Below are 137,450 nucleotides of genomic sequence, written 5' to 3' on the forward strand. Positions count from 1 at the left end.
GGTGTGTAAAATGCCCAAATCGCACCTCGCTCGCAACAATAATTGAAAATGCAACGACAGGCTCAGTTGCTGCTACTCGAGTTTTGCAACTTTTTCCACAGTATACAACAGCGCAATCATCCCCTTCATTGCAATAGTATAATTTGTTTCTCAAGGTTAAACTGCAATGGTTGCATGCATTGCTTATTTTGATATAAAGCAATATGAATTTCCATATTGATTGGTGCATAGTAAAAAAAAAGTGAATGCTCGAGTTGCAGAGAGATTTAAGTTGATAACGTAATACGTATAACAATCTTCTTGCTAAATTCAAATCAAAACAAAGATTTTCCAGATTATAATAAGACGAACGAAGAGACATCTGGGAGAAAATCCCAAACGTTATCATCCTGTTTCCGTCTGAATCGTATAACTTGTAAATGTGACACAAGGATAGATATATCGTTTGGGCTCTGACAGTCGGAGTCCAACAACCAATTATGGGATTTATGTCGCGTAGATGCCATCCCTATCTGGCATTCGTCTAGACGTTTTGGTACTCTGTCTTACTTACGGTGACATATTGACTTAGTTCCTTCAGAGCTATCTATTTATTAAATAGACTTTCCCCTTCAGAGGGCGTCAAGCACTTCACAGTGGAATGCGTGAAATATGAATATATCCGGTTCTTGAAGGCGCCATGTTCTTTATTCCTTTACTAGCAATTTGTGTCCACCTTCAACTGACCTTCGCGAAATTTCAATATTAACAAACATTTCAATTGGAGGCCCATTTCAACGGTTTGTTAAAAGATATATAGATTGTATTGATTGAGAGGTCAGGTGATAGACAAATGGATAGGAAATAAGGACAACAAATATTTTCTGTTGGAAAATTTGGCTTTTGCGAGTAAGAAACTAACTGCAGGTAAACGTTATCGGTGACCCAGAGTGACCTCACGGACTCAGCGGATAATCTTATGTTCAACAGATACGCTTAATACGTGGCTCATTTACTATGCATAAATTTTATCGTATAGGCTGGACTGCAGCTGTAATTGCAAAATATATCAGTGTTGTTCTTGCCTACAACATTAATTAATACGCTGAGTATTGTGATTAACAAGAGTCACATGGAAGGCTAGCGAAGGCCTTTGAATTTTTATGTAACCTCCTTAGATTAAGAGAAGTTGTGGCCTGTCACAGTGAAGAAGAATCTCTTTCAATTTCTTGAACCGTTGCAGATAAATATGACTACTCTGAAATGGTAAAAAGAAATGGCAAAAGTATCAGAATTTTATATTGTGTTTCGAAGCTTGGACGGGTAAGGTACATGTTAACACATTGAACTTTAAATTAAACATAGTGGTAACTTTTCCAATATCTCTAGGCCCATCTGCGCCAAAGGTTCTCTGGAAATTTCTTTCCAGTTGTTATGAACTTAAGCGAATTTCATTTAATCCCCGAGCTGAAGCTGAAATCATTTTCGCACACATTCAAGTTAAAAAACAACTATTAAATTTTTTGAAATTTGGTAAAATTGCGTAGCTGCCGATATCTGGCCAGCAATAAACCGATCAATTGTTACAGGTTCGCTGTGGGACGATCGGTAAGTCGAAGCTCAGCAAAGACTGAAATCCAACACGAACGAGACTGTAAAATATCCAAATTGATTCTTTTATTTTCGTATTGATTTCATATGAAACAGATAAAGGGTTTTGGAGCTTTTCACGGAAATAAATCCGTAGCTAAGGTTATAACCCCAATATGGATATTCGACTTATGGCCCATCAATTCCACGCGGAAAAGGGATTTGAATTTTCCGGTGATGAAAAAGTACTGCTGAAAATCGCTCCCTTTCGCACGTAACAAAAATTCGAACACAAGAGACTTATGATCATCTCAAATATAGATGCGAAATCAACATTAGAGCGCGTCTCTATTTTCTCATGAGTTATGTATGCGCAAGCTCTTCCAACCTAATTTGCAAGATCAAGCAATATTATTATTCTTAAAAGTAATGAAAAATTTCACTCGTCTAATTTTACATTGCTTTTTTAAAATTTTGCATTTCCACCTTACCGCAAAGGGCAGAAAGTTAACTCACCTGAGTAGCGATAGAATTGTTGGAAGGTGGCCTTAATCGGAGGTTATTAGCTTGTGTGTTTTACCGTCAATGTTCATCTTTTGAGTCGTCTCAATATCCCCTTTATCGAGTATATAGCCCATCCGATTTTATTTTCCAGAGTCAGTCCGTGCGCTAACTCAGATTCGTTCGAAGTTGGTGAAAGTTGTCTTGCGTCATACTGAGCGTGGTGCGTAAATTGAGCGTTCTTCCAGAAGTGGAAATATCGCATTCAAAAGTTCATGTAAGTCTGTGCCGTAATTAGCTGGAATAAGAAAATTATTTTTCTTGTCTGCCCTCAAACTTTCCGTCAATTCTACTGATTTCCAGGATGAATGGAGACGAGATAATGGGGCGCATAAATAAATATTTACTGAAACCTAGTTATGCCTTTTAATTATCAAAATATATAACGTCAAACAAACTGCTCGTTAATATTCTCATTACTCAGTTCTCTTTTTCTTAATAGTACTTTCTTCCCAACTGACCAAGTGGGGCACCCCAATAAATAAATAGCCACACACTCCCAGCTACAAGATTTTTTCCAATCATACGTGTATATCTTCCAAACAACTGCACAATGAGGCCAAAAACCTGTCTCTGGAATATCTCCCAATGCTCAAATATTAGCATAAGCAATTATTTATGATGCAGGTCAATACTTAAACTGAAATATAGGCGATTATCAATATAAATATTGCAAGGAATTATGTTTTTTCCTCTATCCAGGAGTTGTTTGAAGAAAAATTTGTAGTTTCATTGTAAATATGCTATGATATATATGTTAATGGAGAGTCGCTATTCGCCGAACATTAGCTAATGTTTATGTCGGATGGTGTATACATATGTATATGTAGGAGGTTGATTAACTATGTTGAGTTAGAGCAGATATAAACCTAAACGAGACCAATAAAAGGATTCTAGAATAACCTGTCTGTGAGTTAAACGAAAGTTTAGAGAACATATACAAACTCCAACGAGTAATTTTCAAAATATTTAACTCGATCTTCCTAACCTCGAAAATGGCCCTTTCTTGCATTTTTTTACTGACCAAACCGATCTTGCAAGACCAGTTCTCCGGACTGGTCAATGATTCGCCCTAAAAAATTACCCCGCCTCAGTAATAATTTTCCTGGATTGCTGGACTGACCTAAGCCCGATTGACCTAGGTAACTTTGATGATTATTTTGAAATCGCTTAAAATATTACGATTTCGCTCGAAATTCAACTCAGCTTTATATTATATCAAAATAGAGGAGGCTTTTTAATGCGGTTTCCTCCAAGATCCCAGAAAATATCTCAATTTCTGGGAGACTCGCCTTGCCATTCGTGGTTGGAAGGAAGTTTGTGAATTTGCAGCTCTTCCTGTAAATGTGGTCTTTGCTGAAACTTTTAACTACCTCAACCCACAGAAGCTAAACTAAAGTTCCTAATTCTTCCCTTTGTGAGCTAGTGTTCGGATAACTCTCCACTGAAACTGTGAAATATTCAAATTGGATATCCCATTTTTGGGATCAGATTACTTGAAAGAACCCTTTCGAGGAATTACTGGGAAAGGATCTATTAGGACATTATATTCAAATCTATTTAGCAAGGGATGGGAGAGAAGAAGCAAGGGGTTAGGCCCAATGAAATGTACTTTTTGAAATTGTTTTTTTTTTATTAGTGTCTGAATTTTTATTCGGGAATCCAGGAAACGCATTTATTTTCAATTACGTGATTGAAATGGCCCCTTTCACGTTTCTGGCATTTTTAAACTTATGCATCAGCCGCTCCAGTATTTGAACTGGGATCGCGTTAATCTCCGTCCAAATATTATGTTTCGAGTTTCGGAAATCGTTACTCGGCTCGGAACTGGATCCCCTGGACTTTAATGAGAGGAACTGCAATAAAACTATTATTGTTCAAGGAAATTTCAAAACCAAAGGAACGTATTTGACGAACGCTTCACGTTCACAACTAAACTGGCATTTCTCGCGATCGCCTTGAGGACTCTCTTACACTTCCACTTATGACGAAATCACGGCGATTTAACGTGAATCTCTTCCTCTGTATGTCACGAAACCAACCAACTCCAAATCACAATGCACCAACTGGGTAGTTCTCCTCCACAAATCCAACTGACAATTATAACAATAATTCAAAAACGCGTAAAATTTCATCCATTCGCATTGCTCTTGTATTGAATATTGCAGGTTAATGGCTTATGACATCAACGGTAATCGAGCGTAAATAATAGAGGAAGTAGCTTTCATGCAATAACCGTTTAAAGGATTTTATGTCCTGAGGTTTACTTATGGTTGAGAAGAGGTGCGCATCTGAAGATTACCAAACTAATCTTCTATGAGTTTTCCAAGCGACCGTGCAAGCAAAATAAGTCACAAACCTACGCAAACTGTTGCGGCGCAATCATCGGTTTTTTTTCTATTGAAACACGCGCTAATTTTACTCGGGGAACTAGGGACCTATTGCCCCAGTTTCCTACGCATTCTTAAGGAAAAAATCTCGATGGTGACTAAGTTTGCCCGAAACAAGCTTGGATAAACAGAAAGTGGTGTTTACTTAACTGAATGGACATATCAAATACCGCTGACATGAAATTTTCATTCAAAAGAGGAATATTCCTCGTTGAGTAAACCTGGAAAATGTCCTCTAATAATGTCGCAGTCGTTAGTGTGACCTCTGCGGCATTCCGAAAAATCATTCAGCGATAAACATCAAGTTATAAATTTACTCACATTAGTTATTATTTTATTGATGCCCCAATTGTCCTGAAGTTACGGGAATACACAAAAGTCTATCTACGGTTCAAATTACGTAACTTTTTACGCACGTCACAGGCTTCGTATCAGCAGTGATGCCACATCTTTTCTTCTTATTATGTAGCAGAGACGCTACAAGCTCCTTACATCGACTGTTTACGAACTTGGGCACTATACCTATAATAATAATAATAATAATAATAATAACAACAACACCGATAACAAATAACCAGGAGCACAATTTCAATCCTCAAAATAACAAATTTTTACCACCAAGATTAAGCCGAAACGTCAACAAATTAAATGTCAACCGTGCGAAAAAAATGAGTCACGTTTAGACATTGAAATGTATCTCCATCCTTTTTTAGCATATTCAATTTATACGACTTGTCATTTCACGTAAGGCGATTCCCGTTTGTTAAATTTTGTGACGTGAATGAAAAATTACGTGATTTGAACGACCCATTTGGATTGCCGATATTAGTCTGAGGTTGACAATAATGGAAGGAGCTCCATGAGGCAATAATTACGGCTTCCACCCCTGGCAGTTTTACTGGAAATTGTATAGTAATTGTATCCAGGGTGCATTGGGAATCTGTTGAGGCATTATGAAGTCTGCCGTGATCGCCGAGCATTGTGTGTAGACAATGTATGCCCACTCATTTCGCTTGTCCTTTCAGGACCGTCCCAAAGGACAATGTCCTTTCCTTATTCATTGAAATGCTACCAACGCTAAAAATAGGGTTCAGAGAATTTCGGAATGCTTAGAGAATAAAAACGTATATTAACGAACTGTCTATATCAGTTGAAGTCCCTGTAGTCAATTAAGCACGATTTATCTCCTGAGGAGTGTGTTTCCGACGGCATTTTCTTTTTCATTTACAGCCCGATCACAGTTTCTAATAGACTAGAGGCAAGAAGCGTTTACAGAATCATTGGGAATCTAAATACACGAACGTTCTGTAAATCGAGAGGGACGCACGAGACCCTGATGTCTCACCTCACTCAGGACCCAAGCTAAGCTGAACTAACCCAAAATCACTTCTGCGAGAGAGCTTGGAAAAACTGCTGGTCTGGCACCTGAAGGAGGATTCTCTCAGATTCCTTCCGTCTGAGAAGATCGCCTTTGAGCTGATCGAGATGTAAATGTCCCAAGACAGGATTACCAACCTGGCTATTCTGATCCCTCATAGCATTGAATAATATTGGAATGCTCTTGTTGGCCAGGACACCGCGGTGGGGGTCACTCTTTGCAGGTGTTGAAAAATAGGGGTGAGATGCGAAGCAATTCGATAAAATTCCAACGAAACGCTCAGATAAGATTTTACAGCTTCGGGAATTTATTTTACTCGCGCAACCAACGACTAAATAAACTAATTGAGTTTGCGATTTATTTCTTTTATGGAGAAAATTCTAAAGTAGTTTAATGCACTATTACCAACCTGTGAATGAGAGCAATTTGTACCTGTGCTTCACCGCAAACAAATCCCTCGTAAAAAGGGGCGCTTTGAAGAGCTCGTATTTTCTCATTAAAGGCGTTTACTCCTTCAGAAGTCCTCCAGATACCAAGTGAAACTTTGGAAACTGCGATTAACGAGGTTCGTAAACAAGTAAAACTTCATTACGGTGAAGAAACCGAGTTTGTCAACTTAAAATCATTTAATCTGCAGGGACTACTTAATATAAAGGAAAGACTAAATATGGAGACTTTTAAACCTCAATTACGATGATTTTTCAACTGAATTCAAACCCTCACACGGGAAACAGCTGCGTACATGGACGGGACCTCATGGATTCTCTTTAAAACGGCAATCTTGCCCCAAACTTCCGACATAAAGAGTAAAAGGATTTTCAGATTTTATGAAGATAATAAAGCTCTAACACAGCAAATAATACGTTGTCTTTAAAATGTACGCTATGCAAGAGAAGTTTTATTCCGATCAGAAAGCAATAAAAGTTTTCTTCGCGTGGGTCGTAAAAAGCTTTTTCATTCGTTTGAGTACTTAGACCGATATTTCAAAAACATTTGGTATTTGTTCGACGAAAGTGTCGTAAATAAGGGACACAGATTTTAAGTCTCAGTTTACCAAAGATGTGGCAAAAATGGGGGAAAACTAACACATTGGGCCTAACTTACGTAAAAATCTCATTAGATTTGGGAAATGTACAAGACGGAGGCTGCAATCTGTCGCCCATGGTGATATGAATTGGGGAGTAAATTGAAACTGGAAAAATATGACAGTTTTGTCCTGGAAGAAAATTGAATACTCAACTTTGCCCTTCGATTTAGTGATTAAGTTGACACGGAGGAAATGAATGGAAAAAGAAAATTCCCTTTGTTTTTTGTTGAAACATATACAGGATGATTGATGATTTTTAAGACCGCCGTCACAAAGAGACTTAACATGATGGTGAATAGTCGAATTTTAGTTCTAGTCCAACGGAATTATGTTAGATGACACGTGATCGTAATTGCTTCGACTGCTCCCGCGTCACGATCACTGTACCGCCATTTTGAGTGTTTTCAGATTCCACACAGCCATTAATTTTACGGAAACTATCGGCTTCAAAATGGTGAAAATTCACGGTTCGTCTTCAATATATATAGTTAGTTTGGGTAAATTTGATAAAAATATACACGTCTAAAGGCCACTCACAAGACTATTCAGATATTCAAGAACGAGATTAGCAAGAACGTGCTCTTAATGCAAAGTTCCATTATAAAATTACTTTCAGAATGTGAAAGAGATTATTTCACTGCAGTTAGCTTGACCTAATACGAAATAGACTCGATTATTCGACGGAACCACGAACAAACTAAAAATGGTTTTGATTACAAATCGTCTCTCCATTGATAACCGCGTCGGACAAATTGTTGCTAAGTAACGACTCCATGTGTGATGTCAATTCCTGAAGTGCATAATGTATCTCATCCCGAAATATGCCCTGAATAATTCTTGGAGCTACCTCGGTTCCTAGCCTGCTTCTGAGGAGAACGACAAAATGAGAAGCTCCATCCCTTTGATGTAAAATTTGTGGGTTTGTTAAGCGTCCCGGATTCAGATTCCATTAACGAGGACGATCCGCAGAAAAGACAGTTTCGCCAAATCCGCAGTTCGAATCTGTCTCAAAATGGCTGCGTGAAAACACATGAACGGACGCAAAAATTCTTAACCACCCTCAATCCTAATTAAACACAAGAACTGATAAATGGCCCGGAGCAAACCATTAGTTTTCTTCATATTTCTGCGGCCAAGCAACGATAAGGGCAGAGCAATACACTTGCAGGGGAAACTTCCTTGAGCAGTGCTGAAATTTTTGCTGGGAAAATGATAAATTGCTGGAGTTGTAAGTTTTAATAGCGTCGGAGAAAAATGTGGGAGATGGTTACGCGATTAAGTGAAAATTAAAATGATGAAACGCGAGCTTGAGTTGGCGAGGCCATAGGTGCTTGGGGCCAAGGGCCACGGCGGCTAAGGGCCGGATAACGTTCCTCGTGGCGAAAGCCCTGCAATTAGTCCTGGAAGCAACAGAACGAACCGTTAAATTCATTTCGTTTCATTCGGATTTCCATCGGCGAAATATTGTTGACGAATGGCGGCAGAAAGCTTCTTAACGCAAGTTCTATTTTCGTAAGTATCTCAAGATAATAAAATTTAACGCCGTTCTATTTCAGTCTTCCAAAATTACACATCCTCGGAATCTAAACCGATATCCATATAAAGTACTAAACCCCAATAATGGCCGAATTCACTTATGTCAGATGCAGCTGCGACCCACATGTTTTTAAACGATTTTGCCATTAGTCCAAAGAGGTTCCCTTTATGACATTTCCTCCAATATCAATATTATTCAGGTCAACAATGTAATGCCTTTATCTGCGATATCAATCAACTACAGGTCCAGACTCATTTCGGAATATTCGACTTATTTGTTGATATACCTGATTTTTCGAATTTGTATCACTTAGAAATCAATTAAATGAGATGAATCTGTTTACCCTTCGTGTAAGAAGCAAATATGAGATTAAGATTTTGCCGTCGATCGGTGATCAGTTTACTTTCGGCGGTATTGAGATCAGGTGGATTTCGATGTAACAGAGTGAACGGCTAAGATTTCCTCTTGTATTTCTTCTATGGTGAGTTGATGCATGGACACGCGGCCGGTAGTAAATTTTCCCTATTTTTTTAGTTCGGCTTGCGTTCGTTTCGTCGACGAATTCCATATAGAATTCCTCGTAGCTTTGAGATCTCCAGGCTTCTTCCGGCGTCAGTAAACTCATTTTAAAAGGAAACTTATAGGAAACACACTGGCAATATTCCAGCAATGTGAGATTCCTTTGAGCGTTCCACGTCGCTCTGTACCGATATTGTAGACGATCGAATACCACGTAAAATAGCTAAAGTACCAAAATTAACCGTTAATAACCAATTTCGCGGAATCGGGTGCAGCTCATCTCGGGGTTAAACCGACAAATCGTACGTTTGTTTACAACTTTAAGGCCCTCAGAACTCCGTACGCGACGTAAAACGAATTTTATGCGCTCGAAAAATTCGCATTTAGAGATCCATTTTCCTTTTGGACTGCTTGAATACACAATTGATGGTAATAGTTATTCAGCCAGAAATACCTTGGAGTTTCCAGATATACATATACTTTATGTCCGTGTGTCCGTGCTTTATGTCCATCCATGCTCACTTCCTGAAATATTGCGAACTATCTGGAAACAAATTTGTTTGCTAACTCCATTAGATCTTTGCTTTTTTGATGGATGGTCATAATGCACGTTACCAGATAAATTATGTTTGCTCGTACGCATGTGCCGAGCTCCAGAGAAAAACGGTGACGTTAAATCGAGGAAAAGTATCTCTGATCCAGGCAAATTAAGTGCGAGCGATGTGTCTCCGAGATTTTACTCTCTCCGGGGCTTAATTATAACTTATTCCCTCCATAAACTATGGAAAGACTTCTGTTTTATTTCCAGAATCGGCCAATAAATAACCCAGTGCAACGACTTAATGAAACCTTAAACTTCGATTCTTTTATCAGTCAATATCATTATTTATCTTTCGGCCTTCATGTATTATGCAAATTACCGAATCCGTGGTGTTTATTTTCCTTTTCTTAATTTAAATCGGTTTCCTGTATTTATCTTCCTTAAAATATTGAATGGTTCCCTATTGGAAATCCTGGATATTCCCAATTGGTTTAAAAGTATTTCAATTCTGGCACCGGCCATTGGGCGGTTATTTTACCATCTACTCAAGCAGCCCGTAAACATTACCGTTTGCTCGGATCTTAAGAAGATCCGAGCGATAAGTCTATCGTTGAGAATATGGTGATAGTTAACTAGGCGGTGTCCGGACCATATGCGCACATTAATGATGTCGACTTAGATGCAGGTAAGCTCGTCCTTGGTGGGCCTAAATCGCTCGCGTGGTAATCCTGAGACACCAACGAAAGTCGTGGACACTGTTGATTTTTCCTGCGACCGTGCTGCATTCCCTACTTGCCCATCGGTTCTGGTTGCAACCCCGAATTCAATATGCTAAACGTTCGTTTAACAATCACATTCAAACCTTTGTTCTGGATTTGCCGTCAAAGTTGCCTATAAAGTGATTGTTTCATTTAGATCGAACTTCAGTTCTATGTACAATAATGGTTGAAGCGTGCCCAGGGCCGGCCTGGGCAGGTCCAGCGTCCGGGGCGAAATTTTTAATCACCGCCCCTCTGGAGAGAGCGTGTCGCCCAATCTCGCCCTCCCTTATCGTCGGTGCCGAGCTTACGCATTTCAAATGAATCTCGAATCCTGGAAAAGAGCTGCTTTCGCTGGAGAAGGAGGAGGTGTTAATATTACCTCATATTTCGTTTAGTTTCAGTTATTTGGACAATGGCTCCCACCGTGCCTCCCCCATAGATCTGTAACTATGGTGGAAAACGTAACGTCGTATCCAGATTACATGGAAGCCAATAACTCCGAGTTATCGCATCTCGATAAGGAGGACTATATCTACGACAAGGTGTACATAAGGATCATTTTTATTCTGCTCTACACCATCGTCTTCTGTTTGTGTTTTTTCGGTAAGTCTCTAGTCAATTTGTGCGGCAAATATTGACAAGTCGTTTCGTACCTCGCTCATCTTTCGTAGTCAAAATTTCACTGTTTTCATAGCAAACAGTCCCGGACCATAATCGATCAATCTTGCTTAATTTAAATTTGCTTTACATCGCAACATTAAAATTCCAGCATTCCGACAAACGGCACAATCAACATCCCATTAGGGTGCTTTAGAAAAGGGCTATGAAACTGAGAAATGGCACATATTACGTTTAAATGGGCGGTCTTGGGGTGGAATTAAAAGCTATCTTGCAATGCTAAAGCTAAATGTTATTTCAACGGGTTTTTTCTTTGCGATTTTATAATGAAATTTCCGCTTTATTAAATTTTTATTCATCAGGCAACCTTCTGGTTATCCTGGTGGTAACCCTAAGTGGCCGTCTAAGAGGACCCACAAATTTCTTCCTAGGCAACTTGGCATTTGCCGACCTGTGTGTGGCTGTGTTTTGTGTTTACCAGAATCTCTTTAACTACATCGTCGAAAGGTGAGTATATAAAATACGAAATTTACACAAGTTACGAAACATCTAAAGTAAATAAACGGACCGTCAAACCGGGATGTGGGATGTTTCTGGATATTTCGTATCAATTGCAGCTAATTAAACCTGAGAGAAATCACACTGCGGTTAGTTTAGGTGAAGCGGCAATTTTGCACGGGAGGAAATTATACGACAGATTTATCATCCCGCTTTGCTCTTTTGGGGGAGGAAAACAAGAGTGGGCAAATTAGGCTTACGTTAAGCTCCCATGGATCCCAAGTTTGCCTGCTCCGTTATTCAATTTTCGATCGCCTTAAAGTTTGCTTATGGGATAGATTCATTTACAAACACACGTAGACCAAAGAAATTCCATTAGTCCGTTCACACGCTCCGGACAGAGTAATTTTCTGTGTTTTGTCCGGAATTCGAGGGACACTCGATATCTGGGAGACCAAAATATAGAGCTCAAATTGGAGAAAGTGACGCGATTTTAACGGAATTCGTCGGGTGGTTAATTTGCTAAAGGTTTTAATTGCGTAGCTGTCCAGATTTCTTTCGAAACTGTGGAAAAACAAGGCCGTAACTGGTTCAGGATATCCTCTATAAATATATCCGAAAACCTCGTGTAAACAAAAGTGCGTGCAAAACGATGGATGGAGATCTACCATTATTGCGACTTAATGGTCGAATCAATATAACGTAATATTCTCCTTCAGCTTTGCATCGAACCTCCTAGTCTCCAAGCGATTCCCGTCCTTGATCATATCATGTGAGCTTTCATTGAGAATTTTCCTTCTCTGCCGTAAATAGAAATCTAATTGAACCAACGGAATTTTCAGTTCGAGTGGACAGGCAGAAATGTTTACTAACGCAGTAATGCATTTTATGCAAAATCAACTTTATTCGAACAGAAAACCAATTTGACCTAAAGATTACTTGTCGACTAACACGATGTGCATTCTACCATTAAAGGAAACACTTTTCTTGAACCCCGTAAATCGATGCTGCCAGTGCAGTAAAGCGGTCTGTGAAGAGCATCATCTTGCCTCTCTGTATGAAGAATGCTTCCATATTGGAGGGATCGTAGCCTACGGAGTTCTCCTGCGATCTCCTGCGCCAGCAAACATTTCTACAGTATTTTGACGTCATTTCAAGGAAAAATTTTCCTCTTCTGCGTTTCAAATAAAAGATAATCTGCCAGAATATCGAAACGATCCTGCTTCCTACAACTTCGCTTCGTCGTCTGCCCAGGGGAACGCCCCACTCTATAGCTTTCCAGGGAATAGAGCATTTGCCGGCAATAACACAAAAATGAACTGTCTGTGAATTATAATTTTATTTTGTTTATCATAAACCGTTAGATCTCCTTTAACGGTATCAACGCTCTTTCCTACGTACGCTTTCTGGATATTTCCTTTTGTGGGGATGGGCCCTAGGAGCAAAAACATCTCGCGTATCTCTTCGGTTCTAAACCTTTTTGATCCAGTGCGTACATTAAATCTCCCATCAACAGGAAGAGAAATTATTACTCCAAGTGAGGAAAATTCAGTCGCTTTACGTCACTGGTCCTGCGGTTTACCAAGAAACCAAATTCGTTGATGTCCCAGCGACCAACATACGGAACGCTCCTACGTTTATCACCAATTTAGGTGTTTGGAAAAACCCAAATAACCTTTGCACGTTCTCCAAACAATTTTTTTCTTGTGTTCAAGAACCATGAAAATTAAGTTCAAAGCATCTTCAAAATCTCGCAAATCTCACGAGAAGTGCGAGGGTTAAATTTAGGTTCGAGAGTGTTCAAGCAATCTGAATACAGACATCACTAACGACGAAGAGAGCAGTGAATTCTCGTCTAATTATTCACGTTACAGGAAAACTATTAAGCCAAAGGGTTTCAGCTAGGAGATTGCTTTCCGATCAATTTTAACCTCGATTATGATTGCTTCATACAAACGTATAGTTATCCGCCATTGAACAATATTCCCTGATAATCAATTTGTTTTGTTATTAGCGGTATGTACTTCCAGTTTGCTAAACTACGTACCACAGAAACGATATTTCCTACAACGATTAACAACGTTGTCGATGACCAGGGATAAATAAACGTGGACATGACAGGCCAACCCGCAGAGGCGATTCAAAACAATGGAAAATTCAATTTGATAATGATATGACAAAACTAGTGGAAATAAAGGACATTTACAAAAGACCGCAGTTCCGCAAACTTCTTCTGTATTTTCTTGAGTAATATTCCTTCAATACACATCAACCATTCCTAAAATACCGTTAATCCAGGATTAGGAGGCCGAGTAAAAACGTTCCAAAACCTTTTCAATTGATCTATTTTCGTTCGCTTTGATGGAACATAAAAATTTCCAGACCTCTAATGGTCTGTGAGATATTTCCATACGTTTTTAAGGCCACACGGCGCACCAAAATGATGTTGTTGAACCTTTATAATTAAAAAGGAAATATTACCTAGGTATTTAATATTTAATCTCTGGAAATGCAGGAACGATTTTGCCGGAAATTAACGAAGGGTGCTCTGAATATATTTAGCGGTTAAGTTTCCATTAAAGGGGCAATGCTCCATAGAAATAATATTTGATTTACTCTGGAAAATGGATGATTTCCACATGTAATTTTAAGCTTATTATAGGCACGCAAAATTCATAATAATCGTCATCATAAGAGGCTCTCAGTGATTTTTTATTCCCTTTTAGTTGGATATTAGGTGACTTCCTATGTAAAATGTACGTCTTCATTCAATCCCTCAGCAACTCGGCAAGCATTGTGATTTTGGTCGTCATATGCGTGGAAAGGTACCTGGCAATCCTGCATCCAATATCGTCTAAGCAAATACTTACCACAATAAGACTTCGCGTAAGTATCTGCGAGGGTTTAATTCTTCTATCATCGTTAAAGGTAATTTCCAGATTGTGATGGTTGTCGTCTGGATCACCTGCATCCTGTACAGCGTCCCCAAATTCTTCTGGGGAAACACGGTTCGCAACGTGAGATACACGGGGAACAGTTACGAAACAGTTTGCATTCTTAACAGGCAGAAATACAATTCAAGACACTTCGATATCATACATTTTGTGCTGCTGTATGTCATACCTTTGGGGATAATCTCGGTGAGTTTTTTTGTGAACCACGATAAAAGTTAAATTGAAAAAGTTGGAAAGTTGCTGAGAGAAACCTAGTCAATTGGGCATTTTTAATAAAATTGGAAATTTCGCTGATTCTCGCTCGGTTCAGTCCACACGTGAGACAACTACAGATATTTTTACCATTATTGCGAAGGACCCTTTCAGCTCTCGTCCGTTGTGTCTGTTACCATTTGCAAAGGAAAACATATTTTGTGAATAAGTGCCACATCTGACACTTGCGTCTCCTTTTGTCCCCCAAAAAAAGTACTTTTCTGTCCGTCGATTTTCCTCTCGATAACTGTGTGCGATGGACAACCTCATGCTTTTTTAGCGCGCATGAACGGTACTTCCTCGGGACGATCTGTTCTTTCGTAATTGTTGGAAGTGGAAAGATTTAGTGGATAAGCGCGAGATCCGACCCGAGTTACGCCTCGTTCCGCCATACTGACTGTTTTACAATAAATCATTTAAATTTTACAGATTTCAACAGGAATTTGCGAACGCGAGCTGGTAACCGACGTGAAATATCAAGCTTGATATATCTCTCAGCGCTAAGCTAGTAGCTTTGACCTTTAGCACCCAATGTTCTCATATCATAGGGAATCTACGGAATTCGCCTTGTTTGTCTATAAGTACGGCTAAAAATTGTATATCACTGTATATCAATTGATCCTGCTATTCAAAGTCCAGAAATCGTTAATATTCTCCATCAATCTTCGTCCATTTTGGGCGGATGCCGAAAGTAGGGGCCTGCGATTTCCTGTCCAGTTCGAGCGCGAGGGAAATCATACTTAATCCTAATGGAGATGCTATTTCGTAACAAATTGGCAACTCAGTATTCCAATACATAAGACGCTTCCCTTTATCGTCGATGTTGCATATAAACGTTTTGTTGGAAAAAACTGGAAACGTCCTCTGGGATTTTGACCCAGAGGGCGTATCTAGTTTTTTTTGCGAATGACCGGCCCAGCATAAGCTTCATCTTCTACCCTTCTTTTACCTTCGGGTGAGCTTTTGAGTATGTTGTCGTTCCCTCAACAATTTCCTTTGTTTAGACAAATCGCCTTTGTATTAGCAAATGGCTTTGCGATATACGATATCATATTATGCCTCGAACTAAAACTTGGAATACATTGTCTCGAATATTTGGGGCTCGCCCGCAACTCGCATACAAATGCAAATATTTATCCCTCTTTCCCTTGTCATTGACCGCATTTCTGAATTGTGATGTGCTGCCAATAACTCCATTAAACATGTTTCCAGATACTTTATACCAGGATAGCGATTTGTCTCTGGAATAGCTCGGACACGTTCAGGCTTCAGCTGAATACCTCCGCTAATCCCAATTACTATGAACCTGTGTATATAAGAACTTCGAGGAGAGATCGAGTGGAAAATGGAGTAAGTGTCTAATGGAAGATTGGATGAGAGTTACATCAAATATTTTATTCGCTAGCAAATGTGGTTTGGGAGCTTAAGCTGTGGGGTGGTGGCCTTGGTTCGGAAATTTAATAGCGTGCTTTTTGAACGGGATGAGGCCTAAAATAAAGGCTGGACTTGTGCCCTAAGTAAATATATATTACATTTTTTTTATTTATATTCGTTTTTAACTGTTTAAGGCCGTGAATTGCCTAATCAACTGATCCCCTTAAATTATTCAAGGAACGGTTATACGTTTGCAAACGTCGATATTTTCTCCCTTGCAATGCTAATTCAGGGCATACATTAAATATGTATCACGTCGCATAAAAACATTTCCTTCTCTCCCGATTTTTCAACCGCGCCATGTTCCAATTCCTCCTCGGTCCATTTTAAGCTTCTTCCACATCCACGATCGCAGAATCGCGCTTGACAGTAACTCTCATTTTCAGTCCACCAACGGTTTCCTTCGTTACCCATCAAGCGGCACTTACCACAACAATAACTTGGCCCAAAAATTAAAATCCAGAAGAGGGGTGATTAAGATGTTGATCATCATTGTCTGCGCCTTCGCTCTGTGCAACTTACCATATCACGCAAGGAAGATGTGGCAATATTCGTCACCTAATTACCGAGGACACACCAACTTCAGTGCCCTTTTAACACCACTCACCTTCCTGGCAACGTACATCAATTCTGGAATTAACCCTCTGCTATATGCCTTTTTATCGAAAAATTTTAGAGGGTCAGTAACAAGGTAGTTTCTGTTAGAGGTTTCTAGATTTTGTTTTTGGCGTTTCGAAATGCCCTTGAAAAATCGCTTTATTTTGTTACAGGGGGATGAGGGAGGTGCTGCTTTGGTGGAAAAACCCCACGAGGAGGACAAACTTAGTGAACGATCGAAGGTGCATACGGTCGACTATTAGGACAAGTGATATGGAGATGCCGATGACTAATCTAGATCAAAATCACTTTACGCACAATCTTTGATTTACAGTGGTTTCCACTTACGTTTCTACTATTGTTGTAAATAGTTTTTCAGATATTGTTTTTGTTGTTTAATTACCTAAGAAATCGTATTAATTTTTTATATAGAATTCTATGTGTTTTCATTCGAGGGCAACCATATCGAATGCTGCATATTTATTACCCTAAACCTCTTCTCAGGATAGAATAATTGATTATTCTTGTTATGCTTCCTTGCATAGAAAACCCTTTGAAAAACACATGTACATAATGGAACATTTTCTATGGTATTACGTTGGATGTGATGTGTGGAAATTTATGGTAAATAAAAGTCAAGAAGCAACGTGTTTTTTTCGTTTTCTTATTTACTTTAATATTCCTGACTCCGTATTGAGGACACCAACTTTCAAATGCAAAGTGCTATCAGTATTACCTCTGTTACAGCACTAATTCCAGGTGCTACTAAGTAGCTCTTTCTGTTCTTAGTTGCCTGCTTACCGGAAAGGCGAAATTGTGAGAACGTTCCTGCCACCCAGTAGAAAGCAAAGGAGGATCATAGGGCTGATGATGGGTAGCGGCTAGACGTCACAAGGCCAACCCCACCAACTTAAGCTCCTTTGTGTGCGAGTTATTCGGGCATTTTTGCCGAGCGTGGCTTTGAATCATGAATCATTTGTGTGTCGTATCGAAGGTCGATCGGCCAAGTAAAAAATTATGGTAAAAGGGCAATTTCGAAATTCAGGTTAAAAGTTACAACAGCTCGCCAGGCCAGTAGCGCAGTTAACAAATTAAATTCTTCGAAGTTGTGGTAGAACTAGTATATGTGTTGTATAACATCGTTATGCAGCAATCTGGTCCCACCTTTCATTATATGTATTTGGAAACGAGAAAATATAAAGAAATACGTGAAATAACTCAATTAAAAATATCTCGTAAACAATCAAAAAGTGCATATGTACACATGTATATATGTACATACGAGTGCTACTGCAAGATTCCTTTTGATATAAAATGGTTTAGAGTATTCGTGAAAACGTTCAAGTTGCGGGAGGGCCAAGAGTATGCCACTTGACCTATGTTAAAAAAAAAAACAAAGGGGTTGCCAGCCCTGCGATATTGTCGATCGGGGGTGAGAACTTCTCCATTCTTCGTCTTCTCCTCCGTTCCAGGGCCGACGTGTCTCAGCATTTTTTTTCATATTCGAATCATTGAGGAACGTGTGTCAGCTAGGAAATTTGAAAAAATGAATTTATTTATTATTGCCGTATTGATTAAAAAAAATATATTTAATACATAAGTCTTACAGGAAAATAGAAATTACATTCAGGTACAAAAAATGGAAAATAATTTTTCATACAAAAAGTTGTTCGCATAATGGACACTACGTCGTAACTAACCAAATAATGTAATGAAAAATGTATTTTATAACAGTGTATGTATTACGACAACGACACAACGACGCTTTCTACAGACCAAAACGGCCTTTCATATATGCAGAACTGTATTCCTTCATCAAATTCCTAGCCTATGTTCACATGAAGTTAACGAAAGGTATACAAATACAAGACGATTCAGAAGAAATTCATACATTTACACACGTGTAATATTTGAGCTACTGACTAATGACGATGCTTCCATATCATGTGAATGCCGTCTGTTTAACACAAATACCTAAAGCTGGATGTAAAAAGTATTGAAAAAGACCTGTACAACCTGAATTAACTTTAAGAATTATATAATACATATCGTGTATATGTATACATAGAAATTATTAGGTTAATAATATATTACATGTACTTGAATAGAAGTAAATTAACAGCCTTTTTGGTCAGTTTGAATATTCAATAAGCTTAGATTACGTGAAAATGCAAGCAAAATGCAACAAAACTGGCAGTCGATTCGGGAAAGTCATGAAAATCTTACTAATCACAGAACTTTAAGATTAAATCATTTAAATATTATACACAATCTTATCTAACAGTCTTTTTAATGTTTCTCATGCCATACTGTGAGTCATCACAGAGTCTTAAAGTAAAGAAAGATCAAATCTCCCGAACGTTACGAATACTATGGTCAGGTTGATGGTACTACCAGACAACTAATTATGCTGTTATGGTCGATTCAGCCTGGTCCGAATCAATGGCTTTCTTGTGTATAACTCCGTTGTTAAAGCCATTGCTGCGGGAAAGAAATTACCGGTGATTAATTTGACAGTACTAGTCGAGGCACGCAGAAGTACCTGTTAGAATGCCTGTCGATCATTGGAATACTTTCAACGACTGTTATGGATGTTGGACCGTCCCTTTTATCACTGATATCACAGATACTAGGGGAAAAAGAAAATTTTTAAATTCGCTAAATTACTAAGAGTGGCATATTTTTAAGCCTGAAAGTCATATGAACATCTATTCACAACGGCCTTGTTTCTCTGATACAGGGTGTTAAAATTTCAGATTTAATATAGAATTAATCATCCATAAATACCTTAGAGTCTAAATTTAATTATTTTTACAGCAAGTAAGTTCTAGACCTCCTGTGAGTAATTTCTAACTTGGGCGTGACTTTCGATATTATAATCCGGCAATCGGTATTTATTTTCCCAGTTAAAAAAGCAAATAACTTTTTTCATTTCGATCTCCGCAGGGCTTCGTAAGAACTCTACTGAGGGTGTTGACAAGAGATACCATACGATTAAGAAGATCCTAATCAACCCCAAATCTCAAAACCCGAGCCTTGTAAGTGTGCATAAGGGTTCCATTTTCCCTATTCATAATGTAATGTCTTACTCGATTTCTTTTTCCTCTGGCGATTGAGGAGGCTGTCGACAGCACTTCCACCATCTATGCCTCCTAAAATAATTTGGGGTTGCATTACTGGGTAACCTTGGAGGAAACAAATTCTTACGTGGGATTAGTAGAGTCACCTTCGTTTCCATTATTGGTTCCCATACTGAACCCTCGGCAAGAAGCATAAGTGCTTCTACGAAGAGACGATCGTTGAAAATAACTATTTCTTATTGCAGTTTGCACCTAAAACAACGGTTAAATTGAATATTTCACAAGAGGAAATTTCCTATTACAAAATTATCATTTAAGTCTTACTTCGCCATTGAGAAAACAATACAAAACAGCAACGAAAAATCCTTGGAACGTATTGAGAAAATACGTGGAATACGACCATAATCCTAATTTCCAGGCCTCGTTGAAACTGGTATAATCCAAAAGGAATAAGATATGAGCAGTGCCCATGAGTGGGAGCAGAAAAATAGCTGCTCTGACAGCTTTTCTGAAAAAGATTATTGCAATATAGGACATGTGTATAAAATGGATAAGCTCGGGAGATGTTCCGACTAAAGGGTCCTTCAAAACTATTTTTAACTTTAATTTTACGTATGACTTACTTGACTTGTTCTATCTCGCTGGACTGCGTTTCTCTTAGTTTGACCACCAAGACTCGAATGATATTTAGCAGGAACAAGAAATTTATCTGCAAATATTAGCATGCAACAGATGGCCATACAGCTCTAAAGCTCAAAGTAGAAGATTTCGAGCATTCGATGAGCAATAAATAAAACCTTTTACTTACTATTATGAGAAATGATCGAGGCCCCTCCAGAATCCAATAATAAGGCAGAAAGTAATAATATGCCCATGTTCTGAAAAGTTAATAAATCAGGTTTTAAAGTTTCAAGTTGACTTTGGAGCTGATTCCCATTGTATTTCCGAAGTTAAGTATGTGAATTGCTGAAGTTCAATTTAAAATTCACCGTAGCCGATCCTCGGGCTCGAATATTAGAATATAACTTCTGTATTATTGAGGTATTGCAAACCCTACTACCGATCTCAAAATGTACCATCTGAGTCTCAAACTCCACAGAAGACGTTAATGTTTGAACCTTTGTCTATTAAGAGACGTCAAATGCTGAGTGTTATTCCATATAATGCGGATCAAACGTTTGAAATTTGAAAACTTATTTTTAATCATTTCTAATTTTTCCCCTTGTCGCACTTACGTCTTGATCTCCTTCACTATCATGACAATCAACCAAATTGCGGTCATCAGGGCAGACATCAACCATCCGCACCAAATGTAAAAGTTTATGTACAAATACTCTTGGAAAACGGTTACTGTTATCACGTTGTGGAGGTAGAGCCCTTCAATAAACATCCACGTGAACATGGCGGTTTTGGAGTATTCCATTAGCACTGTGCAGGCCTCGAAGAGGTGGTACTGAAACGTTGTTAAATTAGTTGAGTGATTCATTGCAAACTTCTTCATCGTCCCCTTACGTGGCCAGAAAGAAACTTGTTGCTATTGTCGAGCTCCTGATCGATGTATTTGATTAACCTGAAGATGACTTGGAACAGCGTTGCGATGAAGAGGTTTTTGTGGATTTTCGTTCGGTTGTTTTTTAGTATTCTGAAAAGGCGTACTTTAAATTGGACAATCGACGTGCAAACTAATCTAAATTTATTGAGAATCCATCCGGAAATGGACTTATTCAAGTTCAATTCCGTATTTGGATGTCGTTTTGTTAATTCTTATAGATCATCGAGTTATGATTTCAGTGTATTTGTAGGTGATTAAGAGTATCGAGCCGTGAATAACACGTTTTATACTCTAAGGCTTTAAGTGAAGGTCCGGAATTACTCACCTGTAAGAGAAAAATATGTACAGCGACAACATCAGAGAGACCGAAGAGAGAGAAAGTCCCACCATTTCGATGTATCTCGTAACTCTTGCTATCTAAAACAATAAAGGATATATTTATTCGACATATTAGTATATCATAAATAGTAGCAGTGTTCGTCATTTCCGTTACCAGAATTTAATGTTTTGTTATTTTGGAATATGCCACATAAACTATTCAAAAAGGCAGCTGGAAAATTTACTGCCTGTAATGGAAAACTGCTGGTAAATAGCAAATTCATTTGAACGTTCCCATGAAATTACATTGAGGACAAAACTACCTGTATAAGCTAGGTGAATATGCTCAATGCGTGGGGTGTTTTATTTTGTTTGGGTGTAACGCCGCACGCACATGAAAGGCATATTGGAGCGCTGGAATTACACACTATTCTCCATTAAAACCAATTGAAAATAACATTCCTCCCTCATTGACGGCTGCAAGGGAAACCCTCCTCAACGTTTCCCTGAGATATTTGCAGCAAAAACCTGTTATAAAAATTACACGCTTTTTGATCACGGTTACGATTTCTGAGTCCCGTTACACCTCCCAGTGGTATTTGCGAATTCGCGCCCTTCATCGCCTTGTAACATTCGACCATTAGACCACGCAAAAGCCAGAGGAATGGTTGTTTGATGTCTACTCTCCTTAGGAAATCACTTAACCGTAGTTTTTCTACAGTTAAACGCCTCCAATTTATGTTTGGGTGAATGTAAATCTGGGAGGATTGGGCGAGAAGTTCAAAGCTAACTATTCTCAATGACTTCAAGAGAGAACCGCTCTTAGCAGGGACCAATTGTGTTGTGGATTAGGCCATGCTTGTTGGCAATTACAATTCCCTACCATCAGTTATAGAGGGGGAGAGAAAGGTTCTGTTTGAGTGAAACTGGACCACTTTCGCGCGCACTGGTTCAGGCGAGACAAACAATTAGACCCAAAGTGTGGTGATGTGCTAGAAAACGCTTCATTCGCCAGCTAATTAATATTATATAAAAGTAGTGGGTGGATTGATCTAAATATTTATAGCGAAGTATTCTTGGAAAACACGTATTCACTTACTTTCCTGCATTCTTCAGGCCCAAATACGTTACACATCTCCGATAATTGCCTTACTCTCGACAACATGCATGTCTCGTAATGTGTGTAATTCACAACGCTTCCATTAGGCGAATTCCTCACCTCCCACGTTCCACTAAATGTGCAGTATTTGTATGCCAATCCTGCAAAAATGAGCACCTTTCAAATTTACACGACTCAATCAATTCCGATGAAGAACTCTTATCTTTGATTCCTACCCCAGCTGAGTCGGCGGAAATTAATTAATCTATAGAAAGAATTCCTTTCGAACTTTCAATATCGATCAATTCCTGATTTCCAGGGAGAAATCTAGAAATTAAGGTACGGCTCGGTCGAAAATGAACTAATAAGTTTACGGGAAGACAATGAAATTCGGGACAGTAATATTGGATCGTCGCAAATGGATCAGTTTGGCAGTCAAGTGATGAAAAAAGATTTTAAAACGCTTAGAACGAGCAGTTTTTCTCGTTCTCTGAAGCATATGAAAACTAGCTCGTTTGATGGCATTTTATGGCTAATTTATTCGCGCAATAAAGAAAAAGTTAAAGATAGTTCATAAAGGAATTTATTAGCTATAGTACTTTTAATTGGTTCCCCCGTACCCCCCTTCATTAAACTGAAAGATGCACAGCGGCGTTATTTCAGAAATTAGTCGGTAATGATACTGAGGATTTCGTTCATACACATCTCATTGGTGCACTGACCCGATTACTAGAGAATAACAGTGGTAACCCTTCTGGTCGCTCCAGTGGTGTTGTAATAAACCGAAATATTTCATTCTCGCAACCGTATTCTTCGAAGGTATGTGTGATCAAATACTCTTTTTAAGTACAAGTTTTCAAAGATTAAATTTTCCACTGCTTTACCCTCGTGCCACAAGCTGAAAAGGACACTCATGCGCCAAGTGCATCTGTACTTTTTTCAATTTTCGTACAAATACGTCCGGAAATCATCGATAATTTTCGTTCCGCTTATTATATTGCCCCTCAGGATCGACTACGAAAATGAATTAAACTTTGTACACTTACCATCCTCAAGGGTTCCACTCACCCTGGGACAGGGCATCGTGGCATTATGACCAGGAGCAGTAGAAGGCCAGCAAAGGTAACTATCGCACATTTCTGGACATCTCACTTGGTAACCTAAAGATATATCGTTTAAACCAGTTAACAATATTAGGAAAAGTGCATAATAATTCGATATAGTCTATAAATCATCCCATGCAAGGATCAAGGGTTTGGTGAGGGAAAAGTTCCCTATGAGTCACGAATTTTTGAATTTAATTCTCATACATTGTAGAGCACAGGTAGATTCTCTGGATGCGTTTTCTTGATTAGCCAGTCGGCGATGATTATCTTTTTTGTTGGAAAATCTATCGTTTCAAGTATTTTCGTGAACAATTTGCTTAAGTAATACATTTGTATCGTCTCGTCGCTAAAATCCCAACAATAAAGCACAATCAACAATAAAACAGCCACCAATCATGCACAAAACTCGACTATTTATGATCTCTTTACCCGAACTCGTCACTACGCGATGGCTTTCTAAACACAGAAGTCACTCAAAATTGCAGTACTTCAAAGGAATATTTCATGACTTTGCACAAATTTTAGAACTGCATTTATTAAAATTTTAGTGGCACAATGCCCTCGACGAAAAAATCGCAAATTTCCCAAAACGAGACGAGGAAAATGGCTCGCATAATGTTTTCGACGATCAAGAAAATCGGCAGTTTCAAGGGCGGGTCTCTGAAGAGGATTTATGAGTACATTAAGGCAGAGTACCCGAGTTCCAAGTCAAATATCATGGAGCTCAAGCGGACTCTTCAGAAGGCTTTGGCATTTGATGACGCCAACAAAAAGACTGGAAACATGTGAGAAATGATGATTATATATAGAATTATGGTATTAAGTTAATACATTTTTTTTGATAGGTTTGTTGGGGCTCCGGCCGGCAGACCTTTAAAACCTGGAAAGCACGAGGGAATTATTGAAGCCAAAAGAACATCGAGGAAAAAAAGAAGGCGAAGGAGGAGGTCCCGGCAGAGGAGCAAACGAAGGGGGAAGTCCCCACGTAGGAGGTCCAGCAACAGGACATGATGTGAATCAAAGTTTATGAAAGATCTGTATTCGTTCAGACAATACATGTTGGACTTCATCTTAGGTTTTTATTAGAAAGGATTTGGTTCCCCCTGAATATCGCAAATATCTAATACTTCAAAGGCTTTTGAGAAACATCAAAAGTTTTTCCTTCTTTGCTGTAGTAGACATATAATTAAAAGAAGCGGACTCTGTCTATTTTCAACAAAGACGGTCTTACGTGTATAAAATTAAAAAGATTCCAGGAACGCCGGTTAACGAGGTAAGGAATTTATAATCAGATCTATAAATCGAGCTTACGGGTGAGCTTTATGCGGTAAGTAGGATTTAATGCATATTTAAGGACGTTTTTGATCAATTTTATTACTTCGGCGAACAAACTAATAATAATTTTAAAGAAAGCTTTCGCTTGCAATATTCCCTTTCTTCTGTTTTTCTTTGTCCCTAATCGCCTTTTTTTTATAAAGAAGCTGGGATGGAATTGTGTTAGCACGGAGACCAACAACTGTCCATATAACATAGAGGCGCTGTAATTAGATTTTCGAAGCTGATTTCCAGTTTGCTCAGCTTGGATTTACAGCTGAAATTACGTCTTTGCTCGTTAGAGGCAACTGGTTATCTGAATAATTCCACCACGTGAAATAATAAAAACGGCATTAATTACCTGTGACATTCGAGGCAGCCAGCATCTTCTGAAACAAAAAGAGAACTTTTTAGCCTCAACTTAACGACGTTCATTTAATTTTTATATAACGTTGTGCCCACTCCTCAAAGAGGACTGAATTTAATGAATTCCCCATTAAGATATGTTTTAAAACAGGACTTCAAAGATAAAAACTCCGAATTACACTGCTTTTTAAGGCTTAAATAGGAAAAAAAGTACTCAAAAGGCGGGCTACGCAAGTTAGCTATGGTTCAAATCACGTAAATTTTTCTTCACGTCACAGTCTTCGTATCAACAGTGATGCCACGTCGTTTCAAAAAATTAATGCGTAGCAGAAACAAATTTTGACCGCCAAAGTCGACGAACGAAAAACACGATGGTTTAAATGATCAAATTAAACCAAAATGTCAACAAATTAAGTGGCAACCGCGCCAGAAATAGGGTTTTGTTTTGACATTCAAACATATATTTGTCCTTTTTTAGCACACTAAATTCATACGATATGTCATTTTACGTGAGGCAATTTTCAATTGATACATTCTGCAAATGCAAATATATATAATTTATATAACTATATATAAAATATACATAATTCGCAAAAGTTACGTACTAAACTAGCATATTATCCCGTCTTTGGGGCGGTTTTACTTTAAAGCACAAAATTGTAGTAGAATTTATACGTTCTGGATTGCACATCCTGCGGTCTGTGAAATAAAATAACTTGACATTTTAAAATAAAAAATGAAAAAGTCCCATCAAGGAACAAAAGGAAGCAATTTCACGGTGCAACATACTAAATGGCGTCTCAGTCTTTAACTGGCAGGATTAAACTTAGCTTTTAAGAGATTTTTAAAGGTTAATTTATGCTTTTCAAATGCGTCGGAAATGTGTAATTATGCACTGCGAAAAATTCTATTCGCAGATATTTCGATTATGAAGGAAGTGCGGGGGAAGAGTTGAAGCGCAATCAGACCCAGCGCGAACTAAATGTGGTGAGGACACTTTAAATCCCATCCTCAGGGAATACGATAAATAAATTGATTCAGGTCAGTGTAAATTTCCCCCCTTAGAAGTAATGTTTTGGAGCAGTTGGTGGGGGGAGGAAAGTGGAAGGAAATGAGACTCTTATCTATGGCACATTTAACCGCAACAATGCCGCAGGTGGCCGAAGGTCTTAGGAAGGTTTCACCTCGCGAAAAAAAAATTTGGGTCAAATCACGCATCTTTATGACTGACTGTTGAGCTGCTAGGAAAGATATAATAAGATGGCTTATCAGTCGCTCTAAACTTCTGTTTTTCCCGAATTTCTTTATAATTTTACGGATTAACTCCTGGATGAACCGAACTAGTGTTAAATAATTTTGCTTTCAATTTTATAGAACGGATGCATTTTCTTTACATCTTTTTTGGTAAAACACAATGTAATTCAATATCCTATACAAACCGCATACTTTGATAATGCATTCAATTCCAACGTTAAGCTATTGTATGAACCGACACAAGATTAGGCTTTTGTACCCTCAAAATAAGGCCTTATAAATCCCAAACCGCTTGAGGCTATTGCAGTGTTTGCCTACTTGAAGAAAATAATAGGGTCTCCAGCAATTTTAGTTTCCTTCTACGTCGTACAATTCTTTCCATAGAATTTTAGATACTCTTATACTACTATATAGTGTGTCTCTTTCGCCGCTATGCACGTATAGTTTTAGTGAGTACAAGCGAAACGCAATCAGGTGATTGATAAGTGCGAGGGAGACAGACTACCGTTTCCCCTTCCATGGTTCACGATTGGGTAGTGTCGCGGGCTCGCAACCAGTGCGTCTTAATCCGAGGACGCGTCATGTCAGAAAGAGGGCTCGTTTTTCAATTGATGCGTTTTAGAAGTACCATTTCTACCGTGTGTTCCCACAACTCCCCGCATTCAAATTTGCATGTGAGCGCGTGATTTACGTCCTCCAAAATCCCGTAGAACTACACCCATCCTCGGATCAAAGCGTACTGCTCACGAGTCAACGACGTTAGCCGATCGTCGATAATAAAGGGGGAAACAGTCGCCTCTCTCCCTCACACTTATCAATCGCTTAATTGCCTTTTGCTCGCACTCATTAAAACTCACTCAAGTACATAGCGACGAAAAAGGGACTATACAATCTTTATTCTGCTCAATAAAACTGGCCATCGACCCCATCTGGTCTTTCGACCTTGGTTATTCCTAATATGTGTATCAAATATCATATCGTTAATTAGCAAATTTGGAGCGATGCAGCACATAACTGAAGTTCGGTGTTTCCTACTTTGTTCCGTATGTGGAAATGGATAGAGAAAAACAATAAGAAAAAACACGAGGCAAAGGTAAATATGAGAAAGTTGTTCGAATAAAACTGTACCTACCTACTAGAGAGGAAACGAAAAAAAACGACTACGCGTGGGCTACGTGCACACGTAATCCCCGTATCCAATACCTACCGTCGTTAAGATGTTCCCTACATTTGACAATACATTTTTAACTGATAAATTCTATTTATAGGCTTTCGTGCCCACGGTAAGACTAACAACGCGTTTTGCCCAATGAAATCAGAAATGGCAGAAACCAGTGGTTTTTCGGCATTAGTGCATCGGGCAAATTTACAAATCATTTATGGCCTCTTTTAAGCCTATTTTCCAACTTCAATCCATTCGACTTTCGGGATACTGGAAAATAGGGAAATGCTGCTGAGTCTAGTTGAATTTGGGCAGTTGCTTGAAATGTCAAATATCTAATTACGGTCGGAAGCCTAAATGTATTAAAGTTTCTAGATCACTTTGACTGATTAACAGTATTCTATCCAATAATCGTGAAGTTTAATTTAGTTAGAACGAAGGAAGAAGCAGTAAATAGTTGGCATTTAGCATAGGATGCCTGGTTTTCTAAATGAAGGCGCTTTAATTGCCGCTGGATTGCAGTTTCTTATAAATATGTGGACTCTCATTGCAAATCACATCCGACATTCACTGAAAATGTATGATGTCAATCATGTTATTATTAGAATTGTGAAATCAAATCTAAACAATAGCGTTTTCGTAAACAAACTCAAGCAATGAAATTAGCATCTCGCATAAGATTGTTCCTTTGAAATGGCTGTGCAAGAAAATGGAGCGAAATAATCTAATTACTGTGGATATCAGGTGAAAATAACCGATCAGTAGTTAAATTAAAACACTAATGATTTGCAATGATAGTCAAGGTCAACCTGTTTGCGTCAGAGTATTTAAACAGCTATCCTCCTCATGTGCGGTAATTAGTGACTTACCGTCCCTGCTGGCGTGGCCAAGGCCTAAGCGACGTCTTCGTGTCCTTACCAGGAAGGCAAAGTTACGATCATAGCAAATAGTTTACTTCTTTGATACATGTGCAATTGGGCTCGTGACCTTTCACGAGAGGCTGCCAATATCTCGGGCAAAGCTGGCAAGGCCGCAGAAGTGACGATACTAACGTGCGAACATCTCAAAAACGGAAAGAGGGCACAATTTCCGCGTGAACCAAATCGAAATGCGGTAGTTCGTCACATTTAATTTGAAATGTTTTAAATCACCCCTGCGCAAGTATTGATTTAATTACTAATATCTTTTGACAACTTAGCAAAATTACTTAATCCGACAATAAAAGTTAAATTTCCACAGGCCACCAGCAATTCAAAAGAGAAACAAAGAAATTCCAATTTCAAAATTGATTAAATTTAATAGACTAAAACGCTCTAATTGGAGATGCAATCACTTTGCTTGCTCTGCGGTAATCAATTAGAGACCGATTTGAGGACTGCTGGAGTAAACCCATCCTTGCGTGCATGTCAACAATCGATTGATTGACGATCGAAAATTTATTATTCGATGAAAAAAAAGAAAATCGCGTTCTTCTCTGCCGCACAATTTCAACGAAGCTTCGTCGAGGATTAGGAATCGCGTAGAATTCCGAAGTCTGTTACCAATTTCACAATAAAAAACGCTAATGATCGTCATCAACGGCTTATCAGACATGCACAATGTATGAAGTGAGACGGTTAATGTCTCAGTAACATCGTCGCAATCCTGGAAAATCGACACTGTAATAAAACGGAAATTAATCCCTATAAGCCCGGCAATATTTTGTGTCTACCCAGACGTTTTTTTGCACAATGTGATTGAATTTCGCTTATAAAACCTTTTTACTTTTTATTATTAGCTTATATAATAATTTACCGGAATATGAGACAATCACGTGCCGTTTGAGTGTGTGACATTAGACAATAAGTCTCTAATAAGAGACGCGGTCAGTTTCCTTATTGTGCAACCGATTCGAAAACTGCCGGAGTAAATGCCCAAATGCCCAGCCCTACCTGCATTAATAATCGATTGATTGCTGTTCACAAGTTTAACTATTCGATTTGAAAAAGGTCGCATTCGTCCTGAACAGGTTATGATTTCAATGCAAATTCATTGGGGGGGCCAAATTGAAATTTTTTTCCAATTTTAATTTGAAAGCTCAGTGATAACTGGTCAATAAGCATTAGTCCGTCCGTCTTGTTTATAATACAGTGCGATGATATTTTGCCAATAAAACCTTTTCTTGTTTTTTTTTTTCATCAATTTGTGTAATAATTCATCGAGAGATGGAACAATACGTACGGTTTGTGTACCTGAAAAAGGTGATTTAGCTGTTGATTCGTTTCGGTTTCGGGAGGAGTTTTAGCTCAGTAAATACTCCTTTGGGCAAAAAATATCATGAACCTTTATCATCCAAGGAATGCGAAAATCGATTTTTTACTGAAAAATTCGATTATTAATTTAGGTCCGATGCAAAAATTTAAATATTACAAGAGGGACCTGTCCATTTGGATAGCATGGTCACGTGCCTTGGTAATAACGCCGTTGTAATACTATAACCCAATTAACAATAAAATATCAAAACGTGTTAATTTCCTATTTATCTGTTAAGTTCTTTTTGAAAATTACAGCATTCATTTTTATGTGAATTAAAACCGTACGCTAATTTATTGAAGAATTTCTTTGCTCCCTAATCATGATTCCTAATCTGACTCCGGCTCGCCGGATGAAATTTTTAATCACCCCCCGCTTCGAGCCAATCAGGAAAGTCTTCCAACCCCTCCCCACCCCCCTGGCGGGTACTACCTATAATGAACTGGTAAAACTGACGTCTTCAGTTCACTTGCCTGGAAACTTGATTCTGGACAAAAATAAATCTAAAGAGTATACGGAGCTGTAAAAAACAAATAATCATAAACTTATAGTCTTTGATCTGTGGCATTAAGAAACTTGCAATAGGAAGTGTTTATTTAGTATTCAATCGTAAGCTTCCAGCGATTATTTTTTAAGCAAATTTTGGAAACACTTTAAATATCAATATCTGGCACTCGGCAAACATCATAATTAGAGCATTATGAATCATGTTGCTGAAAACTCAAAAGATCATCATGTATTGTGTGCTCTAAAGTGATGAAATTAACTTCAATGCGTTGAGGGTCTTGGAATACGTACTGCCAGCTTCGTCTGAGCATTATTGTGTGAGCTCTGGACGACAGGGTCCAGCAACCGTTCTCTATATAAAAGGGACATTGAGGACGTTTTTCCGAATTCAGCTTAAACGGAGCACCTTAATAGATTTGTTCTGAGAAGGCGACGCTACCCGTAATTACTAAACAGATTTAACAGAAAATTGTTAAAATAGATAAGAGATGGGAGGGTCAAAGACCTATCCGCGCCTCCACGTGGTGACGTCTGGATGTGTCCTCTTCCGATTCCGAGTAACCATCCTCGGAGAAGGGAGAAACAGGCGACAGACGCGGTGAACAGAAAAAGCGTTGTTCAGTGGGTACGACTGGCGCAAAGGACGATCTTTTGCATCGTCAGAAACCAGCTCTTAGAGCACACGCGAACGAAAGGCCGTAGAAAGTCCAGACACAATGACGAAGGGACCAAGCACCCACTGCACTTATGGATGCCACAACGCAAAGAGAAGCACCTCAGGAGGAAAGACGAACTATTTTCAATGTGAAAAGAATTTCTGTCGCGCGTACGTATCGGGATGAGTAGCAAAGCCATGTGAGGACCAAAAGGGCATGTGCAAAGCGACTGGAAGAATGAAGGGTGGCGTTGCCCTCTGCCTTGAAAGAGCGCAAATCGAGCGTGGAGAGGGGCAAAGTCACGACGAAGACGCTCTCGATTACACGAGGGGGGAAAAGAAATACGACAACTCCGAAATTATTCGAAGAGAGAGTAAATGTTGTAGAAGCACAACGTAAAAAACAGCGAAGGTGGAGCCGGGGGGGAAATAAATAAATTAATAAATAAATAAATGTTTTTCAATCACATTTCTCCATGTCAGAGAACTAGAATCAATACAAACTGTTATTTAAATAGGATGGATGTGCGATCCGAATTTAACCAAAACCAAAATATTCGAGTGATTTATTTCTTATTATTTGTCCAGGAAACTGGATTGCGCCGGTTGATTTTCGATCGCAAAGTCCGACTTCAATCGGACGCTACTTTCACCAATACCACGCATGAATTTCCAATTAAAAATTTAATTCATGAAGCATGCACTTTGCGGAACTCTAAATATATTTAGCTTTGAAAAACCGATTAAAGTATTCTGCCATTGAATCCAGCACACGTCCCAATAAATTTTATGCTCGATGCGGGGATTGATCATGCACAATAAATCCTTCACTTTGCTATATACATTTTGGCTGTAAATAGTGAAGTGGTGGTCGCAATAAATAAAAAGTTTAATTTTGGAGCGGATCTTTCTTATCGAAACATATTTCATCGTCCGCGGGACGAAGCATCGAATTTTTCTAAAAATACCATTAGGTACTCGTGCCATGAAGGAGGTTCGATTAAGCGAATTGAATAAGAAATTGATAATTGAGCATATTGACGTTTTAGTCGCCTGTCTGATGGCTCCGCTCCGATCCGATCGACCCGCTCTATCAATCTTCTCAATGGTGGCTTTATTGAATTCCCCGAATGCTCCTTCTAACGAATTCAGCTGTTACGCTTCCGCTCAAATAGTAACGTCCTTTATTCGCGAATTTGCTCGGAAAAAATCAATGAAAAGAAAAAAAAAAGGAATAAGCATGAATAACAGAAAATTTCCCAATTTTATTTCAAACCTTTATCACGATTAAATAGATTCTAGCGTCAGATGCGCCCTTTATTACCTGAAATGGTTTCAACAGGTGCACGAGTAGTTTGCCCTCTGCCGAACAAGCGTTAAATTTTCTTTCTCGATGTTAGCGGCAAATATCCGCCCGTTTGTTAAATGCATTTTTCCCCTTCGTTTTTTTTATCCTCAACACCCGCAACGCCGCCATTGGAAGATCTCCATGTGTGGACGCGTACGCGTGGTCTGTGCATGTGGACGTGTATCTCCACCCGGTCTATGCTCATTCATAAATATATTAGAGTAATAAATCACCTATGCGGAGCGAGCATACAGTGAATTTAAAAGTGCGGTAAACAATTTTTTTCTGGCACGTTTTGTAGCATTTTTTTACCTCAGATCCGCGACGATCTTCCGCAGCACTCAGTAGCGTTGTCCCTCTCGAGCCCTAGAGCCTTCGCAGAAGCGGCCCTGGTTCGCGTTCGAATACTTGGAATGCAAATTTACATTTTCTCGAACGACATTCGAGAAAAATGATTTAAAAAAAAAAACGTTAGTTCGATTATCGAATTAGTCCAGAAACGACGTCGAACGCACGAGCGGAGGAAAGGCGAAAAGGCAGTGTAATAGCAATTTTACTGTTTTTTTTCACGTGGACGTATCACTCACCTCCTCAAAGGAATCTTACTTTTGCCATGTTCAAGACAAAATGCGCGAAAGGGCAGTGTTAAAACCGATATTACTGCACCGCTCGAACGAGATCACTTGGGTACTATTTAATCAACATCGTACTAATCCGCCGTGTATCTACGAACTGAAGTTATTTTTGTAAAATGTGTATCGCCCTTATCTCTGACAGCGGGTTCAAATTAGCCAATTAAACAATAAATTAATATGCATTAAACTAGAACAAGATAATGATTTATTTGATTTTATTACTCTAGTTTTCAGCTTCGCTCAAGTTCATTCACCGTTTTTTTTTCTTTTTTTAATTTTTTTTATTTGAAAAATCGTAATCGATTCCTTTCTCTATCGCAGCGCCGGCAAGTGCATTTTCCTGCACTCGTGCTGCAACGAGAATCGCGTGCTGTTTCCTCGCACTGGAGTACCTAGACGATCCGTTCGTCAAACGGAGCACCTGAGGTGCCGACACTTTCGTAAACAAAATGTCGTTCCTCACAGAAAACGTCTCTCCCGTGAACTCAGGGACGTTCGTTTCGTTCAACGGCAGTCGCGTGCTGGGAATTTCCACACTTGTTAGGAAAGTGGCAATATTACAAGGTTGAAATGTTCAAAGTTGACTCATTAATTTTGCACCTAAAAGCTTCTCCTTAATTTGTTGACTCCGGCAGCTTTCACTAATTAGCAATTGATTTTCATTAACGTATATAACGTAAACAAATGGCAAAGCCTTAAATTCACTGGATATTCCGCTGGTACGAGTAGAACTTCGATGTTACGTAGGTTGTTTGATTTCCTTTTGCGGGTTTCTTTAAATCAATTTGTATCACTTCATGCGCAAAATTTTAATGGGAATCTGACCGAAAATTTGCTTCATTAGATTCAAAACAATAGAAATATTTCTAGGAAGGAAATATTTATTAGCTCAATAAACCCTGTCTTCTTCACTGTGTGTTTACATCCCTATTTCTTTCAATTTATATTTGTTTGCTTTTCCTTGTGCAATACGGTATGAAAAGGAATATCTTTCTTTATCGACAGCAAAAATTTACACAATAAACTCATGGGAAATTTTTAAACCCTCTTGACTGCATTTCGTAATAGAAACTTCTCGCTGTCCCCGGGAGGGTTCTGGAAATAAGCAAATGTCTTTTGGGATTTTATCACGTCAAAACTACTACAACGAGACTCATTAAGTGGGTAAAAATTTTAAGAAAGCTCAGATGGGAGCTAGATGGTAAAGGACTCAGACCAACCGCTTATGAGAGAATTTCCCAAAAGCCGACGAACTGGATAATTTAAGTTTATAGAATTCAGCTGATTTTGAGATAAATAATTTCCTTGATACTTTTAATACATATTTAGTTCAAATATGAACTTCGCGCGTCCTTTGCAAAGGACAGTTCTCTCTCGTGAGTTCTCATAAAACCTCATTAACCGGGTGTTTAAAACCAACAGAATTCAACGAATCCTCGCATTTATCCATGGACATCGATTTATAAATGGATGTCCATTTTGAAAGACGATTTCTACATTTGGTTTTTACTCCGTGAGACAGTTATTACCAGCTTTAACTAATTTGTATATTTCCTATTCGTTGTTTTTGTGACTGTCCGGCTCCCACGGACAGTCTCACCAATTGCCCGCTCAGGGGCTACCTAATCTCAGAACTCACCACATGACTAATCCTAGGTATGGCTCTTTAAAGAATAATATTTTGATATATCTAGCAATTAAACAAACAATTTTTCACTAGAGGATGTATTATATTTACACAGGGGGTAATTATTTTGATATAATTAATACAAAACCTTCACTTTCGCAAATGGTAAACTGAGTGTCTTGTGCTATGTTGTTTGGTTAAAGCTAATTTATGGCCTGATTAACGATCGTGGAATAATTTTCAAAACGATTTGATAGCTTCTAGGGACTCTTGGAACATTCGGCTTAACATCTCAGCAACCGCTAAACTGAGTCACACAAGGTGTTCCATAATAATATGTCAAAAATTCGAGGGGTACGTTCAGAAAGTTGTTTGCAAAAAACAGTGGCGTAGTATATTTTTCTTTTAAAATGTTCAGAGTCGCAACAATGGGGACGCCACTGGTGAAACGAAAAAGATTATTTTCACAGATTCCCCCTGAATTTTCGACATTCTATTACGAGACACCCTGTATATTATTGTGCAAAGAATCACTTTTTTGGGATAGTTTGTAGTGTACGAATGTCATCCAAATGTTTCGCCGATTTTTCATCGATTCTTCTTGACAGAGAGGCAGCAAAAATCAGAGTTTATTGCTAAAATAAACGGGAATTTCTTCAAGCGTTAAATTTGCTTTATGGTTATATGATGTGTGGCATCCAGAAATTCGTTAACACGTCTAAAAGCGGGAAAATAAACAGGAAACTGAAAATGTGTTTGGTTAATGGCAAGAGCTTTCATGCAAAAGTGTGACAATGGTTAAACTGATAAATGGAATAACAATGATAGATGCACTTCGGTAGATGAATTTTGTTGAAATCAATCTAGTTTAAATTCTGGATGAATCACTCGTGACTGGTAGTAACGATGTCAATGATCGAACTCAATATTTCGAGATTCAATCAGTAAAAGCACCCAATATCAAATGGGATAATCTGCCCATAAGTGATATTGTGAGCTCTGCATTTCAGTCACATTATCATGAGACAATTAGCAACTCCCCTTAGTCCGTATTAAAACTTATTGGTAACCCTTCCAGCAAGGTAATTTCTATGGAGACGGCAACGTGTGGCGATGTTATCAGGAGAACGAAAAATTGGGCTTTAGTGTAAAATTATTTATTATTAACTTATTACTGAGTTTAACTGCAAGCTAATTTCCATTGAAACGTTGAAATAGATCCTTAGTAGAGATTTTCGGAAACTAGCTTGATATTGAAGGCAACAGCAGCGATCGTAGTAGCGATGTTGAAGATCGGAGCGAAAAGAGACTTGGGGAAACTTCTATCTGTTCTCATATACCAAGAATATGCCCATTGCCAAACTGTATTTAGCACTAACAATGTAAAAATTGAATTCACATTTCTCAATAACGTTATTTAATGCGAACGTTTAATTTCATTTATTTTGCTATAGCGTCTTTTACTAACAAAACACTCCAAAAGCATCTCGACAACAAACTTTTTCAAATACAAAATTCAAACTTACCGAATAACTGAGAATCTTAAAGGAGATCAACAGGCACAACTTTCAAAACTTTTAACGCTCGTCTAACTCGCGAAAATGGATCAACTCCGAAATCCTGGAGGCACCAGTATCCAGGGCGAAATTTCCAAACGCACTGGCTGGAGACTGTTCCGAACGCTCGTTTTTGAAGTTGGCCTAAAGAGACTTGGAAACTTCGAGGTTTACCAAGGACTTTCCATGCTAACATGCGCTTCGAAGCGTTCAGCTTCCAATAGTAAATACCAGGGGTGTTATGGTTGAAATGGTGAGTGGATGACCTTGTATGTGGTCAAGAAGTAAGAAAGTCGATACTTTTATTGTTATGCGCAAACCTTAAATAAAATTATTCTTAATTTTAATGTAACTTCTTGTAGCGTGTGAATGGAGGGACGAACTTCAAACGAACAATTTGATTTTAAACCATAACAATTTGAAAATGTGGAAAAGCCCTAATGGCTCTGAGGCGCCGATTTACAGTGTGGAAATTGGTAATTATAGTGGCTGCTGTAGGAATTGAGTTAAAGTATTGGTGCAAGCCGAGAAAGGTAGTCATAGGACTGTGCATTAACGAATTATTGCGCGTGCAAAGTGTGCGAAAACTCTCTTATCAACATTTATATTAAGCGAAAACTAGGAAAGTGGGTACATAGATTTCCGTACATAAAATACCGTTGATAAATTCTAAATACAAGGTAATGAGGAGGTAGAGTGTCTTGTATGAAAAGTCCAAAAATTTTAAAAATCAAATAGCATACGCGATATTATCTGTAAAAAAGTGAATCATCGGTGCAAATTAAACGGGTCTAATTTTCGAAAATGTTTATCATACGGCCTTATGGAACTTCAACATTCAAGAAAAACTGATGAAAACTGCTTTACAAAAATGTATGGGAAAACTTAGCGGCGGCACACAAAAACGGACAGTTATACTGGACAACTCGGCGACACCTTGGAAAAACTATGGAAAAATTTAATCTACGTCCTTGCACCACGTGTATACATGAAACGTAAAAAGGGAATTAAAAAAAAATCTAACATTTTAATGTCTGATTCCTGTACTAGATACCATAAATGATCACCAAAATGTTTCGCTTATCTCTAGTTGAGCCCAATGTTCATCGTAAACCCCACGTGCAATCAGAATAGCAATTTTTTGTAAATAATCGATGGAATCCGAGATATACAACGAAACATTAGAAATTTCGAAAGATTGGCAACAATGGAATAAAAACCTATTTTAAGTTCCTGGAAATAAATATCGATTAAATTCCCCCCCTCTTAAATACAAATTGATAAGCACACTTATAAACACGTTTTTAATATTAAGATTGGTCACTTAATAAGTTCGAATTAAGTACTTTTGTTGTTTTGAACCTTTTTTGTGCCAGTTTGAACTTAGAAGAGTCAATTTTTCAGTAATTTTTTTTCAAAATTTTATAGCTTTCTGACCTCCATGTATGGTGCTGTGCACTATAAATCAACGCTACTTCTTACCTTTCTAAAGATTCGGATATGCCATAAGCAATCAAAGAAGCTCCGAATTCCCCCACTACCTTAAATTCGCATCTAATCACTAAAATCCAATATTCACTATTTAGTTGGACAAAATCACTATTCTTGCGATATGCACAAGTATCAAAGCACCCAATTCTGAACTGGAACCCGCTAGTATCCAAAATACTTTCTGCCTTGGACTTTTAGAATCGGATTACCCTTATCTGATAAGACGACTCCTTTGACTATTATAGTCCTTGTTGTTTCGACTGATCAATGATTTATTGCTCGTTTTCGATCGGTCTACTTATTATCAAAGTAATTATAAATAATGATAATCACATCTGATAATAACCACATGGCGAGTAGTTGTGCGTGATTACTTTAGGTGAATTAATTAAAATTTTGAAGGTACCATTTGAATTTTAATTGAGAAGGTCGGTAGACGATTTGACGATAATGGGAAAATGTGAGAATGCTGCGGTTGGATTCTCTTTGATTTTAAACGCCCTGAAACGATTGATATTGAACAAGGATTCTTGAAGTTTCTCTAATACTTCCTTCAAATTCAGGTAGGTAAATATTCTGAATTTTTCTGCGGAATTCCGGACATGCGCGAACCTCAGAGGTTTGTTCATGTTACTAGCAATTCCCGATAAAACGAAAAATACAATTTAAAAAATGGAAATATCAATCACTACACATTGTAGATTCACACATGGACAGGCTTGGTCAAGCAGGATGATAGACACGGCTGCTAAAAAAAAAAATGACCGAGTTTCCCATGCAGAACCCAAACCACTTGTTGCGTGTAATTTCATGAGAACCTCATATACTCGCAAATCCCTGGAATTAATTTACTTCCACGGTTTCATTTACTTTGCACGAAATTAGGTGGTGAAGTGTTAATAAAATGATATGGTAAGCAAATATCTGGCCATTGCACGGTAGTTGCTGATGACTAAATACATCCGGACTCCATTAAGCACCATCATTTATCAAATCTAAGCTCGATTCACTAGGGAATGCTATCTAATAATAACAAATACACACTCTACTGTTATCGCAATTCGAGGGACCTCCTAGTTTATGAAATTTTTGAGTTATATGGTTTTATTATTGGTGGTAATTAGCAAACAGCCATATACGGAAATAAACGCCTTATTGCCGAGCCTAGAGGGGGGGGGGGGTCACTTTAAAGCAAAAGGATGGTGGTTGTTACCACTATGTACATCATAAAACTTTTTGTGTAAGAATTAGCGTTTAAGGACAACCACGTGTCTTTAAATGGGTATAACTGCACCGCCCCAGTAAAAGATCACTATTCATCACGCTTTAAAGGGATAGGTAATTAATTAGCCGTCGATTGCCCTTTAACCATAGTACGCGTGTCTGCGTTAGCCTTCAGTTTTAGTACTTAAGAACTTTGCAAAACTCTCTCTAAATCTTTTCGATAAGACTACACTGGAAACCCGAACTTCCAGCAGGTTTTACCATTAACAGACCCCGTAGGTGGCGAGAATTTCGGGGCCGGTGCCTCTGCTTCCTTGAGCCCTCCTCCGCAGTGATCCATGGCTCCCAAGCCTCATGTCCTCACCACACACAAGGTTGGTTAGGGGGCAAAAATCCCATACCGGCTAGAAATAAGGGCTTCCAGTTTGGTCCTACCGAGAAGATTTATCTCCTCCGGGGTCGCCTCCCTTACCCCAAAAAACTAAACCCTCTTCTTGGTCGAATTTTCGCATTGATGTGTACTTCGTTGACTAAGTTATTTATTTTTGTAGACGTGACTGAGGTGCATTTTTGAATAGGGAAACAAATTACTTCGTAAGTTGATCCTGAGCTGGGTATTCCAAAATCCATGACAGTCAACGTTCTTCGTGTTCGAAGAGACCAGATGCAAGTATGATTGTTCTCGAAGGAACCAAATGTATGCATCGATCTCTTAAGACTAAAAATAATGTGATTTGAGCTCGTAAAACCGAAGGTGTTGTTATTCGCAAACGCGTCAGGAATTTGGGAATTTATAAAATGGCCGCCAACCAGACAATGGACTGGGCAATGACGCTCGCACCACCGTTAGTGCGCAGTCTCAGAGCCTCTGTTTCTTGGAATAAAATAACTACTACCTTTGTAATAAATCTGAGATTTCTTGGTACCAAGCAATAGTACACGTGTTAAAGCAATATCGAGAAAAGCAAGTAGTGTACGTGTATGAATGACGAGACAAAGCGAGCAAACTAGCTGCTATCCAGATGAGCGCTGATTGCTAAGTGCCTAAGAAAGGGCGCAAAAACCAACATATAATTAACAAAAAACGATCTACTATAGATGACCTTGTTGCCACGTCAACTTGGGTTGCACAAGACTCAGGTCCTAACAGCTATATAAAAGCTGAATTAAACCTAGAAAAATTCATACCTTAAAACTTGTATTATTTTGCACAGACCGAAACTGAACAAATAATGCACCTGTTATCCAATTCGCATTAAAAAAAAATTTCATGACGCTAATGAAAGCGACGTGTAACTACATTAAAAAGGCCACTGGTTAATGAGTAAAGTTTTAACGGAAAATGGAATAATGCATTGTTTCTTTTGAATTCTAAAAATGCAACTGCCTTCAATGATTTATTTTCAGAACAGATATACAATAAAAGCATTTTAACGAAATAGGTGAGGAGCATATCAAGCAAAAGGTCAGGGCATTTCAGCACTTTTCCATCATTTCCCACACATAATCTCTTCTAAAACGCACGTGATTCTTATGAAAAAGTTATCCAAAGGTCATCGAAACACAATGAGAGTGCTTAAATTATACAGTAGCAAAGTCTTGAAAGGTAAGAAAAATGTATAGAAAAATGAAAGAGAATAAAAGAGAATAAAAGAGAACAAAATGTAATCCAAAAAAAGCGAAAATTTAATTTACCTCAATCTTGTGATTATTTCATCAACATAAACTGTTTATGCAGCTGACAAGAGTGTGCATTACCTATGGGAATATGTCTGTCTATAAGGTATTTGATTTTTCGCCAAGTAATTGCAAGTTTCATTCACCACCTACAGCCATAAGAACCTTTAAAAAGCTCTTAAATACGAGTACTTGCGGCTTTCAACATTTCATATTTATCCTCCAGGGAAATTCCAAGCTTATATCATGCAATTTTATATAACAAGTTGAGATGCTTATGGTCTACATTGAAAGCTGGGCATAATTGTGAATGTTGGAGATTCTATCAAAAATTTTCAATTTTTAGTATAACTATCCACGAACGTATAATATTTCTTTTTTTAAAAACTTGGTTGGTTTTCAATATACAGAATGTAATCCTTGAACTTTCGTCGTTTCCCATGTGCCCCAGAAGATATACAGGGTGTAATATGTCATCAAGGAGATATTTCGGGAGGTTTTAGTACTCTGCAAAGTAATAAAAAAATTCTAATAGGTCTAGCGTCAACAACGCACTATTTTGGATATACAGGCGTGGCAACTTTTCACCTTTTTTCTCATATTTTGCGTTTTCTTCAAATATGCTTTAAGCTAAATTTTTGAAGTGTCATACATCTATTTTCTTTAGTACCCTCCACAACAAGACGTTAAAATCATCGGTGGTGCAAATGTTTTTTTCATCGTATACTATTTTTATGTTTTGTTTTTTTTTTTTTAACACTAGTATGAATTCTAATGCAACATTTAAATCCCTTCTTCAATTCTTTAGCTTTTGTTATTATTCTGCATAATTCACTTTTGCACTTTGCATCGCTCCCTGAAATATCCCCATGATGATATGCTACATCCTGTAAAGAATCTAAACTATAAAGGAACAGCATAAACCAATAAACCAAAATAAGTCGCAAATAGCTTTGTTATTTGTATCCGTAACGTTCACAAATTTAGGGTTTACGGGGCTTTTTCTGTTGGAATTACCCATATTGAACTTTTGCCTGTTTCTTTCACAAAAGACATCCCCGAACATCACTAAAAGGCACTTGACGCTCCTCGAGTGCACAATTAATTATTAAGATTTGGAAAGATTTCCATAGAGCTATTTCCGTTCAAATGCAGAAGAGTCGTATAATATTATATTGATAATTGTGGAATTCCAAATAATGAGAAATGGAAACCCAGCAGCGCAGTAATAGCGAAAAAGTTATAAAGCTACCAGTCCCGGCCTATGGGGGAGGGGTAAGTTGGGCAACGGTTCAAAAAACTTGGTGAACTTTCCTCGTCGGCGGTTTTTCTTGCGAGTAGGGGGCAGTGATTAAAAATATCTCGCAGATTTGCCACGGCCAGTCCCAAGTGTTACTTACCTTGATCCCCCATTGACTGTAAGAGTTGTCTCTAAGTTGGAAAACTTGAATTTTAATCACACAATTTTTTAAAGTAAATAATAAAATAGGACAATGAAAATTTCAAATTATGCATATGTAAGTGTTGCATCAATATTTCAATTGCATGAATTTGATATTGAAAAACTGAAACCAATCTTTCTTGAGGCTGTGAATGGAAACTCAGCAAATTTTAAGTTTCCAAGCAAACTCTAGTGAGTTTTATGTCCGACTTGCAAATAAACTATCAGGTTTCCGCTCAAGTTAAAGTTGCTTCAATATCTTACTATTAAATTGCAACGTGAACTAACTTCACGTGTCATCAAATGTGTTTGTTACATTTTCTGACAGTTTCGAAGACAAATAGGCCCTTCTTCACGTCTCTTCTAATTAGGCTTCTTGACGGAAAGGCGATCGCATGTCTATACGAGTAAAATATATCTGGACTTTAATCCTACTTTATTGACCAATTATTAAAGTGTTTGTCAGGAAACACACTCCAGTGAACACTCAAATTAGTAGCATAACTTAAATATATAGATTATTATCATGATACTAAAAAATATATTTTTATTAAAATTATAGATACATGTATCCTGAAAACCCTTTACGTTCAATCGTCAAGAGCCTTCAGGAAGCCAATTATAGCTCAGATCCTTCCATTGGACCATTCCGGCTTCTCTTCTATTATCAATATCTTATGTGTCTTTTATTTCGAATTCCTGTGTAAAATGAAACCAAATCGTTCTACATAACACAAAACCGAATAATCTATCTGATAAACAACCCTTTTGTTCCTATTGTGGAAATTATTATTAAGCCCTTAGATAAACCAAGACCCAGTTTACTCAATGACGACTGATGGTCACGTGCACGGGCTCGTGACAATTTGCGTCAGTCGAAATTTCAAAAGGGAAAAAAGGATTTTCAGTTATGTAACATCGTCTGATGGTGTCGTTATTTAAGGATTACATAGATTTTGCTCTTAAGAAAGTGTCGGATTTGAAACGTCATTTAAGACGCTATTAAAAATGTATGTGAAAGAGGCATCGCAAATTGGGCATTTAAATGCACTTAATCAGGCAAAGCCAAGGAGGACATTTAAATATTATTGTTATAATATAATGGCATCCAGTGTTATTTTTTAACTTTTATCGCGCGAAGCTGAAGACTAGTTACGCGTTGCATTACAACGTTCAATTATAAACGAGTAAGGTACCTTTTTGTTAAACGATTTGCAGTATTCACCTCAATTTTATCTGTTTTTTCGCAGAATCAAAAAGAGAGGTCGCTGACACATTTGAGTCATATCTGCCAAACATTTCGTTGTGCTCGACGGTATTCCGCGAAATATCCAAGTTTAGTCAAAACTACAAGTCCACCTGTTAGCGGTAAACCCTGAATGCAGAGTTTCTTGCGTCTTTTCAACGGTGTTTGTAATTATAGTTAACAGGACATTCGAACATTATAAACCTTAAATAAAACAACATAGTTTTAACAAACACAACAACTCATATAATAAATCAACATTACCTTTACTAAAAATAAATATAACTGTTTATTTGTTCAACAAAATTACGTCATAATCTTTGCAAAGCAACAATTGATCTTAACAATAAATACACGTCTAGCTGACTTATTTACAATACATCACCATTTAGAGCACAAATAGAAAATCAAATAATAGCACAACCCCAAGAATTAAAAGCAAATATCAGAAAGCACCGTTCTCTGATTTGTTATTTAAAAGTAATTCCACCAAAATTGGACAATTTGGAGATGCGGCGCCACCCCACGACCACCCATTGGGAATGGCCAAGTGAGTTATTCCCTTGCTGATAACCTGTTTGAAGCCAGTCAGATTTTGCTTCAGACGGGAATTTGTTAATATATTTGAAATGTGACTAGAATGATTGCCTGGTTTCAAAACAGGGAAATGTGTTTTTGTAGTGTTGGGGAATATTGACTGCAGGCCCCCTAAGGTCAGTGATGAACCTGGAAAAAAAGAGTACAAAATTTGTTCGGGAAAGTTCGAAGGAAAATTTCACTTAGTTACCATCAAGTACAAGACAATTAGAGAAATCGATACAAAGCATTACAATCTCTTCCTCGCTGATCAGATCTGTGAGCTTCTCGTTAAGAAATTTAACATTAGCGCCCTCTTTTAGAGACATGTTAACTATTTGCAAATTAAGGTCTCCGATTAAAAAATGAGCAATCAAGGCATCACAATCTTTCCGCGTATCTTCCGGGCTCTCCATTAAGGAAATTAATTCGATGTACACAGCTAAGATCGAAACATATATTTTATCCATTATTATTTTGTATCAACGCTTACCACAACCTGAGTCATAAATAAAACCTAAATTTGTCTCATGAACGTCCAGCATACAAAAATTCCAGCTGTGACTATTTTCTTTCCATTCTTCTACCCTGCGCAAACTTGGCTTATTAAGCTCTTCGCAGACAGTTTTCAAAGCCACTACGTCCCTAACGTCTTGGACGGCCAACAAAGAAATTCTGGAAAAATTTAAAGAATAATTTTTTACCCGCTAAAATACTTCTAACAAAAAACAAACCCATTTTCAAGAATAGTCCTACAAATAACTTCACGAACTCCCATATTGGAGGCTTTGTCTTGAGTAAACTTATGCAAGTTCCATGATGCTATCCTACAAGCGGGTTCGTTGTTTCTACTATATCTAAAAATCTCATTTATAATGGGCCTAGCCGAATATGTGGAAAGCAACTCGAATATATCCAAAGCGGAGGACGGTGGCAGACCATTTGGAATGTGACCACGAAACGATGGTCTAGAAACAAACTGAAATTACCTCAATTTTTCTAGACTTGGAACAAAAATAATCTAATATTCTACCTATTGATGCGCCCGTTGGTGTGATGTGAAGGTAAAAAGCCGTTTGTAAGTATACTCGGCCTTTGGATTGACGATGCTTCGCTTACACTGTCTTCATCGTCCTCTGTAGTTAAATATCGTGCTATATGGCCCAATCGCATCCGATTCAGGTGCTTTACCTTCAGTAAATCGTCAATCTGTAAATCCATTAGTATACGTTTTGAAAAGGCATTTAAAAGCAGGGCTTAGGACCAAAAAACTCTTTCACTTCAGGAAAGACGGGATCAAAGAACAGGGCTTATTTATTATAAGGCACTATCTAGACTAATCACGTGATTTCGAATATTTCGATACATTTAAAAAGTATACTAAATGAGTGTATATAACGTAAAAATTCAATATTAAATTTAAGATTTTAGCTCTGAACTTAGGAACAGAAACAGAATAAGTTTCATCACATTTATCTCAATATTAATTCTTTAGTCTGATTTTAAAGTTTTCAGTCTGTGCCATATTTAATACCAAACTAAATTGCATACCATTTTGATTAGAATATGGCTTCAAAGTAATACAATATGATTGCACGTTTCAAGTTCTCATAGATTTTCTGCTTTCATATCTGATACTTATTACGTGCAGAGTTCTTAACTGGCTCACTTATTATACTTTCGTAATCTCGGTTGTCGAATTGTTATTGGTAACTAAACCCTAAATAAACAATTAACTCTCCTCTCCATCTGAGTCTTATTTAAAGATATGAATGTATAAATCAAGGTTTAGAGGGCGCTCCATCCATGCCACCCCTAATTCAAATATTTCCTTATTAATCTAGATCCTGGCCATAAGTTCACAAGAAAAAAAATCAATATTGCATTCAAAATTTAATATGTATAATGAAAACATGGCATAGTTGATACAAATAAATAGAGGAAAATTTGCAAATTGAAATTCTAATAAGTAGGAATTAATGGAAAATTAATCAATGAATACTAAGGACTTACAAATAGTGAAAAAGGATTTCTACTAAGGGCTCTTGCTCCCTACAAGGACATAAATGGTAAATAAAAAATTCCAAATATTATCCACAATGCGATGAAAAAAACCTTTGAAAAAAACTAATAGGACACTTTCCTGTATTACTTAAAAATCTTTTATTTCAGCTTTTCTAATTCTACTATTCGTAATATTGTAGGTAACTCACACTTTATTATAAAAAATTTACACATACCACCTATAAAATTCAATGAAATAAGAAATCCGTCGATTCCAATATCAGCTTTATTAGCTGTTTAATTTCCAACGACGCCTAAATGTGGTTTAAAAAATTGATTTAAATTAACTAATTTTTGATTTACATTAATTAAAATTTTTGTCAAATCTGTGTATCCGTGATAGGTAATTACGTAGTATTTTTATTGTCTGCTTAGTTATTCACATCGGTTGATTGTTATATGCTTATCAAACTCGAAACGTTCTTTAAAAAAATCCACTTAAAAATATCAAGTACTTAAGGTTACAAATTAAAATTGGCCAGATGCCAGTTATAATAATTTATAAAAAATAATCATTGAAGCTCAGAGTATCATACACGTGTAATTTTTTTTACTGTATTTGCAGTCGTCTTCATCACTATCTAAATTTAATGGACCGACCATTAACTTTTAATGGGATTGACCTGATGCAGAAATGTAACATATCTTTCATTCACTTATTGCAGCAAATTCCATTGACTATAAGGAAAGTCTAATGAGCTACCACCGATTTAAGTTCCAACAATTTTTTCTATAATTAATTGGGCGAAGAAAATGAAAATCTGATTAGGAAAACTTAAATTGACTGATCTTATGTATGTAATAGCTTAAGAGTGTTTTGCAAAAGCAATTTACTGTCAAAAATTACTAATAAACATATGCCCTAAATCCAATTGTTAGAAATTTACTGCCACTGTAGTTTTTTAAAATTATTTCAGTTAGTTTTTAGTTACTGCTGTTTGTAAAGCATAACTAATATTTTCAGATATACTCCTCAGGATCCCTGCCTATATACTTAATATCCTGCTGTTGGAAATCAATAAGGAAAAAAAATATATATAAAAAACAAAGACAGGCAGCCTAAAATGACAAGGGGACTCCCATACTCTAGCAGCTTATGAACTTGACATCAAACAAATTTGTCTTGGAATTTAAACAGATACTTGCCTTCTTGAAAGGACCCTTCTTGTTTCGATGAATTAAAATTCCAGCTGCAATTTCTTGAGTGATTCCTGACACAGTTTGCAACTCAAAAACACTGGCCTTATTAATATTGACTACTCTATATGATCTATTTGCAGCCTTCAAATCGTTACTCTTCAGGCTGTCGTAGCTTGGAGCTCTTGAAGATGGGCAACTCTGGTTCCTTCTAACTGACACACAAATCTCTGGTTTAATCAAAGATAATTTCTCAGCTCCTATTCCCTTTACTACTGCCAAATCTTCTACTTTTCGGTACCTGCCAATAGCCTTCCTATGTTCAACAATGTTTTTAGCAATCTCCCTGTTTATTCCATGCAGTGTCATCAGTTCTTCTTCTGTGGCAGTGTTGATATTGAGAAGTTCCATTTGTTCATCAAATTCTGGGATTGTGAACGTGTGACTTAGAGTGGATCTATGTGATTTTTTTTGGACAAAGGAACGCAGAGACCTTCTACGGCCTTTGGGCAAGCTGGTGTTGTTACCCATCTCATATATATTGAAAACCATTTAACTTTTTGGCCTTATTTAACCTTTGGCCTGTATAATAAGAAGCTGCTTAGAATGATTCCTCACTGTTCGCATTTAATTACTTTCTCAATACCCAGGTTTTAATAAATAAACTCACAAGGCTTTTGATAATAGTTTAACATTTTCACTGAACTTTGGTCACCACTAGTTTAAGAATTCTAATAGAACAAAAGGATCCCGAAGCATTGCAGCTGGTCACAACTTAGAGATATCCAGTTAGACGTTAAATTCAGGAGTGATAATGGTTTTATCAGTTTTACGTTAGATTGAATCATTTATTAAAAATATCAATTTCCCCATGGAGATTACTTCTTATCAATTTGAGTTTGACAGCTAGTCGTCAGTCGTCTCTCTTCATGAATTCGATTCGGCCTTGAAACTAAGAAATATTGGAAAATCTATAGACGATTATCTAATATTATGTTCATTTTATCTCTCTTTACTTTGTCATTAAAGTAGGATAACAATGCTTTTCAACTTCCATAAATAAAAATAATTTGGACACGTTAGTGATTGAACGACAACTTAGACGTACGGCAAAATATATCAGTTGTGTGAATTTGGTTATAAATAATTAATATTTTCAATTGTTTTCTAATTTTAATTTATTTATAACATAACAAGAAGAGACATAAGAAGAAACTAACAATTATATCCCAATTATAAATATTTTCTCTATTAATAGTCTTCAATATATTTCAATAAATCGCTTATATTTATTTTGTTAGTAACAAAGTCAAATACCCAAGTTCAAAGTTTAAGTAGATTTGTAAAAAGTGTATTTGAATTCCCTTTTTTGTCTTACCATTTGCCCTAATTGATTTCATAGAATGGATTTAGCTTTCTTGAAAAAGTCGCGAACCGCACATCTGTGCTTTGCAATGACCTTTTTCTCATCAGGATTAATAGTAAATTTTATACAAGCAATATTCTATATAGGCCTGAGACCATTCAACAAGGTGTGGTATCGGAAAATTAACTACTACCTCTGCTATACTCTCTATTGTCGTAAGTATTAATTTGTGTTATGGAGACTGGATTGTGCCTTCATATTTGTTTAATGTAGAGCTGGTATTTGTGGCAGAATGGTGGGCAAACGTCAAATTATTGCTTTACATAGACAAAAAAGACTTTGAGACTTATTATGGAAAGGAACATGGATATTGTATTATGAATCATTGCTATGAGGTTGACTGGCTGATGGGCTGGATGGCTTGTGAGAAAATGCCAGTTCTGGGGGTAAGTTTCAATTAAACTACAAGATACATATGTTAAATTTTATGGGAATTACGCCTTTTTAGAACTGCAAGGCTTATGCCAAGAAAGTAATCCAATACATGCCAATTTTGGGGTGGTGTTTTAAGTTTTCTGAATTTGTATTTTTGGAGAGGTCCTATGAGAAGGATAAAGAGATTATTAACAAGCAAATTAAGGAATTGACAGACCACCCTGACCCTATGTGGGTGAGTTATTAAGTTTTACATAATTTCATTTCATAAAATTTTGTTTAAATTTTTTTTCCTAGTTGCTCCTTTTCCCAGAAGGAACAAGATTCACAGAAAAGAAGCATCAAATTTCTATAGATTTTGCCCAAAAACATAATTTGCCTCAGTTGAAACATCACCTCCTTCCCAGAACAAAGGGTTTTATTGCTAGTTTGCCCTCTATGAGAGGCAGGAATATGGCAATATATGACACAATGATTATATTTAAAGATGGAGACCCAGTAGCTCCAACAATGACAAATTTATTATTTGGAAAGCAGGTCACAGCCCATTTATACATTAAAAGATTGCCTTTAGATGAAGTTCCAGAAACTGAAAACGACCAAGAAGAATACTTGAGGCAGTTGTTTGTAGTTAAGGTAAATTACCTATTTGCGTCCACTATACACATTCTCTGACATCAAAATATATGAGATATGCAACATATAATTACTATTAGCAAAACGATAGGCCTCCACTTGCACAACCGACGACTTTTAGCTTCCACAGCAACGACTTTCTAATTACATTATGTTCAACTAAAAATAATTTTTTTTAAGGACAAAATGAAAGATAGTTTCATCAAGACTGGAGATTTCTTCAAAACATCTGGTGTTACACCTGTAGACCCTTGGATTCCACAAAGAAGAATTTGGCCCATAGCCAATCAGGTGTTTTGGTTGATTAGCATTCTAGTACCCTTAGTATATTATCTTACAAAAATGCTTATCAGCGGACGGATAATTTATTTCTCCATTGGAATCACACTGATTTCAACATGTAATTGCTTGAAATGTGTCTAAAAACCTTAACATTTACATTAAAATATTTTTTTTAGTCTATATGCTCCTAAAAAGAACAATTGCCATGTCTGAAACAAAGTATGGATCTTCATATGGAGCACGACCAGACGTTGAGGATCACACAAAAATAAATTAAACTCGGTTCAATGTCATGTTGTCGGGAATAACACTTGACTTTAGTTGCGTGTAGGTTTCACAAAAGTACTTAGTAATCTCGTCTGCTTCTAGTATTTTTGTTTATTTAAATATCGTTGTTGATAAATTTGTTGCGTAATAAAGGGATATAAAACTGCGGCAAATAGTAATGATTAAGTTTACAAAAAGTACTTACTTCTCCCTACAAATTTTGTTATTGCTATTTTGGGTGAATAGAGACGGAAACATTTTATATTTGTGCCAAAATTGTTTTGGCTTGCTTTTATGATATAAGTACTTACTCTGGGTTTTCGCCATTTTTAGCGTTTTAATGATAAGATTTTCTGAGTTTATATTGCCGTTAGTGCTAATTCCTGCCGTAACCAAAACAATTGTATTTGTGGCCAAAGAAAATAAGTCAGCGATATAGACATCAAGATTTAACAGCTAACGTCAGTTCCTAAATGTTGGATTTATTTTTTTGCTGTAATATATGCTCACTTTGGATGTTATTGTCTGGGGATTCACATATTTATTATTACTATGAATTTGGGGGAACATTCTGTTGAGGTGGTTATTTATGTGCTTCAAAGAATGTTACAGACAAGAAATAAGAATAAAGTTGTAATTACAACGTTGGTCTTTTATTTAAAAGAAAATAAATTATTCTGGCATTTGCATTTGACTCAGTCTTAAGAGAAAATCAAGTAAATGCATCTGTACTTTGATTTCAATAGGATTGGTTGTGTAATAAAATCCTGGCACCCCGGCTTGTTCTAGAATATTCTGTTGATCAGCTACCTGATAAAAACACACGATAAATTTGCAAAAAATAAGTATTGACTTGGCACACCTTCTTATCCAGTTCTAATACCAATTTCATATCAAACTCTTTAAGCTCCTCTTTCTGTTGAATCATAAATTTCTGAAGTGCCTCAATTTTTTTGTCAGAATTATTCTCATGTTCTTTTAATAAGTCTTGTTCCTCAACTGAAACAATGCCAAACATTATGCGGCTGGCAGAAATGAGTACAACATACTCTTTTTGGCATTAATAAACTGCAATCTCTGTTGGAAAAGGTGTTGCTCAGTGACATGTTGAATCTCCAATAAACCTTTAACTATTTCTAAAACTGTTTCATTGAGAAGGCAATTGGCCAAGCTTGATAGTAGTTCGTAGGAAAGCCTCATTTGATATTTACTGAAAGGTTAGTAGTTTATCAGAAAATTAAAGATTAATGTTTACACACAAGAATAGTGTGTGTATTAGCTAGATATGTTAATATCTCATTTTTTCAGTTTTTATTAAATTATACACAATTACAAAAATTTCAAATATTTTCTACAACAGTTGGCCTTTGAGCAAAAGAAAATGATTCTTTTTCAAATCAAAATAAGCTTTAACTTTCCCTTGTTCTGACGTGAAATTCAAGGTACGTAAGGAGTTTCGTACTTACGGTGGTAACTCACTAGCCATATTTTGAAGTTGTTCTACTAAAAAGTAAAGTTTTTTTTGCAAAACTTGGGGATCTATATCCATAATATATCAAATTCCTGATATTTGTATGAAATGAAATAAAACAGATGCCAAATTAACAGTTATCGACTGCCTTCAATCATGAACTCAAGAAGTGACTATTATTAAATACAGTTTTTCCAGTTACAGTAGTTATGCTACATTTATCATTTTCAGAAAATTTATTTGTTTATTAATCGTGTACGACCACATTTTACCGTCATTGTCAATAATCATTATTTGGCTTTGCGTTTAACTCGTTTAGTATTTAAGAGAACACATATGTTTTTGTCACTTTCCTAGCGCGTGGTATTAAAAGGAGATAGACATAGTAGAGTTAAAGGGAATGATTTCTGAGAAAGATAAAAGAGTTAATTTTCATCGCACTCCTCTGACGTCCTCAATACTTGAAGCTATGATTCAACTGTGATGATTTTTTAAATGCTTTTATATTTTTTGATGTAAATAACTACCATTGTTTAGGCACTCATATTAATTTAATATAAATTTAATGTAACATGAAGACATAATGTTGAATAAATTCAGCGTTTCATGCTACATCTGGCTGATAACTCTCATATTATTCTTCTTCCCAAATGTGTAAGTTTTCATTTATAATTTATAATTTTTCACCAGGCTTTTCTTTACCTCCTCTGGAAAAAAGTCCTAATATTTCTTTATCTATATCTAGAGTTCCATGCCAACAAGAGACTACCTTGGAACTTGACCAAGGAATTAGTCCAAATTGCAGTATTGCTCAGAAAGCGTTTTCCAAAGCATCTTCTGAGTTCATTAGATGTTCAATTGACTATTCAAAACCTATAAAGTTTTGTGAAAATTGTGTTTTACAATATATAGATATAGTAGATAGCTATGCTAATATGTCAAAGGTAGGTACAATGTAATGATTTCCTTATACCGAAGCACTTATTTAGCAAAAAGTACCTATAAAACCACTGTCAGTGATCTTTTTTTCTTGTTGCAGATATTAAATAATGGCACAGCTTGCATTAAAAGTTTTGTCAATTTAGATAGACTTGATATTATTCAAACTTTGTATGAAAATAATGTAAATCTGTGGAACAGAGCTAAATGTTATGGTATGCAACAAACCACAATAAACCCAACATTTAAATTAAACATCCAATTATTCCAGAATGCTTTAAAATTATCAATGGCACACAAACAGCAAATATATCAAAAGAAACTATAATGTTCATTAACTACTATGAGAACTACACTGATTGTGTAGGAAATGCCAAGTTGACTGATGTTTGTTCTCTCTGCATGGACAAATATGTGCAGCTTCAAGACTATTTCTTTAGTATCAGTAATGGGAATGATAAAATCGGTGTGTGTATGGATATTGTTGACATGGTAAGTTTATATAAACTGATCACCTTTTTATAATTCAATTCTTCCTTCAAATCTGTTTTTTATTCTGGGAAAACCTTTAGATGAATAACACCTGGAGTTACTGGGGAACCACCTGTTGTAAATACCGCCGCCATAAAGAATACACATTCATAACATCTGCTGTTTTAGTGTTGGTGGGAACAGTCCTATTTTATATATTAGCGCAAGTTTGCGCGAAAAAGAAACTGCCTACAATTATGGAGCGTAAGTTAATAAATATTGAACTATGTTTTAACTATATATTGTTGTGTTTCAGAAACACGATTCATTGATACATTGGAAACGTAACGAATAGGAGTCTCAAAGTGAGTGATTTTGTTGTTAATTTATAAATTTTTATTATGATATTCATTGCCACAAGTGATTTAAAGATATTACATAAGTATATGTTTAATACCCGTGGTTTTTTATCTGCTGTTCTGCATAAGTAAGTATCATGTTTTAATCTCTGAACAAACCACATTAAGCATATTAAAAAGCAGCCGCAGTGTGTCGTAAAACTTATGAACAGAAACTTTTCATTTAGCCACAAACTACTTAGCGCTGTCTAACTTTCTTAACGCTCTTCTTGGCATTAACATTGAAGTTTTTATGCCTTGCTGGAACGTCTCTGTTAGGGCTATTGGACCGGTCAATTCCATTCACAGATCCATTGCTTGGAAAGGTGCTGCAGGTGGTTTGCTTGCCTGGCGTCTTAGTGGCAGTATCTAAATCGTTACTCAACGGCATATTTGTATCACTGGAATCGTCATTCATTTGAGAGTCGTCCGAGTTTCGATCAACTACAGAAATTAAACTTTTAGTTTTCATAAGATTTACAGTGCCTATAATCAGTCAACGTTGTAAAGGACCTCAAATTGGATTGTAGAAAGACATCATATTAAAAGTTTTCTGGTCAAGATTTACTAGATTTACACAGAACCTGTAGAGTAAGTTCTAGAAGATTAGTTAGTGTGGTTTTTTTTCCAATTGTGGAAAACCTACATGCTATTTTCACTATCGTGGTACAGTGAAATAGTTTTGCTCCACTGGCACAAAAATCTCCAATAAAAAGCTAATTAGAAAACGATACTAACATCCAGACAAATATATAAAATAAATATACGCCTTTTAACCTATTTCCCTCCATTTCAAAACCTTATTTTTGTTGACTCAATGTGGATTTAGCATGCTCAAGATTGAAGGCGACTACACTTCAACAGTCTCATTGATATTTAAAACATAAATTAAATGGCAAATAAAGACACACACATGCAGTAAATTACCCAAAATTTTATTTTCCCCTCTCATAAAATGTAGGCAAAGTAAAACATTTGATACCAGACACTTGTAATATTAAATAATAAGACACACACTGCTAGCTACTACTATAGGCATATGGATTACTATCTATATCATAAATGTTCTTACTTTTATCTTGGTTTTGATCTGCAACACCACTAACTGCCTGAAAAAAGAAAAAATATATTTTTAATTCGAAAGTAACATCAAAGAAAATAATGTTATTTACACTAGACAAATGAAGATACTTACTGCCATAGATGTAATGGAACTTTTTGAGAAAAGTCGTTCTGCTTCTTTGAACTTTCTATTTCGTTTATCAGCTTTTGAGTTTGTAGTTTTATTACTTGATAGATATCTATCCCACCCTCGAATTATATTACCATATAACTGAGTATCTTCTAAATAGGAGCCTTCAAAAGCATATATCTGCCTTTCTAAGTTTGCCAGTGTTTCCTAGAAGATATTACATTATGTAGCTGCACAGTGAATTCTGAAATAAATTAGTCACTGGACTTACTCCAATCTCTGCTTTTCTTTTGACCAATTCGGCCAATTCCTGCCTGGCATCAATAGAGTTTGTTTTGTTTGACATGTTCTAAAAGTAAGTATATTAATTTGGCCACAATAGGTTGAAAGATAATAAATATAATATGTTTTTGTTATTAGAGGAAATGAAGGGGAGAAGGTATGGTGCGGTAGAATGCAGTCAGAAATAAGCCCCACAGTTTTTTGTATTGACCCACCAAAAATATAAAGAGTTCCAGATAAAAATATACTTGGCAAGAACAACACTCTGCTACAGGGTGTATTGCCTACCCCATACCTGATTTTTTTAACCTCAGTTAATTAAGTACTCCAGCAAATCTCCGATATGTGATTATATTAATGTAAATTATTTCTTAACAAATTCACTGTGAAAAAAAAACTTTATTCACAAAACAAATATAAAACGTAGGATACAAAAAGTAAACAAAAACAAGGGCAAGTTTTGGAACTGACAATTAACTTACAATTGACAGTTTTGTTATGACATTTCATCCATGATTTTAGCATTCACTTAAAAATTGTTTAACGTTTTACACGAACCTGAAGAAAATTCAGAAAAAATTCTACAAAAAATCACTATAAAAGTCAAATAAATACGAGATAAGTGTGGAATGTGGGGTTTACAATGTGTTGAAATTCAGCGCAATGTTGCGACAAATTTAGCTGCTCCGGCTTCTAAGATGAAATCACTAGAAAGTTTACATGTCAACATTGTCAATAATGTACATTGAGACCAAATTATTGTTAATTTTAATTTATCGACATTTACGTTAATCCAGAATTAAATTATGAAAATTCACAGGGACTTAAAAATGACTGTTTGAAGATTCCGCATTCACTATTCCAACAGTGTACAATCTGACAGAAGAAAAAATCGAATTTTATTTCGTGATATAGTGAAAAAACTGTAAATTTAATTGAGAAATAAAAAACGAACTTGCAATTTTTCCATGTGTCGTCATTTTGGTGGCTGTACTTTTGCATCCACTACAAGAAGAATCTCATCGAGCTGGAGTGATTATTGCGGAACTGGTATTTAGGACTTCGCCCTGGGGGCTGTCGATAAAGGACATAAAATACAGAACTGCACATTCTGTCAAACAAGTTTGTTTACAAAATCGAAATAAGAGCAAGTCTGACGCAAATTAATTTTATAAGCGGCTAAACTGTAAAAAGAGTACTGGCTGAACACTCTGTTTGTTGAAGCCGTTAAACAAACAAGATCGATAGGAGGTAAGAGGAGTTAAAGGTTCATGTGAATAATATAAATTATTTATTAAGCGATTCCTAACAGTGACCATTCAAAATTAAAATTAATCACTTCGATCACTGATTGGTCAGTGTTCACAAGAGTTATGGTGTCACTGTAATGCGGTCGCAGTCGCTTTTCGGCTTCTTTGCGACTTCTTATCAGCTTTTGATAACTGGATCCTAATTATTTCTTTCATTTTAGTTTAAGACAACGTGAGAAAACTCTAAATTGTGATGTGGGCCACAGATGATTTGGATAGTGGCCAATATAAAAAAAATCGGAATTTACATAATACTAGATTTGTTTAATGCTACGTAGTAATAGTAAATAAAATTAACCAGTACCAAATAGTGAAAATCTTCAGTGCAGACTTATCAAAGAAGCTCCAACATGATTCACTCGAAATATTCGGAGAAGGTTCCCACAAGAACGAGGTTCAGCTCATTCAGTGCCATTAATGAGAAAGAAGTGGATGATATTTCAATTGAATTTTTTTATAAACCACATACCATTACTTTGCTGCTTCTATCCATTACTGCAGTGGTTTATTTTGCATTTGTGAGGTAAGATCTTATTGAGAACTTTGAGCTGTTGTATAACATCTTAAGGCAGTGTTAACAATAATGAAATATGGGTTTATAATAAGAGAGAAGCAAATAAATTCGATATTGTCAGAAATATGTTCAATATTTTGAATAGTATTTTGAATATATTTTTGAATTTAAGCAAGATAGCCTTGGCTAAAAAGTGAGACTATAGACTGGAAAAATTTCAGAATAGTTCAAATTAACAGTTACTTAACCTGAACTAACCCGAATTGCTCTAAGCACTTGACTGATACAACAATATGGTTCTGATTGATTTAAATGTACAATTAAAGTCTTACTTTTTGAATTTTTTAAAAGACTTAGACTTATAACTAGTAAAAAACTCTAAAGAGTTAGTTTTAAATTGGTATTGATTAAAAGTAAAATCTAAGTTACATATTTGATGTAATATTTTATATTTATGATAGTGTTATCACTAAATAAACAATTCTCCTTACTCAATTTGAAGAAACTCTTTAGGTCATTCCAATCTTATTATTTGTATAATTTCCTAATACATATGTGGAATAATTTCTGTTTGAACTTTGACATTTCTTATGATAAGCAGCTGTCAGCTTCTTAATATAAAATTATCTTTTGTTGAAATCATAATGTAGGACATGCTAGGGCACCTGATGTTACATTTCTAATCTCATTCATATGCCAAATACAGCTTCTATCACTGTTTATCATTTATACAGTGACAAGACTATCAATTTCCATAGCAACAACTGATTTTGAATGAATTGGAATACAATATGTGTATAACACGTCAAATATAATAACCAAAAACATTTTTAGGGAGACCGGGGATGTGGAAAAAAATATTTGGTCTGGTCTGTTATGCTGTTGTTTCTTCTTTCTTCTAATCTCAATATTGGCTTTCCCCAATGGACCTTTTACGCGACCTCATCCAGCAGTATGGCGAATTGTCTTCGGTCTTAGCGTGTTGTATCTACTAGGTTGTTTATTTATACTGTTCCAAAACAAAGATACTGTTAATAAAATAATATACTGGTTGGATCCCAGCCTCAAGGTAATTCTATTAGATTTTTGTGTAAAAACTAAATAAAATTTGTTTTCTCTTAAGGACTTTCACATTGACATGGATAAGGAGTATGGGGTAAATTGCTCAGATATAAATGTAGAGCGAATATGGAGTCATGTAGACGTGTTCGCTCTAGGACACTTTCTGGGATGGATGTTTAAAGCAATACTCATTAGACATATGGGAATTCTCTGGGCGACGAGGTACTGGTAGATCTTCAACTCAATCTCAGTCATACTAAATCACTTTATTTTAGCATAATGTGGGAAATTACTGAACTGGCTTTCGCGCATTTGCTTCCTAATTTTGTGGAGTGTTGGTGGGACGCTCTAATTCTTGATGTCCTTATTTGTAATGGATTTGGTATTTGGTGTGGATTGAAAATATGCCGTGCCTTAGAAATGCGCGAATATAAATGGGAGAGCATTAAACATATTCATTCAACTACAGGTATAAATTATAGCATTGAATGTTGAGATTTTGGCATTAGAAGTTTATCATCAGAGCGTTCAATTTATTAATTGAAAAGCTGTGGGTCATGGAAATTTTGGATTGAGGAGATGTATAGAGAAACGATGAATATTCTATTGCTTATCACTTTGCTTTTTAATATAAATGTGTAAAATTAGTTTATGGCTTTTCAGGTAAAATCAAACGTGCATTTTTGCAATTCACCCCGGAAAGCTGGACTTCAGTACGATGGCTTGATCCTAAATGCTCTTATATGAGAATATTTGCTTTCTGTGAATTGGTATTATTTTGGCAAGTGTCAGAGTTAAACACTTTTTTCCTTAAGCATGTTTTTGATATGCCAACATCTCATTATCTGGTCTCGGCACGTCTTATTCTAATTGGGGTTATTGTTGCACCATCAGTGCGACAATTCTACAGGTAAGTACCTACGATCTGATAAAGTTTCATAAATTAAAATATAGTGCACCCTATAATTTTTGTGTTTAAATTAATGGAATTTCTCTTAAGATAAACATTTCTTTCTAGCTACGTCACGGATACGACTTGCAAAAGGGTGGGAACTCAATGTTGGGTATATGGCTGTATAATGGTAACCGAATCTTTAATTTGCGTCAAACACGGTCGGGAACTTTTCAAACAAACCCACCCGATAAACATCATTATTTGGTTGGTAGTTCAGTTTGTTGTGTCTGTGATATGTGTCATGGGTTATGCGATATACCATAAAAACCCCGCCAAGCCCGCTCTGACAGACGTATCAAACTCACGAGACAAAATAGAGTAAAGCAACTTTAGTTAGGAATATGTAAAAATCGAATTACTATTTTCACACATTTTTAAAGAAAATTATGATTCGCTATAGCACAATTTATATCCTAATTAAATAGTTTGTTTAATTAGAACGTCTGATACATATTAACTTTCCATCTTCTTAAGCGTTTTGCTTTTTATTATTAGCTCGAACCAATAATTTTAATGACATAACCCTCATTTAGTGATAATAAGACACGAAACATCTAGCGTCACATCCCTATTTAAAACATTCATTCTGTAACTGTGATATTGTTTATCCTTTGTATAAAATGAAAAAATGCCAACCATTAGGTTAAGTATTAGTTTATTATTTCGTTTGAATATACCACCCGTTTTAGTTAATATTTGATGAGATTATCCCATTGATCAACATCTATGCCGTAACAATGAATTATTGAATGCTGGCAAACTATCGCCAACTCTTCATCTTCCAGAATCACACATATGTGAAAAGTGAGGAAAAAGTATTATCAAATCATGGGTGTGTTTGCATCAGATATTTTTAATAGCGGTTCAACGCTACCTCTCCTATGTGATGGCATTGTCAGAAAAATAGTTCAATCCATCAAGATATAAGTTAAATGTCAAACTGCAGTTGGGCCAAAGCGTAATCTCAAAGCTCACTAACAAATAAATCGCCAAAGGTTGGTTATAGATGTTTGAATAGGCTAAGTACTCTAGCACAAAAATACCTAATATTTTGTCTGCAGATTTAATAGTACCTAAAGAAGTACTTAGTTGATTCATTTAGAATCCAAATACACTATAGGATATCCTAGTTATAAAATAAAATGTTTGACGGTGAGAGAGTGCTGTAAAAAATGGACGGGACAAATATATTTTCTGGGTATTTTTTAAAGATGTTATTGATAGTGATTATCTCCTCATCTCTTCAATCTGAAACTTCATTTTTGTGGATAAGTTTATTTAGCGGCAGCTAGAAGTTTATGAAGTAATATTATTGTCTCGTTTCATTATTCGGCAGTCTAGGTAATTCACCGCCTTCATGGTAGATTTATTATTTTAAGCTGGAGGATTAGATTTTCCTACTTATTTCTCGATACACTAGGTTTTAGACGGATATCTAAGACAATTTCGTGAAATTATCTACCGTGTGATGCAAATCAGTGCCATTAAATTAAATTGTTATTATTTGGAAAATAATAATACATTGTTGAATATATTATGTTTTTTTATGTCCCTATTGTCCATGAGGTTAATGCCACTTAGCACAAAATCCCTAATTCATTGATGAAAACACCGCCAGGGATACATCATGAATGATAAATTACATATACAGATACAATCTCATGTCTATTCTATAGAACCTTATTTTTTGACATAATAAGGAAAGTGTCCTTTGAATGTCAAAATTCACCTTGATACTTGTGCATGCTATCTAAAGGGGATCTTTGTACTCTATTTGGTTGAAATCTGATTAGTCTACACATTTATTTAATCTGTGTTTTTCAGGTCAATAAATTACACCTACCCATTTCCCGAAACCTCTGCCGTTTTGATCATTCGACAGAATGTTTGAAGATCATTAGAATTTTGAAGAACTAGTAAAACATAATTAGTATATTCAACAACATTATCTATCTAGATAACCACTTATAGTTCAATAAGTATTGCAATTTTCCCTAGTTAAAACGAAACGGAGAAAGGGGGTAAGCGATGAATTCCAATAGAAGATAAAGATTTATGGCTGGTAATTATTCATTATTTACACAATGTTACATTTTTCGACCGCAGTGACAATAAAGGTAAAAAAAACAAGAATATAATGTCACGTGATCATATATATAGCAGCATAGGTGCGCACGTCGCATTAGAAAGTTTGTGTATTTATGCTCGAAAGGGTTTTTGAAAAAGGAATGCAATTATAACAAAGCATGGCAGGACAGTTTTCACTTTCATGCAAGCTCGGCATATAAATGTTAAAAACAGTCAGATCCGCTTTTACGGCATGAATTTCTAAAACAACAAGTTGTAAATAACACTTTGACAAGAGGTAGATCAGGTGACGAGAGGTGTTACACCATCACTTTTTCTAGTTCCAACACCCACCACAACTCCGTACTTACAAAGAAATAAACCAGGAGTCATAGATGTTTAAAGAATAAATTTGCTTGAACATGGTAAAGAAATACCTTAAGGAGGCGCCCTTGATTTTGCAAAATAAACCGCACAATTCTGTATTCACTGTTCAGAGCCGAGGCCTTTAATGTATTTTATAAGATAGTGGGCGTTCCCTTATCACCCTAACGATTATACGACCTCCTCTGATTCTGACCCACCTCACGATAACTTATTTTATCACCCCAGGACTGTGTTTTTTCCATACGATTTGGCTCAGCACATGCTTCGATCTGATACAAATAATCTTGGCGGTGCCTCAAATATGTATTTAACTAACAGGGAACAATTCAGAGCAACGAAGATCCCGAACTAACCTTTCGGACTTCCCACAGTAATGCAATGAACAATCGGGCATATGAGACAGTTCATTTCACCCTAAAACACACTGATGGGCCGTGACTTGGGGATCCGGTTGCAAAGTAGGTCAGCCAGTATACGACCCCCATAGAAGCGTCCCAGTTTATATTTCTATTTCCCTTCGATTCGGCCTGCAGAAGCGAGTTGAACATAGTCCGAGTGTTCGATAAGGGCTACAGGGACCACGTGTGAGGCGCTAGCCAGCGGGGAGTGGCGGGGCCAAGCTATGTGAACTGCCGACGCCCCCTTGTCCTAGCTCGCAGGCTTGCTCGATTGCGGCTGTACGGACGGAGCTCGGTTATTGAATTTCACCAGAGGCGGGTAAGTAGTTTTTTCTATGAAAGGGAAAAATGGGAGGATCGTCACAATAATGATTGATGAGTTTGTTTGTGTAGGTTTTCATAGCAAAAGTTTACGTTATTTTTAGAAAACTCTAGACGCATCTTCAAAAAAGGAGAGAAAGTATTTTTTTTAAATGTCGTCAGTTATGAAACTATGAAAAGTATATTGAATTTAGAACGAGATGGGCCCATCAACTCACGAACATTTATAAATCAATTAAAAACATTTTTTTATGTACGATGGGACATCTTCTATCATTTCTTATATTATTAGAATAAAGAGCATAAATGTTATTTACTTAGCTGTAGATATACAGCGCCTTTTTTGTCTTGCTGTCTTGGTTGTGGTGCTTTTTGAAATAAGACATTATTTACTCTAAATTTATTAAATATATTCATATACATTTCTACATTCACGGACATCTTAATTGGTATTTTAAAATATGCACACTGTGTAAATCGAGAATGCTAAATACGGGGGGCCAAAAATAACCTGACAAAAGTAAAATTAATCAAAAAAACAAATAATGTAAATTGTAACTCACAAAATTATACTTATGACAGAACCCACTTACATATGTATGCTATTAGTGTAAAGGGAAAAAATCTATATTTTGTTTCTCCGTTGTTCCCTAAATCAGTTCCTATTTGTTTTCGTCTCTTTTCTGGCATGAATTTTGCTATGTTTAATTATTAGCGGATGCCTCGCCAAAATGAGTCATTCTCCTGGCACATTGCAATCGACGTGTTTTGCTATTTTCTCTTTAACTTTAAAATTACATAAAATATACGAGCGGTAACTTTCAGTTCTTTATGCGATTAATAAAAAATAGCGAAACTACAATTCGAAATTTTGCGGAGGAGCTGAGAAATAATCAAACTGGTCTATCACCTTGACGAGATTGATGAAACTTCGTAGTACTTGAAACAGTAGTAGGAGTACTTGAGATATTTTCAACGATCAAGTAGTCCTAGTAGTACCTTAAGCACTGCGAATTTTTTTGCACGACCCTTTATGTGATAAAACATATTTTGAATGGTAATTATCGCTTACTGAGGTAGTTAGCAAAATTGAATTTCCTATTCAGTCATTTTTTAGTGCTTTTACTTTTTTTTACTCTTTTACTGTACTTCTAATATTTACATGTTCGGATTCAGATTAAAAATTTCGTTTTAAATTCGACATTAAAGAAGTCAGGACCGGGTTTACATTAGTTGTATTGAGGAACGATGCTTGAAAACAAAAAAATATGATGCAGTATTTATTAAAGTGCCTTATGGTGGTTACCATAAAATGTTATCAGATTTGCTGTATCTTGAATAAATTATAACGTGAGAAAAAAACTTAACATACTTTTTGTGGTCTTAAAGTTGTAAAACTTTTCCACATTTGGCCCGATCAGCTTCCCTTCCTTTCGCTATTTTGAAGCTCGCATCTCGGCGAAAATACCTATTTGTTTCCTCCAACTCTATCCACAAATTAAATTTTTAATTAACTTTATGATCATGGGAATGGCCTCTTATCTTTCTTTGCATTGAAGAACACACAAATTGATCGAAATTCGTTCTAATACAGTAAGAATACATAAGGGTTTTTTCAATTATTCTGTGTGTTCAATGCAGTAGTGTTTGAGTACGGGCTTGTAGCAGACAACTGTTGTCGCCATTGATTGTAGTCATTTAGCTCAATTTTGCAGTGAATACTAGTCTTGGTCGCTTGATCTTTTAGAGCGTAAGCTGGACAGTGCGAATTATGATTTTAACTGGAAGGAAGCCGTTCCATTGGTTTCGATAACGGTGCACTTCCAAAATAGCATTTTCAACCAATGGAGCGCCATTACATCGATGAATTTTGTTCTCATGAGCATCTACCAAAAAAGATGACGTGGTTTTGGGATATAAAATGTATGGAAAAATAAATGGAGTACTGATCGCAAGGTAATTTTCGACTAGTAGATGTGCGTAGATGGCAGATCTTGAATATGCGAAAAGTAGCGGTTGGATAACAAATGTGTCGTAAGTTCTGGGAACTGCAAAGGAAAAATCGAGGGAGATTTAAAAATTTTAAGATCCCCTCAAGAAACCACTCAACGAATTTCCATGTTCATGCATCAATATGGCATCTAAATGTTTGTTCCATCGTCCACCGCGTTCGTCTATCGCCAGCACCGTTAAATATTTTATCCAATTCGACCGTTTTAGTGGTTGCGGTTTAGCTTTCGATTACCACAAAAATTTATCCAGATTTACGGTTTTGGCGCGGCCCCGTCAGCAGTGACGCCTCTGACGATCGGCAACACCCGGCCGTTGGAAGTTGAAGGACCGCTCCCCACCAAAGGCAGACCCCGGATGGCGTGGTCTGAGTTTCGTTCGGCCTGCCTGTAACCCGCATGATTTGCCCGCGCTACGAACTTTCGTTAACAAAACCCGCGTACTAAACACGCCCAATGCCAAATTTTTAGACCTAATTCCAAAAATATTTAACGCCAAAGGTGACACTACGCATCAAATATCCCTAAATGTAATTAATTATGTGCATAAAGTGAACAAAGACTGTGTCGAATACGTATAGACGCGTAAGCAGTGCCGACATCGAAGTGCAGTTCACACGACACGACAGCGGCGCGCCTGTAAACTCGCTTTTGTTGTTCCTTTCGGAAATTGGTAGTGCAAAATAAGGATGTCGGAAGGATTTTTTATCAAGGATGAGCTGTGACGGACAATCCAAAACCGAGTACGTTATTGAGAATCCGTCACAGGTGAGTTTCGATGGGTTGAAAGGGTGGGCTGCCATTGCGTCGTCGTGGGTGTAGCTCGGTCCGGCGGCCTACGAGGAGGCGGAGGTCGGCCTTCGAGGTCGTCGATATATAGCGCGAAGGGTGCCTACTTTCCACTACGTTCTAATTTCCTATGGGTGGGCTTTGGGTAGATGACCAATAAAATACTGGCCCTCTAGTAATGTAGGATAGTGTTCAGGCTAAATTTCTTCGCTTATATTACTCTTCAGACACGATGGATTGACAGAACTGCCAATCCGCATGGCACTCATTGCTCCGCTCTTTTATACTTTCGACATGAAGTGTACAGGGGGTCCCAAAATCAGGACAGAGATATAGATAAGACTCGTATTGCCGGGGCACCCTGTAGGCAGTGCAACCGCAGGAAACGCGAATAAACCGGCCCTTATCGAGTGGCTTTCCATGGATGAAACTTTCAAGGGACATTTTATTGTTTTTCTTAGAAAAATCCGGCTTTTAAGAAATCAATTTAGCTTCCAAATCGGCCAAAAATTATATTTGACTCTGTTCCTTTCAAGTTGGGCACCCAATAGATATAAATATAATGGATGACCTTAAGCCAGATCCCGAACCAACCTAAACTCCATAGATTGAAAAATAAATAGTATGAAGCCGTGCTTAAAGTTAAAATCGAAAATAGGATATTTCGTGCAAAATAACTTCAAGATCGCGGTTCGGACCGAACTAGGAACCAATCTAGACGGTGACCCCATAATCTCGGTAATCTTATTTACATACATATGTGCACTATTGCTCCCTCCAAAACGATGAGATCGGGGGCGAGAGTTATAAAATCGGTTAAGTGAGTTTAGGGACTTGGAGAGAGTTAAGGTACTCTTACCTAATAAGCCCTAAACGGCGTTGCCAAACGCGAAATATTTAAAGTACGGACATTAGTAAGCTCTCGCATCTATCGCATGCGCGCCGCAGGTGATAACTTACAATAATTGAAGTTTAATTAGTCCTCGTCGAAAATCTTAAATTTCGCATCACTCCGTGTATGCAAAACATGACTCTCCACGGTAGTCGTAGAAAAAAGGCTCTTCACTATGTTCTACAATTAGCAGATCTTATAATTTTTTAATGGCAAATTTATCACAGTCCCATCCATAAATTGCATAAATGCCCGTTTGGGTCACATTCATTCTAGCCACGTGTATGTTTGCAGGAACAACAGGATATCAAGCCAGTAGTAGCACCCTCACCATTAGCGCTTCTGGCTGCTACTTGCAGCCGCATCGGCCCAGGGGAAGTACAGGCGACTGTTCAGGCACAAATACAGTCTCCAACGGCTCACACCTTTGCCATGTCGACTACGCCCTCACCCCAAGGCCAGCAAGTCAAGCAACAAAATGTCACAGTGCAACAGGCCACGCAACAGGGACAACCACAGGTGTGCATACTATGTGTCTTCGTGTTTTGTGCATAAAAATACACACACACAGTGTGGTCCCAGAAAAGAAACTGGTTATGTACTCTGGGGAACTAGTTGTAGAATGAAAACGAACCGGTTTTATGCTTTCCAAGAAACGGTCCGTGTTTCTATTAAAGACCCTAATTATATTAAATTTTATCCAGGTTTTGAGTGTTCCTGTCGCAGCGGGCGTAACTGCCCAACAGCTGCAGCAGCAGCTACTGCAGCAACAAGCGGCAGCTGGAGCTGCCCAGTTGGTTGCAGCTGCAGCTGGGCAGAATCTCACGGGATACAGCGTGGTGCAAGCACCTGCTGGCATGCAAGCTCTAAGCGTGGATGGACAAGAGGCGATTTTCATTCCTGCCATGAGCCTAGCAGGTAAGTTTTGGGGGAGACCTCTCCCTGACAACTGAGACTTTCATCTACGTGTAAAATATTGTTTATGCGAGGTTGTCTTGGATTATCGGTCAAGGTTAATCAGAATGAAACTTTTAAGTAATGTTTATTCTTTCTTGCACGTATAGCAACAAGTGGTCCCTTTAGGTCCTCTTTCATATCGGCATTTTATAATCGATGAGCAAAACACGGCCGTCTTCTCTATCAGATATAATGACGTATCGCCTCAACTAACCAGAGGTAAATTGTGCGTCGTTAAACCTATTCTGCAATAATTAAAATAAACGCATTAATGGACGAAGAAATTCTCTGCTGTTACCACCGAAATTAGGAGAAAATGTAGCTTCAGAAAACAGCAATAAGAAATTTTATTTAAATGGGCCCTGTTCGATGGCAACAAAATCTATTTGAACCCTACGTATCCCGTCAAGAAATTTGTCAGGTTTATGATTGTAGTCTTTTCGTGCCATTTAAACACAAAGACCCAAGTTTTCTGTTTTTCTAAGTATGTTTCTCCAAAAAGGTACCAAAGAATCTTGGGTACCTACGTCTACCTGGTTTGCATTTCCTCGAAGTGATTAGCCCTTTGGACCGTCGGTATTTCGCTTAAGGGTATTATCAGCGGTTTATAACGCGATACATTCAGTAGCCGGAAGTGATTGAACATTTTTTTTCTCTAAATCTTATATCGCAGAGAAAAAAAATTGTTACACTTGCTCATTAAATAAATTAGGAACGTGATGTGCCTCACCTTTTTTAATCGCCAATCATTAAAATAGACATTGCCGAAGGCGGTGAACCGTAAACGTAGGGCGTGGATTAAGCTACGTACCAGCAAACATCTGCCAACAGATGAATTTGATGAATTTATATTATTATTATTATAAGACATGCCACTGGTCAACAACTTCATGAATTTTTTTGTGAATACCCTTCACCATTGTCAAGAAAAGTATCGGAAGCACACCCTGTGAGTCGAAATTTGCCTGATATGATTTCGTCCAGCGACGACGAACAAAACAAAAACGACTTCGAGCCGAATTCATTCGTAGATTTTCAATCTCTGCAAATATCGATATAGCTCCGCACTGTCGTAAAGTATTGATAACCCTAAAACCTAGCAGCGAAAGCCTTTTAAAAATACTCTAATATATAGTTTAAAAAAATACAATTTTTGACATAAAATGTCTAACACATGATTATGATCTTCCGAGAAAGTAGCTTGATGAAATTTCTACAAAGTACATTATAATGTTTAATTAAGGTATTAAGACTCCGTATATCTTATTTATTTACTTTCTCTGTTATTTTCACACTTCCTTATATTAACTTTTTTAAATTCTCTTAGGTGGTCAGCAGCCTCAACAGATCTTTAGCCCAGGTCAGATCATACGCACTCCTACAGGCGCAGTTTTACCGACATCCGCTGCTAATTTACCTACCACTGTCCAGCTGTCGAATGGCCAAAGCGTGCAGGTCAGCTTCCCATAAATTCCAACTTCTTCATTATTTCACCGATCACTATTACATTGGTTGAAAAATTAATATTTGGCTTTTTATAGGTCCGCCCCGCGCAGCCCCAGGTCTTTCAATTTCCCATGCAGCAAACCATTCCCATTCAAGTGCCCATTTCGTCTGGGAATGGGCAGACGATATACCAGACAATACATTTTCCCGTCCAATTAGCCGCCACTGCTGCCGTCCCTAATATTATCCAGGTATATATTTATCTGTCGTTTAGACAGGTTTTTATCGCATAATTTGGAGCATTCCCAGTGCTTTTGTTTGAAGAATGGGATTCTTTTAATTACTAAACCCTACATTCGCGTCAGGGATACTGACTATTTCTGAAAGTAATAGGAACCTTTATTAGATATTAAAAAGCTGATCTAATTTGTTTTTAAAAAACTTTTCCTTTATTTAACTGAAACCGTTCCTCTAATGGTTCTCGAGATTCCTATGCTAAAAACCGGATCTATATCTCTTGTACATGATTGTTTTTTTTTAATAAAATAATTTCAGGCCCAACCGCAACTTATTCCGCAAATGGCCAGCATAATCACACCAACTGGACAAATTCAGCAAATCCAGATAGCCACTTCTTTGCCACAACAGCAACAGCAGCAGCAACCACAGCAAACGCAAGTGCCTACGTCAGTGGCGCAGCAAGTGGTCACTGCTGGTGATGGTAGCGCTCAGTTGACGTTTACTGGTAAGCTGTTTTTATATGAAAAACTATTATGACTAATGATGTGAGGATTTTTATGTTGGCGGAAATGCTTATTAAACTGTGTTTGTTTTTGATCTGACCCATGTTTTTGTATTTTATATTAGCCGCCAATGGTCAGCAATTTACTCTTCCTGTGTCAAGTTTGCAAAACGTGCAGCAAGTGCGAACAGTCGGGAATCTTGGAGGAATTGGAAATATCATACAACTGCCCAATATTCAGACCGTGCCGACGATACAGAACATACCGGGTTAGTTCAAATAATTTGTATTATTTTCTCTGTAATTGCAATTTCTTCGCTGTTTAGGATTAGGAAATGTGCAAGTGATAACGCAGCCTCAGCCGCAAATAGCTGTGGGACAGCACATTCAGCAGGATCCCAGTGATCCCACTAAATGGCAAATTATTCCTCAAGTTACCGCAACAACACCAGCTCCTCAGGTAAATGACATAGTGCTGTGATATACTAAACCTTCCATACTACACTTAATGTAAAGTGGCCTTTTCATCATTAAATGTTGTGGTTATTTTTCTGTCAATACTTCCAGGGAACGCAAAATTTCATCATCGAAATGTCGTGAATTCTAACTTCCCGAACTTGTTTATATTGCAAAACTTTTATATTATTATTAATCGTTGAAAAAAAATTATTTTTTTTAGGTGGCGACACCCATCAGTGTAAGCACTGTTGAAAGTCAACCTGCCGCTTCTCCTTCGGCATCCGATGTCCAGGGGGAACAGAAGCAAAGGGTTCGCCGTGTGGCCTGTACTTGTCCGAACTGTCAAGAAGGAGAAAGGCATTCGGACAGGAAGAAACAACACATTTGTCACATACCCGGATGTAATAAAGTTTACGGCAAAACTAGTCACTTAAGGTAAGTTAAAAAATTTCAATTTGGACTTTTTTGCACTTAACGGATCCATTTTTAGAGCGCATCTGAGGTGGCATACTGGTGAGCGCCCGTTTGTATGTACTTGGTTGTTCTGCGGAAAAAGATTCACGAGGTCTGACGAATTACAGAGGCATAGACGAACGCACACCGGTGAAAAACGATTCCAATGCAGTGAGTGCAACAAAAAGTTCATGCGATCAGACCATTTATCAAAACATTTGAAGACCCATCAGAAACAACGATTGTCGGTAAGTAATATTATCACTTCCAATTCTTAGAAAAGTAATGTAACCCGAATATAAATATAAACTGTATACATTTTATAGAAGATAGAAAATGAATGAATACTTTTGCAATTCATTTAAAAAATTTACGAGTCGCAAAACTAGATCTTATTTCGGACACCCTATATTTAATTGATTTTAATTCAAAGAAATATGTACACATTTCGATGTTTTTCTTCCAGCAGGATAAAGATCAAGAAGATGATGAAGTCTGGGAAGTTCAAGACGACCCAGAGCCTCAGCCGGAAAATGAGCAGAAGCCTCAGCCAGTGTGGATAACAGATAGCAAGAATAACATTAAATACGCCATAACGCACCTAAATTATTCTCAGGTAAGTTTTGTGCTATCATTTTAATTAAACCAATCTGATTCGACGAGTGTCTATTTTAGGAAGCAGCAACATCGACTCAACAATCAGCTTCCTCCGATAGTTCAAGCAACGAAGAAAAAATGATGATCACCATTAGTGCAGCGGAAGCTGATGATTTAATAATTGCAGATCCTTTAGACAGCTGAGGGAACGCTTCTGTGTACATCGTAAATCAACAGCTCAAGGAGAATGACTCCGATTAGGAAGTCAAAATGTAAATATCGGTGGACTGTATTAAGGAAGTTTTATTTTTTGAGATAGAGTTTGGTTTTTATTTGAAGTTTATATACAATTTACGATAAAATCAACCGAGTGTAACTGATTTTTGTTTGGTAAAGTAACAGAAACATTATTTCGATGGTAATGAAGAATATTGGAATTCAATACTCTGTATATTTTAGCATCATTTATCATATCTAAAGATGCAGGATCTAAAAAGTTACATATATTCCAAATTTGAACTAAATTTTGAGGTAATTTAAAACTTTGACAAACTCTATTTTGTTAACAAAACGCTTGCGGACCTACATTCGTATGAACGTTTCTTCCTAACATAACTCAAGGAGTCCCTGAAGGTTCGCAAAGGAATTTCCTGACGCTCTGTACATATTTGGCATTGAACGAATGTACCATTTAAATCCGTGCCGTCCACGAAAACCTCTAAAATGTTTATTATTAGTGCCAATTTGACGAATTTTTTTTTGAACAGCTTGATGCAAAATAATATAACATTCGTATTCCTGTGTAATGGACGTAATGTAATGGAATTATGCTAGTTTTAGTGTAATAGAATTACACCACCTCTAGTGTAATGGCATTACACTAGTTCTGCTTTAAATTTGGTAATAGAAAAGCGAAATAATCACTGATTCCAGTTTGTTAATAACTTTTCTACTTTCAATTAACACACATTGTTTCTTGCCGCTTTATTGAATCACTATTTTTCTAACCATAATCGGTTTTTTTTTTGACTTGTGATTTAAAATCAACTTGAGTTGACTTGTTCAAGTGTTTAGATAAAATGGCTGTATCATTCGCACAGAATGTCTCTTACTGGCTGTTTTAGGATTATCGCTCGCGCTCAGCGTGTGCCGTTGTGGTGATATAAAACGGCTTTTTGCGGGACGCTTGCCTCTAGTTGACTGGGGGCAGGAGTACGCCTTGCAGTTTGACAACCTTTGTTTTATCAGTAAGATAGCTGTCAATAATTTGGAACATTTTTTCCATCAAAACTAGGGTCTCGTGTTGTAGATCAGGTCACTTATCAGACCCTGTTGAACATTGGACAGAAGAGGGAAGCCCGAAAGTCATTCTACTGGCAATACACCTCTATACCATAAATTCGATTTGCAAAGATTAAAAAAATAAGTTATTTTACAAAATTTTGGCTTGAGGCTGTGATTTCGTGAATCTTATTTGTAGTAAAAAACTTTATTTAAAAAAACGTACTAAAAAAAGAACACTTAAAAACGGCCAAGTAAAAAAACAAATTGCCCAAAGAACGTCAGAAGTGTTTTAATAGTAGTAATAGTAGTAGTAGTTTTTTGGTTAGTATATTTTCCTGCTCAAGTAAATAACAAGAGGAAGGCCTTGATAAGTTTTTATTAACTGCCTTCATTATAGACAAAGGAAAATGGGCTTTAAAATATCAATAGTGGGGTATAATTGAATACTTTAATAAATACGCCTTTATGGTTGATTCATTTCACAGAAGTATTTGTCAAATTTCAGGTAATTTTCATAATTACTTATAGACCGGATGGCTTTCCCAGAAAAGTCCTAATAACTCGATTGTAAGAAATTGTAATTATTGTTCCTATAGTAAAGAATTGTGTATAAACTCATTTTATGTATAGCGTTACTAATTATTGTAATTATTAAAATGTTTTATATTTTTATAGGAAAGTCTTTTATTTTTTATCCTACTACTGAAACCTCAGGACACTCTGTTTTAAAACGAGCTGCACATGCTGGCATGAAAGCTGATTTCTTAATTTTTGATTTTTGAAGGATTTAAATTACAAAACTTAATATGTATATAAAAATCTCTTTAATATTTAACATATAAAATAAAATAGAATATTAAAATTAACAAAACTCAAAAACAAACAATCCATCGTCAATTCCTTACAGAGTGCGCGTCAGCCATATGTTTTTTATAGCCTTCCCTATAGTCAAAGCTTTCAGGACATAAATGACAACAATACATATTGGTCAGATCTGAGTGCACCAATCTTACATGATACTTCAATGCTGATTGGTTAGAGTATGTTTTACCACAATGAGGACAATTGCCACATTGACTGCTATGGTGAGGCACTTCTATTATTGACTTCGAAAAATTTAGAGCTGCTTCTTCATAAGACATTTCCTGGAAAACCATTTTACAGTTAAATACAAGAGGGTTAAAAGGAGGAAAATTAGTTTTTTTATGGTATTAATTAACTTACATCTGGATTAGTTTGTTCAATACTTTCAACTTTTATACTTTGTTGTAAAAATTCTGTGGGGCGTTCGAAAGCTGATGAAGGGCTGGATGATGATTCTGATGAGGACCTCAATATTAATCTTTCCATTTCACTCTCTGGAGGTTTCCGGGGAATAAATATGGTCTTAGGTATGGAAATGTCAGGTAACATGTTCAATTTTTCACATGACACAGGTATAAGAGCAGCTTTACCAGAAGTAGGTTGAGAGGTCAATGACCTCTCCAATATGCTTCCTGTTTTAACTTCAAGTGCAGCTTCTAATATTGAACTTTGAGATTGATTTTCTGCTTTTTCCACAGTTTCATTCCCTTTACTGATAATCTGATCACTACTTTTCTCCATTTCTTCTGGTATCTCACTCTTAATATTTTCACTTTCTAATGTTTCAGGTGGTGTTTCAGCTATTTTTTTACAAGTATTTTCTTCAAATTGAAGCTTTTGTCCCTTGGGACTAGCTTTGATCTTTTTGGTAGGGCATTCATGAGGCTCAATATGACTGAGTTTCATTTTCTTAGGCAAAACTGATTGCCTGTTCATTGTACAAGGATTGTCAGTGTTCATATTAATAAGACCAGAAACCTGCAATATTGTTGCAGTTTGAAGAAATGAGGGCAGCTGATCTTCAGACACCATAACTTCCCCATGATACATAAAGTTTACTATTGCTATTAGATCTACATATGCTACATCTTTTAAGATGACAATTGGATGGGGGCAAGGGTTTTCCTACAAGTGAATTGCTGCAATGAAAATGCAGATCAAGGGAATTTGTCCTTACCTTAAAAATGGTGCGAAAGTAAGGGCTGCATGCCGATAATATGAATTTGTGGGCTTTTAAACTGATTCCATCACACGTTAGAGTAACATCTGCAAGATCTTCAGTGCTTTGAAGGCTTTCGAAGGCACTCAATATGCTGGTTTGAAACTTGGTCCATTTGAGGCAGAAATGCTTGGAAGACATGGTCTTGCATGAGTGAAATAATGTAATTTTTGATTAGCTAAAATCAGAAAATAAAATAAAAAATAAACCACGTAGTAACATAAAAAATGAAAACAATGAAGTGTCAAACAAAATATCAAAACAAATCTCAATTGTCGAAAATTTGTTGCAATTGACATCTATCAAGTGTCTGTCTACAGGGCATGAGCTGAAAGCAGTTAATGGGGATGTTATTCGAGTCATTGGAGTTACTCCAATTTAATTATTTCTACTTGTTTTAAACTTATATAGTCCATTATTAGGTGAAATTAGAAATTTTCATCATCGAGGAAGTTACGGATTTTTTTCCATTTTTTAAAATACTTCGTCAACCACATATAACTTTTTTAGAATTATATGGCGCCATCTGACAGCTACAGTCCTATATAATGTATATAAACAGGTCGAATTGTTTTACCCCTTGCCTAGTGCTTGGAAGGTGGCGCCACAAGAGACAGCATTGCTCGCTTATTACTATACGACTCTATGACCGAAAAAAATCATTTGATGCCTCATTATTAGTTACTCTTCAAAACTGTTATTCTCACAAATGATATAATGTATTTGATTAAATGCTGAATTACATATCAATTATTAAAGTTTATTTTATAATCAAACGCCTTATTGCCGAAATGCAGCATACAGGCGCAAATCCTTCGTTGCACCTTGATTATCTCAGGATGAGGAGGCCGAGAGTATTTGTACAAGATTTCCAAGGCTTGAACAAATTTCTTCAAAGCATTTTCGATTTGGTTTAAACTCAAGTGGTGTTCGGCATCGTACAAAATTTTATCCAATTTCTGAAAAATGGACATACATAATAATATCACTGACTTTTGCAATACACTAAAACTTCCTGATACAATTCTAATTGATTTTTTGTAATGAGGAATTTATTAACGACCAACTTTAAAGAACCATGAAATTATCATTATACATGTATATAATTGTACAATATAAACGTTGTCGAAGGAGGTTACTACTACTGGCACTATAAGATGGCCAAGTGTCGGGGGAATTCCCTTTTGGACTTACGTAGGTACCTCCGCAGAACTGAAACGGAAAGGCAAGGGGAGAGGACGGACAGTCGAGGTGTGGTCGATTAGTAGATATAGGTTTACTATAGTTGGCGTGTAGTAAGTAAACTAAAATACTAACCATTAAGCCCTTAAGGTACGGCATCAGGGAGGTCACATTTTTGCAGTATGGACAAGTTAAAAAAGGATCCTCCTGTTCCTGCACTACAAACACGTAAGGACACCTATCCGTTTTACACGGTATACGTAGCACGTTTTCTTTCATTTCTTGAGCTAGCGGCCATAGCTCTATGCAGGGTTGGCACAAACATTCGAACCTATAACACATAATTTCCATCATAATTCGACATACCCAATAAGTATTATGTTACCAGTAGTTTTTTTTTAAATATTCCTGCCTCTTTTCTCGACTATCAACCGTATACAAAGGCCCATAGTTCTCGTAAATGATATCATCAGCCTTAATCGGCTTTATGGCCCTTACAATGATTTTATTCTTAATATTGTACCTAAAACAGTGTCATACGCAAAAGATTCTTCGACAATAAACTCCACTTTATTACCTTACAATGCTAGGATCGCAAGAGTGGTTGAACATGGCCACGGTGGGATATAATGCAGCCCCAATGGTCGCATTTTCGTAATTCACCGACCGATAGGATAATTTATCCTTCTCGTCATTTTGATGACAATTTTGCAATTCTGATATGTCATGAGCGTTAAACTGCAATATCTGCAAATGTCGCAGTATTAATCCGCCTATAAACTGCTCGTCTTCGCTTAAAGAGTCATCGCAACTTTCTCCGAAATAATACCCTTGCTTGAGAAGACGTAGAAGATATATCGCCATGCAAGCGTAGTGAACCAGTTCTTCTTTCTTCCTTAGGGGCTCGTTGCGGCAGAGAAAGAAAACGTTATCGTAGTCGTCAGATCTAAAATGTACCTAATAAATATCACGATTTGTAAATTTCACAAATTATCTACCGATAAATTTTTTTCCTAACAACATTCTTCTTGCATACGTCTCTCATATAATCTTTTAACTTGTTCCTCTTTTCGAGGAAGAACTTGAGCGGTTTTTGACTAACAATCCTCATTGCCAATAAGCAATTAACTGAGGGTCCAAATTCGTAAAATTGCCTTAATGTTCCACATTCGATTCCATGGAAAGTTTTAATGGCTAATCTGCTGCAACGAGTACTGCAAAATATTATATCAGCGCATCCAGGGCAGGCTATAGGGAGCTCTACAGAAGCCAAGCAGTTTTGGCAGTTTGTTAGGGCATGTTCTTTGTCCAGCACTGAGCAAAATGCTGTTTCTTCTACCAGTATCGTGCCTAGAACCACGAGTATAATAATTTATAAGCAATACTAATGTGAATAAAACCTGTATCAATATCTTCAGTAGCTTTAGCGTATCGCCCTTGATAGGTATCCTGGCAGACTGTAATCTTCGGATTGGCAGCCAGAAACTCGCATCCCCCTTCAAATCTTTCCTCTGGGAAAGACGGGATTAAATCCTGTCTAATCTGTTGACTTTTCACAGTACATTCTCCACCCCTAGCTTTCTCTATCTCCTTTATTTTAGCCTCTAAGGCGTTCCCGGGGAGACCGCTTTGCTTCAACCACTTCAGAGCTTCGCTATAAGCTTCTTCAGCAAGTCTCTTATTTTGAAGGAGGTCGTAGCATTTGGCTTTCCTAAGCCAAAGTTTGTACTTTAAGTGAGAGGGATAGTCTCCGATTTCATTGATATAGTCTATGTCGTCTAAGACTTTCCGAACTTTATGTAGTTCGAAGTTTGTGGCGCTTCGGTTTGAGACCAAAATCGTGAGCAACCCTCTCTCCGCCACTGTGGAGAGATTTCGAGCTGATTTTTAGTTTATTGGTCAGACTTGAACTAACCTGATTCTTGAGGGCATCGTATAATTCCAGCGTTATAGCACTGAACAGCCCTCCCATATTCTTTCTTGGCAAAATGCTTATTGCCCAGATTCTTCTGGTCTTCAGCAAACTTGAAACACTTGTCGGTCTCTTGAGGCACAAGAGGGATCAATTTGGCCACATCGTACATATACCTGATTCGAGTAACATCGTCTTTGGTTTCTCTGAATTGGTCAATGCACTCCTCCGTTAATTTCCCGATGATCTTTTCACAGTTCTTCTGGAAATCTGAAATGGAGGCTTTCATTTTGGTGCATTTGCACTGAGCGGACAAGTACGTCTAGTGAAATGATTCTTAATGGTTCTATAAATAAAAAGCCGGGTGAGGAAGTTATTTCTGGCCCAACTAATGAGATCGCGATTGTGCGTATGGACAATGTGTGGCATTGGTTTTGTTAACGAATACTGTTGAATAATGGCGGGTTTAGTTATGACTCACGACCGGCTCGCTTTGGAGATACTTGTGGTAGACTTTCAGTCTTAGTATCACAACGAAGAATGTTTTCTGGAATCAAATTGATCGAGGAATGTGGAGTTTAAATTAAGATTCACAAACGAAGCTTTTAACCCCGGGTTTTCAAACTCCTGGTAACTTTTCCAGTGAGATATTATAATTTCCGTGCAAATGACAAAATCAGAAAGCGTCAGTTTCCACGCTGGACCTGAAGCCCGGTTTTTAACATTTATATTAATGTTGCGATTTTGAGACCTTCAATCGAACTATCCAGGAGAGGCCAGGATCCATATCTGCTAGTTAGAGCAACACATACATATCACCTTAAAATATTTAAAATTTCAATTTTCTGCATTATCTGGTTCACAGCTCTCTTTCGGAAACATTTCTCCTTCAACTATCGCGAACATAGAAGAAATAGTCGATACGTGATTTGATGATTTCATTTGAAAGGTCTTAGTCCATCCAACATCAAAGTAGAGTTAAATTTTACTCTGATGGATTCCTGTCCTTCGATAACAACTGTAAAATACTGGGTGGGAGAGTTAAAACGCGGTCGCATGGACTGCCGAGACGAACTCCACAGGGTCCGACCCTATAACACTCCAGCTCTGATCACTCCAGAATTGGTGGGGACAATCCACAAAATTGTACTGGAAGATCGTTGGCTGAAGTGACGCCAGTTAGCAGACATGATGGGCATTTCAAATAGTACTGGACATCGCATTTTGAGCGAACAATTGGACATGAGAAAACTGTGAGCAAGATGAAGAAAAAGGGCACCGTGAGGATGTTTCAATTAATGTGTTTGACAAGGTTCCGCGGCAATTAAGCCGAGTTTTAGCGATTATTCATACCGATGGAGGAAACATGGATCCATCATTCACACCTGAGACGAAGGAGCGGTGGAGGCAATGGACTTAAAGGGGAGAATCGGCTCCAAAGAAGGCGAGAGCTGTTCCATTTCCAAGAAAGGTGATAGCGTCGGTTGCTTGGGATGCATGTGGGATCATTTTTTTAATTAACTATATCTCCCTAAAAGAAAAGCAATAAGCCGAGAAGATTATAGTAATTTATTGCAGCGTTTGAGCGAAGAAATTAGGAAAAAGCGACCGCATTTGGCGAAAAAGAAAGTCTTGTTTCATCAAGACAAAGCACCAGTTCACACTTCCGTAATCGTGATGGCCAAAATCAATCAACTTGATTACGAACTTTTTCCTCGCCCACTCTATTCGCCGGATTTAGCCCCCTCAGATTATTTCCATTTTAAACCCGCAAAAATGGCTCGGTGGGCACAGATTTGCCAATAATGCAGAGGTGAAGTCCGAGATTAATGGCTATTTTGAAGTATTCGAAGCTTTTTACTATAAACAGTGTACAAAAGTGATAGAACATCGCTGGGAAAAGTGTATCGATCTCAAAGGAGACTATGTTGAGAAATAATATAACATTTTCCATTATGTTTTCTTTTAAGTGTTAAGTCGGGTAATTCTCGGGCAGTTCTCGTATTTAAGTGAGATGTCCAGGCGCGATATGGCGGAAGTGTATGGAGGTCTTGGTGTTTTTCGTGCAAAAAGTGAAAAAAGCTTACGCGAATAAACATGCGATGAATGAAGGTTCATCACCATTGTCAGCGCTTTAAATATCCTGATTACGAGCCTTTCAAAACCAAAGCGAGCCGTGACGAAAGCACTTTAGAAATGAGGAAATACACGAAGCAGGGTATGAATGCTGAGTTTTCTCACTAAGAAGGAAGCAAGAAGAGTGAGAATTTTGATGGACGAAGTTGGAATGGCAATAACTCCCCTTTGAAGCAATGAGGTCTAAATTGAAACAAAATAGTAATAAAGTTCTCTGTGACACCAATAATTTTGACCTTATACTACTTATACAGCGCTCGGTAATAGGTATGTTAACAATTGGCTAATCTTCACGATAATCACATTACTTATTACATTATGCCTTATCACTGCCCATTCTTAAAGACGACATGCGTTATCATCAGTTTAGTAGTTTAGATTCGTGCAGATAAGCGGTCAAGACTGACACACACTGGAAGCTACTGATCTAATGTTCTTTAAGTCGAAGTGCCTCATGTTTTGGGTGCAGGAATAGAGTCGTTTTAAGATGCAAGTTCGAGGGGGATGATTGTGTGTTGATAGTGAATTTGAAATTGATTCGGGGACGAAATGAGGCAGACGCAGGCCAAAGCTGTAGCTGGAGTTACCAGTGTGGTGAGTAGAAAGTGAGTTCTAGGGATTCCTAACCAAGCTCTGTTTTCTTTTTATTCTAATTTCTAAGTTTTTGTCGCGAATCATACTATTATCCATTGAGTGCATATAAAATCCGTTATTATTGGATCCCTCTACTACAATACCGTCGTCACAAAAAATTCGAAATTATCTAACAATTTCACGGTTTGATGGTACCATGGTGGGGTTCGAGGTAAATCTGCAAATACCTCGGCAATATGCAAAAATCAAGTGAGGTTCGGACGATCTAGTCGAGCTTCGACGGTTATTTTGACTTGGCACGAATTAAGTAATTGTAATTTTGCGTAGAGGTACCACTTAAACGAAAGTGCTGTGCACCGAGATATGTGCGAGCGTTCCACTTAAGGTAAGTTCTCTTTCGGTGCCCATGCCGGGCCCAATGCACTTTCATTAATTCACTTTTGATGCGATCGGAATTTTTATTGAAGCTTTATGGGATGATTATTAGTGAAAAATTGTACCATGAGATGACCAAAATTCGAATAAATAAGGTACCAATAGGGTGATTTATCGTTCCAACCACTTTCTGTGATTTTAAGCTTGCCACTTTCAATTCGCAGCTTAGAAAGTTGAAGGAGTCCTAAACCGATGATGTTTTAAAGCGTCTAAAAATTAGTATCGCATCGTTTTGCTTTTAAAGGGCTCTTAAGTATGAGGTCAGCGAAAAATAGCAGACGCTTCTTGTATTTTAAATTATTTTGCGACCTTCCTACGATTAAGTGCAAGCACGGTTCTGGATGTCTTTTACTACGTAACTAGTTTGTACCATCTTCACTACAAAGTGTGCATCAAATTTATTTAATGTCCTGTTCAATTGAGGTACTTCGTGTTAAGCGAAAAGGGGTACGTTGTTTATGGTCATAGCGATTTTTGTTAAACCGTAATATTTTCCTCGGCCTTTCTAATTACCGTAAACATCCCACTTAAGCAACAGGTAATTAATCTTACAACTTAATCGTTTTGGTTAAAAAATATGCGGCACGTAATTGTGCCCAGATATAGTGAAGGTGAATTACTGTGCGGCTCATCCTGTACACGTCCAAAAATTGCCGAGAGGCACATTCTGATGTTAACCAAAAAATATACTAGGAACGGACGGATTAGGTTCTCTTCATTGGAATCGCCTAAACTGTAAGATATCCGAGTGAGTGAAATTGGAGCGCGTTTCAATTCTGAACAAAGTAACGTATTAAATTTTAGAAAGTTCCGACTACGTACGGAAATATTAAATAAATGGAAATTTGGTCAAATATGTTTTTCTGATCTGTTTCAAGAAGGTTCTAAAAAATGCACACGTAAAGCGCGATATTGCGCCTTAAAAAGGAACGCTCTGTATCCGATTAAGGCGCTAATAACAACGGGATTATATCACCGACTTCCCCCAAGGAGTACTTTGGTGCAAATACCATCAGTATGAACCGTCGCGGCTAATAACATTTAGATACTATTACATATTATTAAGATGCGGATATCAGTCATGAAGGGGAAAATTGAGGAAGTCATTACAAACATAGAAATTAAAAAATAGCCGAGGTTTAATTTTATATCAGAAACCATCCTGCCTTGACTCAAATAACAATTTGCTTCCCAGGGTTATAAAACAGTTTTTTCTTAAGTTAATTCGTTTAATAATAACAGTTTTTTGCGGCCTCTGTGGGGAGGTTCTATTAATATACGAATTGTAGACATTCCAGACATTCTTCTTTCACAATTAGTACCAGAACGTGCAAAATTAACAATCGATTTTCATGTCCTTATCATAAATTAGACAATAGGTCGTTTAATGTGGAAATCGCATTTTTTTAAATTCAATTTGTGGCCATCTGATAAAGGCTTTTTCAACGTAATTGTGTGCGCGTTCTGTCGACATTGAGGACCATTGTTTCCAATACAATGCCTCACTAATTAGGGCCTCACACCTCAAACCTGGAAATGGTCCACAAATTTAAGAAACGTTGGAAACGTGGCCAAATATCGAACACTAAACACTCAAACAAAAATAAATCACATTTTATTTTTTAAATCGCACCAAAAAAGCATGACGGTATAGGAAGGATTACTTCGTATGTGAGAATGAGCTTGATAATCGCTATTGTTGTAATAATAAGCGGACTCAGATTTCCCATAAATGGGAACAATAATATCTATTGATGTTATTTAATACAGGAATTTGATTATCATTGTTGTTAAACGGAAAACCTGCGAATTGCAACAACTAATTCCGAGAATTGCTACCAATTAGGGCGAAAATATATGACTTTCATGATTGAACTGACACAAGGAGGCTCTCAGCGAACTGGAAATTGTGTCAAATTGTCCCACAACGGGGCATTTACGATAGAAACGAAGTGTGGGAAAAGCACTGTGTTCCTTCGAAGACTCGTTGAGGAAGGAAACTGGGTCGGGCACAAAATGAAAATTAATAAATAAAAGAAAAGAAAGATAGAAATACATACAGGGCGACTTACTGACAATTTTCCATCTCTAATTTATTTGCATTAACAAAAAGAAAACGTTAATAATTAGTAAACTCGAACAAAATGCAGCGATATTTCTGGTTATGATACTTGCAGATTCTTGATCAGGGGCCCTTCACCCCACGAACGAGCGGGTCCAGGGACGCCTCTGTTGACAGGTCTCACGATTCTTCTCAGGGCGCCGTAAGAGGTTTAGGACCTTTTTTTAAGCTTTTCAAGCAGCAACAACTTTCCAAAACTCATTCGGTCCAGTTGCCACCAAAATGGCCGCCGGAATGTCAACGTTTGATTGTTTTACCTCGTTGCCATGGATACCGGTACTAGGCTGTGGGAAATGGGCCTATTCCCACGGGCGAACTGAGCAGAGAAAGTGATAAACGAATCTCGGGGAAAAATTTAAATTACTCAAATTATTCTCGGAGATTAAGATAGCCGGAAACATGTCTAGGGAATATGAAGGCTTACTGCATAAAAAACCTTAGAAAATAAATGTTTTTTTATTAGCCTTTGTGCTCTTTTTATCCGGTTTAGAGCGCACTGACAAGTTCCTGATAAATAGAGAAACAGCGAGTTCGCTATACATAATGCGGAAGACAAGTAATGACCGGTTAAATTGAAGGAACGGGGATTTAAATAACATTGATGAAAATGATAATAATGAGAAAGAAGAAGAAGGAGAAATGAGGCAACAGCCCTAGAGGCTAAAAAGTGATATAATTCATTGAAATTTCACACAATCAAAATAAATATGTCGTTAGACAACATACAAAAACTGCAGTATACGTAAAATTTTTTATGCTTGATATCCTTCTTTAATTCCACGTAAAACTTGAATCTAACTACCAAATCCAGACGATTTCTCACTTTGCAGGTGCTCAAAAAGAAGAAAATGGCAAAAGCAGCTGATCAGCCGAACATGGAGAAAAAACAGGTAGTGGACAAAGACGAGGCAAAGTCGATGACATGGAAGGAAAAATATAATTTTGTAAAGAATAATATCACAGTAGAGCCGATGCTTGCTTGCTATATTATACCGAGCGTTTTCGCTAGCTTGGCCACTCAAAACCTGAACCTCGAAAAGGCTTGCCGGGTCAATTTGGGGTATTCTACCGAAGTCTGTGATGCGCTAAGTGCTAGAAATACTGGTAAGCAGATTTTATGCCACAAAATCTCATTTAGAGCGAATATTCTGTTTCAGAAAATTATACCCGAGAAGAACAGGAAGTGCAGCAATTGGTCGCTTCTATGGGAGTGTGGAAAACCATCCTCCAAAGCGCTCTACCAGCGTTCCTAATAATGTTCGTGGGCTCTTGGAGTGACCGCTGGGGCAAACGCAAGCCTTGCATGCTTCTCCCCATTGTAGGAGAACTCCTAACCTCCATAGGCTTAATAGTGTGCACTTATTTCTACTACGAACTTCCCATGGAAGTCGCCGGATTTGTCGAGGGATTATTCCCAGGTAATTTCACATTTTTGGCACACTCGATCAAATATAACTTGCACAAAGAAACTTGCAGCTATGACTGGTGGTTGGTTTACAATGTTCATGGGAGTCTTCAGCTACGTCGCAGACGTCACTACTCTGGACACCAGAACTCTAAGAATCGGAATAGTGAACGTGTTCTGTTCCCTAGGTATTCCAGTTGGGTTAGCTCTAAGTGGTGTTCTTTACAAGAAAATCGGCTTCTACGGTGTGTTTTCGATCTCCTCGTGCATGTACGTGATGGCCCTCTACTATGGCTATACCAAAGTGAAGGAACCGAAGAAGGTGGATATTCCAGTATTGAAAGAAGTGCCCTGTGCCTTTGTGAGGGATTTTTTTGATGTTCGGCACTTGGTAGACACGTTTAAGGTGGCGTTTAAGTCCGGTCCAAACAACAGGAAGATGAAGGTGATGCTGTTGATGCTGGTGGTTATGGTGGTCATTGGGCCTATGCACGGTAAGTCTCGACACGCAAGAATTTATAAATCTGTTATACAGGAACCGAAGTTCTTTTGGTGTGTTGTTTTTATTCTTTAGAACCTGTTTTTATGCTATTCCTCTGTTACACTGCGGAGTGTTTCTCAAGACACTTAATAGATTAGTCGACACTAATACTTCTCATCGGTATTTACAACAGTGTTAGCAGCATCCTCCTTTGTGCTTGTTATACAAGAATTTGGGTTCTTTAGATTGTGTTAAATTAAAAATTTTAATTTTTTACCGATCAGTTTGAGGATTTCTTTTCAACAGATCATTTCCCCTTTCAGCCCCTATCACCCCTAGTCAGTCCCTATTGAGTGATGCTAAGATTTCTTCGTTCGACTGTCCTCTCCGTCTAAATATTCTTGGTTTGTCGCATTAGGCGAACTACTGAGAACATGTTTCCTTCCTCGCTTTACTCGATAAAATTTAAATAACGATATAAACGGACAATATTGACGTGTAACCCCATTAGTTGAGCAAGGTCTAGATATTAAATAACCTGAATGTATCAAGAATTTTTTTAAAATACTTTAAAAGCAGGAATTGACTTATTGGTCATTAATGTGGCGTTTCCCTGTCCGTAGATTTGCGTAGTCACGGCATAATCACACTTCAAAAATTAAGAGTAATTAGCATGAACGTTTTGCAAGTAATCTATTTGAAGCTGTGTGCAAACAGTGAGTATGAAAAAATCAGTTGTATGTGAAAGGTTAAAACATAACAACCCCTGAAAGTGGCATTGATCGCTTTAAAAATCAATAATCTAACAATCGCCTAAAAACCTTGAATGATTTCACAGGTATATTCAGGTCAAAGAGTCCATCATGTAATAGAGAAAGGTTGCACTTGCCAGTCATCTCCAGCAATCTTCAGGGACGATATAAACGATAAACGACCTGGACCTGCAGTTTTATTGGTCATCTTGAGCTAAGTTTAATAACATCGCCTTGTTGTGTTGCCGGGAATTGATGATTTGCTGAGAGTCAATTTAAATTATTATTCTGAATTGATTGCTTGAACTAAAAACGCCTTGGTAATTGCTTAGGAGATGGTGTCCCCAGTTGGCAATGATCGTTATGTAATCGCAACGTAATTGGTGGTATCGTTAAATAATTGAAGACTTATGAGCACATTGAAGTGAATTCCATATTTTATCAATTATTATGATTGTTGTTCGCAGCAAGAGCAACAATAAAACAGGGAACCAAGCAAAAGGTTAATAGATTAAATATTCTCACCGAGTGCAGGTGTTGAAGGGTAAACGAACCGAATCACCTTATTGATGGTCATCGCTAAGGTGTTTCTCACCTAATCGATGACCAAAATAATCTGGGACGGACGGAAGTCCAATTGACCAAAAGGAGAAGAATTGACGTATTCAAGGTGTTAACGGATCGGAGGTCGAGTTGGAGGAATTCCGCAAAAATACTTTTAAGCGAATGTTTTTGGTCGAAACGATTTAGATTCAAGGTACATAACCGAATTTTTGACTTCAACAATATGGAAATAAAATCGCCTTGCGGCAATGCCGCTTGATGGTTTTCCTTGCATTTTGCATATCGCGGACCCATTCGAAAACTCAAAACACGAATCGTGTCCTTTAATTGCGCTCACTCTACTTCCAGGTTAAACGAAACAGATCAAAGATTAAAGTGTTGATTTTTCTTCATCCAGGTGAAATGAACGTGGCCTACCTATTCACCCGGTATCGGTTTAACTGGGACGAGGTGGACTTCAGCATCTTCTCAACCTACAGCATGATCACGAATCTGATAGGTAAAAAAAAAGGGTTTTCCCACAATCATTAAATCTTACCAATCTGATTATTTTCGACGTTGTTTTTAATATGAAAATTCGCTTCTGGGAACAGTTAAATAAATCAGCTGAACAAACTACAGTTTGGTACAGGCCATGCTTAATTGATCTAATGCCGTTCGAAGTACTGTTTTATGATTGCAAGCTATCGCAATTAATTTCGTTAATTAACATTGTTACAACTTATGTAATGACAAGATTAATTTTTAGTGATTGGCCGGTCTCTCTCGCTCCCGGCCCGTTTGTGCAATTCTTGTCGTTCGGGACGTCTCGCTGAACCTGGAGGGTCCCCTGGAACGTATAAAAATGTAAAATATAAAAAACATACAAAAACTTTTTTTTTCTAAACCACTTCCCAATTAAATTATAAAACAATGATCATTTTTTATTCAGTAATTAATTACAATATCTGATTAGCATGCCATTCAAAACTTACAATCCGAGACATTATTTAATTTGTTTTTTAACGATTGAATTGAAACGTGAAAGCAGCGGGCACTTGCCGTGATTGAAGTACGATATTATTTAAATTAGAAGGTCCTTAAATGTTTAAAAAAATTATCACTTTTAGGTACATCAGTGTCGGTGGGAGTTTTCAGCCACCTTCTGAAAATCGACGATGCGATCATTGGAATTTACTCGTCGATGAGCAAGATTCTCTCCAGTTTCGTTTACGGATTCGCGAGGACTTCCTTGGTTTTTTATCTAGGTGAGACCAGATTCCAAAAACGTCAGTTGCATTAACACTTATTTTGTCCAAGGCCATATTTATGATTTTTTTTTACGATAAACAAGCATGTTATTAGATAAAATCCGCAATTTGCTGCAAGGCACATCCTTGTCTTTTGAGGAAGCATTCATTTAAGGATTAGTAGATAATAGGAGGTACCACGAGGATCGTGCAAATTTGAGCTTGTCTTCATTATTTCCTTAACAACTAAATAGGTTTATTTTTACATGGAAAAATCGCCGATGATTTAATACTATTACGCTTCCTCATATTTCATTTTTCCAGATTCAATTTTCATGGTTTTTTTTATATATTTCAGGAGCAATTGTCGAAATCCTCAACGGAACGTCTTTTATTGCTATGAGGTCCATCGCATCCAAACTGGTACCCTCGGACGAATTAGGTAAATATGGCATTTGCGACAAACCCACGATGGTACGAACCGCAACTGCACATCGAGAAACACAGAGTTTTGCTTCTTTCAAACGTTCTCTTCTTGTTTGCTTGGCCCAACACCGTTGCGAAGAGTACAAACACGTCGTAACGCGTTAGTTCTAATTATCTATAGTTGCAAAATAGAGAAACGTTTGCATACATTCTCCACTGCTCTTAGGGAAACTGAACTCTCTTTTTGGCGCATGCGAAGCCCTGATGCCCCTTCTCTACGGCCCTATGTACTCTGCCACCTACGCACATACCATTAACAGCATGCCAGGCGCGTTCTTCATCCTCGGAGGCGTTCTTACGGTACCAGCAGTAGTCATATTTGGGTAACAAACCCCCTTCCCATCCTGAAACTTTTCATCAACGACTATCGCTTAAAGGTGGTTCTACGTCCAACACAGGAAGGACGCCAGATTGGAAAATAATCACGGGAGTGAAAAGGGCAATGTTAATGCTGAAGATCACACCATTCCAGATGTGGCGGTATTCAGTATCTCCCCAAAAGAAGTGCAAATAGGATCTCCAGTTTTGAATGGCTTTAGAACGATTTCTGAGAATGGAATTGTGAATAAAGCTTTTATGAATGAATAAGTATAAGGGCAACGAAACCGTTGCTTCTATATGGTTTTGCCAAAGCCCTCTTTTTCGTATTTTGTCGATTTACATACCCCCTTTTTGACGATATGATTAGCTAGCACTACTTATTTATTTATTTTGTGTCCCGTGGACATCTTGCGGCAATATGTATGTCGCCTACTAATTTTCTCTGCCATCGTTTTTTTTTCAAAATATTAAGGTGATTTAACTGAAAGGAGCAGATTGGCAGAATTTTTATATACATATTTTACTCATTTTCCAAACTTCGTGATTTAAACCTAACGAGTCTCAGACTGAGAGTCGAATCATAACAGTGACGAAGCTAAATTTTCGAAGTTTCAAAAATCCATTTTTGTATCCTTAGGACAGCACAGAAACGAAAAAAAGTTAACGATTACAGGTCTCCAATAATAGGGAATTTTGCGTAATTGTTGGGAAGTGGCGGTACTACTCCAAGACACCGAGGACATGCCAAAACTGTAAATGCTACGTAGTAGAAGTTATACAAAATACCCCATTATGGAGACCCACAAATTTTGTAAATTTTTTTGCGTTTTTGTGGTCTTGGGGACGGGAAAATAAATTCGCGAAACGTCTGAAGAGTTCGTCTTGCCATTGCTTCGATCCGGTTCCGTGGTGTGTGTGGTTGTAATGGGCGGATTTAAATCGTGCCACATTCAACCAAAGGATCGTTAACGTACACCAATTTAATGTCTGAGCTCGTTATTGTTGATAAAAATAAGGGCTGAAGCGACATGTTACTTTTTCCTCTACATTGAAAACATTAGTATCAATTTACTTTAACGTAACTTAGCCGTCATAAAACCGTTTTGGTCAAACATACCCAAACATAATGAAAAAAAGTTTACTTTTGATATTGACCTAAAACGATTACTACACTGTTAAGTCAAAAAAGCAATATAATCAGATAAATACAATTAATATTTACTTAGCTAATAAGAAGTATAATACAATATTGATTGTTTACACATAGTATTTTCAAATTTATTTCAAGAAATATTGAAAAATATTACTGCAACAATTTTTTATCCATAAAGGTCTCTTCCGACGAGGCTCTTTTAAGTTTCGCGTTTCAAATTTTTTCCTAAAACTGTAATAAAATAGAAACATTTTTCCTATTTCCCACCTTTTATACTCTCATATCCAAAACTGCTACCTAACACACGACAAACGGCAAATTCGTGAGATCTTTTAGGTATTTAATAGATTACTTGACACCCTTGGTGTTCAGATCCCTATATGTGATAATAGACGTATTGTTAGAGTAAGAATTACTATTTAACTTGTTGTGAACTGAAGTAATATATGTAAATGATATATATGACGATTTCCGTACTTTTTTCAAATTTCATTTGAACACGCAGTACTGCCCTTCCAAGGGGGGATAATTCCTCTACCTTAGACTTATCAAATCTCAGTTTGCATTAACGAACTTAAAGCGTCTCTTATATATTCCACAAAAAAAGTCTGTCCTTTTCAGCACTTTAATTTTGAGAATTTGCTTATTAATATGTTTTTGCACCAGTGGTCTCTCTGGAGGAGAGTTGTATCGTTGGAAAATTTGCTTAGGCAGTGTTTTCCTCAAAAGTAGGGAAAATCACTGCCGGCGCTTCAGAAAAATTGGATCAAAACACGGGATTCACAAAAACAACATAAATTCTATCTAACAGAACTTAGTTTGTGGACAAAATGGTGAACGTTTGATCCTGGATTGGTTAAAATTTTACAAAATATTCTCACCGTTTCTCGAATCCCTTGGGTAATTATTCGAGAATAAAAGCTAGGAGAACATTATATGGGGCTGTTACATGTTTTATTATGAAAAATGGAGAGAGTCTTACTTGATCTTAATTTCGAATTTGTAAGTAAAGCATTATGTTATGTCCGTACAGTACTTGTAAGACTTTACATCACTCCGCTTCAGAATTTGTTGTTAAGATCTGCAAGGTAGAATTTTTTCGAAGGGTGAGGATTCAAAAAGATAGACGGCCAGTAGAGCGCGACAAAAAAGCTCGATGAAAGCGCTAAAAGGGTTCTTGACTCGTATCGCCACAGGGCATCAGCAGGCAGTGGCGCCATAGTCGAATTTCCTGCTAATAAAATCACTTTGAGATGCCTCAAACCATAGTTGAAACCAATAAAGATTCGAACTTTTTAAGGAAACATCAACGTTACAAATTCAAGTTTAGGAATTCGATGCCACGTCGACCGTGCCATTACGACAATGCCAAGGCTGCCCAACCCACCTACCAACCCTACATTATATAATATGACGCAATATTTGGTGGCACCTGATACGTAAGTAGAGACTGAACTATGTTAATGTAACATTTACAAGCGATTATGTTAATTAGTATCAAAATCATTTTCAAACTAGGCGAGCTTAAGATAGAAACGTATTGGCTACGTTAAGTCAATTTTTCGTGTATTCAACCACGCTTTTTTGCTTAACAACTTCGTAATTGCTTGTTTTTGAATTGCACATTTTCAAAACCACCCAAATCTCGGTTAAAATTTCAATATTTGCTAAACGCGGTTGCAAAAATATCCAGATTAGGCTGGTGTCCTACATAGAAGTAGTAGCTATGCATTATCCGTCCACGTTTGCTCGTAATGCGGTGTAATGCGATAATGTTGAAGTAATTGGGAGCAAATAAGGCACTTTACATGTTCTAATTGTCTTACACATGATGTAAATACAAGGAAATATTTATTGGTACTGAATTTCTCGTAAGATCACGTTACATTAGCAGTTTTTGTTAAGAAACAGTTTAGAATGCCCCTTCGAAAAATTGTGTCTATTGCAACCACGTTTTGAAACGATACGAAAAGTGTCTCTATCGAATGTTGAGGGAATAAAGCGAATTCTTATTTGGGAGACCGCGGAACGCGGTCCTAAAAGGAGCTATGAGATTGATTATCGATTTGTAAGAATTAGCTCCTCTCTAGCAGATATTGCTGTCCGTTTCTACTTACTTTTGCGAGCACTTCACTTAAATATTTATGAGTGGCTTCATTTAAAAATGATATTTCAATTAAAATATAATTTTCAACAATCCTCCAGGTTAAAAGAACATGACACCACCTTTTATGGGATGCTGCTCGTTGCCCCAATTAATGTTAAAGAGTACGTATGAGTGTTCGTGTGAGTTTCAACGATTCATTTAATCTCAATTTAGCGTTTGCATACGATGAATAAAATGTGAAAAGTGAGCACGCACGATTAAAACGACTACTGGAGGTGTTGAAAGTCAGCGGTGAGGTGCGGTTCACTTTTACTTTGAATTGGGCAGAAATTTATTGATCAATAATACTTCAAAAATCAATCGTGAATTATCAATCATCACTCAAAAAATTTTATGTTTACTCAGCGGTGTCGCCATTAGTACTATTGAAGTGAACATGAGTAATTGCAGTCGTATATCATGTTGCCGCAGTACTTAAGGACTAATTTTCAGTCGACAGGCAAAATTGCTCTTTTTTTAAAAGTTTTATCTATCGTATCGAGAATTTCACAGTTTAAATAGCCGAAAGGTTAGAATTTCGATCGCAACTGATTCATTCCGGAGGGAATTGCAGGGTGTCGAAGATCGGAAACCATTTCGTTACTGACTTTACGTTACTTGAAATCTTTTTTTTTTTGCAGCACTGAAGCCCGGAATTGTATTTTCCTCTAATTTCTACGAAATGCAAAATTTTCAAAATTTAAATGCCCTCATGGCAAAAACTGAAGTCCTGAGGGAGAGATGCCGGACGGTTTTGAGTCTTTGCACTATCCGAGTCGGTTTTCCTCACGTCGTACCTTCCAAGAGTAAATCGTAGATGTGCGTAATTTCCACAGCTTTGAAAATGACCATTGGGCAAAACGTTAATGGGACCAGAGGTTCGCTGAAAAACAAATAAAATATGTTTAATGACAAATATCGCTTCCGAATCAATTATGAAGACGTCCGAATTTGAATTTGATCAGCTATCTCAAGAAAACGGGTTAAAAATATTTCTTAGGTACTACCGTGCGGTTTTCCATTTCATCGAGCTGTTCCATTGGGAGTGGAGATAAAAATTCAATTCTGAATTGGGACTAAATCCGATCTACCGAACAACATTTTCTCAATAATCAACCAGCCAAATATAACTCTCGTAGCCCAGGCAAACCCCAACCCCAAGCAAAAATTAGGTCGGTGCTGTAACAGCCGAGCCTGTGTAAACCATATGCGCTTATTCCACATAACTATGAGCGAGTAACATCACTTTGCGATGTCCACCCACCGACAGTTATATGTTCAAAGGTAGTGCATTTAATATCATTACATAATCAGTATATTTCAAAAGCAAGGTCCGCATAAATCGTCGGTATATGATGTTATCGCGGTATGTTCTAAAACAATTAATCACCAGCCAAAGAATACATGGCGGCTTTCTTAACTCTTACTTTTTGGCCTGCATGAGAGGATGCCATTAAAATGTTTTTCGCAACCCGTCGAAGGTGATTTGGTACGATATATTGGAATATGGTACCGAACTTGGCTGACATGTTAGTAGGGCGCCCTCGTCAGTTTAGGGGGATTTGTCTCTCTTCGAGTTCTTCGGCGGGTGGTAGGTGCCAGTCGATGAACGACTGACGAACTTTAAGCTTTGATTTTTTTCAAGCATGGTCGATTAGATTTCGCGCACGTATCGATTAGTAAAACGAGGTGAAGTGGCTTAAGTAGTATTTTGATTTCCGGTAGTTGGTGCCAAAGGATAGAAAATGAATTTCAGGTAGGAATTGTCCTCTTCGAGCTGATTTCAATTGGGGTGCCGATCTAAATGTGCAACTTAGCAAATAATCGGATGTGGCAGAAGTCATTTGATTGCATTTTTTGATTGTGCACCTTTGCTTATTCGAGGTTGTTTTATAACATTTCTCCTCATTTGGCGATAAGTAAGTTCCCGTTTCTCACCTTTGATAAAAAGAAGATAAATATGCACGCAAACACTCAGTAGCTAAGAATTTGTTACGTGCAGGAAAGATGAAACAGATGACCAATTGAGAGAAATCGTCTTAATTGGCCCTCGCCCATGGAGAATTTACATCTTTTCTCTAAACGGCTGTGTGTGAGACTTCTCTCATCTAATTACAATGAAGTTTCTTCTTAAGCGGGTTCTGTAAGTAGAATGAAATATTAACGTGGAGTAAAATCTCTACGCGCACACGTGCGGAAGACCCTCGCTGCACGCATATCAATCTCAAAGACCTATAAAAAGTGCTGACACACGCCACTTTGATTTTCTGCAGTAAAACTATTTACTGCACGTCGGTAGTAAAAAAAGATCATGATTATCGGTAATAAACCCTTATCGGCAAAGTATTCAGCGTGAAACAGGAAGGCCTTTCGGGGTACAACATTCAGAACTACCTGCAAGTCGTTCTGGTACACCCTATATAAATTACTAATAGGAAAAAAATTAGAATTCATTAACTCCGTTTTAAACAGCATCAATTTGCGGCTCTTCTCCCTTCACCGTGTAATGAATGCTGGCAGCATTACAAAAATGGAACCCATGAGCATCATGACCAGAGTAGAATGGGAGGCCGATTATATAGAAGATAACACCGGGCATTACGTAAGAGTATAGTGATTATTCACATAATGTGAAATTTGTGTTGTGGTTTTTTGAAGAAGGTGCGATTGCAACACGAGTACTGTCTGAGAAAGTACCAGTTTATTAAAATGTGAAAGGAAAATAGACGGACGTATGCCCTCTTCAGATCACGTTTGTTGCATAAAAATCTGCTCGCTGAAATGAATGAATTCTAATTAGTGGCTTAGGGAGTTTTGTTCTCACCACATGAGAATAAGCACACTTATATCATGGTCAGTTGCTAAAGTGATACAAATAAAACCGAACCACGCTTAGTTGAAAGCAGTTATGTGTTTCTCTAGATTCTCCGATGACATACAGGGTGTAACATGTCACCATGGAGATGTTTCAGGGAGTGAAGTTCCATGTTTTTTCTTATATCCTGAGAGAAATTTTTCAACAGTTTTAAAAATTTTTTCCTTTAGATTTATTTTAATTTTAAGAAATTTGCTTAAATGTTACGTATTGCTTCAGATAGTTGATAATTTACCCGGATAATCTTTTTTCCTTACTTCCCTTACATTCTTAATTTGCATTCATAGATATTTTTGCAAATTTTACGAAAACGGTGAAAGATAAAAGAACACTGCCAGACACTGAAAAGATGGAGAATTGCAGAACAAATTTAAATTTGGTATCAGAATCCCTAAAGAATGATCCAAAAAAAGACACAAAGCATAAAATAGTACATGATCCGAAAAAACACAACACTTTGTATATGGCTATCAATAATTTTGACATTTTGTTGAAGAGGGTCTTAAAGAAGATAGGTGTCTCGTATTTAAAAAAATTAACATGCGAAAAAAACGCAAGATATGAGAAGAAATGTGAAACTGTGCCACCCTGTATATCGAAATGGTGTGTTTTTGAGCATGGGTCTATTACCAGTTTTGAATTATTTTGCAGAGTACTATCGCTTCCTAAAATATCTTCATGATCATATGTTGCAGTCTGTGTAAAGGGTATCCAGGCGAACCCTGGATATAGGAGATTACCATGGGAAGTTGGGGTTTACCTTTTTGCGCCTGCACGGATTATCTAATTGAAAAACTTTTACATGGAAGTCATAGAACTCAAGACCGGCCATCGTTCCGTGATTTGTTCAACCTTCTAATTAGACCTGTTTTGGCTCAAACCGCCTAAAAATTTTTTAAATTTGAATGTCCCGCGCAACCGTGCGAGGCTACGATTGGTCACATTGGTCGGTGGTCTCTTGGAGCAATTGATGCAAATACTTTTGCGAACAATGTTAATTTGTTTTTGTTTTTGTTCACTTACTTATTTAGTTCGACTTTAATATGTAAGTATTTGCTTAATTTTATATGTTTTCACTTTTTCTTTGCTGTATTTAAATGAAAAGTTAAACAAAAAAGACAGAAATTCATTTGACATGGAGTTTTTACGCTTATGTTGTTGGCGATTTTGGGTTGGTTTAATTCTGACGGTGAGTCTGACCAATCGTGGCCTCGAACGGTTACGCGGGACGTACAAATTCTTGAATTTCGAAGGCGTTTTGAAGTAAAACGGCAATAATTACGATTGAAAATATTGCGAAATTATGACTGGTCTTGAATACTATGACCTCTATGTAAAAGTTTTTATAAAAACCGGTTTCCCACGTTACTCTCGTATATCCAGAGTTCGCCTGGATACCCGGTATTCAATAACAAGTTTCGCTGTTAAATTAATTTGTTTGTCTGTTTATACCAGTCAGGCAGATAACGAGAAAAAACAACGGTTATCCAATTAACGAAATAAAATGATAATGACCCTTTACCCGGACTAGATTCGAATTTCAGTGTTTACAAATCATTATGTAAATCGAATCAAATGAATTAAAGCAGAAAATCGTAGGTGCTCCACCTAGAACAATTTCATAATTGAACGTTCGCAGAAGATGTTATGGGGGATTGCCTCGTGAAATTGCCTAATTAATTAAGTAGTTGTAAGCCACTTTGCGTTCGAATTTTAGTGACCTTGTAACAAATTCTTCAGATGCACGTAAGTGTGTTACATGAAACGAGAATTGGACCCAACTTTTGTTTTGTTGCCCGCGTTCGTTTGCCCGCGTGTATGAATGCACTGCAGGGTAATTAATTTGAACTCCCGGGTCTAGGTCAATTGCTTTCAGACGAAAGATTTTCGATTAAAAATTTGCAAACGAAAGTATCTCGAGGTGTTAGTCGGACTCCATGTTATTGAGAATCTTTAAAAAATTTCAGTAACAACTTTATCCCAGATTTAAAACGTTAAATTAATGGAGTTAGTTGCGAAAAAAGGAGAACACAGGAAGCAAAAAATCCGCCTCAGTTGGCCTTAACATTATAAAACGTTACAACCACTTTTACGTCACTTCTGAAGCTCTAATTACGTAAGATAAACAATACGACGGGCGACTTTTACTCGGACTTGCTCACGCTGACAAGGCTACGATTTAGTTTAAAAATAATAATAATAATCGTAATTGGAGGAAAGTTATCAGCGAGAACATCAAGCTGTAAATTGTCTACTTTACTCCAATAGAGTAATAGTAATTGTAATAGAGTTATGCAAGATGCAGGGGATGCGGTTGCCAGTTCCAAGATCCAGCTGTGGATTATTTTCAACGCAACAATGTAACCTGAACTAACTCTTTTTTAAGAGGATAAGAAGATACAGATTTTGCTCAAAAATGATTTCGGTTGGTTTCCTTCTAGGATCATCAACCGGCTGAACTGCGCCCCTCTTCACCCATACCGTCGTGAAGCGTTCCTTTGTAGACTCGGCTGCAGTCTTCAATTCTCATTTCTTTCGGGTTCAACTTTTGCCCTCACAATATCTCTAACCGTTTTTGAGATTGCTTCCCAGTTTTCCCTGTTTTTTGCTAGCAAAGTTTCAACATTTTGTTTTGCGATGTTTGATCCGCTTTTGATGTCTACTTTTTGGTTTTCATCTCGGAATTGGACGCTATTCGAATATGCAATCTTCCGAAGTATCGATTTCTCCGCTACACCAGCAGTTATGCTCGGACCGCTTAACCTGTTTACATTGCAAAATTGTGTGTCCGAGTGTATCATCATTTTTGTCACAAAACCAGCACTTTGGGTTTCTCTTCTTTCCAATTCTGCACAAATAACTCCCAAATGCCTCGTGTACTGTAATCACCGGAGTTAAATAATAATCATTCTTTCCCCATTTTCTACAACTCCGCGTCCCAACGTCTCCGATGAAAGTTTTTGTCCATCCCTCGTAAATGTCCCACTGCGCTTGTCACTATTCAAGTGGCGATCGTTTCGTTTTCATGTATTTCCCTTTAGTATTTCGGTGAGTCCTTTCAGTCGGAGGTTTAACCTGAACATACCTCATTTCTGTCCTTCCATAGAAAGAAAGTTACCAGTCAAGCTGCAAATCGTTTACTTCACTTGCTGAGATGCTTAAATCCAGCGCATGACTGAACCACCATACAATGTTACGAAATATCACTTTAACCCCATCCAGCCGATAACATCGTTCATAGAGATAGTCCTATTCATGCGGTAATAACAATGTTTGTGCATAATTTAATGCAAATGTAACTGGCAGGTCCCCATTTAACAGATTGTGTAAAGAAATTGTCTGCACGCAAGGAGTGGCAAATGTGAAATATCAATTTCATTAGAGTCCCCTTTTGTGATGTGCGAATCCCAACATTTACTGCTCTTGACTAATCAAGATCGGTTTCGCCAAAGGCGCATGTTAGATTCAACGTTTTGTTATCATGTGCATACTCAGATGATGTTGAAAAAAATTAAACTATATCGTGTTGCACAAGAGTTCAGTGTAACACAATAAATCCTTCATAAATCATAATAAATTCTCAGAAAGCACCCAAACGTAATTACTGGCGCCAATATATCACTGCCACCGGATTCGAATTTATTACTGACTGAATGCAGAAATCGTAGGATTATAAAGATTGCTATTGAGTTTGCTTAAGATATTATAGATTTCAATGGCTATTCATGAAAAAAGTTATGTACGAGTAATTGATTTATGAACTTCATTATCCAGCAACTTAAGAATAGCAGCAGTGGGTTGCTGAATCGGGATCAATAGCAACAATTTGTTGCGAAATTGTTGTGGAAAATCGAGAAGTGGTATTTAGCCAGTTTATAGGCTAAAGGGGACGTACGAGGGCTTACAGTGACCTGGGCCCAGTCCCACAGCACGCTCTAATGGATGCGTAACTTCTTTGAAAATATATTTCCAATGTTAAGCGACATACCAAAGTCAATCAAATCAAGAATTTTGCCTTTCAGCCAAAATGTAGCACTCACCATTTAAAATGCCCACTTTGGTGGCTCAATAGCAAGCACAATATCCCCTGAGATTTCTATGGTCTAAGATAGTTTCTTTTCGTGCCCGCCAATCACCCTATCATTATTCTATTATATTCAAATACCTTTAGCGAGAATTTAAGATTTAATCTCTACCAGCAAGTTTTTAAGAATAAAAGAGTTACTTATTGTCTTCTACTCTCGCTTAAATTAAAGCCGCTTTTATCAGATTCTAATAAAGCTAGTAGCGGCCAATTAAGCCTAATCGGAAATTTTTTAAGTCGAGTTTTGTAAGTCACAAATCTCGTAGAAAACAAATTAAATTAAACAAAACACTTGTCTGCTCTTATTTCTATCATAACATTGATGATTATTAATGTCGTGACGGTGCGTACTCTGTAAACCGGTGTTGAACGATGTTGAAAAATGCCCTTGTTGAATTATGCGAACGTGTTAACTATTCATAAAGGTGTATGAGCGGCGATTAAAAGCAGTAAAATTCGCTCTAGAAATAAAAGTAAAATTGGTGCTGGTCTAAATTGTTTCACGTCGTCTGTAGGTCAAGTCGATGCCCGGTTATTAATTACCTTGGTTATTAGTATGCTCCCAAAAAGGGTATTGGTGGGTAAAGCACCATTAGGGTCATTTATGGCCACAGTAAATAATGTACTTTTTACAACCTTTTTTCTGTAAATCCCAAAACTTCGGCCTCCTAAGTGACGACGTTCCGAAGGAACGGGAGATCCATTATTGCATAAGCCGAATTTCCGGATTTTCAAGAATCCAGCTCGTTTCAAAAGGGACAATTGCTCTGAAAATCCTATTTTTCGTGTCTAAGAGTATTCCCAACCCTCTTTGCTTTAGGGTAAAAATATATTGAATCATCGCCCCTCGCCGACTCCCGACGTAACGTCGCCATTTCCCACGCAAAGAATTGAACATTGCCGGTGATTCAGATGGCGATAATGGCCCCCAAATACCTTGATATGGTGGCTATTATTAATTATGCTTTGTTTCTGTTAAGTCTGGTCTGATGTCTCAGGCAGCACCAGACATTCCGTTACTCTACCACCATCGGAGCGAACATACGGGGTATTATTGAATAAATGCAACGTGCACTATTGCCATATGGGAGGAGTGGCGGGTTGAGAGAACCAATCACAGAGCAAGTTTCAAGCACGTCACCGCTGTGAGGGGCGAGGTGCGATGCTCGATGAACAACTGCAGTTAATTTAACGTCGCTGAACGGCGAGGTGAGCGTTGAGACACCTGGCGAGAGGCGATGCTTCACTACGTTTTTACCCTAAGGGATATGTGCATCGAATTCTCGCATTAATTAACGACTAATTCGGCAATCCCGATAAAGGCTTTTGAATCGTCATTGCAAATAGGCTTCGGGTAATTTTTACCAGAGACGTTGCTGTTTGCAACTGTACCAAATTGAAAGAGTCGTAAGCGGAGCTTTGGCAACAGTATTCATCAAGCCCTTAACCAAATACTGTCCGTAGCAGACGTGCACGCATCTATATATGCACAAAATCATATCGAGCTTCACGGCGTTTACGCTGTGGTCTTTAATGCAGGGTTACTCGCTCTCGGCAGTCTCATTCAACTTCAGCACATAGCAATTCTTATCCATCGCTGACCACTAAGCCATGGATGCGTGAAAGACTCGATGGGATCGCCACAATGAAAAGGAGGTGGGGTGTCAAGCCCCGTTTATTTCCCATTTTCCCGCGTAGTTACCAAGATGTCTTATTGCCCCTGTGATTTTCCCAGGTTGGCTTGCTACCGATGGTGATAGAGAAGTAGGGGTTTCTCGCACAGCTCAATTTGCCCGAATCCTTTGTTCGTCTTTTCACGATTGGCAAGGCGTTTTCCCAACCTTCGTACCTACGAAGGTAGGCATTCCAAAAAGTACTGTACATCGCAGCATTTTGACGAAAAGGTGACTGTTGAGATATAATGTAACATTTTTCAAAGTTTTCTTTTCTTTTACCGTTAGGATACTTCTAGGACCATCCTCGTATATAATCTTGCTTCGCAGTAAAACGAGCTATTTCTCACCGCGCGTTAGTCTCGGGCACGTTACGTTTATTATCTTCCCATGGTTGTGAAATAACGGATAATGTAGTAAAACATACCGCACCATTAAGAATGTTGTCTGTATAATAACTGTTGTAGGTACCACGCCGTGCAGGCAGTCATTGTTTCGCTATTGGTTTTTACCAGATTGCCACATGGTCCGGTTAGGGCAAGCAGGCGGCCCGCAGTTTATGTCTTGTTTTGTCAATTTTTTGGGAATTTTGTAGGCCGTCAAGCAACATTTTTAAAGTTCAATGAGATTGGGTCTTGGCACACACCCACTGTGGAACAATTTAAAAGAATCGACTCACATTCAACTACCGTTACCAATCCGCTTAAAGGATAATGACCTGATAATAATAATAATAGATTCTAATTAGTTGTAAATGCACCAATTTTATCGGCCATTTAACTTGTTTTGATGAGATAACACTGCAACCGCCATGCGGCCTGATCATTAGGGTTTCGTTTCTACCAATAAAAGAATGTATGAGGTATTTAGTTAGGCGTGTGGCACATTCAATTTTATAATCGACAGTTATTTTATCGATGAAGGATCAAAATTGCGAAAAATCAGTCCGTTGACACTCCTAGAAATGTCGATAATGGACGTGCCAAGATTAGGACCACATTCGATCAACTGTGGCTCAGACATCGGTGGCGGCTACTCAGGAACCTAATCTCTCGGTAACTGAGTAATTGACTTGAATAATTGGAAATTGTAATTCGGAAATTGAACTTGACTGTCTTAAAATTGAACACACAGAACGGTCGTAATTAAATTATGCTCCTAATTGAACTGCGGTAATTAGTAACCGAACGAGCACCTTGATTAGCTCCCAAATTCAGTAATAATCGGAGCGCCCTGTGAGGAACTGAGGATCAGTTTAATGTAAAAAAATGTTGCGATACAATTAAGAGAAACGACAAGAAAGAATCATAGAGAAAATTATGTCATTCTTCTACAAATCGAGTGGTTTGTGTGGTAACACTCTATAATGGCACCAGGCACGTGGGTAATCGATTTAAACTTTATTATCGTGATTTCTGTTTCACTTAATTGTCAATAAAACAGGAATACTTAAATATTATGCAATATCTAATTACCAGTCATCGTTACTATTAGCTATTCATCTCTGCGTTATTCCCATACAAGCAAATGTAGTCAAAGCGATATCGGTTACGATGACCTTGTGAAAGTAATCTACTGGGACACTGAGACGGTTTTTAAGTTCATAAAAAGTGAATGGATTGCTTGAATCTGTATCAAGGACACCAAATAATTAAAACTGGTAAAGCACAAAAAGCCGATTTTCTGATCAAAAAAACCGTTATTTTTTGCGGGACGATCTCAGAGTTTGAGCGCGCTTCGTGCCTCTCCTCTGGTCCACTATTGCGTTCATGCCCACAACATCAAAATACAATTTAATTAAATTTAATTTCTTAGAGCTGCCATTAATTAAATCACAGCTGATGCAATTTTTGCTCCAAATTTCAAAAAAAAATAATTTCACAACGGCTGAAGGTTTGATATCTTTAAGATATCTTGATATCTTTATCTCAATTGATATCTTTTAAGGCACAGGATACATCGACTGTGGCATTGCCATGAGGATGGCTTCAATTTAACTCGAAACGTCGACAAATTCGCTCCACAGTCGTATGTTTTGACCCACGCCAAACTATCTTCACTCACAAACTTTCCCTCATTTTCAAGTTTTTAAACAACTTTCAGGGACTATGCTCTCCATTCGTTAGCAATATTCTGTTGGTTCTTGCGAGCGCATCTAGTGACGTGCATTGTGCAGTACCAGCCACTGGAGTTTTCTGGAAACGGAGAATGTGCCCTAATGTTAAACGGGCCAGGTAGAAGCAGTCTCTTCGATTACCAATTTAATTTGTTAAGGGGAAGTAACTTGTAAGTGGTTCTCACGACTCGGAAAATTTGCAAATGGCGATAATTCTGTTCTGTGTTTAGAGATTACAACGGGCCGCATACCTGTATAACCTACGATGCTATTAATGCAGCTTATTTGGAAGCCAGGAAAAGAATTCGTAAGTTTTCAGTTTTTTTAAAGAAAAATTCGTACTATCAGTCAAGTCAAACGCAAATCACAGTCTGGTCAAAGCCACGTCGCAGTCTAGTTAAAGTCAAGTCACGGTCTGATTAAAGTCATCTAACGGTGTGATCAAAGTCAGATCAAATATTGTAGTAAGGAATGTAGTAATAGATTACATAGATGTACCTTATAACAGATCCAGGACTCTGTAATGAGATTAACAAAACCGCAATGGTTTTATTACTTTATTCTTACACCTCTAATCTGTACCCTAGCTATCGCGCAACCTCACGGTGACTGGAAGCCTGAAGACGTGGCCACTGTCGGTGAACTCCTTTTGGATATCTCAAACAACCTGGCTAGAACGTAAAAAAACACACTAATTTACAATCAATAACTGCAATAAGATTTCATCCTTAGTTATGGTTTAACTTACCAAGACATTGAAAAGGGGCTGCCTCTCATCGACACCAGCAAAACTCTGATCAGGGAAGTATGCCCTCCCTATCTTTCTAATGTAGAATGCCATGCAGGAAAGTACAGAAGGCTCGACGGGCTGTGCACGAACTTACAGCACCCAACATGGGGGGCTATCAATACCCCATTCACAAGGTAAGTGCCGTTATGTAAAATATTGCGAGAAAAAGGCAGTATCCGCCAAACTAAATAGTATCGGAACGTGTTTCACATCAGCCAATTTCCTATAGGCTCATGGGTCCTTTATATGCTGATGGTATGTCCGATCCACGAATCAGCATTACCGGAAAAAACTTACCCGGGTCTCGAGTGGTGTCCCGTACGATGCATCCAGACCAAGGATACCATGATCACGCTGGAACTGTCATGATCATTTCATGGGGACAATTCATGGACCATGACTACACTCTTACCGCTACTCCTTTGGGTAAATTTTACAAAACAGTAAATCATGATGATAAAACCCTTATGGCTTAGATCCGTTCAATCGGAATGACCCCGAGGAATGCTGCGGAAAACCCCCGCATTTGAAGCACCCTTACTGCAACGAAATCGAAATCCCTGAAGATGACTATTTCTATAACATATTCAACGTGAAATGCATCAACTTCATCAGATCTTTCCCGGCGGTCAGACCTGGATGCCGCCTCGGCTCTAAAGTGCCATACAACACTCTTACAGGAGTTTTGGATGGGAATACTGTCTATGGAGTGACCGAACATCATGCTAGGTATATAGATTATAATAGAAAGTAATCGTAGAGAAGGCAACGTTTTCTTGCAGAAAACTTCGAGAAGGACATGCTGGTCTCTTGAGGATGAATCCAGCATTTGCTGAGTACGGTCTTAAAGATCTATTGCCCTTGAAATTGGACATTCCAGATGAAGGTTGTACCCGTCCTAATTCCACTATGTATTGCTTTGAAGGAGGTAATTTCCAAAGTATTTAATACTACGTGTTTTGGAGCTTTTAGAACCTTTTAGGTGAAATTCGAGTGAACGAACAACTAGTCCTTACAGTCATGCATACTTTAATGGCAAGGGAACATAATAGAATCGCCAGAGAACTGGCGGCTGTTAATCCCCATTGGGACGACGAAACTCTCTACCAAGAGGCAAGAAGAGTTAACATTGCCATTATTCAGCACATTACATACAACGAATTTTTGCCCATTTTACTGGGGAAAGATGTAATGGAGAAGTTCGGCTTGTTGCTACAAAAAGAGGTAGATTTCTTCGGCTATAAAACAACGAGAACTAAGTGATTTTGCTACAGGGATATTGGGATGGATACGATCCAAACGTGAACCCGAACGTCATTGACGCTTTTGCCGCTGCTGCCTACAGGTTTGGGCACTCATTGCTGCCTACAGCTGTGGAGCGCTGGAGTAAAGCTCACAAATTTATTGGTAAATGGAAATACTAATAAAACAAATTTAAAAAAATATCCTAAGAGAAAATTCATTTAGTTTACCACCAATACTAAACGACACTTTAAAAAATAATTCAGCTGCCAGTTGCTATAAATCAAACTCCTTTCAGCTTCCAAGCGACTCTCCGACCTAATCAGACGACCCTACGATCTCTACAGGGCGGGTGTTTTGGATGAATATATAATGGGTTTGATGAATCAAGTGGCTCAAGCTATGGACGACTCTATCACCCAAGAAGTGACCAACCACTTGTTCAAGAAAGTGGGCTCGCGATTTGGCATGGATCTGGTCAGTTTCAACATGCAGCGAGGCAGGGAATTCGGCATTCCTGGATATATGGAGTTTAGGAAGTTCTGTGGTCTGCCCGCTGGTGACACGTTTGATGACATGTTTGGGTCAATGCCCAACGAAACTGTTACAAAATATGCTTCAATTTTCGAGTAAGTGATTTTTCTGCAAGTGTGAATACGATACCATTAAAAATACTTTTTAGGCATCCTTTAGATATTGATTTGTGGTCAGGTGGAGTGTGCGAACGGCCTTTGCCCGGCAGTATGCTGGGGCCCACTTTTGCATGCATTATAGCGACGCAATTCAGTTACTCAAAACGGGGAGATAGGTTTTGGTGGGTTAGGGAATTTTTATTGAAACAGATTGAAAATGTTAGATTTTAAAGGTATGAACTACCCAATCAACCATCATCCTTCACGCTTGAACAACTGCAAGAAATACGGAAGGCGAGAATGGCCAGAATAATTTGCGATAATACAGATTTGATAGACACTATACAGCTGTTTCCTATGGTTTTGCCAGATCACGAAATGTAAGTAATTAAGCAAACAGAAGTTTTTGTACAAATTAAAGCGTTGTCGTCTTATTATTAGGAATTGTAATAATCTTTGCTGAAAAATGAAAAGCAATATTTTTCGGTACACGAATGGAGATGGTTATTACTGGAAAAGACACTTTCCGCACAACACATTAATAATTTAATCAATAATCATACCAGTTACCTTCTTCATCTAATTTGTAAAAACTTTAAATTGCATTCTATTTTTTACAGAAATCCACGTGTGCCTTGCAAGAGTCAAATCATACCCAGTATGGACTTCTCGAAATGGGCCGAATTCCCACAGCACTCCTTTTTCGATCCACTGTTAAAGAAATGATATTTTACTCCGATGCCATAGTATATTATTTATTATTAGATAAAAAGAATGATGTGGGCTAGTAGGAAATACTGCGCGAGAGTGATAATATGTACTTACCATTAAGTGTCAAATTATTCATTTGCTGTTAATTTCAAGAGCAAGCTAACGTCCACAGTTGGTTCTAATTCTCGGGAAACTTTTTATGTTGATTCTATATGAACGATAAAAAATCAAATTTAACTGACTTAGGGAAAGACTTAAATTGAAATACTCAATTAAACATTCGCATTATTATCGTTTATTTAAAGCTTACCTGCTTAAATATACGCCGCAGCAAATATCTATGCGTACATAACTTTAAACGGGACCACAAGAAAAGAAAATTCAGGTAAAATAAATTGAATGTTATTCAGTTTTCTTTATTTACATGGAGCCATCATTTGGATATTTTTTGTAGCAATATAAGGGCTGATAAATTCATTTAACCTTCGTGGAACTTCGCGGACAAAATGTCGACATTATGGGGCGTTTTCGACGAAACTAGTCGGGTATATATTACAACCGAAGAAAACAATGTAAGTGGTCCTAATACTCGTCTTTTCCCCCTAGTCTTCTCTTATCCGTTTTCTTGTCTCATTCTGGCTCTCTCGACTTCGCCGAATGTTCTGATCGAAATCGTTTTTAGCTTAAATTACTGTAAATTGGCTCAAAGAGAAAACATATTCGTTCACCTATTATTACATTTATTATTATTTTACGTGTATATTTTATATGTTTTATATAATAAAATAAAAAAATACATGGTTTAATTTGTAATGTGAGAATTTTTGTTAACAATGGTTATCTATTTGAAATACAATTAATGCTTAAAACAGCACATTTTATACAAAGAACTGTGATGAGTGCAGACTTATACCTAACGGCAATTGTTTGCATATGACCTGATAAAAACTAATATTTTGTTAAGTTTATCTTAAAATTTAACTTTCAATACATGGTAAATCCAAACGCGCACCTTACCATCAAATCAATCTTCCGCTATGGATTCAGGAACAGTGTGAATTATAACCTTCCTTTTGCTGTCGTAGACGAAGTGATTGTTTTCAAAAATTTTACTTTGATAAAACGGTTTCAGATCGTTAATATCAATTTGTTTCGCCTGAAAAAAAGCAACAAGTTTCAAGTTTCGGTATAATATTTGCAAGTATTAATGATGAATATTTAAAAATCTGCAAACCAAAATACACGTTCTGCCCCAATCGATCTTGGTATTACTAATATTCTTTTATTTCACCTCTTATTTATTCTTAACTTTACCTTATCAATCAGATCCTTCTCATCGATTTCGATGATAAGAGTTTCCTTTTCGTTGGTACCTCTCTGAAATGTGAGCTGGTCTTGAGCTAGTTGTCGTAAAATGTAGAACAGCAGTTCACTGTGATCTTTTTTGAAGGATAAGTACCGTTGGAAAATCTGAAATTCATTTTAAAAATTAAATCCGAATTTGCGAGTGAAGAAAATTTTATCACAAATCACAAAAAGAAAACTTTGTAGTCAAGATAATAAATCGCTTCAAGTAAAGCTCCAAACTGTATTATGAGAGATTAAAATTATCGATTGCCAATGGAAAGGTTCTACTTACCTGTCTCATAGACTTCATAACGCTGTACTTCTGCGTCTCTACAAAGCTTTCCAACATCATTCTCACAGCCATGTTAACGTCATCTTCTTGAACATACTCTCTCAAATGCATCTTGGCGTGAGCCTCACTCATACGAATTATGCTTTCGATGTGACGAACTGTGATAGGAAGACTTCCTGTTGCCTAAGAGTACAAATACACTGTAACACTCTGCTAATCAAATTGCATTTATTGGCTTACTAGAGACTCTTGCCGCAATTGAGTATAAATGTTGGCTACTTTATCTTGGTCCATGTTTTGTAGTTTAGAATGAATGTTTTCTCTTGCATAAACAATATATTTTTTCAGCATTTCTTGAGGAATTTGCATATCGTCCTCGACTACAGCCTCTTCTGCCTCCTTCTTCGACGGGTGATGACGTATATGGGAATTTACAACAAACCTGGCCAAATGTTGGTCTTGAATAGGATCAATTTCATCCCTCACGACACATAAAATATCAAATCTCGACAAAATGGGATCGGACAAATTTACATTTTCCGTAAACGTCATACTAGCATCATAACGACCTCCTATAGGATTCGAAGCTGCAATTACCGAGCATCGAGCCTGTAAACTGGTGACAATACCCGCCTTCGATATGGAAATTGATTGTTGTTCCATAGCTTCGTGGATTGATGTTCTGTCTTGATCGTTCATCTAATAATGAAACGAAGAGAGGAAATAATAAATATTAGAGTTTGTAGTTAGTAAACCTAGCAAGGATTTGGTCATAAATTTAAGCTTACTTTGTCAAACTCATCAATAAGACAAACACCCTGGTCGGCTAAGACCAAAGCACCGGCTTCTAAGGTCCATTCACGTGTGGCCTGATTTTTGCGAACATAAGCAGTTAAACCTACGGCACTGGCTCCTTGGCCGGTGGTGAAAACCGCTCTGGGTGCGATTTTTTCTACAAACTTTAGGAACTGTGACTTGGCGGTACCCGGATCGCCGCAAATAAGAACGTTTATGTCGCCCCTAATTTTATGTTTTTGTCCTGTAAAATAATGAGTCCTCAAATTACTAAACAAGGCACCTTAGGAAAATATCTTATAACTAATTAAAAACTTTAAATCGGGCCCATGAAAGGTCACTTTGAGTTGGTCTAGAACAAATATGGACTAACAGAAGAATACTACAAAATCAATACAAGAAAATAACACTTTTAGCTTTACCTGGATTTTTTGCCTCGCCCCCAAATAAACTCAAAGCTAACGCCCTCTTAATGAAATCATGTCCGAAAATGGACGGTGCTATAGATGCAATAATCCTGTCTGCAATTCTATGGTCCTTGCTCATCTTTATAATGGCACTAATATCGTCATCCGTCAGCGACTGCACTATCTGTTTGCAATCCTTTACCACTAAGTGATTGGCAAATATCACCGTGGAAAACACCGGAAATCCGTTATCCACGTTAAGAGACCCATCGTAGCTATTGGTATAAATACCAGTGATGTCCACCTCATCGCCCGGTTTGCAACGATCGCACAAATCGGCTAATAAAATACAATCTTTCGAGCGAGGTACCCGGCCAGCAGGGATTCTCCCAGGAGATTCTTGCAACGTGACTTTTTGATAGTTTCGATAAACAGTTTGTTCCATGTTTATCTATTAAAAACATTGCAAAAGTATTATGAAGACCAGTTCAAAAATCAAAGTATCTCACTGAAAATGGTCCAGTGCTTTGACACTCCGGACAGGAGTTCGGTTGAACTTCCATATCCTGCGTTTGGGTAAAAGGCCCAAGCACAAACCCGCATTTGTTACAGTCAAATTTGATAAGAGATAACTGCGGCAAAACCCCAGTAGTTGCAGTCACTACTCCGAGTGTTCTGACTAGTTGATTGACATGCAATTTTCTAGACAAAAATGCAAGAAAATCAATACAAGGCTACCAAAATGGATGTAGACATTACCTAAAAGTTCTTAACTCCTCAATAAGAGGCAAATCGGATATTCTTATGTGTATTTCGTTAGTCACTCGGTCATAACTTGGGTACATGGATAGGACAATATCTTTGGCAACTTCATTGAAAATTTCTAACATTTGAAAAGGAGCTTCAGGGAGAAAGTATGCAAGGACATGCTCCTTGTTAGCTAAATTTGGAAATTCCACTGTAAAACTCGACTAGAAATAAACAAAATATTTTTTAAATACCTTCTAATAATATACATTTTCTATAGATACCTGATTGTTTTCACACATCCTCCGTATTTTTTCCTTATAAATATACTGCCCTCTATTATTTACGTAGGTCCTCAGAAAATTCTTAAATCGATTACTAATTTCAATTCTAGGACCCATCATGACAACCCAGTCTTTGATAGTATATCCCTTGGTATCTTCTAAGTTTTCAATAGATTCAACCATATCCTTAATCATATAAAATAATTCAACAATATTAATTTTAAAAAAAGTAAATTACCTGATCCTCTTGGTCACCGGCAGCCGCCTTTTCAGCCCTCTTCCTTTTATTCCTCGGATCTTCATCATCATCTTTATCGTAGAATAATTCACGATCATGCCTTCTCAGTATTCCCTGATCTCTATCTCTCTGCCTTAGATCTGCTTCTGCCGCCAAACGATCCTCAATGGACATGGGATCGTAATCTTCTTCATCTAACAATCTGTCATCGTATCTATCCAAATGCGGCATGGGGCGGTAATCACTAAAAAATACAAAAAAAAAGTTTCAATGATTAGTCAAAAATATGAAGAGAGTTAAGATACTTTTCCATATTGTCTCCAAAGAGCTCTTCGCCCTCCTCTTCTTCCATATCTGCATCAAGGTCCCCCAAGAGACCTTCATCTTCAAACGGTTCCAGTTCTTGAGCTGGAGATGACATGTTGGATCGTGGAGTTGGTGCGGGCGATTCATCTTCAGCCTATAGAATATTGAGCAATGAGCAATAGAGAAGAACAAGCAAGCAGTTGCCTGAGGAATTTCTGGAGCAAACACAAATCTGATTATTTCTATGCTTATTATGTTGCATTTCTAGAAATTCAAGCTCCACACATAACATAGCCAGTTAAAGTCCCCTATTCAGCGTGACATTTCGTTAACGTTAAGCCGAGCCGTAACGAAATTACGACTACGACATACTACGATAACGTTCCTTTAATGAGAGTGCATTGTTTACATTCGCTGATTCTGTTTATAAAAGCGAGTTTAACAATTATTTTTACTTACAAAAACTCAATGCGGTTTGTTCGGGGCTTTATAGATTTAATTATCAATAAATTTATCTCTGTTTAACAATAAAAGAATGTAATTCGGGGAATGAGGTTAGGTTTTGTGGTTGTCGTTACCGTAAAGGAAGAAATTTTATTGTCTTAACGATACAACTTGATAAATCAGGCATTTTACTGATTCAAAATTTCTGGGATTAGTTTTAGTTTAACTCGGTACCTGCCGTGTTGGATCCTCTTTATGTTGGTTGCATTTAAATTTATAAAACCTAAATATGAGCCAGGAAGATCTCTTAATAGTTTTAGTTCAAAAATTTCCACTTTTATTTGATAAAGCTTCAAAAGATTTTAAAGATGTTAATAAAAAAAATAATGCATGGAAGACTATTGCAACTGAAATGTCCATATCTGGTAAGTACCTACAAAATGTATCAAATCTCTCTTGATTTAATTTTAAAAAATATTGAATATCTGATACAGTTGAAGATGTGCAAAAATTGTGGAGATATCTTCGTGAAAAATTTGCCAAAGAGCGAAGAACTTTGTCCTCAACCCCTTCAGGTAACGAGGCCCAAGAGTCGTCCTGGCCCTTGTACAGTGCAATGAGTTTTATGAGGAAACATGTATCCAGAAGAAAGTGAGGTTGTTAATTAGTATCTTTGTTAAATGGTCAGCAATCTCTTTATAGGAGAACTTTCAACATTTTAAAATCGCGCCCCCCGCAGATTTCTTCAGTTTCAAAGGATGCAGTGTGGGATACAGAGCAAATGATGACTGCTATGTCAGATTCAGAAAGCAGGCAGACAGCAGTAAAGGGCATTTCAGATGACGAAGTCATACCAACAACATTTCTTTCTATATCTGCTTCATCTTCAACTTCTAAAGTAAAGTTGAAAAGTCTGAACCATCAAAGCAATGTACCTGATCCTATTATACAATCTCATGAGTCAATTCACTCAAATAATGTGGACTGTCACATATCAGACAAGAATGTGATATTTGGACAGTTTGTTGCCTCATCATTAGCAGAAATGTCTGATGAAGAGCAAAAATTAAAAAGATTAAAAATTGTTGAAATTTTGAATGCACATTTTGTTGAGTAATATGTAAGTTAAATCAAATGATTAAAAAGGTACTTATAAATAAAGATGAATAAATGAATATCATGAAAACTATTGAATTGCATCAGTTTTAACTGCAAAGTTCAGTAACATATTCAATATTTATATTTAAAAGCGTGTAAATATCTGACTTTAAACATTCAATATCTTGAGTTCAGATATTGATTTTAGTCTGAACGTTATCTTAAGGAACCTATCAAACCTTTTAAGTATTCCTTATATTGTAATTAATTGGATAGGCTTGCTGCACACACACTGCAACCTCAAATTTATTGTAGTCAACTTGGTGTAAACTAACTTTTACAAGTACCCTATTTACTTAGTAAAACTGTGCTGAACCTCCCTGTGATATATACTTTCTTCTCTAGAGAACGATGTGGGAAATTACATTTCAGATGAGGAATATGAATATGCCATTAGGAAAATTTACTAGTGATCATATGTTTCAGAGAATGTTTGATGGCACATGTTAACAATGAGTCCCTTGGATGCAATCTTATTAACATTTTAGAATAAATGTTAATACTTGCATTAAAACAGCAAATAATTTAAATACAATTACATATAATGGAAGATAACAATGATGTACTATTACGTACCCTTCTAGACATTGTAGACAAATAGTGTGGTCTTTTCTAAATTGTAAGGCGAACGTTGATAACTCGAAAATGGAAAAACAAAACAAACTCTATAAATAACTGGAAATATTTTTACACTTTTAAAATATGTATAAACACCAAATTTTAATACAATTACGAGAAAAAATAATAAAAACTTATAATGCAAACTGCAAATATTAACTAAGCATTTGGCGCCAAAACCGATTATTTTGAGGTTATGTTACGATATGTCACTGTGACAGGAAAAAGGTGGACATCGGCTCAAGCTCTGAACGTTTGAATTGCTCGACTTGAAAATAGCAACAAATTTTAATGAAGTTATTGTAATTAATTTCACCTAATTACCCATTATACAACATACTAAGCGTAACGCACGTGAATTTTGTTACATCAAGCCTTGTTTACAGTTCATCTGTCAGCTAATCATCGTAATATTCCTTCACCAAAACCTTAAAAACTTTCCTTTTCCTGGCTAAATACCCCATTTGGTTAAGCCATCTAAGTGAAGACGCACAAAACAAAAAATAGCAACATAACCTAAATTTGTTATTTAAACCAAACAAACAAATTAGTATTTAAAGATATTCTGTGTTTGATACATATTAGTTCTTGAATATTTCTTTTCCCTATTTTAACTTCGTAAAAGATGGAGATAAATAATACCACAGAAGATGATATCGAAGAACAATTAATATTTTTGGATTTCAATGACAAATTACCAAGTGAATTACTTAACAATAAGATCTTTCTGCGAGTAGCCAATCTTGAGGAAAAGAATCCATTGGTTCAAGTCAATGATTTGATATTTAAAGGTTTCTGTACAATCAATTTGAAAGACAAATGAAATATTTTAAACAACTTATATTGAAGCACATCTTAATATTTTTACATTTATTTATTCAAGTTGGCTCATCTAGAATCTATTCTTTTAGGTACCTACCAGCATTCACTAGGCACTAATCTTTTTTTCAATGAAACAGAAAATTATAAACCCCCTGAATTCCCTTTTAAAGACTCAAGTCAGTCTAAATTGGCATTTATGGCAATGCAAAGAAAAGAGCTAAATTGCAAACAAATGAAATTACCACCCACAAAAATCCAAATGCCAGCCACCCCTGGCAATATAAATTTCAATTTAGATTGGGATTATAAGGAACTTTTGACAAGATTTGAAAATGGGACTTTAGATTTTGATGATATGATAAAAAAAGAAGATGAATGTGAACATAATGCAGAAGTAGATTTGCCCTCTCAAAATATTGAATCTAGTCAGGACAGTTTGATTAAAGGGGGTTCTGATGATCCAATGGATGTACCAAAGCTAAGTGAGGAACATCCAGTTCATGATATTAAAAATGTTGAAATATCAGATGTTCATATAGAGGACCAGCTTCTAACCTCTTATAATAAATTACAAGTTTTAGCCTTCACTCCTGTGAAGCAAAAAATCATCCAAGAACATACAAGTTGTGATCCACAATATCAAAATGCATATGATTATCATAGCATTGAATGCAAGGTAAAAACTGGCTTTTATTCAAACTTTTAAAAAAGTTAAGAATGTAAACATTCCTATCTTACATTTACTCTGTAGGTTTTGTGCCGACCTTGGTTTTCCTATCGGAAAACTCAATTAACCCAGAATATTGAAGATTATGTTGACATAGATAGATGTGTATTTCTTGGCCTACTCTTACCTTCCAACAACCACCCTAGAAAACTTACTGATGAAGAAAAAAAGGAAGTACTAACTATAGAAAATTTTGAAAATTTAGATTTGCCAGCAAGAAATGCTGTGCTTCAGGCACACAAGTATGAATTGGAGAAACAGATACATTCAAATACTGAGGAGGAAAATAAAATAATTGATGAATTTGGTAGAACTCCTTTAGAAACTTTAGATGTATATGAAAAATTGTTGACTGCTCTTAGATTGCGGATTGAAAATATTGACTTCAAATGAAACTTTTGAAAATAGATAACAGTGGTCTAATTAATGGCTTTTATGTCTATTGTTATAGATTTATTTCATTATTATTTTATTACAAGTTGTGGGAAATGATGATAATCACATCTCTGTAGTTACAAAGGGTAATCAAACAAAAATGCAGAGATATTTGTCTGTGTATTAGATTCTAAAAATGCTTCTAATTAATTTATTACTTAATTAGGTATTTCTTTGCGATAATATGTGTTCTTTAGTAAAATTTCTCTATAATGTTATTGAGTTTAACAGTCTGAATATGATATGAAGAATAACCTAACCAACTTGAATTTTTATAATTATTTTGTTATGTTTTTATATTACTTATACTATGAGGTAAGGAGCAATAAAACCTTGAAATGATTTTGATATAATAAATAAAATATAATTACTTACATCATTACAAAAAATATTAAAAAAAATTATATATACTGAAATGAAATTAACTAGGACCAGCTTCATCTGTCACTTCATCCACAGGAAAAGCACTCAAATCAGGTGTTGTTAGTTTAGCAGTCTTTATGTAATTCAACTTCAACAATTCCTTTGCAGTCTTCCTTTTGGCTGGATCATACACTAACATACACTAAAATATACATATTTGTATTGTATCATAACTGAATTGGCCAGTTTACTTCTAAAAGTTGCTCTTCTTCCAGAGAGTGAAATCTAAAAATATTCTGGAAGTTTTGTCCTTGCCATTGAGGAAAAAGAGGCTTAAAGTCAGGCAATAAACTAACTCCATGCCAGCTCTCTTCAGTTGGCGTTCCCAACACTTTGAAAATTTTGTACAATTGATCAATTTCTGAGTCTCCGGGAAACAATGCCCTTTTCAATAACTAAAAATTTAGCAATAGAAGAGAACTGAAAGATAAAGGTGAATAATACCCACCATTTCAGCCATGACACACCCCAGGCTCCAAATATCCACACCAGTACAATACATTTTTTCACCTAAAAGCAATTCTGGGGCCCTATACCACATGGTAACAACTTCATGTGTGTATGTTCTTGTAGGTAATGAAAATGACCTGGAGAGTCCAAAATCTGCCAACTTAATATGGCCTTCTCTATCTACCAATAGGTTTTGAGGTTTGAGATCTCTGTGTAATATTCGATGTGAGTGTAAATAAGCCATTGCATCTAGCAGTTGCTTCATATAATTCTAAAGTAAATATTGTTTGAGTTATAGGTTTATAAAACTTTCAAAATATATGTTACCCTCACTAACTCTTGATCAAATGGATGTTTACTATTATCCATGTATTTTTTTAAATCTAATTCCAAATATTCAAACACCAAATATAGTTGATCAGTGGTGTACATAACATCCAAGAGTTCCACAATAGATGAGTGGCGCACTCCTTTTAATAATGTTATTTCTCTCATAGCAGTTGAAGGCACACCTTCAGAACAGCCTTTGTTGTAGAACCTTTTGAGGAATGATGGTTTTAAGCAAATCAATAATTATGACTATAGCTTATGTAGCAATGGTAGGAAAAAATATTCCTGATTAAAAAAAAAATATTTTTGCTCAAAATAAAAATAAACCTATTGCTACATAAAATATATCAGATGCACAATATTGTAAAATCTGTAAATAACAGAATCTTACTAAATAAATTGACATTTAACAACATATACATATTTATAAACTTGAAAGTACACTGTCTCACATGTGAATTACTTTTCAGTGTGTAATGTATAAGATTCATTGTATAACACACAGATAGACCTCTTCCAGCTGACTACATTAAATATATTCCATAAAGTTTAAGCAAAGTTTGTTAGTGTTCATGCACAAAACTAAAAAAATTAAAGACTAATTTTTTTTTAGATGACTTTTTTTGGCTTTTGGTAATCACCAGTGAAGTATCTAATTGAGCAAATAATAGAGTTCTTCCCATGCAAAATTACCTACTACTAAGCTGAATCTTCAGTGAAAAATACCTTACTTTTTCACTTTAATTTTCTTGAGAGCCACATTTTTGCCAGTTAGCTTATTTTTGGCCTTGTACACTACACCGTACGTCCCTTCTCCTGCTTTTCCTAATTTCAGGAAACGGTCCAATTTATTATCTTTATCCATAACTTTCTTTTTGACTTGTTCAGGTCTTCATTACCTACAATTTCTTCTGTTTTTCGCGGGAAATCTGGTCCCCCAAAGGGGTCCATTTTCATTATTTACAACTATTAATGACAACTGACAACTTTCTAAACGTCATAATTAGAAATTTGCAATTCTGGATTTAGAGTATGAACATTTCGAACACTTTAGCCTTTGAACACATTTGAAGTATCCGCTAGGAAGCGCCACTGTACTTCCGTTAACTACGCGGAGTCGCGTCCTTTTTTCGACTTTTACCCATAATCCCTAGGATCCCTTCCATTTTACCAGATTTTGCGTTACAGTTTAGGTGGGTGCGTGAAATAAACTTGATTTTTTGCCCAAAACCGTCGGTGCAGTCCGTTATTTGTTGTGAGCGGTGTAAAAAATAATCTTGGTGCGTGGGGAAGTTTAAAAAAAGGTAAGTGCAAACAATACTTCCTACAATACGGGTCAACCGGCTCCCGTTCTCTATGTACGAATAGGAGCCATGATGGCGTCGTAACGTAATGCCCAGTCAGTGCAGTGCAGTTTGTTTGAAAAACGTATTCCTTCTTTGCAGATTGCCGACCATGGCGTCGGAACAGTTTTCGTTATGTTGGGACAATTTCCACAAGAATATGAGTTCGGGTATGAATTCATTACTCGAAAGTGGGGATCTGGTTGATGTGACTTTAGCCGTGGAGGGCAAGTTTCTCAAAGCCCACAAAATGGTGCTGTCCGTATGCAGCCCATATTTTAAAGAGCTTTTTAAAACAAATCCGTGTCAGCACCCGATCGTGTTTATGAAAGATGTTAGTTATGTAGCCATTAGTGATTTATTACAGTTTATGTACCAAGGAGAGGTGCAAGTTAGTCAAGATAATTTAACTACCTTCATTAAGACTGCAGAGGCCTTACAAATTAAGGGGCTAACCGGAGATGGAAACGTAAGTATTGTTTTAATATATTGATTTTTATTGAAAACAATGGTATTTTTATTTCGCATGTTTTTGGATCATAATATTATTGTTTAATTCCTTGTTTTGGAGGTGTCCATTTCCCGCCATGTTTAAATTTAGTAAAATTGTTTTCTGGGCGCACAAATCATAGTATGGTGGAAACTCATGCGCTTAATGTGCACTTTTGCTTAACTCGTTGATAACAATGATGTTTATATTTGCCTGTTTGCCCATCATAATCTTAATATTCAATATGTTCTTGGGCGGCGTCCATTTCCTGCTAATGCGCCATGTTGTCTAAGTTTAATAAAATTTCAATGCTGCCGCGCACCTAATCGCTGCATCGCGTGCAGGGGAAAACGTTCTTAAGCAAAGTGCAACTCAAATGTTAATTAATGTTATGATCTTGTGGAAAGAAAATAATCCAATGTTTTGATTTTTATTCTGTTTAATTTTGCTTTTGGTTGCTTCTTAATTTGCCTTCAATAACTAATTCTAAAGTTAAAAGGATAATTGGTACAGTTGTCATCTTTCTGCATGGAGATTTGCCTACATTACGTGTCTAAAACTTCATATATAATGAGTGGGCACCTTTATATATTTTTATTTTCAATAAAATTTGAAAGGTAAGTGTTGTTTTCTTTTAATTTCAGGGTTCAACCGACGCCGATTCCGAACCAGTACAAGAAAAACCGGCTCGTCATATTGACGAGTCGTATAAACCCTCACCTAGACCAAAAAAGCAACTTCCCACACCTGTAGTTACTACTACCCCTGCCGTGAAACGACCTAGATTAAGTGCTTCTTCCAATGATTCTCAATCCGCACCCATTGCAATAGCCAAGACTGAACCGTCGTCGACGGGGGTTGACAGTAGTTCGGTACAGTTCAAGGTTGAACCTTATGACCTAAACCAATCTGTAACAATTCCTGACGATGGCGATGACAATTTTGATGAAAACTTGGATGATAATACAGTTGATGATACTGAAGATTATTCTATGATGGAAGGTGAAGAACCACAGGCAGGAACAAGTACGGACGGCACCGGCGAGGGTCAAGGTAGGTGTTTTGATTATTAAGTTGTAAACCTATGTGTTATATAGCTTGGTATGGCAACACATGAGAAGGGAATATTTCACATTATGACCTTTTTTTGGGTGTTAAAGATGGTTTGGAAGATGTGTTCTGATTGTGTGAACTGAAAATTTGTTGGCATAATCAAAATTTTGTAGGTTTTAGTACTTGATCTTCACCTATAAATTTTTGAATTTTTCTAGTCTCTTCACATTTTTCAAAACCTTTAATATTTTATTTGATCAACCCTATATTGTGTTGTCACAATGTTGGTGTTTCATTTTTTTTTTGTAGTTATGAAAGTTAAAGTAGCTGTTTATAATTTTATTTAATCAGCTATATGATACATGGGTAACACCTCTTTGCTTGACTTAATTTCATCATCTAAGCACATATGTGATTTGGCCTTAATTTTTTATATGCACATTGAAAACTTTTAAGTCTGGTAAAGTGGTGTTTTTGCGTTACTGTTGTGCAAAATTTGATGAGAAATGTTGAAAGATTTTTTTATATTTCTAATTGTATTATTGTGTTATCATTATTAAGATCTTTTGTAAAATTTTGCAAAAGTTCCTTTTGACTCCCCCATTTGTAGTTAGGTCTAATTAGGCCTAACTCCTTCAATTTGTTGTCATTTTACTTGAAATGACAATGTCCTTGCATTTACAGATTGGTTGTGTTAATGACTTTATGATTTTCACAATCAATTTGTTTGTCATAGTCTAGATAAATTGTGTTGAGATTTATATGTCAACAAGTCCACATTGTTCTTGTTGAAAAAAAAACTTGGCACAAAGTATCTAGCCTCTTAAAAGTGACAGATGAAATTTTCAAAGGTTGTTAGAGTTTTCTAAGAACCTTATTGATTTTATTGTTACCATTTTGAAAGATTTTAATTTTAACATGGAAATGGGATAGAAATTACTTTTCAGATGTAAAAAATTTCACGGATTGAGATGGGCGTTTTGGGTAGGTATTGGTAGTAAGTAAATGATTTCAAAGTTATATTTTAATGCAGCTCAATCTCAAAGATTTTATTTTTTGGTAACCTATGCAATTGATGTAATATTTTTTTATGACTGGTTAACCCCATTTGGGATATATTCAGTTTAATCTCAATTTTACCAATCACTTATTTAAACTGAGGGGTTCAACCATCTTCACAATTACAGTATATACGTAACTTGTAGGCTGCCTATTTTAGTCTTTCTGTCAAGGATTGTCATCATGCTATAAAAGATATTTATAGCAGGATAAAATCTATATTTATCTATATACTTTTCTAAAATATTAAATATTCGCAAAAGATTTCTGCAAAGATATTTGACAAAAAGCAACTGTGTCATGTTTCCTGAATTAACAGATGTAAAGGAAATATGGCATGTTCCTACTTAGAATAAATAGTCACTTGTGGCTTGCATTTGTTTCAGTAAACGAAATTTCTCAACCAGCTTCGTCTGCATACTTATTGCAGGCGAACGATTTCTAAATTTGGGTTCCTAACATCCATTGACTACTCCAGGTTTTTACTTTAAGCTTTGAGTTTCTGATGGGTGTTAGGAAATATTTAAGTAGTAACTATTTCAAAAATTTGCAACCCATTTGTGTGCGTTTAAATATGTTCCATGTCATTAAGTTTAACATAGAATTTTCATTATCAAGTTATATAAATTGTTAACTTCCATATAATATTTGCTGTTAAAATAAGAGAACACGTATGAAAAACTGTAAAACGGTAACGATAAAACTAAATGTGATGGTTTTGCTGAGAGGTGGCGTTATCAATCATACATAAGAAATTGTATAGTTAGAACCATGCGTTAAAAAAGTTAAAATTACGTTTATTAACCGTAGTGATTTAATGATGAGGAAACTTAATCATCTTTTGCAAATACAATATGTGTAGTTTAATAAAATATGTACGTCGTGATACATTACAAATTTTGCGTTATAGTACAAAGCTAAACGTATGTCTATACATGTTGGCGTCACAGGACTTAATATGATTAATATCCGCTTCTAAAGATATAATTTAATGAAGAAGACGGATTATAGTTGCCGCAGGCAATTATGCCGTTCTACGGCCAATAAAAGTATGAAAATTTCGTGAAGGCAAGTAGTGTTAGGTTAAAACTCATAGTTGGGCTTATATTTATGAAATTAAGGAAGATAAACAAGGAAGATGCCGCAGGCAATAATACATTTATTCCATTTTGCAACAGTATTTTCCATATAACTGTTGGTGCCGCAGGCAGTAGTTCAAAGTTTTCTATAACTTAAAAATATATTATAGATAAATATTTGGGAATTTTGTAGAGGGATGTAGTCGCAGACTCCATTTTCCCTTATTCTCTTTTTAGTATGCAGTATTTTATCGAACGCTTGAAAAAAAATGTACATGCCGCAGGCAATGTTTCAGTCGACAAAAATTTCGTTTTGGCAAACTGCTATTAGTGGGTTTGTGCTCAATTTAAACAGAAGGTGCAAAGTTCTTCCTCTGCCACCGCAGGTGACATTGTCGGTTGATTTAAGAGTGTGGCAAATCATTAATTTTTCTAATGCAACATTTTATGCAATTTTAAGGTTTCCGTCTGTTCAATTTAATTGCAGCGCATTAGCATTCCCTGCAACCTCTCGGCATTCCCATTTTACCCGCAGGCAAATGAATTTAGTTGTCTTGAAGTAATTTGGTTGATTTTATAAGAGTTAGTTTTTATGCCAGAAATGTTATGTAAATATTAAAAATCTTAAAGTAGTGCTATATTACCGCAAATGCAAGCTGCTTTGTCATTCCGAAGTTCTGCGGAGGATCCAACCTACAGATTTGCTGACCTTCAGGGATATGTTTAGTATTTAAAGCGTAAGTAGTTTAAACATTTCAATTATATGGAAGGCAAAACAATTGAAATATTAGTGCGGCAACATTTTTGTGAAATACGCATACTTTATTGCGAGATTGTATAGTGATCTTGCTTTAAAAAGTTTGGTTTTATACTCGCACAATCTTAAACCTGACGGGAATCACGCCCAATCCTGTTTGTTTAGAAATGTTCGTCATGTAGACATTCAATTGTTCTGCCTTTGAAAATAAGGGTTATTAGATTGTGGACTAAAAATTATTTATAAAAGCCTTTAATAGTGTCATATAAAACATATTTAAATTTGAGTATTTGAATCTTACTTGTTATGGCTCTGTTTTCATCCAATGTTGACTTACACGTAATTATTTCTTATGGATGTTTGAGTTAAGTACAACTCTTCATGATATCGGTATACCTCAATATTATGTTTCAAGTATAAAAATTTCGACAAGTCTGGAATATGTATCTTTTTTTGTATTTAACATTTCATCGCTCTCTTTTTGGAATGTAAGAGCCCATTCTGAATGAAACTGTAAATTTCAAATGTGCTTAGATTCAAATAAATAGGAGTGTAGATTGTCAAATTATATACTTTTACATACTCCAGATGTCTTTTTATGTTCCAGATTTGAACACTAACGAACTTGATGAATCCCAAAGAAGAAACTTGATTTTGTAATTTTTGTAATTTATACAATTCACTCAATAAATCTTTTTTAAAAAGAGTTTTGTTTTCTTAACGATTTTTGTTTTTTTTGCAACTGTACATGTGACAGGAAGCATTGGGATGACGCAATTGCGATGAATGATGAATGAAAACAACTGCAATGAATTGGTTGATTCAAGAAAGGTATCTGTATTTTTTTGAAAGATATTAATTATGGCTTCACAATCTTGGTGCAATAGCCTTTGGCGAGGTAATAGTATTTGTTATATTTATTTTCGTTAATTCAAGCGATAATTAAAAAATCGTTTCATATATTTTCGAATATTAACATTTCATTCTCTCGCCCAAAATCAAAAATACAGATATCTCCTTTTTACTGCAACGTGTGTTCAATTGGTCTGAAGGCGAAAATTGCCCATATTTCCCACCAAATACAGAAGATAGAAATCCCATTTTAGGAGTAGTCTATGCTAATAAGGGGTTTACTTTTGGTAGATCATATCACTATCTTGGAATGGGAGGATGTTAATATTGAGACGAATAGCAAAGTAAAGCCTAGAACAAAAACAAAAAGGTTAACGAGCAATATACGATTTGTGGCTGATGGTTTTGCTTACCATACAAATGCTGTCCATGGTGAACCACCTTTACGGTAAATCAACTAAGTTTTTTTCTTGAAATATATGGGGTGTTCCGAGAAAGGAGGATGAAATCCCCTAACCGTAAAATTTTTGAAGACAGAAATCACCCTGTAGATTTACTGAAACAGTCTTATCTATGAAGGCTCTAATGAGTTGCAAGTTCTACAAATTTCAATTTGTAATTTCAAGAACTGTGCAAAGAAAGAAATTAAAATTGAACTTGTACATTTAAAGATTTACATCGTAAACCTTTGAGAAGTAGGATTCCAATTTGCAACACTCAGATTTTTCTTTGGTAAAAATTTGGTTCGCGGATTAGCCTAGTTTTTTGGGTCACCCTGTATTTAGACGCACTGATATTCTTTTCATATACACGCCCGCATCGAACATGTTAACTCATTAAAAACTCCAATATTCGTTTAATGTGTTCAATACAACAAAGTTTAATAGTTGCCCCAATATTAGCGATGAGAGTTGCAATTTGATCAGGTTAGTTACGAAAGTTCTTTCTTTGACTAAATGTAAAAAATATCTTCATTTTTTCGATTTTGTTAGTTGATTTTCGATATTACATTCATGGTTATTTAATGACTCAGACACGTGCGCATGTCAGTTTGATGTTTATTTTGCTTTAGCTGGCAGAAGTTCTTGCTACTGTCGGAGACATATTTTGACAGAAAGTCTGATCACTTGTGTATACCCTTAGAAATGATTTTGTCAATTTTCGGCATCTGCGTCCGCGATTTCCGATTAACGTTTCACAATCAATTCGGAACTGCGTTTATTCGTACTCTTTGGTAATGCTGCATAAAATTCGCTTTCAGCAACGAACTCTGGGAGGAAAACACCAAGAGCTTTAGCGGAGATTGTAACGATAGTAAAAATACCAGTTTCTTGCTTAACGGTCGTAGTGACGTATTTTTCCTGCTCTCATAGGTACCTCATTCAAAATCTGTTTTCGTTAGATACCTAACATGCGCTGAATTTAAAAAAATGGGCTGTCGTGGTAGGGCAACAATTCCTTTAAATGGGAAAATCGATTTGCTCAAAATAACGCAACCACATAACCATCTTCCTGACGTGAACACTGCCGAGAGGCTGCTCTTCCTCATCGATTTGAAGAATGCTGTTCGAGATTTTCAGAGTGCTACATTGAAGAGTGTCTACCACATGGTTTGTGCAAAGTAAGTATTTTATGTTCTAAGAGATGCAATTAAATTAGTTTGTAAAATTGCAAACTTATATAGTTAGATGCTGGGGGTTATTACAGTGGTTTGTTTTTGGGAGGAAAGTTGCATTTTCAATAAATAAGTGGACGAAAAACCTAAAGTAAACATTGGAATAACGGAGATGGAAAATAGGGTAGAAGATTGATTCGTGATGAAATTAAGGGCAAGGACATTAGGTGCGATTAGTAAGTTCACCGCTTTTACTTGCAGATGCTAAATCGGTTAATAGTGAAAAAAAAACAGAACGTCGCCAAAGCTCTTCTGCAAATTAATTGTAGTGTCGGTAAACAATTAAAGATCTTCAAAGCGTACGCACGACGCAGGTGTTACTAAGTAAGCAATATTTCAAACTGGAATGAATATTTCATAATCTCGAGGAATCGTACATACTTAAAACTTTGATGCACTATATTCAAAAGACGAAGCAGTAGCGGACCTATATTTATATGAGCTTTTTGCCGGAGTCGAGAGAGACACCAAAAATTTCATATCCATTCATGAGATTTGCCTTATCTGATGCGAAATCATATTTTTGATGGTAGTGATTACTCTAATTTTTATAAATCACGGTATAATTTATGTGATTCAGATCGTCTGCGTCAATAGATTAGGGCAAAGTATATCTTTCATAGCAAAATTGTGATATAACAAAACTTCACAAGTTTAGCAATCTTGTTAAAGCTCTGTGAATTAAAAACATTTATATTTTTATATCTTTATAATAAAAGTCGGTGGGAAAAAGTTTCATTACTGAAATATGTCTTTCCATTGGTTAAGAACGTTGTTGTTAAAGAAAGAGTTTAAATGAGTAGCAAAATTCAAATGAATTGCTGAAAGTCGCATCTACTACTCTTGATTCTGCTACATGGTCCACCTTTGCGACCAAACGTGATGGAATAAAATTTAGAGCAACGATTAGCGTTTTTGGGCTAATTTGGCCAAAAGTTTACTTGGGGATAGGTAATGGGTAAGTAAGGAAAACGATTTAAATTGAAAGAAGATAGATAAGTATATTTACTAAGTTTTATCAACGTCGCGTGATGACGAGAATAGCTGGGAAAACTGCGTTTTCGAAATCTATTTTCAAAATTTTATTAACATTTGCAAAAATGACGTCGATTCTCATTTAGATGTATTTGGAAGGCAGCGCGCTGTTCGGCAGATATTGTCCATGCATACAGGGTGAAACATCTAAAATTTAGATATTCACATTCCTTTATTCCGAACGACTTGTCAAATAGAACAAATTTGAAATGCACAAAAATCATTCATTCATTTTTCATATATTTGTTTCATACTTTGATACCTAATTCGGAATTAAGGCACAAAGCTTGTGAGTAATGTTAAATTGTAGGCGACATATCTGAAGAAACTGTGTAAGGTCCTTAGAGGGTACGATTCAAGAAACTTGTGTGGATTCACCCATACATAGAGATTATAATACTGATAGCGAATATAAAAAAGAATACTTTAGGAATTCCATACTTTCTTGAGCCACCGTGTAATTTGCGCCAAATTTTGAAATTGTGCAGTTTTTTCACGTTAAAAGGGCCCTTTTACGTTAACTTGTGCGGTTTACTCTTATTCGAGAAATTGAGCCCAGGCGAGTTTCTCTTAAAAAAGTCATCATCAATTACCAATTAGAATAAGTTGTAAGGCGACCGGGCAATATTTCGCTGCTAGAGTTTCTATTTGATGTGGCGTTCCTGTAATTTATGTCGTCTTAGTCTTGATGGTTCTTTTGCAGTCGTCCCACCATTGGAGAAGAAATATCGTTTGGGTCTATCAAGTCAACAATGCATAGATGGCGAAAAAATCCTAGCAAGTGATAATTATTTTATATTTTTTGAACAGTTAGTGAGTTTAACTTTTATAGTTTATTTAATAAATTGCTTGAAAGGTTTGAGTTGGTTTTGCTTAATTCCCAACGAACCGTTGCAGTTTGGTCAGGTAATACTTGTAAAAAAAATGGGCCTGCACACTACGTGTGACTTAATTTATTACGCACGTGTACAAGAAGTTGGAATTTTGTACATTAACGTGGATCGGTATGTTGAAAGTTGAATCGTGAAAGATCTGATTCGGCGATACGCACATGCGCAGACAGTTTAAAGAGGCACTTCAAACTAGAACATTGCTAGAGTTCGCTGCGTTTACTTACCTAGCGTCTTACTAGAAAATTGCCCACTACCATAAGGGTAATGCACCATTAATGTATTTTTGGTGCTTGTATGATCACTAGCGAAACAATACTAGAATTTTCGCATGTCTAAACGTTTTGGTCAATTTCTTATACTTGTTGACGGTTAAAAGCATCAGTTGGTTCTAATATTGATGCAGTTGCAATGAAAAACGGTGTAACGTTCGTGTACAAGAGCTTTTAAAGCCCTCGCGCCTTATGGAACATTTCGTTTTATTGTGTTTTATGATATGTCGCACGTGCTTTAAAGACTCTCTTATACCCCCATGTAGTAAAATATTTGGAATTTAAATTCAACCAGCAAAATCTTGTATTTCGCAACATAAGGTACACGAACTTGTAAAAAGCATTAGTTAGCTTCCATGATGTTAGATATTTCGAATCACCTCGACAATAGTTGCCGACAAACCATTCATTAATGTTTTAGGCTTACTGATAGAACTTCTAAAATACGTCAAGTTTTTAACGCATGATGTTAAATATTAAGTACAGCGCTTTGCAATAAATCGCAAGATAGTCCACTACCAAACCAGAAAAATCTGGAGTCCCATCCAATTCAAAGTATAGAGGTATTAGTAAAGTTCAATAAGAATTTAGAAGATCGAGAGGTTTTTGAAAATTTTGTAAGTATCAAAGTTTCCGGAATCTATAGCGGATTAATTGTGAAAATCCAGTTTCCAGTAATATATATTGAACTAAATTTTAATTCGACGATTTTAATGCGGCGTGAGCATATAAAAAAGGGGACGTTCACGCAAGTCGGCCCATTTAAACACCATAAATTTGTTACAAATGATGGTTATTACCTCACTCGTGCAATTTCAGAATAATCAAATAAAGCGTTCTGTGGGAAGACCCAGAAGAAAAAATCAAAATTCGCTTATGCATGCGAAACGCTCTCGCATTCGTGTGACATCACAGAGCGGCGTGCTCGGCTATCACCAGGGAGCGCTTCACGCACTAAATTTTATGATTTACAAGAAAAATTTGACTTTTGCCGGCGTTTTACCACCATTTTGTTTAGTGGCAAATGACGCATGCGTTATATGACGTCAAAACGCCGGCTTCCCCGCAAGGTATCGTTGGTTAGTCTTGTCTTTTTCGAAATCTTTTATTTCCAGATTTTTCCAGTTTTAACGCTTGGTGCGCGATGGTGTAAACTTCGAACGATAGTTTTCGACAATGAACAAAAATAAATAGACCTGACTATCTAGCCAAATAATAATTTGCAGTATATTTGATGTATTTGTTGTTATTTCTGTTGCTCAACACAGAATGCATGAAAAACATAACGTGGTAATATCGATGACATACATGTATACATTGCATCTAAGGTAAGGATGCACCTAGCTAGGTCCTTTCCCTATATTTATTTGCGAATACTGGTCAAAACATATTTCACATTTATAGCCACTTCCCCCACTTACATCAAGATTTTATTAGATCTCGACTTCCTATCTAAATATTGGCGATTTTAGTTGATGTTGAAATTTCTATAAGCAAATCACCATCTTGAAGATTCTATAAGTTTGAAAAATGTTTTGAAAGATTTTCATATACGTTTCTCACATAAACATGGCTCTGTAAATGCTGCGTCTTTCCCGAGTTTAAAAGGAAGGTGCAAGAGGTTCATAAAATTAGCCAATTCATAAACTGGGCAATGCCCTCACCCGTTAAATTTGATTTAAATATCTCAAAAACTGGGGCAATTAAATATAAAAAATTATGAAAGATTTTTGTGTTTCTTAAAGGAATCTGTGAACATTTTCCATAAAGTTTTTTTTGCTCCCCTACAGTAACACCTCGAAAATAAAAATTTTTACAGTAAGCTCTCTTTCGTTCTAGATTTTATACTATGACTATGTACCTTGCTAACTATTCAAAATATGTGGAATGTTACTGCATTAAAATCATGCAACGAATTATTTTTAAATAAGCTGATTTGAAGTTTGAATTTAACAGTTCATGTAACAGTTGTGGCAACGGTTAGGTAGAATGAAGTCACTCAAGTTGCAATTCAAACGGAGATCGATTTCCTCATAAAAAATGATCTTCCCACGCTGGTGATCGGGAAGGGTCATGCAGTAAAGAAATCACAAATTAAGTAAAAAAAATTGTTTTATTCTTTTATTTTTTAGCAATAACAAAATTATTATATGATCGAATAACATATCATCGGTTGTATTTTAACGTATATGCACATAACTGTGGTATTTAGGTGGAAGATCCCCACCAGTGTGTATAGTTGGAGTTTTGCATAGAGCTTGTGTCGGATCATGTGGGGGTTCCCCCGGGAGTTTCGTAGGGTTCCCGGTTCTTTTCCTGCTGCAAGTTAACGATCTAAGAGCGGCATTCGGTAGGGGATTTGTCAGTATACGAACGACTCCTCGGTTGTGCTTTCAGCTGCTTTAAGTACACAATTGGCGAAATGTGAGACAGATCAATGCCAGCCTCAGATAGTGGTAGGTTTTTTGGCAATTGCCTGGCTGCAGTACCGGGGTCAGAACAACGTGGCACGAAGTCAAATCTGCAGTGTTTTTCATATCTGCAATTTCATGCGTTATTCACTACGTGTTTCATCATATTTCATTTCTGTCTTTAGATATTTTCCATTATAGTTTTTTGGATTTGTAATCAACAATTTATAGTATTGTGTGTTTTCCTTTTACAGAAAAGTCACTAGGAATTCCATTTTTTTGTCAATAAGAAATATGTTACAAGTTCAAAGCTTTTTGTCTCTAATGTAGTTTTGCTTTTCAATGTTAAATATACGAGGTTTCCATTCAAAAGTGCGATAAGTTTATTTGATAAAAGTGTTCCTAGGTCCCGGATACATTTTCTAACGAAAGAAAGAAATGTTCTATTGCAAGCTTGACCATCATACAATTTAAGTTTGTTTTTAGGTCGAAGGGTATCTCTACCCAAAGCATCCACGTATCATAATGGCTATACTTATGGACTGCGCAATAGATCCACTGCGCCTAGAATGTACGTTTTATGAGACAAGGAGCTTCGTAAAGATGATCAAGGAGTATTCACATTTTTACAAGTGTTTAACAACTGAACCGTGACCAAGTTGTTTATTAAATAGTCCTAGCCAGTCATGTAAAAATGTGAAAACTCCATCTTTGCTAAAATTGTGCTAACTGTTAGTTACCAATCCGACCTACGAAATATCCACGTTCTAGTTCCGTGAGATGTTCAACATGGGGCCGATCAAAATGTCCCGGAAGGGGGTATTATTTAAAAGAAACTGGTCCCGGAGGCTTAATCGTAACCCACGAACATAACCATCCTCCCAATTTCCTATTGGAGCGGCGGCCGGAAATAGTAAGGACATTAAAGGAATTTGCGTTGTCCATTCCAGAGAAACCTATTGAAGTTTACAATAGCGTTTTATCAATGTAAGTCGCAGGAAAAGTGATACAAGTACGGATCTAATGAGTCAAAATCGCATTTTAGTTATCCGGAAATAGAGCACATATGGCCATTTATTAAAGCAGTGCGCACCATTAATCGGGTTAGGCAACGCAGTGGTTTTATGAGAGAATAAAATTTGTATTTTATACAGGGTAACTCGAAAAATATTAGGGCTAGGAATTCCATTTGAGTGTTCGAAAACTACCAGAGATGCAGCATCTGATGAAATTACGGTCAGAACTAAGAAAGATATCACGTCGTATAAATAGTTTTTATCTCCTACGGTTTCTGAGATCACTATGTCTAGGTTTGATTTGGGCGACCCTGTAGAGTATAGATCAACTTCTGAACGAGATTCCTAGTCCTACTTAGTAGTTTTCGAGTTATCGAAGGCTCATGCATTGTAGCATAAGAGAATATATTTTCTTCTGTTTTTCGTTTATTTTGTATATTTGTTAAGCAGGAAAAACTTTGATTTTTATGAATATATTTCGGCTTCAAGTGCCGAATTCAATATGGTTTTTTATTTGTTATTGTTAACGGATTGCTAAAAGGTTTATTAAAATTGAAGAAGTTTTAGGCGATGGATCCAAGAAAAAGCGCATATATTTGGGAAAACTACTGGTTGGCGGATACACGTATATTACCAGTTATTTTACCGATAACCCAAGACGAAGATACATGCGTTGCGCTTTGTTTAGGAAGTTTCACTGCAAAGCTAGGGCGATGCAAAACTGTGAAACTCTAGAAACGAAAATGTTCGGACATCATACCCATCAACCATTAGCAAACAAAGATAACGTGGTTATGTTTTTGTCGGAATTGAGGAAACGCACGGACATGATACGACCAGTTCGGGATATTTACTATGAAGTGGCCGCAAGGTAGCAACACTAAAGAGGCATGTGAATTACACATTTTCGCCAAATTGTGACTACTTCCAGGTACCCGGAAAGCGCAGCCCGAAGGCCATTCACCAGCGTTAGATCCACCATATCCAGGTGGCGTTCGAAGTTGCGTTCATCTAGTTTTTTGGCGGATAAGAATACGTAGATCAATCGATTTTTGATCGTGGGATTTTGCCAGTATCTAGTATTATAGTAGATCTAATAATAAAACTAATAATAAGAATCTCTATTTCGCAAATTATGTACCTGTGGAAAGACCTGTGTTGCAGCAGATTTGGAGGAATAGGACGTTCCCCACCAGCAACAATTCAATAAATTTGAACACAGTGGCCATCAAACGTGATTCCAGACAAAACTGAAAACTTGCACACTAAGTAGTTTTAAATTGACTTGGTATGATAGATATGTGTAAGACACGAGATGCATAACAAACACTTCGCAAATGAACTATTAGAAAATCCACGAGCTGTTTCCATGAAAGCTACGTGCTTGGCTGTACACGAAAGATGAAAAATTATTTACGTTGCAACGTTCCCTTTAACTGTTTTTTTTCCATCCAGACTAGTCATTAAATAGCGATTAACAAGCGAAAGATAGAAACATCATGTGTAATTGGTGCTATGGAAGGAATGGGTGGTGCCGGTTGTTTGTCGATATTGTGGATAACACATTAATGAATTGCTGGAAAATTTTCAAAACACTGAATGGTAACATAAATCCCCAGCTAGATTCGAAATCATTTATAACGGTACGACTTCTCTAGACCGAAACTGAATTGACAAGGCCTTTAACAGTGGAACCACCTATGGAAGTGGGACAAACTCACGAAATTGCAATCTGCGATTTAATTTTAAAAACATATTCCAGAAAAAGATGTCAGGTATGACACGGTCGAACTATGTTTATGTATCGATCTTGCTATGTTTTCTTACATAGGGCATGCTTTGGTATATATTATTAAAACTGATAACTTCCGCCCAAATGTTACGTAAAAGCAATACCCTTTTTCTCCTAACTCTGTCCATTTAAGAGTGTGTATATTATTTAATTGTTTTTATGTAATATATTTTCGTTTTTTTTATAATATTTGTCGCTTATTCCCCTGATCGGCCAAAGATGGGTTAAGACGGAAAGATCCCCACCGTGGCTTTTTGTGCTCTTCTGGTAATTTTCCAGAAGGTAAAAAAAATTGGCTTCGGAACCTCACGAATAAGAAAAGACACGTTTCTTTGTCACAGTTTTTGAGAAAATTACATTATATGCCCTTCTGGATTTACAAGGTTTCTAGCAGGAATCAGTACCCAAATAGATCAACTTCCCTAGGCGTGCTGCAATACGCAAAAATGAAATTTACACGGGCTTGTTTGAACTGCCCTGCATTATTTCCCATACCATCTGTGTATCATCTACCTAAGAACATTGAAATAAATTTACAACCATCGCTAAACCCAAGAACCGTTTCAGGCCCGTTTTACGAATTCATCCAGAATAATGCGCAAAAACAGGACCATCTAATTCTTATGAACCAGATTTACAAGTTTTTGAGACGCGAAGGTCAGAACAAGGTTTGGAATTGCTATAAGAACGAGTGTTCCGCTTCGTGCCACACCAATAATGGACGTGTAATTATGCGTTTGGGGTTGCATAATCACCCTGCGCCCAGTGCCATCATCAAACAGCGCAGAAAGGAGAATCGTGTCACCAAGAAAAAGTTACTCTAAAAGTATTATTACTTAATTCTTACTTACTACATTCTGACTACTGTTTTAGTCTTTGAGTATTGAGGATCGGAAAAGAAGGAACTTGATCGATTTTGTAATTCTTCATTATGGGCTGCAAAATTATTCTCTTTACAACATTTACTTGTGCTCTGCCGAGCGCATTCACCATTATCTAATAACAATTTTCCTCATTAACTCATACAATCGAGTTCTTCATTTTTTGTTCATATATTAAATTTTTTATTTGAAAGTTTTCTTAGCGCTCTAAATCTTGTCGACGTAAAAGTAATTAGAGAATAGCATTAACCCTGTCAACGTAATATTAGCTATTTACTGATAGATTATTCTCGGTGTAAACTCAAATTATATCATTTCCGACACGATTCATTCAATAAGAAATTGTATGGAAAATGGTATGGAATCGGGAAATGATCCGAACTTCTCATTTTTTTGCTGAGAATCTGAGAAATATTTAGTTGTTTTGTAAGTTTGTGCTTTAGTTCGTAGGAAACGTTGGTGCCTTGTCAACCTTTAGGTTTTAGGTATTACTTTGTTGAGGCAAAAAAAAAATTAGAATTAAGTTTAATTACTTTTGGAGTTTGGAGCTAAGAAATAGATTTTTTGTTGAGATTTTAATAATTTTTAATTAAAAAGTCCTTTTTTCATTCTTTTTGTGTGTTGCTATTATCACTTATGGTCAGCTTCGTTAGCTAGTATGGTAATGTTAACCTTAAGTGAATTGTGCCTCGAAGGGTCACACATTATCTTTATTATTATTTTGCTCTTTATTTACCTCCAATTTATTAGTAACTGTTAGTTCTAAGAATTAATTTTAAGCCTTTTCTAGGATGTTACTATATCTTATACAATTTGGCTCATATCTATGTATGTTCATGTATGTATATATGTATATCTCATATCTATATACATATATTAATTTTGCTACATGTATTCCTAACATTATGCTGGTTACCTTCCGGTGCATGTTAGTGTGTATATCTATTTTTATATTAAATGATGATTAAAAAATTAGCGTTTTGTATTTCTTTTGATTTCAAAAAATTCCAATGTTGCCACTAACTCTTCCTTTTCGGTATTTACGTTACTTTCATTAGTTTGGTTTCGGTATTAGCGGTTAAACTCCACATAGAATTTTTTTATATTAGATTTTGGGCATTCTATAGAATTAGTCTACTACAGCCGAGCTGCAAAGCGTCCGCCTCTAATGACGCGCAACTACGAATATAGAATTGAAAGAAAGGTCCTTGTCAAGATCAATGGGCGTTGCCGGGTCCATAAAAGAATCTTGAACGCAAATCCAGGTTGTGCCCTTAAGGAAAAACGATAAACATAACTAATTTTGAGCGCAATCATTTGCCCACATGCAACGGGACGTCTGACAAGGTTCTCTCAGTATGTGAGTTTGAAGTTTTGTCCAAAAAGGAAGGTTATTTACCAATTTTCCGCATAATACACCCATTTAGTCCAGTAATATTACTTATAGGCAATTTTCTTGTTGAACTCTAAGGTCTGTAGACCAATCTCGGCAGCTACTGCCCATCTAACCCGTCACTTTATATAAACAACTGCTCACTTGTGTCTCAATTCCCTTGAAGCCTCTAATATTCCCAAACTTATAGGCATTATCTACTTCCGCAAAGGACAAAAGCGCCCCATCATGGTGCTTGGAGAATACGAGTATAAGGTTGAACGTCAAACCACCCCTACTAACATGTGTTGGTGTTGTCTGACCAAGGAGAAAAATAAGTGCAAGGCTCGAGTGGTCACCTTCGGTAATCACGTCGTTATTAAACGCCAAGACCACAACCACGGTCCAACTTTCAAGGGTGAATGCTCGTTGGAATCTCGGCACGTCTTCATCAGTTACGGCAGAACCAAGAAGTCTGTGAACCGTCGCAGGCGTCACAGAGAGGTGAATTCCGGCGACAGTGACTGAAGGGATGATTAGGGCAAATTAGGGTTTGCTTAACCCTTCCACCCTTTGGAAAACTGTAGAAATTGTCGGTACTATACCAATTTAGTTCTAGTTCAGGTTATGTTTTGTTTTTATCTAGCAGCTTTTTTTAGTACTTTCTTCACCAGAATGCATTTGGTTTTTTCATTGATTTTCCTTAGAATTAAGCTTATACATTTTATTGTGAGTTTTCCAGTGCAGTACAGGTTATTGTAATAATTTATCTGTTCAAATATATTTCATCAACGTGGAATGGAAGAGTTTCTTTAGTCAGTTCCTTGTCGTCAATTAATTTCCCAGAAAGTATTTGAACAGTTTTTGGAGGGTTTCCTGGGACTAACCTCATCAGTGGATAATTTCCTCCGTCTAAAACGTTGATGAACAACTAGGGACGACCCTAACCGGATCCCCTCTGCTCAAGGTCGCAGAGGCCCTTGAAATTCACTGATGCAGTCCAGGCGATTGAGAAGGGCGAAATGATGTGACAAAGTACCGACTAAAAACCGCAGATAAGTTTTAAAGATTTGGACTATTCGTTAGATACGTTGCCAAGACGCCCAATATCAAATCTTGCAGAGGACCCGGAATATCCACTTTCAGAAAAAATTAAATCAAACATGTCCGGGGAGAGGAGCATGCAAAGGGTTCAGGAGGCATGAACTTCTCTCCGCGAACCTGGAATATTCGCAAGTTCTGGAGGTCACAAGATATTTAGAGGAAAACGCTGAGTACCGATGAATGCGTTAGGTGATCCAGGAATATCTGAACGTGTTTTGTGATTCGAAATATCATTGATTTTAAAAAAATACTACAAGACCATAGGCTAGAAATTGTAGTTCCTACACCAGCTAAATTGAAATTTTTTACTGCATTTCCAGATATTCCAAGTTATCATTATGGAGTTCGTCAGAGACGCTTGTGGAATCAAGATAATATGCAGAAAGCCATAATGGATATCTTAGGAGGGCGCTTGGGTTATTTAACCGCATCCAGATTTTATAATGTACCACGGACTACATTGTTTAGAATGTGCAATATTGTCAAAAATAATTTAAATAATAAAAGTTTTTCTAACTATATCTTGGTTGATGTTGGATAATTAAGGAGAGTATATCGAACTCAAACGTTAAAATTGTAAAAAGTTCCTCTCTCTCTCTCTCTCTCTCTCTCTCTCTCTCTCTCTGTCTCCAAGGAGGGCTTGGAAGTGGTAGCTCTTAGTCCACATTCGTTGAAACAAATTGTGTTGGTTCTTTCTTCTTCCTGCCGACTCACTGATCACCGAAGCGGTTCTTTGTGCAAATTACCGCTTTCCAAGAGAATCCACGGGCCGTCAGTAAATATTTTCCATCAGGAAGCAACTTCGATTAATGAATAGTAAGTAATGCCGGTTAGTAATAGTTTTTTGTCTTAATCCGATTAGTACAGGCCCAAAACTGAAAATGTGACGATGATATTTATAATGATTGAGTGACAAACTCCCTATCCAAAACTGAATTCTAATTGACTTTAGAAAGGCACTACATCACTAAAAATCGATATATTTTTCACTTTACATTAATTTTCAGTTTACCAAACTTATCAAGGGCGACGTGCGTGGAACCAAGAGAATATGCAAAAAGCCATAGTAGAGGTCATTGCTGGTCGTCTGGGATTGAGGGCAGCGTCCAGATGGTACAACGTACCACGTACTACTTTGTATAGAATGTGCAATGTTACAAAGAATACTTTGAGTAACAAAAAGAGTTGTTAGGAACACTGTGATGATGTTTTAGTTTAATTTTAGTAAACAAATGAAGTACCTTAAAGTTTAAACATTTAGGGAAAGTTGGAATATTGCAAGTAGTTGCAGGTTGTGACGGTAATAGCTTTATTTATTTATTTATTTATTTATTCTTATATTCCGGCATAAAATTAGTCACTTGTTTGCGATTATTTCATTTATTCGGTTGGCACATTGACTCGATTTAAGAACGAAATATGTCTCATTCCATTTGAGCACAAATTGAGTTTCATATTTAGGGCCGGTTTTCGAAGTTCCAGAAGAGCGTCCACATAAGCATCATGATGCGACGGGTTCAGACGTGTTTCAGGAATTTTAAAGCAGGCGTTACCGTCCAAATTTTTAGCTCTCCCGGTGAACAGCAAGAACTATTTGAGATTGAACGCTCGTATTTACTGGACATGATTCACGTGAAGCTCGAATACCAGTCGAAATCGTGTTTCTATGTATTTCCCCGAAGTTTTCAACTTCGTCTTTCAATGACCGATGAAGGCCTAAACTTCGACTCTCCCCAAAAAACGCTGGAAAGAATGCGCGTTCTTTGGAAAATATTTACTGAAGAGACAAAAGAGCTCAAAGCGAAGTTAAGAGAATTTACTAGATTTTATATAGGGTGTTAGTTCGGCATGTAAACAAACTTTAACGAATGCATTTTCCGCTTATTTTACGACAAAAAGTTCATAGCAACGGAGAACGGCAAATGCCTTATTAGCCGCACGCAGGGCGCGAAATGTACTCTTTTGGATATTTCGTTTAGTTTTTTAGACATTTTTCTCAAATTCGCAACATCGATTAGTTTTCAGGGCTCACGTTGTTAGATATATAAAATAGTTGTGAGAATTCACAGAAGCATATTTTTTTAGACTTGACATCCCCATTTTCCACCCCAATTTTCTCCCTGAGGTATGCTTATATGGTTTTTTTTTGTCTTGAAATGAGCTGGATATTGGCTTTCCAGAGTTTGCCTGTACACCTAATTAAAATGTACCGCATATTTAGTCCGATCTCTTTTATGGAATTTTCAGGAAACTCCGCTTGTCAAGTGCGCCAGAGACGTGCGTGGAACCACGAGAATATGAAAAAAGCCATAGTGGAAGTTATAGCGGGTCGAATGAGATTGCGAGCAGCATCCAGATTCTTCAACGTACCGACTACAACTTTATATAGGATGTGCAATGTTACCAGAACAAATTTAAGTAAAAAGAGGAGTTTTTGAAACCAGTGTTTAGCTTTAGTCAGCAGAACGTGTCAGTCTTCATCTTGATCCTGAAAAGTATTGTCAATGTCGCAGTTGGGGAGGGAATCGAAACGCAACGTTTTCCGTTTCAAAATCATTTCACCACCCAACTTTTTTAATGATCAATGCGCCGCTGATTGAGATTAAGATTATTTAGGCTTTATTGTCAGATCATGATTATCTTGGTCCAGTAAATAAGCAAATTATCCAGCCTTTGATTTATTGATCTAGACCTATAGGAGTGGCCGGGCGCATTTAGTCCACATATTTAGACCTGCTAGGGAATTTTTATGGAAATTTGACTCCTAGAGCAGTTATTTCGTTCGATTAATTGATTTCTGTTCCACCTGACGAGAGATGATTTCAACTTATAGAAAGAACATTTTTCGCGGAATGAACGGATTCACAGGACCCTCGTGCCTCAAACATCGTCTTGTCACAGTTTTAAAAAATCCTTAGATTTGCCCACTCCCCAAACTATAAAACATTCCTCACTTCCAGTTTCTGGAGCAGTAATTCAGAGCCATCCTTCTTTCAGATAAAACTTCAATAGTTATTCCAAAAGGAAGGCGCTACCAAGCCGAATACAATAGATTCGTACATTGGTGCACCATACAAAATATAGAATCGTACACTGAGGATGTAATTTTAAGATATTTCGAAGAAATGTCCCAAACCTACAGTTGCTCTTCCCTATGGGTGTTTTATAGCATGTTGAAATGCACCCTTCTAAGGTACCACAACGTCAGCATGGAGACGTTCACGAAGTTGCGTAGTTTCCTGAAGGGAATAGCTAGAGATCCCCATTCTAAGAAATACAAGAGCTTCACTGATGAGGAGTTTGAGAGGTTTCTCGTCGAAGCCCCCGACAGTACATACCTGGCCACAAAGGTAAGTTCTTAATGTTATTTTCTCGGTGGATAACTTTATGTCATGGTTCATTGAAGGTGGCTTTAATCCTCGGACGGGTAGGTCGTTGTCGCAGAGGTCAACTTCGAGCCCTCACTATTGAAGATTTTCAAGATTTCGGAAAGGCTATGCTAGTGAATGTGCCCGCTGATGATAAAACGAAATTCCCACGTCAGTTTACTGTAGCTGGGCATCATTATGAATATTGTAAAATGTACACGGATCTTCGTCCTAATAATGCATCTTCAAA

General features: G+C 36.9%; 18 protein-coding genes and 2 long non-coding RNA genes across 55 annotated transcripts in view; 12 read left to right on the top strand and 8 right to left on the bottom strand.

Moving 5' to 3' along the window:
- Window positions 1–1,198: 1,198 nt before the first annotated feature.
- On the top strand, window positions 1,199–17,346 carry LOC136339199 (trissin receptor-like). 5 transcript variants are annotated; one of them, XM_066282243.1, is made up of 10 exons: window positions 7,837–8,482; window positions 8,542–9,003; window positions 9,057–9,193; window positions 10,739–10,946; window positions 11,324–11,468; window positions 14,186–14,345; window positions 14,399–14,599; window positions 15,878–16,015; window positions 16,486–16,790; window positions 16,870–17,346. In XM_066282243.1, exons 4-10 carry the CDS (start codon window positions 10,793–10,795, stop codon window positions 17,021–17,023), a joined length of 1,257 nt encoding a protein of 418 aa, XP_066138340.1. In that variant the 5' UTR covers window positions 7,837–8,482; window positions 8,542–9,003; window positions 9,057–9,193; window positions 10,739–10,792; the 3' UTR covers window positions 17,024–17,346. The 5 variants fall into 5 exon arrangements, with proteins under 5 accessions (XP_066138341.1, XP_066138343.1, XP_066138342.1 ...); XM_066282244.1 differs by lacking the exons at window positions 7,837–8,482; window positions 8,542–9,003; window positions 9,057–9,193 and adding exons at window positions 1,199–1,307; window positions 2,225–2,347; XM_066282246.1 differs by lacking the exons at window positions 7,837–8,482; window positions 8,542–9,003; window positions 9,057–9,193 and adding exons at window positions 1,245–1,302; window positions 2,225–2,347.
- A 920-nt stretch (window positions 17,347–18,266) lies between these two features.
- On the bottom strand, window positions 18,267–38,313 carry Pdfr (Pigment-dispersing factor receptor). 4 transcript variants are annotated; one of them, XM_066282705.1, is made up of 14 exons: window positions 38,050–38,313; window positions 25,527–25,554; window positions 23,792–23,905; window positions 22,746–22,906; window positions 21,654–21,745; window positions 21,289–21,418; window positions 21,012–21,229; window positions 20,585–20,654; window positions 20,400–20,485; window positions 20,101–20,284; window positions 19,904–20,028; window positions 19,786–19,848; window positions 19,239–19,325; window positions 18,267–19,177 (listed from the first exon to the last, which is right to left on the bottom strand). In XM_066282705.1, the coding sequence occupies exons 2-14, from the start codon at window positions 25,549–25,551 to the stop codon at window positions 19,102–19,104; spliced, it is 1,431 nt and encodes a 476-aa protein (XP_066138802.1). In that variant the 5' UTR covers window positions 25,552–25,554; window positions 38,050–38,313; the 3' UTR covers window positions 18,267–19,101. The 4 variants fall into 4 exon arrangements, with proteins under 4 accessions (XP_066138802.1, XP_066138803.1, XP_066138805.1 ...); XM_066282706.1 differs by lacking the exon at window positions 38,050–38,313 and adding an exon at window positions 36,538–36,747; XM_066282708.1 differs by lacking the exon at window positions 38,050–38,313 and adding an exon at window positions 33,337–33,475.
- LOC136339447 (uncharacterized) lies at window positions 27,644–44,019 on the top strand. The gene is made up of 3 exons (XR_010732142.1): window positions 27,644–27,878; window positions 42,963–43,587; window positions 43,651–44,019. It is a non-coding gene; the product is annotated as an uncharacterized lncRNA (long non-coding RNA).
- Window positions 43,912–48,393, bottom strand: LOC136339439 (endonuclease/exonuclease/phosphatase family domain-containing protein 1-like). 2 transcript variants are annotated; one of them, XM_066282704.1, is made up of 6 exons: window positions 47,433–48,393; window positions 45,256–45,431; window positions 44,957–45,190; window positions 44,722–44,897; window positions 44,434–44,664; window positions 43,912–44,372 (listed from the first exon to the last, which is right to left on the bottom strand). In XM_066282704.1, the coding sequence occupies exons 1-6, from the start codon at window positions 47,973–47,975 to the stop codon at window positions 44,092–44,094; spliced, it is 1,641 nt and encodes a 546-aa protein (XP_066138801.1). In that variant the 5' UTR covers window positions 47,976–48,393; the 3' UTR covers window positions 43,912–44,091. The 2 variants fall into 2 exon arrangements, with proteins under 2 accessions (XP_066138801.1, XP_066138800.1); XM_066282703.1 differs by having other exon boundaries at window positions 44,716–44,897; window positions 47,433–48,389.
- Window positions 48,394–48,511: 118 nt separating this feature from the next.
- LOC136339442 (1-acyl-sn-glycerol-3-phosphate acyltransferase delta-like) lies at window positions 48,512–51,052 on the top strand. The gene is made up of 6 exons (XM_066282711.1): window positions 48,512–49,004; window positions 49,063–49,235; window positions 49,298–49,459; window positions 49,522–49,860; window positions 50,041–50,260; window positions 50,319–51,052. Exons 1-6 carry the CDS (start codon window positions 48,827–48,829, stop codon window positions 50,417–50,419), a joined length of 1,173 nt encoding a protein of 390 aa, XP_066138808.1. The 5' UTR covers window positions 48,512–48,826; the 3' UTR covers window positions 50,420–51,052.
- gdl (gonadal protein gdl) lies at window positions 51,041–52,158 on the bottom strand. The gene is made up of 4 exons (XM_066282717.1): window positions 51,876–52,158; window positions 51,459–51,619; window positions 51,272–51,408; window positions 51,041–51,219 (listed from the first exon to the last, which is right to left on the bottom strand). The coding sequence occupies exons 1-4, from the start codon at window positions 51,956–51,958 to the stop codon at window positions 51,082–51,084; spliced, it is 519 nt and encodes a 172-aa protein (XP_066138814.1). The 5' UTR covers window positions 51,959–52,158; the 3' UTR covers window positions 51,041–51,081.
- A 159-nt stretch (window positions 52,159–52,317) lies between these two features.
- On the top strand, window positions 52,318–53,746 carry LOC136339443 (osteopetrosis-associated transmembrane protein 1). The gene is made up of 6 exons (XM_066282712.1): window positions 52,318–52,534; window positions 52,626–52,824; window positions 52,920–53,034; window positions 53,091–53,311; window positions 53,392–53,554; window positions 53,607–53,746. Exons 1-6 carry the CDS (start codon window positions 52,464–52,466, stop codon window positions 53,636–53,638), a joined length of 801 nt encoding a protein of 266 aa, XP_066138809.1. The 5' UTR covers window positions 52,318–52,463; the 3' UTR covers window positions 53,639–53,746.
- On the bottom strand, window positions 53,576–55,780 carry Eaf6 (chromatin modification-related protein EAF6/MEAF6). Of its 4 annotated transcripts, none has more exons than XM_066282715.1 (5): window positions 55,645–55,780; window positions 55,152–55,229; window positions 54,884–55,087; window positions 54,761–54,797; window positions 53,576–54,132 (listed from the first exon to the last, which is right to left on the bottom strand). In XM_066282715.1, exons 2-5 carry the CDS (start codon window positions 55,224–55,226, stop codon window positions 53,888–53,890), a joined length of 561 nt encoding a protein of 186 aa, XP_066138812.1. In that variant the 5' UTR covers window positions 55,227–55,229; window positions 55,645–55,780; the 3' UTR covers window positions 53,576–53,887. The 4 variants fall into 4 exon arrangements, with proteins under 4 accessions (XP_066138812.1, XP_066138811.1, XP_066138810.1 ...); XM_066282714.1 differs by lacking the exon at window positions 55,645–55,780 and adding an exon at window positions 55,378–55,633; XM_066282713.1 differs by lacking the exon at window positions 55,645–55,780 and adding an exon at window positions 55,458–55,632.
- A 166-nt stretch (window positions 55,781–55,946) lies between these two features.
- Window positions 55,947–60,535, top strand: l(3)77CDf (phosphatidylserine synthase 1 homolog l(3)77CDf). Its single transcript, XM_066282710.1, has 7 exons — window positions 55,947–56,413; window positions 56,634–56,995; window positions 57,821–58,055; window positions 58,110–58,270; window positions 58,324–58,517; window positions 58,712–58,958; window positions 59,067–60,535. Exons 2-7 carry the CDS (start codon window positions 56,823–56,825, stop codon window positions 59,323–59,325), a joined length of 1,269 nt encoding a protein of 422 aa, XP_066138807.1. The 5' UTR covers window positions 55,947–56,413; window positions 56,634–56,822; the 3' UTR covers window positions 59,326–60,535.
- Window positions 60,536–64,548: 4,013 nt separating this feature from the next.
- On the top strand, window positions 64,549–72,483 carry Spps (Sp1-like factor for pairing sensitive-silencing). 5 transcript variants are annotated; one of them, XR_010732064.1, is made up of 14 exons: window positions 64,549–64,953; window positions 66,161–66,385; window positions 66,571–66,784; window positions 68,151–68,278; window positions 68,365–68,520; window positions 68,825–69,014; window positions 69,137–69,280; window positions 69,338–69,471; window positions 69,691–69,905; window positions 69,961–70,171; window positions 70,390–70,539; window positions 70,599–70,792; window positions 71,645–71,767; window positions 71,830–72,483. XR_010732064.1 is itself a non-coding variant. In XM_066281988.1 (12 exons), the coding sequence occupies exons 1-12, from the start codon at window positions 64,900–64,902 to the stop codon at window positions 70,722–70,724; spliced, it is 1,947 nt and encodes a 648-aa protein (XP_066138085.1). In that variant the 5' UTR covers window positions 64,549–64,899; the 3' UTR covers window positions 70,725–72,483. The 5 variants fall into 5 exon arrangements, 2 of the variants coding, with proteins under 2 accessions (XP_066138085.1, XP_066138086.1); XR_010732063.1 differs by having other exon boundaries at window positions 70,599–71,767; XR_010732062.1 differs by having other exon boundaries at window positions 71,645–72,483.
- A 128-nt stretch (window positions 72,484–72,611) lies between these two features.
- Window positions 72,612–74,153, bottom strand: LOC136339046 (protein abrupt-like). The gene is made up of 3 exons (XM_066281991.1): window positions 73,846–74,153; window positions 73,029–73,793; window positions 72,612–72,949 (listed from the first exon to the last, which is right to left on the bottom strand). Exons 1-3 carry the CDS (start codon window positions 74,026–74,028, stop codon window positions 72,698–72,700), a joined length of 1,200 nt encoding a protein of 399 aa, XP_066138088.1. The 5' UTR covers window positions 74,029–74,153; the 3' UTR covers window positions 72,612–72,697.
- A 426-nt stretch (window positions 74,154–74,579) lies between these two features.
- On the bottom strand, window positions 74,580–77,333 carry LOC136339188 (SET and MYND domain-containing protein 4-like). Its single transcript, XM_066282211.1, has 7 exons — window positions 76,985–77,333; window positions 76,470–76,931; window positions 76,068–76,419; window positions 75,647–76,015; window positions 75,455–75,592; window positions 75,205–75,400; window positions 74,580–74,846 (listed from the first exon to the last, which is right to left on the bottom strand). Exons 1-7 carry the CDS (start codon window positions 77,268–77,270, stop codon window positions 74,634–74,636), a joined length of 2,016 nt encoding a protein of 671 aa, XP_066138308.1. The 5' UTR covers window positions 77,271–77,333; the 3' UTR covers window positions 74,580–74,633.
- Window positions 77,334–79,226: 1,893 nt separating this feature from the next.
- Window positions 79,227–89,118, top strand: LOC136339559 (probable peptidoglycan muropeptide transporter SLC46). 3 transcript variants are annotated; one of them, XM_066282920.1, is made up of 9 exons: window positions 79,227–79,722; window positions 83,099–83,372; window positions 83,426–83,686; window positions 83,745–84,167; window positions 85,868–85,969; window positions 86,580–86,717; window positions 87,058–87,141; window positions 87,352–87,508; window positions 87,563–89,118. In XM_066282920.1, exons 2-9 carry the CDS (start codon window positions 83,117–83,119, stop codon window positions 87,771–87,773), a joined length of 1,632 nt encoding a protein of 543 aa, XP_066139017.1. In that variant the 5' UTR covers window positions 79,227–79,722; window positions 83,099–83,116; the 3' UTR covers window positions 87,774–89,118. The 3 variants fall into 3 exon arrangements, with proteins under 3 accessions (XP_066139017.1, XP_066139015.1, XP_066139016.1); XM_066282918.1 differs by having other exon boundaries at window positions 79,227–79,711; XM_066282919.1 differs by lacking the exon at window positions 79,227–79,722 and adding an exon at window positions 79,944–80,096 and having other exon boundaries at window positions 87,563–89,117.
- A 3,222-nt stretch (window positions 89,119–92,340) lies between these two features.
- Window positions 92,341–105,281, top strand: cysu (Curly Su). Of its 2 annotated transcripts, none has more exons than XM_066282916.1 (14): window positions 92,341–92,561; window positions 101,541–101,723; window positions 101,784–101,860; window positions 102,141–102,231; window positions 102,286–102,477; window positions 102,573–102,769; window positions 102,820–103,072; window positions 103,126–103,271; window positions 103,326–103,567; window positions 103,618–103,750; window positions 103,884–104,214; window positions 104,268–104,399; window positions 104,451–104,597; window positions 104,838–105,281. In XM_066282916.1, the coding sequence occupies exons 1-14, from the start codon at window positions 92,551–92,553 to the stop codon at window positions 104,941–104,943; spliced, it is 2,241 nt and encodes a 746-aa protein (XP_066139013.1). In that variant the 5' UTR covers window positions 92,341–92,550; the 3' UTR covers window positions 104,944–105,281. The 2 variants fall into 2 exon arrangements, with proteins under 2 accessions (XP_066139013.1, XP_066139014.1); XM_066282917.1 differs by lacking the exon at window positions 92,341–92,561 and adding an exon at window positions 94,707–94,725.
- A 370-nt stretch (window positions 105,282–105,651) lies between these two features.
- On the bottom strand, window positions 105,652–111,698 carry Mcm2 (DNA replication licensing factor Mcm2). Of its 2 annotated transcripts, XM_066282915.1 has the most exons (13): window positions 111,523–111,698; window positions 109,344–109,498; window positions 109,039–109,282; window positions 108,801–108,986; window positions 108,529–108,740; window positions 108,279–108,471; window positions 107,785–108,220; window positions 107,356–107,606; window positions 106,808–107,266; window positions 106,568–106,750; window positions 106,243–106,398; window positions 105,946–106,084; window positions 105,652–105,876 (listed from the first exon to the last, which is right to left on the bottom strand). In XM_066282915.1, exons 1-12 carry the CDS (start codon window positions 111,532–111,534, stop codon window positions 105,953–105,955), a joined length of 2,619 nt encoding a protein of 872 aa, XP_066139012.1. In that variant the 5' UTR covers window positions 111,535–111,698; the 3' UTR covers window positions 105,652–105,876; window positions 105,946–105,952. The 2 variants fall into 2 exon arrangements, with proteins under 2 accessions (XP_066139012.1, XP_066139011.1); XM_066282914.1 differs by having other exon boundaries at window positions 105,652–106,084.
- LOC136339565 (transcription factor Adf-1-like) lies at window positions 109,693–110,977 on the top strand. Its single transcript, XM_066282944.1, has 3 exons — window positions 109,693–110,213; window positions 110,283–110,439; window positions 110,491–110,977. Exons 1-3 carry the CDS (start codon window positions 110,078–110,080, stop codon window positions 110,903–110,905), a joined length of 708 nt encoding a protein of 235 aa, XP_066139041.1. The 5' UTR covers window positions 109,693–110,077; the 3' UTR covers window positions 110,906–110,977.
- A 204-nt stretch (window positions 111,699–111,902) lies between the features above and the next one.
- On the top strand, window positions 111,903–115,363 carry LOC136339562 (general transcription factor 3C polypeptide 6). The gene is made up of 3 exons (XM_066282941.1): window positions 111,903–112,355; window positions 112,476–113,062; window positions 113,138–115,363. Exons 1-3 carry the CDS (start codon window positions 112,190–112,192, stop codon window positions 113,504–113,506), a joined length of 1,122 nt encoding a protein of 373 aa, XP_066139038.1. The 5' UTR covers window positions 111,903–112,189; the 3' UTR covers window positions 113,507–115,363.
- LOC136339563 (cyclin-dependent kinase 2-like) lies at window positions 113,888–115,738 on the bottom strand. The gene is made up of 5 exons (XM_066282942.1): window positions 115,483–115,738; window positions 114,749–114,959; window positions 114,420–114,692; window positions 114,163–114,366; window positions 113,888–114,113 (listed from the first exon to the last, which is right to left on the bottom strand). Exons 1-5 carry the CDS (start codon window positions 115,614–115,616, stop codon window positions 113,970–113,972), a joined length of 966 nt encoding a protein of 321 aa, XP_066139039.1. The 5' UTR covers window positions 115,617–115,738; the 3' UTR covers window positions 113,888–113,969.
- A 164-nt stretch (window positions 115,739–115,902) lies between these two features.
- LOC136339560 (protein tramtrack, beta isoform-like) overlaps window positions 115,903–137,450 on the top strand; it is a 63,050-nt gene continuing 41,502 nt past the window's right edge. For 15 of the 17 annotated variants that reach the window (XM_066282935.1, XM_066282929.1, XM_066282928.1 and 12 more), the window contains exons 1-3: window positions 115,903–116,055; window positions 116,197–116,563; window positions 117,229–117,637. In XM_066282935.1, coding sequence (XP_066139032.1) covers window positions 116,207–116,563; window positions 117,229–117,637 — 766 coding nt within the window. In that variant the 5' untranslated portion in view covers window positions 115,903–116,055; window positions 116,197–116,206. Of the gene's footprint in view, window positions 116,056–116,196; window positions 116,564–117,228; window positions 117,638–121,675; window positions 121,833–122,786; window positions 123,006–124,797; window positions 124,954–136,829; window positions 137,183–137,238 lie in introns of those variants that run through there. The other 2 variants (XM_066282936.1, XM_066282934.1) reach the window with 2 other exon arrangements.
- Window positions 117,644–121,238, top strand: LOC136339566 (uncharacterized). The gene is made up of 2 exons (XR_010732159.1): window positions 117,644–120,512; window positions 121,140–121,238. It is a non-coding gene; the product is annotated as an uncharacterized lncRNA (long non-coding RNA).

Source organism: Euwallacea fornicatus, chromosome 5 (assembly GCF_040115645.1).
Source record: "Euwallacea fornicatus isolate EFF26 chromosome 5, ASM4011564v1, whole genome shotgun sequence".
NCBI classification, from domain to species: domain Eukaryota; kingdom Metazoa; phylum Arthropoda; class Insecta; order Coleoptera; family Curculionidae; genus Euwallacea; species Euwallacea fornicatus.

Excerpts from the sequence above, each read along its gene's own strand:
- LOC136339199 (XM_066282242.1), top strand. Across the intron at positions 14,600-15,877 it reads TACCTTTGGGGATAATCTCG|ATACTTTATACCAGGATAGC; the intron begins GTGAGTTTTTTT and ends ACATGTTTCCAG. Across the intron at positions 16,016-16,485 it reads GAGATCGAGTGGAAAATGGA|TCCACCAACGGTTTCCTTCG; the intron begins GTAAGTGTCTAA and ends TCTCATTTTCAG.
- Pdfr (XM_066282705.1), bottom strand. The coding sequence starts at position 25,551 with ATGCTGGCTGCCTCGAATGTCACAG. Across the intron at positions 20,029-20,100 it reads ATTGTTTTCTCAATGGCGAA|GTGCAAACTGCAATAAGAAA; the intron begins GTAAGACTTAAA and ends CCGTTGTTTTAG. Across the intron at positions 19,178-19,238 it reads ATCGACAGGCATTCTAACAG|CAATGGCTTTAACAACGGAG; the intron begins GTACTTCTGCGT and ends TCTTTCCCGCAG.
- LOC136339439 (XM_066282703.1), bottom strand. The coding sequence starts at position 47,975 with ATGGTTTTCAATATATATGAGATGGGTAACAACACCAGCTTGCCCAAA. Across the intron at positions 45,191-45,255 it reads ACCAACGGGCGCATCAATAG|ACCATCGTTTCGTGGTCACA; the intron begins GTAGAATATTAG and ends GTTTGTTTCTAG. Across the intron at positions 44,665-44,715 it reads TATTTATGACTCAGGTTGTG|CTGTGTACATCGAATTAATT; the intron begins GTAAGCGTTGAT and ends TTTCGATCTTAG.
- LOC136339442 (XM_066282711.1), top strand. The coding sequence starts at position 48,827 with ATGGATTTAGCTTTCTTGAAAAAGTCGCGAACCGCACATCTGTGCTTT. Across the intron at positions 49,005-49,062 it reads CTGCTATACTCTCTATTGTC|AGCTGGTATTTGTGGCAGAA; the intron begins GTAAGTATTAAT and ends TGTTTAATGTAG. Across the intron at positions 50,261-50,318 it reads AATCACACTGATTTCAACAT|TCTATATGCTCCTAAAAAGA; the intron begins GTAATTGCTTGA and ends TATTTTTTTTAG.
- gdl (XM_066282717.1), bottom strand. The coding sequence starts at position 51,958 with ATGGATATAGATCCCCAAGTTTTGCAAAAAAAACTTTACTTTTTAGTA. Across the intron at positions 51,620-51,875 it reads ATGGCTAGTGAGTTACCACC|TAAATATCAAATGAGGCTTT; the intron begins GTAAGTACGAAA and ends CTAACCTTTCAG. Across the intron at positions 51,220-51,271 it reads TATTAGAACTGGATAAGAAG|GTAGCTGATCAACAGAATAT; the intron begins GTGTGCCAAGTC and ends TGTTTTTATCAG.
- LOC136339443 (XM_066282712.1), top strand. The coding sequence starts at position 52,464 with ATGTTGAATAAATTCAGCGTTTCATGCTACATCTGGCTGATAACTCTC. Across the intron at positions 53,312-53,391 it reads GTATGGATATTGTTGACATG|ATGAATAACACCTGGAGTTA; the intron begins GTAAGTTTATAT and ends GAAAACCTTTAG. Across the intron at positions 53,555-53,606 it reads ACTGCCTACAATTATGGAGC|AAACACGATTCATTGATACA; the intron begins GTAAGTTAATAA and ends GTTGTGTTTCAG.
- Eaf6 (XM_066282715.1), bottom strand. The coding sequence starts at position 55,226 with ATGTCAAACAAAACAAACTCTATTGATGCCAGGCAGGAATTGGCCGAA. Across the intron at positions 55,088-55,151 it reads AAAGAAAAGCAGAGATTGGA|GAAACACTGGCAAACTTAGA; the intron begins GTAAGTCCAGTG and ends AATATCTTCTAG. Across the intron at positions 54,798-54,883 it reads GTTCCATTACATCTATGGCA|GCAGTTAGTGGTGTTGCAGA; the intron begins GTAAGTATCTTC and ends TTCTTTTTTCAG.
- Spps (XM_066281988.1), top strand. The coding sequence starts at position 64,900 with ATGAGCTGTGACGGACAATCCAAAACCGAGTACGTTATTGAGAATCCG. Across the intron at positions 68,521-68,824 it reads CCGTCCCTAATATTATCCAG|GCCCAACCGCAACTTATTCC; the intron begins GTATATATTTAT and ends AAATAATTTCAG. Across the intron at positions 69,472-69,690 it reads CAACAACACCAGCTCCTCAG|GTGGCGACACCCATCAGTGT; the intron begins GTAAATGACATA and ends TATTTTTTTTAG.
- LOC136339046 (XM_066281991.1), bottom strand. The coding sequence starts at position 74,028 with ATGTCTTCCAAGCATTTCTGCCTCAAATGGACCAAGTTTCAAACCAGC. Across the intron at positions 73,794-73,845 it reads ACTTTCGCACCATTTTTAAG|GAAAACCCTTGCCCCCATCC; the intron begins GTAAGGACAAAT and ends ATTCACTTGTAG. Across the intron at positions 72,950-73,028 it reads TTGAACAAACTAATCCAGAT|GAAATGTCTTATGAAGAAGC; the intron begins GTAAGTTAATTA and ends ATGGTTTTCCAG.
- LOC136339188 (XM_066282211.1), bottom strand. The coding sequence starts at position 77,270 with ATGAAAGCCTCCATTTCAGATTTCCAGAAGAACTGTGAAAAGATCATC. Across the intron at positions 76,932-76,984 it reads ACGATGCCCTCAAGAATCAG|TGGCGGAGAGAGGGTTGCTC; the intron begins GTTAGTTCAAGT and ends ATCTCTCCACAG. Across the intron at positions 76,016-76,067 it reads GTTAGGAAAAAAATTTATCG|ATCTGACGACTACGATAACG; the intron begins GTAGATAATTTG and ends GGTACATTTTAG.
- LOC136339559 (XM_066282918.1), top strand. The coding sequence starts at position 79,667 with ATGAGGCAGACGCAGGCCAAAGCTGTAGCTGGAGTTACCAGTGTG. Across the intron at positions 84,168-85,867 it reads GGTCATTGGGCCTATGCACG|GTGAAATGAACGTGGCCTAC; the intron begins GTAAGTCTCGAC and ends TTCTTCATCCAG. Across the intron at positions 85,970-86,579 it reads CATGATCACGAATCTGATAG|GTACATCAGTGTCGGTGGGA; the intron begins GTAAAAAAAAAG and ends TATCACTTTTAG.
- cysu (XM_066282916.1), top strand. Across the intron at positions 103,272-103,325 it reads TATGTATTGCTTTGAAGGAG|GTGAAATTCGAGTGAACGAA; the intron begins GTAATTTCCAAA and ends AGAACCTTTTAG. Across the intron at positions 104,598-104,837 it reads GTTTTGCCAGATCACGAAAT|AAATCCACGTGTGCCTTGCA; the intron begins GTAAGTAATTAA and ends TATTTTTTACAG.
- LOC136339565 (XM_066282944.1), top strand. The coding sequence starts at position 110,078 with ATGAGCCAGGAAGATCTCTTAATAGTTTTAGTTCAAAAATTTCCACTT. Across the intron at positions 110,214-110,282 it reads AACTGAAATGTCCATATCTG|TTGAAGATGTGCAAAAATTG; the intron begins GTAAGTACCTAC and ends TATCTGATACAG. Across the intron at positions 110,440-110,490 it reads AAACATGTATCCAGAAGAAA|GAGAACTTTCAACATTTTAA; the intron begins GTGAGGTTGTTA and ends ATCTCTTTATAG.
- Mcm2 (XM_066282915.1), bottom strand. Across the intron at positions 108,741-108,800 it reads GGATGTGTGAAAACAATCAG|TCGAGTTTTACAGTGGAATT; the intron begins GTATCTATAGAA and ends GTTTATTTCTAG. Across the intron at positions 106,085-106,242 it reads AGAAGGATCTGATTGATAAG|GCGAAACAAATTGATATTAA; the intron begins GTAAAGTTAAGA and ends GCTTTTTTTCAG.
- LOC136339562 (XM_066282941.1), top strand. The coding sequence starts at position 112,190 with ATGGAGATAAATAATACCACAGAAGATGATATCGAAGAACAATTAATA. Across the intron at positions 112,356-112,475 it reads CAATGATTTGATATTTAAAG|GTACCTACCAGCATTCACTA; the intron begins GTTTCTGTACAA and ends CTATTCTTTTAG. Across the intron at positions 113,063-113,137 it reads ATCATAGCATTGAATGCAAG|GTTTTGTGCCGACCTTGGTT; the intron begins GTAAAAACTGGC and ends TTTACTCTGTAG.
- LOC136339563 (XM_066282942.1), bottom strand. The coding sequence starts at position 115,616 with ATGGATAAAGATAATAAATTGGACCGTTTCCTGAAATTAGGAAAAGCA. Across the intron at positions 114,960-115,482 it reads AAGAAAATTAAAGTGAAAAA|GTTCTACAACAAAGGCTGTT; the intron begins GTAAGGTATTTT and ends ATTCCTCAAAAG. Across the intron at positions 114,114-114,162 it reads AAGAAGAGCAACTTTTAGAA|TGTATGTTAGTGTATGATCC; the intron begins GTAAACTGGCCA and ends TGTATATTTTAG.